This window comes from Eucyclogobius newberryi, unplaced genomic scaffold, assembly GCF_026437365.1.
Source record: "Eucyclogobius newberryi isolate DKJ021-1_F unplaced genomic scaffold, fEucNew1.0.hap1 SCAF_160, whole genome shotgun sequence".
In the NCBI taxonomy this organism is placed as follows: Eukaryota; Metazoa; Chordata; class Actinopteri; order Gobiiformes; family Gobiidae; genus Eucyclogobius; species Eucyclogobius newberryi.
In genome coordinates, this window is record NW_027315791.1 from 92,501 (window position 1) to 207,500 (window position 115,000).

Below are 115,000 nucleotides of genomic sequence, written 5' to 3' on the forward strand. Positions count from 1 at the left end.
CCCGCCCACTCACGCCTCGCCCACTCACGCCTCGCCCACCCGCGCCTCGCCCGCCCGCGCCTCGCCCGCCCGGCCCCGACGCGAGCACAGCGTTTTGTCCATCCTGCGCGGGACGAACTCGGCCAAGCGAGAGCCGAGCCGCCCCCTGCCCACGCGCCCGCTCTACCCGACGCCCCTTCACCCGGAGGACTTCTTCAAAAGCAGCCGTATGCCCTCCCGATCGCCCGGGAACCACTCGTCCACCACGCCCAGCCCGTCCGCCCGCAGCAGCCCGGACAGCAGCCCGCACGGAAGCCCCTCGTCCGCGCCGTTCTACCATTCCGCCCTGCCCGCTTTCCCCGGGTACTCCCCTCCGTCTGCGCCCTTCTACCCGGCCTCCGCCTCGCCGTACTCGCGCTACATCCTCCCGCACAGTTACCCTCTCCCGGGCGGAGGCGTGCCCACGATCGGGGGCCTTTTCCCCAGGATGTACCCGCTCTACAGCAGCCTACTTCCGCCGCTGCTGCCGTCCGAGGCGGCGACCCGGCGGTTTCTCCTCCCGGACGTGCTGCACCCGGACGCGCTGCACCCGGCCGCGCACAGGGACTTCTTGCGGCCGGCCCCGACCAGCGCCTTCTCCTCGGCGACGTCGCTCAAGGACAAAGCCCGCCTCTCGTATGCCATGGCGCCCTCCGGTGGCTCTCCGATGGCAGGAACGTCTCCTCCCAGCGAGCACGTCGCCACCAAACCCACTCCGGCGATGCTGGCGAGCCCGGGTGGCGGCAGCAGCGGCACCGACTCGGACGAAGCCGTGAACTTGAGCAAAGCGAAAAGAAGCGCCGGGTCGGCCGGGTACAAAGCGCTGCCGTACCCGCTGAAGAAACAGAACGGGAAGATCAAGTACGAATGCAACGTCTGCAGCAAGACCTTCGGACAGCTCTCCAACCTCAAGGTGAGGCTCAGACTCAGGGTGTGGGTTCCACGCTCGGCCCAGAAGGTTCTACAGCTCGCCATGACACTCGACCACGTGTATTTATGGGCTAGCCTCTCCACAGACCTGACCTGTCACTTGGCCAGGTGGCATCACAAAATATACGGAAATATATTCACTAAACACATATATTTGTCTTCATATTTGGGCGGCAGCGATTCATAATTGTGAATATAAAAACAATCGTAGTTGTATTTCGAGACAATCATCATCCGGACTAAACTCATCAAAATGTCAAATAAGAATAAACTAGTTCTGAAGCATCCTCCACCTTAAATCCTTCAGTCGCCGTAATCCCGCCTTTATTTGGTTGATAACGTGTTTAAAACTGACATCAGTTAGTTTCCGTCCTTCTCCACCGACACCTTTGTGTTTTGTAAAGGTTTTAAATGAGACGCCGTGTTTCTAGTTTCCCCTGTTCTCGAATGAAACCGTCAAACTGCAGAACTGAATCCAGACTCAGGACCCGTGTGAACACAAGCCTGACCCTGAGCGGAGAAGACGTTGAACTTGGCGGAAATACCGCGCTCAAACATCTGCGGCGCGTCACGAAGCCTCACGTGCGTCGGACGCATCGAGCGGAGACGGCGCTGTCACCGCTCGTCTGATTTACGGGCTCATTATCATACCGGGCTTTGTACGGTCCACGCGGGCTGTAATTAGAGCTGCGACGCTGCCAAGGCACGCCGTAAACCCGCCGACCAACGCGACACAAACAGCGCCTCTAATAACCCGCGCTCGCCGTCATCGCAGCGCATTAAAAACATACACAGTCTTTAACATGGCTTCAGGTGACAAGTGGAATGTTTCTGGTTAAAGCTGCAGATGTTGTGGTCGGACGAGCGCGACGATGGAGCTCGCCGCCGACGGAGAGAAACATCAGCTCGTTTTCCTTTTGAAAATACCAGAACGCTGAGGAAATGAGACTAAATCACCAAAATAAAAGCATCATTCGTGACGTTTGTCGACAGCGCGGACGAATGAGCGTCGTTTACATGTTCCATAACTTATAACTTAAATTATTGAAGGGATTTTGTGCAATTTGTAGAGCACAACGTTAGAAGAAGTGTTTATCACGCGTCCGTTAGCATGTATGCTAATTTTGCGCGCTTGTCACCGACGCTAACAATCACGTGGTCTTGTTCTGTAACGGTGTCACGAGCAGTTTTCAGTCGCCAAAACAGTCCTGGTTTTTCATTGTTTGTGATGTTTCCGAGGCTAACGCTAACGCTAACGCCGAAATGCGCTGAAGCTAGCGTACGGGGCGGCGGCTGCGGCGGCCTTTAGCGCGTGGACGTCCCGTGGCTGATTCGCGTGTCCTTTTCTCGCCCCAGGTCCATCTGCGGGTGCACAGCGGGGAAAGGCCGTTCAAATGTCAGACGTGCAGCAAAGGTTTCACGCAGCTCGCTCACCTGCAGAAGCACTACCTGGTCCACACGGGCGAGAAGCCGCACGAGTGTCAGGTGAGTCCCTGTCTGCGCCGCGGCAACGCCTGCTCTGGGCGTAGCCTCAGACGGCTACCGGCTCGGCTCCATGGAGATGTTATTGCAAAGCCTGGAATTCAACTTAACGTCATGGAAACACATAAACAAATGCAATTATTCACATTTTTAGTATTTAAAACAATTCTATTTTAAAGTGGCTTGTATACATAGATTACTTCAGTTTGTGCCATTGTTTTATCATGTATTATGCCTCAAAATTAGCAATAGCATTAGCATCAACAGAAAGGTTCATTTAAGTTTCCAAGCAAAGCAATAACATCTCCATGGCGACAAGCAAGTAGCCGACCTTCCACCAGTAACGTTACACCGTGTACCTTCCCTGTACCTTCCCTGTACCTTCCGTGTACTAACGCTCTCTCTTCCGTGTGGGTGTGTTTCCAGGTGTGTCACAAGCGGTTCAGCAGCACCAGTAACCTGAAAACCCACCTGCGCCTTCACTCGGGCGAGAAGCCGTACCACTGCAAACTCTGCCCGGCCAAGTTCACGCAGTTCGTCCACCTGAAGCTCCACAAGCGCCTGCACTCCCGCGAGCGCCCGCACAAGTGCCCGCACTGCCACCGCCACTACATCCACCTGTGCAGCCTCCGCCTCCACCTGAAGGGCTACTGCATGGCCTCCAGCGCCGCCGCCCGCCTCGACCTCAACCAGCTGCACCGTGCCAACGAGGAGATCGAGCGCTTCGACCTGAGCGAGCACGCCGAGCGGCTGGAGACGCTGCAGGGCGGGGCCGAGCTGGAGGCGGTGCTGGAGAAGCAGGTGCTCGGGCCGCGGCCGTGGGACGACGGGGCGGAGCTCAAGTCGCACTACCACCGCGGCTTCACGGCGTACGAGTCGCACAACGAGACGTCCGTCATCAAGATGTGCCGCAGCAGCCCGTCGCTCGCCGTGACGGTCAAACAGGAAGCCGAAGTCTGAGGGGGGACGGAGGGACGACGGGAGGACGAGGGAGGGACGACGGAGGGACGAGGGTGGACGACAGAGGGACGAGGGAGGGACGACGGGGGGACGAGGGAGGGGGGACGGAGGGACGAGGGGGGACGACAGAGGGACGAGGGAGGGACGACGGGGGGACGACGGAGGGACGACGGAGGGACGACAGGGGGGGGACGGAGGCTCGCGAAGGCGCTTAATGAGACGGACTGGTTGCCAGGAGCAACAGCTGTACATAGGACACGCCTGGAGTTATTCTCACCCCGGGAAACGCACAAAACGGCTGGAAAAACTTAAAATACATCTTTAAAGACACAAACATTTATTTCAGGTCATTTTTTTCATCAGATTTTTGCTGAAATTTGAATTTAGTTGTAATGCGTGATTTAAATGTGACTTTAATTTTGAATATTTCATCTGAGAAAACTGCAAAACTCTAATTCAAACAGAAAGTGATCCGCATTTTAAATCCAAAATCTGATGAAATTAAGTAAAAACACTGTTAATACTTTTCTGACTCTAATCATTGGAAATCAGAACATTTGAAGCAAGTTTTTTTTCACAATATTGACATTTTCCTCCTAAAGCTTCATTTATAAAGTGATATTTGACTCTGAACACGACGTGCGTTCCCGGGGCGGAGCCACAACATGGGAAAAGCCATATTCCACAACAAAGCTTTATTTTTTCCACTAAAGAAATGAATATTTAACGATTGAAATATGCAAAAACACAAAGACTCAGCAGCTTTAAATCCCAGGACGAGTCTGGGACGTCTCAGCGGATCTGAACCAGGACTGCGTTGCCCGGAGCAACTCGGACGTGTAAATACATCTCTAAAAAAAACACAAAAAAAACAACCAAAAAAACAAAAAAGACTGAAACCCGCTCGACTTTTCCTCGAATCAGGGACTCGTTTCTTCTCAGGGCGAAAACCAAAGCGACCGGCGACTACTGCACGTCACAGACAATCCTTTCATCTGTTGTAATTTAATGTCCATAATATTGTGATGATGGTTTTTTTGTGTTGTTCTTGTTTATCCCTCTTAATTTATTGATGATTTTCTTCCCGTGAGATCTTAAAACAGTTTCGAAACACAACTTTATCAGGGGCTTTTTGTTGTTTTTCGTGATATTTATGTAATTTAATGTTCATTTCCGGCACATACAGCGTCACAAAACCACAAAAGAAAGACAAACGAGGGCATTTTGACCACAACCGTTACCTCAGCGTGAATGTTCGAATGATTGTGAGCATATTTTACTGTTGAATATTTATTGTGTTTTTTTGTGTTATTTTTGTCGTTTGCTGCTTGAAGAAGATTGAAGCGAGCAAAGGTTTAGCAACGTGTAGCACATTTGAGAAGAACACTGTCCGACGCTAGCAACCAAAGTGACGTTTAAGCTCCGCCCGCGCCGCCCCGCTCTGCCCGCCCGCGCGCTAGGCTAGCCGCTTTAGCATCCACGACGAGAACGGCAGAACTCGTCGCAGCAGCTCGCGCTGGTCGTTAAATCTCCCGCCGCGCTCCCAGTGTCCGGAACATTCATCGTAATGCAGTTTAAGAACGCTTTTCGCCGCTTTCTGAGCTCGGAGAGTGTCGTCGCGGGAAAGCTAACCGACATTAGCATGCTAACGGCGCACTTCCCGCTTCCTGATGTGTAACGAGACGCAGAGAAAGCGCCGTGGTCTCATTTTCACCCCAATACATACGTTTGGAATATAACTGCACTGGGGCTGAACAGATTTAACTTTTATTAATTTTATTTTTCAACATTTCGACAGCGTCAGATTTACGAGCGACGCAAACGATAAAAACCTGTTTCTTTGCTTTTTGTTTCGCTCAAATTACGTTTTTCTTTTCCAATTTCTTAAGGGTAAAATGTAAACACACAGTCGTTTATGGTTGTTGTTGCGACTGTGCAAGGCTAAGCTAGCTCGTTCGCTAACAGCAGGGGGAGATAAAGGACACTTCGACCCAACGCGATCGATTTTCTCAACGCTTTTTCACATTTTAGCCGCGTTTTGAGCAGGAGAATCGTTATAAACCCAGACTTTCGCGATGTCATCTGCACAACCTCGATTAGAAACAGGAAATGAGCAGCGGAAGTGTTTAAACGTGCATCGGGGGCGGAGCGGGGAGCTTAACGTAAAGATTATTTAAACCAAAAAGGACGAAGGAATAAAGGATGAAGTGAATTTAAGGTGTTTCTCTTGTAAATGTTTGTGAATAGTCTTCTCTGTTCTTTGCCTTCTCGTTTTTTATTGTCGTTGTTTTTCCCTCTCGAATGCACTGGCTCCGCCTCTTCTCCTTCTTGGTTTCCGTGGACACCGAAGCATTAGGAGCGTCTTAACGTCCAGACGTCGCGTGTTTGACCAACGCCGTCTGGAGCTTTGGCTTTGAAAGGACCGCTTCCTGTTTACACTCTGGTTTACAAACGTGTTTTATTTATGTGCAAAATGTCAAAAAAATGTAAATTATGATATAAATGTTTCATGATCTAATCTAAAGCTCCGCCTCTGTCTTATTCTGAACTGCACTTGATGTGACACACTCTTTATAAAGTCTAAACACCTGGATAAAGTTTATTACTGGGACATTTGGTCAAAGTGGGACAAACTCATGACACAATTCAAAGGAAAATATTTCTCAGAAGAAGAATAAAATGATGGAAACTGGACAAATAAAGCTGCTGAAACACAATCTTATTATATCTCCAGTTTAATCCTTTTATTACACGATTATTTTAACTCTCGATGTTTATTTCATTCACTTAGATTTGTGTGACTGACTCTATCCACCAATCTGTGGAAACAAAGAGAGAAATAAAGGAGTAAATCAAAGCTTTTGCATTCATTTGATTCATTCATAAAAACTCAATGAAGTTCTTTTTTTCACCTAAAACCACAGAATAAACAACAACAACAACACAGAATGCTAAAACACAAATTAAACATTCCATAAAATTAAACCAATAACCAATTCATAAAAACACTTTCACACAGATAATATGAGATCAAATGATATAAAACAAGTGCATTGTGGGTCGTCCTTGACCAGAGTTTTAAAACATTAAAAGGCTTAAAATAATTACATTTCAAAAGTCTCTGGTTCCTCAAGAGAAAAGTGTCTGAGGCCTCAAACTGAGACCACTGGACCTCAGAGCTGGACCTCAGAGCTGGACCTCAGAGCTGGACCTCAGAGCTGGACCTCAGAGCTGGACCTCAGAGCTGGACCTCAGAGCTGGACCTCAGAGCTGAATACATATATAATATCACCATAATCCAGAGATCTGTTCTGGATGAACTGTTTTATTTCTAAAGAAGAATGACTTTAACCTGGATTTAAGATTATTCGTCATCTCTTGAGTTTATCATCGATCCAGATACAAGTATTTGTAATAAAGTACTTGTTTAATCATATTACCATCGAGCGTAAGAATAGATATATTTTTGGTCTTTTGGAGAACAGCAGACATTTTGTTTTATTTGAATTCATTCATAATTTTAACTCAACACAGTTTTATTGCAGTGAAAATCACAAGAAGGAGCCTTAGATTGAGAATGACATCATCTGCACATGTGGATGCTCCTGTGTTTTAGATCGTGGCCAATGGAGTTTATGTCCATTGTAAATAACGTTGGTCCAAGGACGGAGCCTTGAGGAACTCCTTTATTTAGGTGAGAAAATTCAGAATCAGCAGAAACAGCTTGAGCTCGATTTGTGAGGAAATCTGCAAATACTTTTTTAGAATTTGTATCAAACCCAAAAACATCAGACGATCCAAGAGAATCCAGTGATCCAAGGCTCCATCAGGCTCCATCAGGCTCCATCAGGCTCCATCAGGCTCCATCAGGCTTCATCAGGCTACATCAGGCTCCATCAGGCTCCATCAGGCTCCATCAGGCTACATCAGGCTCCATCAGGCTCCATCAGGCTCCATCAGGCTCCATCAGGCTCCATCAGGCTTCATCAGGCTACATCAGGCTCCATCAGGCTCCATCAGGCTCCATCAGGCTACATCAGGCTCCATCAGGCTCCATCAGGCTCCATCAGGCTCCATCAGGCTCCATCAGGCTTCATCAGGCTCCATCAGGCTCCATCAGGCTCCATCAGGCTCCATCAGGCTCCATCAGGCTCCATCAGGCTCCATCAGGCTCCATCAGGCTTCATCAGGCTCCATCAGGCTCCATCAGGCTCCATCAGGCTCCATCAGGCTCCATCAGGCTCCATCAGGCTCCATCAGGCTACATCAGGCTACATCAGGCTTCATCAGGCTTCATCAGGCTCCATCAGGCTCCATCAGGCTACATCAGGCTCCATCAGGCTACATCAGGCTCCATCAGGCTCCATCAGGCTACATCAGGCTCCATCAGGCTCCATCAGGCTCCATCAGGCTACATCAGGCTCCATCAGGCTCAATCAGGCTCCATCAGGCTCCATCAGGCTCCATCAGGCTACATCAGGCTCCATCAGGCTCCATCAGGCTCCATCAGGCTACATCAGGCTACATCAGGCTACATCAGGCTCCATCAGGCTTCATCAGGCTCCATCAGGCTACATCAGGCTTCATCAGGCTCCATCAGGCTCCATCAGGCTTCATCAGGCTCCATCAGGCTCCATCAGGCTACATCAGGCTACATCAGGCTCCATCAGGCTCCATCAGGCTCCATCAGGCTACATCAGGCTACATCAGGCTTCATCAGGCTTCATCAGGCTCCATCAGGCTCCATCAGGCTCCATCAGGCTTCATCAGGCTCCATCAGGCTACATCAGGCTCCATCAGGCTCCATCAGGCAACATCAGGCTCCATCAGGCTCCATCAGGCTACATCAGGCTACATCAGGCTTCATCAGGCTCCATCAGGCTTCATCAGGCTTCATCAGGCTCCATCAGGCTCCATCAGGCTCCATCAGGCTTCATCAGGCTCCATCAGGCTACATCAGGCTTCATCAGGCTCCATCAGGCTCCATCAGGCTACATCAGGCTACATCAGGCTCCATCAGGCTACATCAGGCTCCATCAGGCTACATCAGGCTCCATCAGGCTACATCAGGCTACATCAGGCTCCATCAGGCTACATCAGGCTCCATCAGGCTACATCAGGCTCCATCAGGCTCCATCAGGCTCCATCAGGCTCCATCAGGCTCCATCAGGCTACATCAGGCTCCATCAGGCTACATCAGGCTACATCAGGCTCCATCAGGCTCCATCAGGCTACATCAGGCTCCATCAGGCTACATCAGGCTACATCAGGCTACATCAGGCTCCATCAGGTCACACGTGCCCCGGGGCACGTGTGACCGACTCTCTGCCCCGGGACAGGTGTGACAGGCTCTGCCCCGGGGCACGTGTGACTGAGGCTCTGCCCCGGGGCACGTGTGACTGAGGCTCTCCCCGGGGCACGTGTGACTGAGGCTCTGCCCCGGGGCACGTGTGACTGAAGCACACGCAGATCCGAGCGCCGCACGCTCACTTCCTGTCGGGCTCCGACCTGGAGACGGAGGCCTCAGAGGGACATAAAGATTCACGAGGCCGACTGCAGGAATGTGAGGGCGGAGTCTGTAAGGCTCAGGTCAGCTCTGAACGAGAACGTCCCCAAACCCTGAGACACAGGAGACAGCGTCCAACACCGCCGGCTCCTGGACGCTTCTGAGCCAGCTGATTGGACGAGAGAGAGAACAAGCAGACTTTGCTGTTCTGGGATAAATAACCCTAACTTTTTTCACAAATAAAAATATACAATGAATGTTTAGAGGGTCAAAAAAGTTGTTTATTTTGTGTCATTTTTACATAAACTTGTCCCTTGTGTGATGTAACTTCCTGTTATTTTCTACAGATTTTTTTTTTTTTCAAAATGAGAAAATCATAAAAACCCGTCAAAGTCATGGACGAGAGGGAACTTTATGTCCGCACGGCACTCGCTTTGTCAAGAGCCACAATCTGAAATCTCCAGGTCATAATGCGTCTAACATTAGCATTAGCGTTAGCATGACATAAAGAGAGGCTCAAACGCAGCGTATAGGCTTTAGCCACGCCCCTCAGGGTATAATTCAGGAGGATTTAGGTCGTTTATTCCTTCCACGGAAACATTGCGGTTGATGTGGGTGTGTCCGGAGCAGAGGGGGTGTGTCCGGAGCAGAGGGGGTGTGTCCGGTGTAGAGGGGGTGTGTCCGGAGCAGAGGGGGTGTGTCCGGTGCAGAGGGGGTGTGTCCGGAGCAGAGGGGGTGTGTCTGGTGTAGAGGGGGTGTGTCCGGAGCAGAGGGGGTGTGTCTGGTGTAGAGGGGGTGTGTCCGGAGCAGAGGGGGTGTGTCTGGTGCAGAGGGGGTGTGTCTGGTGCAGAGGGGGTGTGTCTGGTGCAGAGGGGGTGTGTCCGGTGCAGAGGGGGTGTGTCCGGTGCAGAGGGGGTGTGTCCGGTGCAGAGGGGGTGTGTCCGGTGCAGAGGGGGTGTGTCCGGTGCAGAGGGGGTGTGTCCGGAGCAGAGGGGGTGTGTCCGGTGCAGAGGGGGTGTGTCCGGTGCAGAGGGGGTGTGTCCGGAGCAGAGGGGGTGTGTCTGGTGCAGAGGGGGTGTGTCCGGAGCAGAGGGGGTGTGTCCGGAGCAGAGGGGGTGTGTCTGGTGCAGAGGGGGTGTGTCCGGAGCAGAGGGGGTGTGTCCGGAGCAGAGGGGGTGTGTCTGGTGCAGAGGGGGTGTGTCTGGTGCAGAGGGGGTGTGTCCGGAGCAGAGGGGGTGTGTCTGGTGCAGAGGGGGTGTGTCTGGTGCAGAGGGGGTGTGTCTGGTGCAGAGGGGGTGTGTCTGGTGCAGAGGGGGTGTGTCCAGCGCGACTCGCTCTAGAGAAAGACCAAAGCCCAGAACGTCTGTCGTCTTCAACCATCAACATGTGACAGCGAGAAGAAACATGTGACGTCTGCATCATGTGACCACAGACAAGTCACATGACACACACACACGGAGAGCAGAGAAGTCACATGACACAGACACGGAGAACAGAGAAGTCACATGACACACACATGGAGAACAGAGAAGTCACATGACACACACATGGAGAGCAGAGAAGTCACATGACACACACACGGAGAACAGAGAAGTCACATGACACACACATGGAGAACAGAGAAGTCACATGACACACACATGGAGAACAGAGAAGTCACATGACACACACATGGAGAGCAGAGAAGTCACATGACACACACATGGAGAACAGAGAAGTCACATGACACACACATGGAGAACAGAGAAGTCACATGACACACACATGGAGAACAGAGAAGTCACATGACACACACATGGAGAGCAGAGAAGTCACATGACACACACATGGAGAGCAGAGAAGTCACATGACACACACATCTTTGTGGTTGAGCGACGCTTCTTGTGAAGAATCACTTTGTTTCGCCGACTTTGAACTTGTCCGTTTCCTTCAGACGTTGACTTTCTTCATTTTCGTGTCCGCGCTTGTTCTTTTATTTCATGTTTTTTCTTTCCTTCCGATGGTAAATCAGATCCAGACACTCTGACCTGCGCCGTACTTTCCCCACATCTTCTTCTTGACTCATTTCTCGGACCTCTTACTTCACTCTTACTCGAGGACGTCCCCGTTTCCTGTTAGTTCTGCTGATAATAACTGTGAACGGTTCTAAGTGTTTGTGAGAGTGACACAGACAGATACTCTCTCTCTCTGGTGTTTAGCTGTACGCGCCCGTTTGTTTGGCGACCTCCGACCTCGCCCGCCGCTCGCCTCAGACGCAGAGGCGGCGCGGCTGTAAACGCTGCCTCTGATTCACCAGAGTTCGTTGGAGCTGAACAATCAGTAAACGAATCGATCGCCCACAGACTTGGACGAGGTAAACAACGTCATCAGTGAAACGACGCTTTAAAATGTTTGTTCTGACTTTAAACAAGACTCGGACGACTCACGGAACTACCGCGCAGTTACCGCGCAGTTACTATGCAGTTACCACGCAGTTACCGCGCAGTTACCACGCAGTTACCACGCAGTTACCTCGCAGTTACCACGCAGTTACTACGCAGTTACCACGCAGTTACCACGCAGTTACTACGCAGTTACCACGCAGTTACTACGCAGTTACCATGCAGTTACCGCGCAGTTACCGCGCAGTTACCACGCAGTTACTACGCAGTTACCACGCAGTTACCACGCAGTTACTACGCAGTTACCATGCAGTTACCGCGCAGTTACCTCGCAGTTACCACGCAGTTACTACGCAGTTACCACGCAGTTACCACGCAGTTACTACGCAGTTACCACGCAGTTACTACGCAGTTACCATGCAGTTACCGCGCAGTTACTACGCAGTTACTACGCAGTTACCACGCAGTTACTACGCAGTTACCATGCAGTTACCGCGCAGTTACCGCGCAGTTACCACGCAGTTACTGCGCAGTTACCGCGCAGTTACCGCGCAGTTATTACGCAGTTACCACGCAGTTACCGTGCAGTTATTACGCAGTTACCGCGCAGTTACCACGCAGTTACCGCGCAGTTACCGCGCAGTTACCATGCAGTCACTACACAGTTACTACGCAGTTACCACGCAGTTACTACGCAGTTACCACGCAGTTACCACGCAGTTACCGCGCAGTTACCACGCAGTTACCGCGCAGTTACCGCGCAGTTACCACGCAGTTACTACGCAGTTACTACGCAGTTACCACGCAGTTACTACGCAGTTACCACGCAGTTACCACTCAGTTACCGCGCAGTTACTGCGCAGTTACCGCGCAGTTACCACGCAGTTACTACGCAGTTACCACGCAGTTACTATGCAGTTACCACGCAGTTACTACGCAGTTACCACGCAGTTACTACGCAGTTACCACGCAGTTACTACGCAGTTACCGCGCAGTTACCACGCAGTTACTACGCAGTTACCACGCAGTTACTACGCAGTTACCACGCAGTTACCGCACAGTTACCGCGCAGTTACCGCGCAGTTACCGCGCAGTTACCGCGCAGTTACCGCGCAGTTACTACGCAGTTACCGCGCAGTTACCGCGCAGTTATTACGCAGTTACCACGCAGTTACCGCGCAGTTATTACGCAGTTACCACACAGTAACCGCACAGTTACAGCGCAGTTGTTTTAGTTGGGGACGGCGCGATAAGTCACGTGACGCATGAAAAGATAAACACACATTCTTTTCCAAGCGCCACTGTTTCTGAGATAACGTCACTCCTTCCAAATATTATGGCTAAGCATGGAGGAGCTAAACAGCTGATTGTGCACGTGGGTGCAGTGGACATGCGGCGGGAACAGACTGAAGTTTTGAAAAAAGACTTCTTGCCGGCTTCTTCAGCTGAACACATGGCTGTCCAAAGAGTGTTCCCCTAGAGGACTACACTACATTGAGAACTTCTATCTATTCTGGAAACGAGAGGACCTGTTTAATAGAAATGGCCCCCACCTATGCAGAGGTGGAGTGAGGGTGCTGACAGAGAACCTGCTCCACGCTCTGAGGCATTGGACTGGGCCTGGACAGGGTCCTGAGCAGATAGTTAGAGAAGAGAGGAATGAGAGAAGAATTCCTGCTCCATCAGCCAGAGACCGAGCCAATGTTTCAACATCAAAAGCACCACAACCTCAGCCTCCACCAAAGGATTCATCAGCAGCTGCTCCACCACCACCAGCAAAGGATTCAGCTCCAGCTGCTCCACATTCACCTCCACCGCCTCCAGCAAAGGAACAATCTTCAAAGGCCTTGGACCCATCTGTGACAAGCCCAACAACATCCCTGTCATCGCCCCTGCCTTCACACCAGCCCTGGGTTCCCCCTGCAACATCTACTCCCACTAAAGATTCATCATTCTCCTTCTCATCTCCACTCTCACCCATGGGCCTTCCCAGCCATTTTGAAAGTCTGATCAAATCAGGCATTAAGATGGCTCCACTCACGCCCAATATAGCAAGGGCTATGTCAATACGTATCAACTCTTCCCTGCACAAGCCGACTACACCAACAAAAGCCCCACCACCCATCCAACCTCGCCTTTCACCTGGTATCTCCCATAGCTAGGATGCACTGGGTCTCAGCGTTGCCGGGACTTATTGTCACATTAAAAATCAAACCAACCCGGGGCCCTATGTAAAAAGAGCCCCCCCTAGTGCTATTTCTGTAGTCACATCATCACACAGATGGAAAAACAAAATGCGAGTCAGGCCCAATCTGAGAAATGTTATTAATATTCCCTGTGAATAGATAAAGCCCAGTCCCACTGAAACTAGTCTGAAACTTGCTGTGCTAAATGTCAGATCCTTATGTAACAAATCACTCTTAATTAATAATTTTATTTCTTCTTATAATCTTGATTTTATGTTTTTAACTGAAACATGGCTTGACAAAAACACAGGAAATGTAGTTCTGATAGAATCTGCTCCACCCAACTTTAAGTTTGAATCTGAAACACGAGAAAACAAAAAAGGGGGTGGAGTCTGTGCTGTCTTTAGAGATGAAATAATTACCCGCAGGTTGTCTTTTGGGGCGTTTTCATCATTTGAGTATGTATCCTTTAAAATGGAGCTAAAACGGTCTCCATCCATTCTCTTCATTGTTTTATACAAGCCTCCCCATCACTGCCAAAGTTTTATTGATGATTTTACTGAGATGCTTTCAGTCATATGCACAGACTTTGATGGTTTGGTCATTACAGGTGTTTTCAATGTGCATGTTGATAATATTTGTGACAGAAACGCTAAAGAGCTTGATGCTGTCCTTGAAACCTTCAGTCTTACTCAGCATGTGAGAGGCCCCACCCACAGCAAAGGACACACTCTAGATCTCTGAATTACAAAGGGGGTAAATATTTCAAATGTTAATGTGATCGATGTTGCTCTGTCTGATCATTTCTGTGTCTTCTTTGACCTGTCTGTTTCTCCCAAACCTCCGGTTGGTCCTGCAGTTGTTCAGAGGAGACACATAAATGATGGCACAGGTGCACTGTTTATGGAAATGATAAACTTTGAAAATGTCTCATGTTCTAATGTAAATGATTTGTTGAACTCTGTTACATCTAGTGTTTTGAATGTTCTGGACACCATCGCCCCTATAAAGGCTAAAATGGTTAAAAATAAGCAGAAGGCGCCGTGGAGAAATGATGATTGGGTCAGGGCACAGAAAAGGGAGTGCCGCAGGGCCGAACGGAAATGGCGCAAGTCAAAGCTCCAAGTTCAAAAAGAGATTTACAAAGAAAAGCTGAACATGTACAACCTAATCTTATGTAGAACTAGGGAAAGATATTTTTCTGAAATAATTGGAAGCTGCAGTAACAACTCGCGTGTCCTGTTTGTCACAGTAAACAGATTAACAAACCCTCCAGCTCAGCTGCCGTTAGAACTCATTTCCACATCCAAGTGTAATGAGTTTGCATTATTCTTTAATGACAAAGTTCAGGGCATTAAAAATGCTATAAATCCCACAATGCAAAAAATTACCCTAAAACCACCAAGACACTTAGAGCTAACTCACTTTGCACCAGTAACTGACAAAACTGTCCATGAGATCATCACCAGTCTGAGTTCATCTACATGCTGCCTTGATGTGTTACCCACCAGATTTCTGAAGTCTGTGCTGAACAGTTTGTTAGCACCATTCACTCACATAGTTAACATGTCGCTTCAATCTGGAACATTCCCAATGTCTTTGAAAACTACGGTCATAAAGCCTCTCCTAAAGAAGAGCAGTCTTGATGCCGCAGTACTGAGTCATTACCGGCCCATCTCTAATCTGACATTTTGGGGCAAAGTCCTTGAAAAGGTTGTTTACCAACAGCTCACAGATTTCCTCTTAATAAACAACTCATTTGATGTTTTTCAGTCAGGTTTTAGACCTCATCACAGCACTGAGACTGCTCTTGTCAAGGTGACAAATGACATCCGCCTGAACACTGACACGGGCAAAGCCTCAGTCTTAATTCTGTTAGATCTGAGTGCTGCTTTTGACACTGTCCATCATGGGATCCTCTTACAGAGACTAGAGGACTGGGTGGGCATCACTGGCACTGCCCTAAACTGGTTAAGGTCCTATCTGGAAGACAGGAAGTACTTTGTTGAAATTGGTAGCTGTGTCTCAGACCACATGACCCTGACCTGTGGAGTGCCCCAAGGGTCAGTCCTGGGTCCCCTTCTTTTCAACCTCTACATGCTGCCGTTAGGTCAGTTGATACGCAGTGAAAATGTGTCCTATCACAATTATGCAGACGACACTCAGATCTATGTTTCACTATCGGCAGGTGAATATGGACCAGTAGATTCACTCTGTCACTGCATCCAACAGATCAGTGTGTGGATGCAAAACAACTTTCTCCAGCTGAACTCAAACAAGACTGAAATAATCATTTTTGGCCCACAGAAACAAAGAGAAAGTGTTTGCGGTCACCTCCAGAGTCTCGCTCTAAAACCTACAAACCAAATTAGAAATCTGGGGGTAATAATGGACTCAGACTTGAACTTTAATAGCCACGTCAAATCAATAACATCAGCAGCTTTTTACCATCTAAAAAACATTGCCAAAATCAAAAATATAGTGTCAAAACCAGATTTGGAGAGACTTATCCACGCGTTTGTCTCCAGTAGATTAGACTGTAACGGCCGCTCACTGGTCTCTCCAAACGAGCTGTAAAACAGCTGCAGTACATCCAGAACGCTGCTGCTCGGGTCCTGACCAGAACCAGGAAGTACCATCACATTAGTCCTGACCAGAACCAGGAAGTACCATCACATTAGTCCTGACCAGAACCAGGAAGTACCATCATATTAGTCCTGTTCTCAGGTCTCTGCACTGCCACCTGTGGCTCAGAGAAGAGACTTTAAAGCAGCTCTGCTTGTGTACAAGTCTCTCCATGGCCTAGCACCAAAGTACATCTTGGATATGTTAGTGCCATATGAACCATCTCGGACTCTGAGGACCTCAGGGACCGGCCTCCTGCTGGTGCCCAGAGTAGGACAAAACATGGACCGGCCTCCTGCTGGTGCCAGAGTCAGGACTAAACATGGACCGGCCTCCTGCTGGTGCCAGAGTCAGGACTAAACATGGACCGGCCTCCTACTGGTGCCAGAGTCAGGACTAAACATGGACCGGCCTCCTGCTGGTGCCAGAGTCAGGACTAAACATGGACCGGCCTCCTGCTGGTGCCAGAGTCAGGACTAAACATGGACCGGCCTCCTGCTGGTGCCAGAGTCAGGACAAAACATGGACCGGCCTCCTGCTGGTGCCAGAGTCAGAACTAAACATGGACCGGCCTCCTGCTGGTGCCAGAGTCAGGACTAAACATGGACCGGCCTCCTGCTGGTGCCAGAGTCAGAACTAAACATGGACCGGCCTCCTGCTGGTGCCAGAGTCAGGACTAAACATGGACCGGCCTCCTGCTGGTGCCAGAGTCAGAACTAAACATGGACCGGCCTCCTGCTGGTGCCAGAGTCAGGACTAAACATGGGGAATCTGCGTTTCAGTTTTGTGCAGCTAAAATCTGGAACATTCTTCCTGAAGATGTGAGACAGGCTTCTACTCTGACAATGTTCAAATCTAAGCTAAAAACAGTTTTGTTTAGCTGTGCATATGACTGAAAGGATTTTTTCTTTGCACTCTTCTCTTTTGTTTGTGATTTTATTAGTTTAGAAAATCAGTTGGATTGATAATTTTTAATTTAGTTAATTTTATTGTATTTCTGTTTCTGTAATTTCTTTGTGATTTTAATGCATTTTTCCTGCTGTGTGAAGCACTTTGAATTGCCTTGTGTATGAAATGTGCTCTACAAATTAACTTGCCTTGCCTTACCGCGCAGTTACCGCGCAGTTACCACGCAGTTACCACGCTGTTACTACGCAGTTACCACGCAGTTATTACGCAGTTATAACGCAGTTATTACGCAGTTACCGCGCATTTACCGCGCAGTTACCACGCAGTTACCATGCAGTTACCACGCAGTTATTACGCAGTTATTACGCAGTTACCACGCAGTTACTACGCAGTTATTACGCAGTTACCACGCAAATACCACGCAGTTACTACGCAGTTACCACGCAGTTACCACGTAGTTACTACGCAGTTACCACGCAGTTACACGAAGTTATTACGCAGTTACCGCGCAGTTACAGCGCAGTTACCACGCAGTTACTACGCAGTTACCACGCAGTTACCGCGCAGTTACAGCGCAGTTACCGCGCAGTTACCGCGCAGTTACCACGCAGTTACCACGCAGTTACAGCGCAGTTACCACGCAGTTACCACGCAGTTACCACGCAGTTACCACGCAGTTACCACGCAGTTATTACGTAGTTACCGCGCAGTTAACGCGCAGTTACCACGCAGTTACCATGCAGTTACCACGCAGTTACCGCGCAGTTACCGCGCAGTTACAGCGCAGTTACCGCGCAGTTACCCCGCAGTTACCGCGCAGTTACCGCGCAGTTACCACGCAGTTATTACGCAGTTACTATGCAGTTACTGCGCAGTTACCGCGCAGTTACCACGCAGTTACTACGCAGTTACCACGCAGTTACAATCAATGTGTTCAAAATATGTGATGAAAATATTCAAAATTTAGCCAGGAATAGCACATTTTTGAGGTTTATAATTTTACTTACATTGGGTAACTTTTTGTTTTTTTTACAAATAAAAAGTGATATAATTTTTAAATGTTTTAAAATATTTTTTTGTAAATTTCTGGATAATTTTTAGCAAAATTTAATAAGAAAAAAGTTACCCAATGTAAGTAAACTTAGAAACCTAGAACATTTGCTACTCCAGGCAGAATTGTGATAATGTTTTGCTAAATTTAAGAAAAAAAAAGTTACCCAATGTTAAATGTGTTATGGACGATTTTTTTTCAGCAAATTTTTTATCATATTTCCTCGTGGCGTGGATAAATTATTTGTCCTGCCACGTGTCAATCATAAAACGCACCTACCGCTCACCTGCAGCCGCGTGCGGTTCTTCCCCACGTTTCCGCGTGCCTAAGCGCATGGATCCATCATAATATAGTTCCCTCAGTGTACGGGGCAAAATGAAGACGGAGAAAGACAGTTCGAGCTGAAGCAGAAGTGGACAGAAATCTACGGGAGACGAGAGATGCGATGTGATCTGTTGCGCTAATAAACAAACACACGTGTGTTGTATCAGTCCACACGGGGGAGTGGCATGCGCACTTCCGCCTGCGTTCTCAAATCACCGAAAAATCGTCCATACCTCCTTTAATATAATTATAAACCTAAAAAACCTTAAAAAATTATAATTTTACTTACATTGGGTAACTTTTTTCACAAATAAAAATAGACGATGAATGTTTAGAGGGTCAAAAAAGTAGTTTTAATTTTGTGTCATTTTTGCATAAACTCCCTGGTGTGATGTTACTTCCTGTTATTTTCTACAGATGTTTCAACTTTTTTCAAAATAAGAAAATCCTAAAAACCCGTCTCACATCAAGTCAACATCAAATCAACATCAAATCAACATCAAGTCAACATCAAGTCAACATCAAGTCAACATCAAGTTAACATCAAGTCAACATCAAGTTAACATCAAGTCAACATCAAGTCAACATCAAATCAACATCAAGTCAACATCAAGTCAACATCAAGTTAACATCAAGTCAACATCAAGTCAACATCAAATCAACATCAAGTCAACATCAAGTCAACATCAAATTAACATCAAGTCAACATCAAGTCAACATCAAGTCAACATCAAGTCAACATCAAGCCAACATCAAGTTAACATCAAGTCAACATCAAGTCAACATCAAGCCAACATCAAGTTAACATCAAGTCAACATCAAGTCAACATCAAGTCAACATCAAGTCAACATCAAGTCAACATCAAATCAACATCAAGTCAACATCAAGTTAACATCAAGTCAACATCAAGTCAACATCAAGTCAACATCAAATCAAAATCAAGTCAACATCAAGTCAACATCAAGTCAACATCAAGTCAACATCAAGTCAGAATCAAATCAAAATCAAGTCAACATCAAGTTAACATCAAGTCAACATCAAGTCAACATCAAGTCAACATCAAATCAAAATCAAGTCAACATCAAGTTAACATCAAGTCAACATCAAGTCAACATCAAGTCAACATCAAGTCAACATCAAGTCAACATCAAATCAACATCAAGTCAACATCAAGTTAACATCAAGTCAACATCAAGTCAACATCAAGTCAACATCAAATCAAAATCAAGTCAACATCAAGTCAACATCAAATCAAAATCAAGTCAACATCAAGTTAACATCAAGTCAACATCAAGTCAACATCAAGTCAACATCAAATCAAAATCAAGTCAACATCAAGTTAACATCAAGTCAACATCAAGTCAACATCAAGTCAACATCAAGTCAACATCAAGTCAACATCAAATCAACATCAAGTCAACATCAAGTTAACATCAAGTCAACATCAAGTCAACATCAAGTCAACATCAAATCAAAATCAAGTCAACATCAAGTCAACATCAAGTCAACATCAAGTTAACATCAAGTCAACATCAAGTCAACATCAAATCAACATCAAGTCAACATCAAGTCAACATCAAGTCAACATCAAGTTAACATCAAGTCAACATCAAGTCAACATCAAATCAACATCAAGTCAACATCAAGTCAACATCAAATTAACATCAAGTCAACATCAAGTCAACATCAAGTCAACATCAAGTCAACATCAAGCCAACATCAAGTTAACATCAAGTCAACATCAAGTCAACATCAAGCCAACATCAAGTTAACATCAAGTCAACATCAAGTCAACATCAAGTCAACATCAAGTCAACATCAAGTCAACATCAAATCAACATCAAGTCAACATCAAGTTAACATCAAGTCAACATCAAGTCAACATCAAGTCAACATCAAGTCAACATCAAATCAAAATCAAGTCAACATCAAGTCAACATCAAGCCAACATCAAGTTAACATCAAGTCAACATCAAGTCAACATCAAATAAACATCAAATCAGCATCAAGTTAACATCAAGCCAACATCAAGTCAACATCAAGTCAACATCAAATAAACATCAAATCAGCATCAAGTCAACCTCAAATCAACATCAAGTCAACATCAAGTCAACATCAAGTCAACATCAAGTCAACATCAAATCAGCATCAAGTCAACCTCAAATCAACATCAAGTCAACATCAAGTTAACATCAAGTCAACATCAAATCAACATCAAGTCAACATCAAGTCAACATCAAGTTAACATCAAGTCAACATCAAGTTAACATCAAGTCAACATCTAGTCAACATCAAACCAACATCAAGTCAACATCAAGTCAACATCAAGTTAACATCAAATAAACATCAAATCAGCATCAAGTCAACATCAAATCAACATCAAGTCAACATCAAATAAACATCAAATCAGCATCAAGTCAACATCAAATCAACATCAAGTCAACATGAAATAAACATCAAATCAGCATCAAGTCAACATCAAATCAACATCAAGTCAACATCAAATAAACATCAAATCAGCATCAAGTCAACATCAAATCAACATCAAGTCAACATGAAATAAACCTCAAATCAACATCAAGTCAACATCAAGTCAACATCTAGTCAACATCAAACCAACATCAAGTCAACATCAAGTTAACATCAAGTCAACATCTAGTCAACATCAAACCAACATCAAATCAGCATCAAGTCAACATCAAATCAACATCAAGTCAACATCAAGTCAACATCAAATCAGCATCAAGTCAACATCAAATCAACATCAAGTCAACATAAAGTCAGCATCAAATCAACATCAAATCAACATCAAGTCAACATCAAATCAACATCAAGTCAACATCAAGTCAACATCAAGTCAACATCAAGTTAACATCAAGTCAACATCAAGTCAACATCAAATCAACATCAAGTCAACATAAAGTCAGCATCAAATCAACATCAAATCAACATCAAGTCGACATGAAATCAACATCAAGTCAACATCAAGTCAACATCAAGTCAACATCAAATCAACATCAAGTCAACATAAAGTCAGCATCAAATCAACATCAAATCAACATCAAGTCAACATCAAGTCAACATCAAGTCAACATCAAGTCAACATCAAGTTAACATCAAGTCAACATCAAGTCAACATCAAATCAACATCAAGTCAACATAAAGTCAGCATCAAATCAACATCAAATCAACATCAAATCAACATTAAATCAACATCAAGTCAACATCAAATCAACATCAAGTCAACATCAAGTTAACATCAAGTCAACATCAAGTCAACATCAAGTAAACATCAAGCCAACATCAAGTTAACATCAAGTCAACATCAAGCCAACATCAAGTTAACATCAAGTCAACATCAAGTCAACATCAAATCAACATCAAGTTAACATCAAGTCAACATCAAGTCAACATCAAGTCATTGTCAAATCAACATCAAATCAACATCAAGTCAATATCAAGTTAACATCAAGTCAACATCAAATCAACATCAAGTCAACATCAAGTCAACATCAAGTCAACATCAAGTCAACATCAAATCAACATCAAGTCAACATCAAGTCAACATCAAGTCAACATCAAGTCAACATCAAGCCAACATCAAGTTAACATCAAGTCAACATCAAGTCAACATCAAGTCATTATCAAATCAACATCAAGTCAACATCAAGTTAACATCAAGTCAACATCAAGTCAACATCAAGTCAACATCAAGTCAACATCAAATCAGCATCAAGTCAACCTCAAATCAACATCAAGTCAACATCAAGTCAACATCAAGTCAACATCAAGTCAACATCAAGTTAACATCAAGTCAACATCTAGTCAACATCAAGTCAACATCAAGTCAACATCAAGTTAACATCAAGTTAACATCAAGTCAACATCTAGTCAACATCAAGTCAACATCAAGTCAACATCAAGTCAACATCAAGTTAACATCAAGTCAACATCTAGTCAACATCAAATCAACATCAAGTCAACATTTAGTCAACATCAAGTCAGAATCAAATCAACATCAAGTCAACATCAAGTCAACATCAAATCAACATCAAGTCAACATCAAGTCAACATCAAGTCAGCATCAAATCAACATCAAGTCAACATCAAGTCAACATCAAATCAACATCAAGTCAACATCAAATCAACATCAAGTCAGCATCAAATCAGCATCAAGTCAACATCAAGTTAACATCAAGTCAGCATCAAATCAGCATCAAGTCAACATCAGCATCAAGCCAACATCAAGTCAACATCAAATCAACATCAAGTCAGCATCAAATCAGCATCAAGTCAACATCAAGTCAGCATCAAATCAGCATCAAGTCAACATCAAGTCAACATCAAGTCAGCATCAAATCAACATCAAGTCAACGTCAAGTCAGCATCAAATCAGCATCAAGTCAACATCAGCATCAAGTCAACATCAAGTCAGCATCAAATCAGCATCAAGTCAACATCAGCATCAAGCCAACTTCAAGTCAACATCAAGTCAACATCAGCATCAAGTAAACATCAAGTCAACATCAGCATCAAGTCAACATCAAGTCAGCATCAAATCAGCATCAAGTCAACATCAGCATCAAGTCAACATCAAGTCAACATCAGCATCAAGTCAACATCAAGTCAGCATCAAATCAGCATCAAGTCAACATCAAGTCAACATCAAATCAACATCAAGTCAAAATCAAGTCAGCATCAAGTCAACATCAAGTCAACATCAAATAAACATCAAATCAGCATCAAATCAGCATCAAGTCAACATCAAGTCAGCATCAAATCAGCATCAAGTCAACATCAAGTCAACATCAAGTTAACATCAAGTCAACATCTAGTCAACATCAAATCAACATCAAGTCAACATCAAATAAACATCAAATCAGCATCAAGTCAACCTCAAATCAACATCAAGTCAACATCAAATCAACATCAAGTCAACATCAAGTTAACATCAAGTCAACATCAAGTCAACATCAAGTCAACATCAAGTCAACATCAAATCAGCATCAAGTCAACCTCAAATCAACATCAAGTCAACATCAAGTTAACATCAAGTCAACATCAAATCAACATCAAGTCAACATCAAGTCAACATCAAGTCAACATCAAGTCAACATCAAGTCAACATCAAATCAGCATCAAGTCAACCTCAAATCAACATCAAGTCAACATCAAGTTAACATCAAGTCAACATCAAATCAACATCAAGTCAACATCAAATCAGCATCAAGTCAACCTCAAATCAACATCAAGTCAACATCAAGTTAACATCAAGTCAACATCAAACAACATCAAGTCAACATCAAATCAGCATCAAGTCAACCTCAAATCAACATCAAGTCAACATCAAGTTAACATCAAGTCAACATCAAATCAACATCAAGTCAACATCAAGTCAACATCAAGTCAATATCAAGTCAACATCAAGTCAACATCAAATCAGCATCAAGTCAACCTCAAATAAACATCAAGTCAACATCAAGTTAACATCAAGTCAACATCAAGTCAACATCAAGTCAACATCAAATCAAAATCAAGTCAACATCAAATCAACATCAAGTCAACATCAAGTCAACATCAAATCAACATCAGGTCAACATCAAGTCAACATAAAGTCAGCATCAAATCAACATCAAAATCAAGTCAACATCAAGTCAACATAAAGTTAACATCAAGTCAGCATCAAATCAGCATCAAGTCAGCATCAAATCAGCATCAAGTCAACATCAAGTCAGCATCAAATCAGCATCAAGTCAACATCAAATCAGCATCAAGTCAACATCAAGTCAGCATCAAATCAGCATCAAGTCAACATCAAGTCAACATCAAGTCAGCATCAAATCAACATCAAGTCAACGTCAAGTCAGCATCAAATCAGCATCAAGTCAACATCAGCATCAAGTCAACATCAAGTCAGCATCAAATCAGCATCAAGTCAACATCAGCATCAAGCCAACTTCAAGTCAACATCAAGTCAACATCAGCATCAAGTCAACATCAAGTCAACATCAGCATCAAGTCAACATCAAGTCAACATCAAATCAACATCAAGTCAGCATCAAATCAGCATCAAGTCAACATCAAGTCAGCATCAAATCAGCATCAAGTCAACATCAAGTCAACATCAAGTCAGCATCAAATCAACATCAAGTCAACGTCAAGTCAGCATCAAATCAGCATCAAGTCAACATCAGCATCAAGTCAACATCAAGTCAGCATCAAATCAGCATCAAGTCAACATCAAGTCAGCATCAAATCAGCATCAAGTCAACATCAAGTCAACATCAAGTTAACATCAAGTCAACATCTAGTCAACATCAAATCAACATCAAGTCAACATCAAATAAACATCAAATCAGCATCAAGTCAACCTCAAATCAACATCAAGTCAACATCAAATCAGCATCAAGTCAACCTCAAATCAACATCAAGTCAACATCAAATCAACATCAAGTCAACATCAAGTTAACATCAAGTCAACATCAAGTCAACATCAAGTCAACATCAAGTCAACATCAAATCAGCATCAAGTCAACCTCAAATCAACATCAAGTCAACATCAAGTTAACATCAAGTCAACATCAAATCAACATCAAGTCAACATCAAGTCAACATCAAGTCAACATCAAGTCAACATCAAATCAGCATCAAGTCAACCTCAAATCAACATCAAGTCAACATCAAGTTAACATCAAGTCAACATCAAATCAACATCAAGTCAACATCAAATCAGCATCAAGTCAACCTCAAATGAACATCAAGTCAACATGAAATCGATATCAAGTCAACATCAAGTCAACATCAAGTCAACATCAAATCAAAATCAAGTCAACATCAAATCAACATCAAGTCAACATCAAGTCAACATCAAATCAACATCAGGTCAACATCAAGTCAACATAAAGTCAGCATCAAATCAACATCAAGTCAACATCAAGTCAACATCAAGTCAACATCAAATCAACATCAAGTCAACATCAAGTCAACATCAAGTCAACATCAAATCAACATCAAGTCAACATCAAGTCAACATCAAGTCAACATCAAGTCAACATCAAATCAACATCAAGTCAACATCAAGTCAACATCAAGTCAACATCAAATCAACATCAAGTCAACATCAAGTCAACATCAAGTCAACATCAAGCCAACATCAAGTTAACATCAAGTCAACATCAAGTCAACATCAAATAAACATCAAATCAGCATCAAGTTAACATCAAGTCAACATCAAGTCAACATCAAGTCAACATCAAATAAACATCAAATCAGCATCAAGTTAACATCAAGTTAACATCAAGTCAACATCAAGTCAACCTCAAATCAACATCAAGTCAACATCAAATCAGCATCAAGTCAATATCAAATCAACATCAAGTCAACATCAAGTTAACATCAAGTCAACATCAAGTCAACATCAAGTCAACATCAAGTCAACATCAAATCAGCATCAAGTCAACCTCAAATCAACATCAAGTCAACATCAAGTCAACATCAAGTTAACATCAAGTCAACATCAAGTTAACATCAAGTCAACATCTAGTCAACATCAAGTCAACATCAAGTCAACATCTAGTCAACATCAAGTCAACATCAAGTCAACATCAAGTTAACATCAAGTCAACATCTAGTCAACATCAAATCAACATCAAGTCAACATTTAGTCAACATCAAGTCAGCAACAAATCAACATCAAGTCAACATCAAGTCAACATCAAATCAACATCAAGTCAACATCAAGTCAACATCAAGTCAGCATCAAATCAACATCAAGTCAACATCAAGTCAACATCAAATCAACATCAAGTCAACATCAAGTCAACATCAAATCAACATCAAGTCAGCATCAAATCAGCATCAAGTCAACATCAAGTCAGCATCAAATAAGCATCAAGTCAGCATCAAGTCAACATCAAGTCAACATCAAGTCAGCATCAAATCAACATCAAGTCAACGTCAAGTCAGAATCAAATCAGCATCAAGTCAACATCAAGTCAACATCAGCATCAAGTCAACATCAAGTCAGCATCAAATCAGCATCAAGTCAACATCAGCATCAAGCCAACTTCAAGTCAACATCAAGTCAACATCAGCATCAAGTCAACATCAAGTCAACATCAGCATCAAGTCAACATCAAGTCAGCATCAAATCAGCATCAAGTCAACATCAGCATCAAGTCAACATCAAGTCAACATCAGCATCAAGTCAACATCAAGTCAGCATCAAATCAGCATCAAGTCAACATCAAGTCAACATCAAATCAACATCAAGTCAAAATCAAGTCAGCATCAAGTCAACATCAAGTCAACATCAAATCAACATCAAATCAGCATCAAATCAGCATCAAGTCAACATCAAGTCAGCATCAAATCAGCATCAAGTCAACATCAAGTCAACATCAAGTTAACATCAAGTCAACATCTAGTCAACATCAAATCAACATCAAGTCAACATCAAATAAACATCAAATCAGCATCAAGTCAACCTCAAATCAACATCAAGTCAACATCAAATCAGCATCAAGTCAACCTCAAATCAACATCAAGTCAACATCAAATCAACATCAAGTCAACATCAAGTCAACATCAAGTCAACATCAAGTCAACATCAAGTCAACATCAAATCAGCATCAAGTCAACCTCAAATAAACATCAAGTCAACATCAAGTTAACATCAAGTCAGCATCAAATCAGCATCAAGTCAACATCAGCATCAAGTCAACATCAAGTCAACATCAGCATCAAGTCAACATCAAGTCAGCATCAAATCAGCATCAAGTCAACATCAAGTCAACATCAAATCAACATCAAGTCAAAATCAAGTCAGCATCAAGTCAACATCAAGTCAACATCAAATCAACATCAAATCAGCATCAAATCAGCATCAAGTCAACATCAAGTCAGCGTCAAATCAGCATCAAGTCAACATCAAGTCAACATCAAGTTAACATCAAGTCAACATCTAGTCAACATCAAATCAACATCAAGTCAACATCAAATAAACATCAAATCAGCATCAAGTCAACCTCAAATCAACATCAAGTCAACATCAAATCAACATCAAGTCAACATCAAGTTAACATCAAGTCAACATCAAGTCAACATCAAGTCAACATCAAGTCAACATCAAATCAGCATCAAGTCAACCTCAAATCAACATCAGGTCAACATCAAGTTAACATCAAGTCAACATCAAATCAACATCAAGTCAACATCAAGTCAACATCAAGTCAACATCAAATAAACCTCAAATCAGCATCAAGTTAACATCAAGTCAACATCAAATCAACATCAAGTCAACATCAAATCAGCATCAAGTCAACTTCAAATGAACATCAAGTCAACATGAAATCGATATCAAGTCAACATCAAGTCAACATCAAGTCAACATCAAATCAAAATCAAGTCAACATCAAGTCAACATCAAATCAACATCAGGTCAACATCAAGTCAACATAAAGTCAGCATCAAATCAACATCAGAATCAAGTCAACATCAAGTCAACATCAAGTCAACACCAAATCAACATCAAGTCAACATCAAGTCAACATCAAGTCAACATCAAGTCAACATCAAATCAACATCAAGTCAACATCAAGTCATTATCAAGTCAACATCAAGTCAGCATCAAATCAACATCAAGTCAACATCAAGTCAACATCAAGTCAACATCAAATCAACATCAAGTGAACATCAAGTCAACATCAAGTCAACATCAAGTCAACATCAAATCAACATCAAGTCAACATCAAGTCAACATCAAGTCAGCATCAAATCAACATCAAGTCAACATCAAGTCAACATCAAGTCAACATCAAGTCAACATCAAATCAACATCAAGTCAACATCAAGTCAACATCAAGTCAGCATCAAATCAACATCAAGTCAACATCAAGTCAACATCAAATCAACATCAAGTCAACATCAAATCAACATCAAGTCAGCATCAAATCAGCATCAAGTCAACATCAAGTTAACATCAAGTCAGCATCAAATCAGCATCAAGTCAACATCAAGTCGACATCAAGTCAACATCAAGTCAACATCAAATCAACATCAAGTCAACATCAAGTCAACATCAAGTCAACATCAAATCAACATCAAGTCAACATCAAGCCAACATCAAGTCAACATCAAATCAACATCAAGTCAACATCAAGTCAACATCAAGTCAACATCAAGTCAACGTCAAATCAATATCAAGTCAACATCAAATCAACATCAAGTCAGCATCAAATCAGCATCAAGTCAGCATCAAATCAGCATCAAGTCAACATCAAGTCAACATCAAGTTAACATCAAGTCAGCATCAAATCACCATCAAGTCAACATCAGCATCAAGCCAACATCAAGTCAACATCAAATCAACATCAAGTCAGCATCAAATCAGCATCAAGTCAACATCAAGTCAGCATCAAATCAGCATCAAGTCAATATCAAGTCAACATCAAGTCAGCATCAAATCAACATCAAGTCAACGTCAAGTCAGCATCAAATCAACATCAAGTCAAGATCAAGTCAGAATCAAATCAGCATCAAGTCAACATCAAGTCAACATCAGCATCAAGTCAACATCAAGTCAGCATCAAATCAGCATCAAGTCAACATCAGCATCAAGCCAACTTCAGGTCAACATCAAGTCAACATCAGCATCAAGTCAACATCAAGTCAACATCAGCATCAAGTCAACATCAAGTCAGCATCAAATCAGCATCAAGTCAACATCAGCATCAAGTCAACATCAAGTCAACATCAGCATCAAGTCAACATCAAGTCAGCATCAAATCAGCATCAAGTCAACATCAAGTCAACATCAAGTCAAAATCAAGTCAGCATCAAGTCAACATCAAGTCAACATCAAGTCAACATAAAATCAGCATCATATCAGCATCAAATCAGCATCAAGTCAACATCAAGTCAACATCAAATCAACATCAAGTCAGCATCAAGTCAACATCAAGTCAACATCAAGTCAACATCAAGTCAACATCAAATCAACATCAAGTCAACATCAAGTCAACATCAAGTCAGCATCAAATCAACATCAAGTCGACATCAAGTCGACATCAAGTCGACATCAAGTCAACATCAAGTCAACATCAAATCAACATCAAGTCAACATCAAGTCGACATCAAGTCAACATCAAATCGACATCAAGTCGACATCAAGTCAACATCAAATCAACATCAAGTCAACATCAAATCAACATCAAGTCAACATCAAGTCAACATCAAGTCAGCATCAAATCAACATCAAGTCAACATCAAGTCAACATCAAGTCAACATCAAATCAACATCAAGTCAACATCAAATCAACATCAAGTCAACATCAAGTTAACATCAAGTCAGCATCAAATCAACATCAAGTCAACATCAAGTTAACATCAAGTCAGCATCAAATCAACATCAAATCAACATCAAGTCAACATCAAGTCAACATCAAGTCAACATCAAATCAACATCAAGTCAACATCAAATCGACATCAAGCCAACATCAAGTCAACAACAAATAAACATCAAGTCAGCATCAAATCAGCATCAAGTCAACATCAAGTCAGCATCAAATCAGCATCAAATCAACATCAAGTCAACGTCAAGTCAGCATCAAATCAGCATCAAGTCAACATCAGCATCAAGCCAACATCAAGTCAACATCAAGTCAACATCATTATCAAGTCAACATCAAGTCAGCATCAAATCAGCATCAAGTCAACATCAGCATCAAGTCAACATCAAGTCAACATCAAGTCAACATCAGTATCAAGTCAACATCAAGTCAACATCAGTATCAAGTCAACATCAAATCAGCATCAAGTCAACATCAGCATCAAGTCAACATCAAGTCAACATCAAGTCAACATCAGCATCAAGTCAACATCAAGTCAACATCAAGTCAACATCAAGTCAAAATCAAGTCAGCATCAAGTCAACATCAAGTCAACATCAAAAATCAACATCAAGTCAACATCAAATCAACATCAAGTCAACATCAAGTCAACATCAAGTCAACATCAAGTCAACATCAAGTCAACATCAGCATCAAGTCAACATCAAGTCAACATCAGCATCAAGTCAACATCAAGTAACATCAAATCAACATCAAGTCAACATCAAATCAACATCAAGTCAACATCAAGTTAACATCTAATCAACATCAAGTCAACATCAAGTCAACATCAAGTCAACATCAAATCAACATCAAGTCAACATCAAGTCAACATCAAGTCAACATCAAATCAACATCAAGTCAACATCAAGTCAACATCAAGTCAACATCAAGTCAACATCAAGCCAACATCAAGTTAACATCAAGTCAACATCAAGCCAACATCAAGCCAACATCAAGTCAACATCAAGTCAACATCAAATAAACATCAAATCAGCATCAAGTCAACATTAAGTCAACATCAAGTCAACATCAAGTTAACATCAAGTCAACATCAAGTTAACATCAAGTCAACATCTAGTCAACATCAAGTCAACATCAAGTCAACATCAAGTCAACATCAAGTTAACATCAAGTCAACATCTAGTCAACATCAAATCAACATCAAGTCAACATCAAATAAACCTCAAATCAGCATCAAGTTAACATCAAGTCAACATCAAGTCAACATCAAATCAGCATCAAGTCAACCTCAAATCAACATCAAGTCAACATCAAGTTAACATCAAGTCAACATCAAATCAACATCAAGTCAACATCAAGTCAACATCAAATAAACCTCAAATCAGCATCAAGTTAACATCAAGTCAACATCAAATCAACATCAAGTCAACATCAAATCAACATCAAGTCAACATCAAATCAACATCAAGTCAACATCAAGTCAACATCAAATAAACCTCAAATCAGCATCAAGTTAACATCAAGTCAACCTCAAATCAACATCAAGTCAACATCAAGTTAACATCAAGTCAACATCAAATCAACATCAAGTCAACATCAAGTCAACATCAAATAAACCTCAAATGAACATCAAGTCAACATCAAGTCAACATGAAATCAACATCAAGTCAACATCAAGTCAACATCAGGTCAACATCAAGTCAACATCAAGTCAACATCAAATCAACATCAAGTCAACATCAAATCAACATCAAGTTAACATCAAGTCAACATCAAGTCAACATCAAGTCAGCATCAAATCAACATCAAGTCAACATCAAGTCAACATCAAGTCAACATCAAGTCAGCATCAAATCAACATCAAGTCAACATCAAGTCAACATCAAATCAACATCAAGTCAGCATCAAATCAGCATCAAGTCAACATCAAATCAGCATCAAGTCAACATCAAGTCAGCATCAAATCAGCATCAAGTCAACATCAGCATCAAGCCAACATCAAGTCAACATCAAGTCAACATCAAGTCAGCATCAAATCAACATCAAGTCAACGTCAAGTCAGCATCAAATCAGCATCAAGTCAACATCAGCATCAAGCCAACATCAAGTCAACATCAAGTCAACATCAGCATCAAGTCAACATCAAGTCAGCAACAAATCAGCATCAAGTCAACATCAGCATCAAGTCAACATCAAGTCAACATCAGCATCAAGTCAACATCAAGTGTCAACATCAAATCAGCATCAAGTCAACCTCAAATGAACATCAAGTCAACATGAAATCGATATCAAGTCAACATCAAGTCAACATCAAGTCAACATCAAATCAACATCAAGTCAACATCAAATCAACATCAAGTCAGCATCAAATCAGCATCAAGTCAACATCAAATCAGCATCAAGTCAACATCAAGTCAGCATCAAATCAGCATCAAGTCAGCATCAAGTCAACATCAAGTCAACATCAAGTCAGCATCAAATCAACATCAAGTCAACGTCAAGTCAGCATCAAATCAGCATCAAGTCAACATCAGCATCAAGCCAACATCAAGTCAACATCAAGTCAACATCAGCATCAAGTCAACATCAAGTCAGCATCAAATCAGCATCAAGTCAACATCAGCATCAAGTCAACATCAAGTCAACATCAGCATCAAGTCAACATCAAGTGTCAACATCAAATCAGCATCAAGTCAACCTCAAATGAACATCAAGTCAACATGAAATCGATATCAAGTCAACATCAAGTCAACATCAAGTCAACATCAAATCAACATCAAGTCAACATCAAATCAACATCAAGTCAACATCAAGTCAACATCAAATCAACATCAGGTCAACATCAAGTCAACATAAAGTCAGCATCAAATCAACATCAACATCAAGTCAACATCAAGTCAACATCAAGTCAACATCAAATCAACATCAAGTCAACATCAAGTCAACATCAAGTCAACATCAAATCAACATCAAGTCAACATCAAATCAACATCAAGTCAACATCAAGTCAACATCAAGTCAACATCAAGTCAACATCAGCATCAAGTCAACATCAAGTCAACATCAGCATCAAGTCAACATCAAGTCAACATCAAATCAACATCAAATCAACATCAAGTCAACATCAAGTCAACATCAAGTCAGCATCAAGTCAACATCAAGTCAACATCAAGTCAACATCAAATCAACATCAAGTCAACATCAAGTCAACATCAACATCAAGTCAAAATCAGGTCAACATCAAGTCAACATCAAATCAACATCAAGTCAACATCAAGTCAACATCAAGTCAACATCAGCATCAAGTCAACATCAAGTAAGCATCAAGTCAACATCAAGTCAACATCAACATCAAGTCCACATCAAGTCAACATCAGCATCAAGTCAACATCAAGTCAGCATCAAGTCAACATCAAGTCAACATCAAGTCAACATCAGCATCAAGTCAACATGGCCGGCTGCATCTTGGTGTTGTCGGCGACGACGGAAAACTAACAAAAAGACAGATGACGCCGTTAATGAATGTGAAATGTGATTTGTTCTTTTTGTTGTTGTTGTTGTGCTCTGTTTTTTCGGCATAAAAAATGAAATAAATCATATATTATGTGTTTCATGGTGTAGCGTTTCCGTGGCATCAAAGCTAAACAGAGTAAACTCATGTAAACTCGAGCCACGACGGGGTTAACAAACACGTAAAACCCAGAGGCTCATTCTTCTGCACGTGCTCAGTGCGCTGCAGTCGGACAACGGGAAATCCCATAAACAGAGCGCGTCAGAGCGGCCCCACGTCAAGAGGCCCCACGTCAAGAGGCCCCACGTCAAGAGGCCCCATGACCAGAGGCCCCACGTTGAGAGGGTCTGAGTCAGCGCCGTACGACTCGTACATCCAGATGTATGGAGGCGCTGAAGGAGACTGCTGAGGAGGCTGATGGTTCTGCTGCTGAGGAGGCATTACATTTTGTATTATTATTATTATTAGGCCAGAGCGCCACAAGCTGGCGAGAGGCCACGATGTGCGCTCGCCCACTTCCAAACACTCACTAACTCCTCCCTCATGCCCCGCCCCGTGAATACTAATTAGTAGTAGGAAAATGGAACATTACCGTTGTAATTGGGCAAAGCCCGTGCAAAAGTGCGCACTAAACTAGTGCTTTACCATATAAAGTGCTCGATATTTGAAAAATGGGAAACATTGTTTTCGTATCGGAATATTATTCTTTCTTTCTTCTCGGGATCAACCCGCCTTTTTTTCACCCAGTGAACATTGACGAAAAGTCAAAAAAAATTGCACACCTTTTAAAAATCGTGCCTCTCTACATTCTGGCTTAATTTTCTATAATTGAAAGAATTAGCGCGTCAGCGCCCCCAAATGTCCAAAATATGCATAGAGAGATAGGAAATGGCCTAAAAAAATCTGATTGTAGAATCATGAAATTCGGTGCAGTGACAGATAGTGACAAGAGAAGTAAAAAATATCATTACGGCAACGCCGTCCGCCCAACCTAATGTTGGCCACATTGGATCAAAATTTGCTAAACATGGGAGTTTTTCCATTATGTCATACTTTTACGAACTCCTCCCAGGGCGTTGGCCCTAAAAAGCTGAAATTTGGTAAAAATGGTGTTGGGGAGTGGGACATCAAACGTTATTCAGATTATTTTGATATCTTTCACGGTCTCCGCAAACTGTAGCTAGAATTTCAGAAATTTCCCAAATTTTAAATTTGCTGCTGTTTGCGCAGATAAAGTCCGAATTGCGTCAAATTTGAATCAGTTGTTAAACCCTTTGCCCTAAACCTATTTTAAGTGAAATAAATTAATTTGGCGTGACAGCGCCCCCTACAGAGTGACATAACGTTTTATATGGAGTGTAAAATGTTAATTTTTTAGAAATTTTACGAAATTTGGCACCGAATTCCATTTTGGCATCCCGATCAAAAAAGTCAATGAGACCCATGTCATATTTGTTACGGTGTAGCTCCCATGTTATTCCAATGGGGAAATCGCCAGATCTCTGAAATTTGAACATGTTTACTTTATACTTTCACAAACTCCTCCTGGGGTGTTAGCCATATTAACCTGAAATTTGGTGAGACTCATTTTCAGGGGTGGACCACCAAAAGACATCAACATTTTTATTCTAAGAGTCACGGACTTTGTGCGGCGGAGCCGCAAACTTTTCCCTTCATATGTAAAGCAGAGGGAAGAAGACGCGACAGCGTCATGGATTCAGCAGTAGGTGTAATAAAAAGTAAATTGGGGCGCGTGGCGAGGGCCGATCATCGCCGCTTGCGGCTGGCTATGGAAACAGTCGCAGGTCGTGTGTTTTTTCCACTTTTACTTCTTAAAATAGTTTTTTCAGGTCTGTTTCATGTTAATAAAGTCATGACTAAATACAAGCTGTTAACACTTCACTAATGCTTTAAACCTGTTAATGAGGTCAAATGAGGCCATTAAAATGCACAGATCTGTGTTTGTGAGTCTGACGTGACGTTTGTTTCTTTGACACTTTCTCCACAAACACATGTGTTCTTTATTCTAATCCATGAGCGTGTTCATGAGCAGCAGAACATCGGCCTAACGTGCATCTCAAATCACGGCTCTGACTCAGGCTCTTTGGTCTCACACACAGTCACAGTCATGACACACTGAAGGGGCGGGGCTTACAGGACGACAGAGGAAGTAGATCTGCTTTCAATCACGTCTGATCTGAAACATGTGTCTCTGGAGACGTGATGTGTGCTACAGACGGTCATGGATGATTTCTGCTCTTATTGTTGCTTTGGAAGTTTGGACTGTGGGAGGCACAGGAGGAGCTCAGAGTAGAGCCACTGCTCCTCCAAACTCAGGCAGCCGAGGTTCGTCTCAGTGTCGTCTCATCACACGGCATCACACATGGAACTAAATCTGAACCTGATCGTTTGCAAAGTGACTGTGGTGAAAACCGGTCAGCTGCTCCACATGTCACAGGTAGAACACTCTGGAGATGCTCCACATGTCACTGGTAGAACACTCTGGAGATGCTCCACATGTCACTGGTAGAACGCTCTGGAGATGCTCCACATGTCACTGGTAGAACACTCTGGAGATGCTCCACATGTCACAGGTAGAACACTCTGGTGATGCTCCACATGTGACTGGTAGAACACTCTGGAGATGCTCCACATGTCACAGGTAGAACACTCTGGAGATGCTCCACATGTCACAGGTAGAACACTCTGGTGATGCTCCACATGTCACTGGTAGAACACTCTGGAGATGCTCCACATGTGACTGGTAGAACACTCTGGAGATGCTCCACATGTCACAGGTAGAACGCTCTGGAGATGCTCCACATGTCACAGGTAGAACACTCTGGTGATGCTCCACATGTGACTGGTAGAACACTCTGGAGATGCTCCACATGTGACTGGTAGAACGTTTGCGCCAGGTGATGATTTAAGCTCCGCCTCTGACATCACATAAGACTCATAGAAACACAGTTACAACATTATCTTCATTAGGACTGAAGAAAAGAGCAGTTGGTTTGGACTCACCTGGTTGTGTTTACCAGAGATGAGACACCATGAGTGGGCTCAGACGGAGCCGCAGGGGCCCCTTCTCTGTCATTAGACCCTCCATCACAGATCAGGACCAGGACCAGGACCAGGACCAGGACCAGGACCAGGACCAGGACCAGGACCAGGACCAGGACCAGGACCAGGACCAGGACCAGGACCAGGACCAGGACCAATCTCGTCCACAGTTCACGTGGTCGTGTCTAATAAAGTCTACAGGCCAAAATATCCTTAAAAGAGAAATGTGTCTGATCTCAGTGGGTTTGAGCTGGTTAAATACAGTTTAGTTTAATATATCAAATGTGAGAGAAGTACAGGAAGTACAGGAAGTACAGGAAGTACAGGAAGTAACTCAAACATGAAGCACTTCTGACTAAAAGAAACTTGAAGTAACTTTGACTTAAAAAAAACTAAAAGTTTATTGCTCCTGCAGCACAAAGTAAAAACCCTTCAGCGAGACTACACCTGGCCGAGATGGAGATGTCTCCTCCAGGACAGAGACACTCAGATGTCTCCTCCCCGACTCAATGGCGTCCCCCCAACTCGATGGCTTCTCCCCGACTCGATGGCTTCTCCCCGACTCGCTGGCGTCCCCCCGACTCGCTGGCGTCCCCCCGACTCGCTGGCGTCCCCACGACTCGATGGCGTCCCCCCGACTCGATGGCGTCCCTCGCGACTCAATGGCGTCCCTCGCGACTCGATAGCGTCCCCCCGACTCCCTGGCGTCCCCCCGACTCGATGGCGTCCCTCGCGACTTGATGGCGTCCCTCGCGACTCAATGGCATCCCTCGCGACTCGATGGCATCCCTCGCGACTCGATGCCGTCCCTCGCGACTCGATGGCATCCCTCGCGACTCGATGGCGTCCTCCGACTCGATGGCGTCCCTCATGACTCGATGGCGTCCCTCGCGACTCAATGGTGTCCCCCGTCCCCCCGACTTGATGGCGTCCCCCGACTCGATGGAGTCCCTCGCGACTCAATGGCGTCCCTCGCGACTCGATGGCGTCCCCCCCGACTCGATGGCGTCCCTCGCGACTCGATTCGATGGCGTCCCTCGCGACTCGATGGCGTCCCCCCCGACTCAATGGCGTCCCTCGCGACTCGATGGTGTCCCCCGTCCCCCCTACTCAATGGCGTCCCCCCGACTCGATGGCGTCCCTCGCGACTCGATGGCGTCCCTCGTGACTCGATGGCGTCCCCCCCGACTCGATGGCGTCCCCCGCGACTCGATGGCGTCCCTCCCGACTCGATGGCGTCCCTCGCGACTCGATGGCGTCCCCCCGACTCGCTGGCGTCCCCCCGACTCGATGGCGTCCCTCGCGACTCGATGGCGTCCCCCCCGACTCGATGGCGTCCCTCGCGACTCGATGGTGTCCCCCGTCCCCCCGACTCAATGGCGTCCCCCCGACTCGATGGCGTCCCTCGCGACTCGATGGCGTCCCTCGTGACTCGATGGCGTCCCCCCCGACTCGATGGCGTCCCTCCCGACTCGATGGCGTCCCTCGCGACTCGATGGTGTCCCCCCGACTCGATGGCGTCCCCCCGACTCGATAGCGTCCCTCGCGACTCGATGGCGTCCCCCTGACTCGATGGCGTCCCTCGCGACTCGATGGCGTCCCTCGTGACTCGATGGCGTCCCCCCCGACTCGATGGCGTCCCTCCCGACTCGATGGCGTCCCTCGCGACTCGATGGTGTCCCCCCGACTCGATGGCGGACTCGATGGCGTCCCTCGCGACTCGATGGCGTCCCTCGTGACTCGATGGCGTCCCCCCCGACTCGATGGCGTCCCTCCCGACTCGATGGCGTCCCTCGCGACTCGATGGTGTCCCCCCGACTCGATGGCGTCCCCCCGACTCGATAGCGTCCCCCCGACTCGCTGGCGTCCCCCCGACTTGATGGCGTCCCTCGCGACTTGATGGCATCCCTCACGACTCGATGGCGTCCCTCGCGACTCGATGGAGTCCCCCTGACTCGATGGCGGACTCGATGGCGTCCCTCGCGACTCGATGGCGTCCCTCGCACCTCGATGGTGTCCCCCTGACTCGATGGCGGACTCGATGGCGTCCCCCCGACTCGATGGCGTCCCTCACGACTCGATGGCGTCCCTCGCGACTCGATGGTGTCCCCCGTCCCCCCGACTTGATGGCGACCCCCCGACTCGATGGCGTCCCTCGCGACTCGATGGCGTCCCCCCGACTCGATGGCGTCCCTCGCGACTCGATGGTGTCCCCCGTCCCCCCGCCTCGATGCCGTCCCCCCGACTCAATGGCGTCCCTCGCGACTCAATGGCGTCCCTCGCGACTCGATGGCGTCCCCCCGACTCGATGGCGTCCCTCGCGACTCGATTCGATGGCGTCCCTCGCGACTCGATGGCGTCCCCCCCGACTCAATGGCGTCCCTCGCGACTCGATGGTGTCCCCCGTCCCCCCTACTCAATGGCGTCCCCCCGACTCGATGGCGTCCCTCGCGACTCGATGGCGTCCCTCGTGACTCGATGGCGTCCCCCCCGACTCGATGGCGTCCCCCGCGACTCGATGGCGTCCCTCCCGACTCGATGGCGTCCCTCGCGACTCGATGGCGTCCCCCCGACTCGCTGGCGTCCCCCCGACTCGATGGCGTCCCTCGCGACTCGATGGCGTCCCCCCCGACTCGATGGCGTCCCTCGCGACTCGATGGTGTCCCCCGTCCCCCCGACTCAATGGCGTCCCCCCGACTCGATGGCGTCCCTCGCGACTCGATGGCGTCCCTCGTGACTCGATGGCGTCCCCCCCGACTCGATGGCGTCCCTCCCGACTCGATGGCGTCCCTCGCGACTCGATGGTGTCCCCCCGACTCGATGGCGTCCCCCCGACTCGATAGCGTCCCTCGCGACTCGATGGCGTCCCCCTGACTCGATGGCGTCCCTCGCGACTCGATGGCGTCCCTCGCGACTCGATGGAGTCCCCCTGACTCGATGGCGGACTCGATGGCGTCCCTCGCGACTCGATGGCGTCCCTCGTGACTCGATGGCGTCCCCCCCGACTCGATGGCGTCCCTCCCGACTCGATGGCGTCCCTCGCGACTCGATGGTGTCCCCCCGACTCGATGGCGTCCCCCCGACTCGATAGCGTCCCCCCGACTCGCTGGCGTCCCCCCGACTCGATGGCGTCCCTCGCGACTCGATGGCATCCCTCACGACTCGATGGCGTCCCTCGCGACTCGATGGAGTCCCCCTGACTCGATGGCGGACTCGATGGCGTCCCTCGCGACTCGATGGCGTCCCTCGCACCTCGATGGTGTCCCCCTGACTCGATGGCGGACTCGATGGCGTCCCCCCGACTCGATGGCGTCCCTCACGACTCGATGGCGTCCCTCGCGACTCGATGGTGTCCCCCGTCCCCCCGACTTGATGGCGACCCCCCGACTCGATGGCGTCCCTCGCGACTCGATGGCGTCCCCCCGACTCGATGGCGTCCCTCGCGACTCGATGGTGTCCCCCGTCCCCCCGCCTCGATGCCGTCCCCCCGACTCAGTGGCGTCCCTCGCGACTCGATGGCGTCCCTCGTGACTCAATGGCGTCCCCCCCGACTCGATGGCGTCCCTCGCGACTCGATGGCGTCCCTCCCGACTCGATGGCGTCCCCCCGACTCGATGGCGTCCCTCGCGACTCGATGGCGTCCCTCGCGACTCGATGGCGTCCCCCGACTCGATGGCGTCCCTCGCGACTCGATGGCGTCCCTCGCGACTCGATGATGTCCCCCGTCCCCCCGACTCGATGGCGTCCCCCCGACTCGATGGCGTCCCTCGCGACTTGATGGCGTCCCTCGTGACTCGATGGCGTCCCCCCCGACTCGATGGCGTACCCCGCGACTCGATGGCGTCCCTCCCGACTCAATGGCGTCCCTCGCGACTCGATGGCGTCCCTCGCGACTCGATGGCGTCCCCCCGACTCGATGGCGTCCCTCACGACTCGATGGTGTCCCCCGTCCCCCCGACTTGATGGCGTCCCCCCGACTCGATGGCGTCCCTCGCGACTCGATGGCGTCCCTCGCGACTCGATGGCGTCCCCCCGACTCGATGGCGTCCCTCGCGACTCGATGGTGTCCCCCGTCCCCCCGACTCGATGGCGTCCCCCCGACTCAATGGCGTCCCTCGCGACTCGATGGCGTCCCTCGTGACTTGATGGCGTCCCCCCCGACTCGATGGCGTCCCTCGCGACTCGATGGCGTCCCTCCCGACTCGATGGCGTCCCTCGCGACTCGATGGCGTCCCCCCGACTCGATGGCGTCCCCCCGACTCGATGGCGTCCCTCGCGACTCGATGGCGTCCCTCGCGACTCGATGGCGTCCCTCGCGACTCGATGGCGTCCCTCGCGACTCGATGGTGTCCCCCTGACTCGATGGCGGACTCGATGGCGTCCCCCCGACTCGATGGCGTCCCTCACAACTCGATGGCGTCCCTCGCGACTCGATGGCGTCCCCCCGACTCGATGGCGTCCCTCGCGACTCGATGGCGTCCCTCGCGACTCAATGGCGTCCCTCGTGACTCGATGGCGTCCCCCCAACTCGATGGCGTCCCTCGCGACTCGATGGCGTCCCCCCGACTCGATGGCGTCCCTCGCGACTCGATGGTGTCCCCCGTCCCCCCGACTCGATGGCGTCCCCCCGACTCAATGGCGTCCCTCGCGACTTGATGGCGTCCCTCGTGACTCGATGGCGTGCCCCCCGACTCGATGGCGTCCCCCGCGACTCGATGGTGTCCCTCCCGACTCGATGGCGTCCCTCGCGACTCGATGGCGTCCCCCCGACTCGATGGCGTCCCCCCGACTAGATGGCGTCCCTCGCGACTCGATGGCGTCCCTCGCGACTCGATGGAGTCCCCCTGACTCGATGGCGGACTCGATGGCGTCCCTCGCGACTCGATGGCGTCCCTCGCGACTCGATGGTGTCCCCCTGACTCGATGGCGGACTCGATGGTGTCCCCCCGACTCGATGGCGTCCCTCACGACTCGATGGCGTCCCTCGCGACTCGATGGTGTCCCCCGTCCCCCCGACTTGATGGCGTCCCCCCGACTCGATGGCGTCCCTCGCGACTCAATGGCGTCCCTCGTGACTCGATGGCGTCCCCCCGACTCGATGGCGTCCCTCGCGACTCGATGGCGTCCCCCCGACTCGATGGCGTCCCCCCGACTCGATGGCGTCCCTCGCGACTCGATGGTGTCCCCCGTCCCCCCGACTCGATGGCATCCCCCCGACTCAATGGCGTCCCTCGCGACTCGATGGCGTCCCTCGTGACTCGATGGCGTCCCCCCCGACTCGATGGCGTCCCCCGCGACTCGATGGCGTCCCTCGCGACTCGATGGCGTCCCTCGCGACTCGATGGTGTCCCCCTGACTCGATGGCGGACTCGATGGCGTCCCCCCGACTCGATGGCGTCCCTCACGACTCGATGGCGTCCCTCGCGACTCGATGGTGTCCCCCGTCCCCCCGACTTGATGGCGTCCCCCCGACTCGATGGCGTCCCTCGCGACTCAATGGCGTCCCTCGTGACTCGATGGCGTCCCCCCGACTCGATGGCGTCCCTCGCGACTCGATGGCGTCCCCCCGACTCGATGGCGTCCCTCGCGACTCGATGGTGTCCCCCGTCCCCCCGACTCGATGGCGTCCCCCCGACTCAATGGCGTCCCTCGCGACTCGATGGCTTCCCTCGTGACTCGATGGCGTCCCCCCCGACTCGATGGCGTCCCTCGCGACTCGATGGCGTCCCTCCCGACTCGATGGCGTCCCTCGCGACTCGATGGCGTCCCCCCCGACTCAATGGCGTCCCCCCGACTCGATGGCGTCCCTCGCGACTCGATGGCGTCCCTCGCGACTCGATGGTGTCCCCCTGACTCGATGGCGGACTCGATGGCGTCCCCCCGACTCGATGGCGCCCCTCACGACTCGATGGCGTCCCTCGCGACTCGATGGTGTCCCCCGTCCCCCCGACTTGATGGCGTCCCCAGGGCCGGCCCAGCCTATAAGCGAACTAAGCAGCCGCGTAGGGCCCCGAGGCGTTAATAGGGCCCCCAATCTGGCAACCCGTCGTATGCGAAGTGCAAGCGCAGCGTCCGCCACTAGTGTAGTAGCGCTGCTGGCGCGGCAGCGCACACAGCGGTAACATAACGCACAAACCGCATTTATTTGTAATGACAATCTGGCAACCAAGACACCAAACCTGCGCTGATTGGGCAACTTCATTGTGCGCGAGCAGAACGAGAGCAAAACATAAACACAACACAACGTGGTCCTCATGTCCAGAGGAATATATCTCCTGGTGCCGAAAAACGAAAGAAGAAACTTCTTGACGATGTAAAGAAACTGCAAACTCAACAACACTCTCCAGGTATTGAACTTCTCTTACAAAGAGACGGTTAATGCTGCTGTTTGAAACAACACGAGTCTGTCACGTTAGTTTGCTCAGGCTGGAGGCGACGAGAGCTCTGCCCCGCGCATAATAATATGTCTGAATGAAAGATAATAAGCTTAACATTTACACCAGCCCCGTAGTGTCAGCTGCAGGTGAGGCCGGTGAGGGGCGTCTATGGCCCGGGTCACTAAGAGGCGGAGATCCGGTCCGGACGAGCGCCGTCTCGTCCAGAACCTCTGACGTGAAACTTTGGAGTGAACAGTGTGCGGCCCCTGTCCCGGGCCCCTGTGCAGCCTCAGTCAGAGATGAGCGGTTTGAGTTTGCGTCCCTCTCACATCACCATGTGTGAGATCAATCGTGACTCGTGATGTCTGTTTTACTTTGACTTCTTAACGTGGAATGAGAGGAACGTAAAGGTTTATGCACGTAAGGTCCATCAGGCAAGGCAAGGCAAGTTTATTTGTAGAGCACATTTCATACACAAGGCAATTCAAAGTGCTTCACAGCAGGAAAAATGCATTCAAATCACAAAGAAATTACAGAAATACAATAAAATTAACTAAGTTAAAAATTATCAATCCAACTGATTTTCTAAACTAATAAAATCACAAACAAAAGAGAAGAGTGCAAAGAAAAAATGCCTTCAGTCGTATGCGCAGCTAAACAAAACTGTTTTTAGCTTAGATTTGAACATTGTCAGAGTAGAAGCCTGTCTCACATCTTCAGGAAGACTGTTCCAGATTTTAGCTGCATAAAACTGAAACGCAGATTCCCCATGTTTTGTCCTGACTCTGGCACCAGCAGGAGGCCGGTCCATGTTTAGTCCTGACTCTGGCACCAGCAGGAGGCCGGTCCATGTTTAGTCCTGACTCTGGCACCAGCAGGAGGCCGGTACATGTTTAGTCCTGACTCTGGCACCAGCAGGAGGCCGGTCCCTGAGGTCCTCAGAGTCCGAGATGGTTCATATGGCACTAACATATCCAAGATGTACTTTGGTGCTAGGCCATGGAGAGACTTGTACACAAGCAGAGCTGCTTTAAAGTCTATTCTCTGAGCCACAGGGGCCAGTGCAGAGACCTGAGAACAGGACTAATGTGATCATACTTCCTGGTTCTAGTCAGGACCCGAGCAGCAGCGTTCTGGATGTACTGCAGCTGTTTTACAGCTCGTTTGGAGAGACCAGTGAGCGGCCGTTACAGTCTAATCTACTGGAGACAAACGCGTGGATAAGTCTCTCTAAATCTGGTTTTGACACTATATTTTTGATTTTGGCAATGTTTTTTAGATGGTAAAAAGCTGCTGATGTTATTGATTTGACGTGGCTATTAAAGTTCAAGTCTGAGTCCATTATTACCCCCAGATTTCTAACTTGGTTTGTAGGTTTTAGAGCGAGACTCTGGAGGTGACGCTAACACTTTCTCTTTGTTTCTGTGGGACAAAAACGATTATTTCAGTCTTGTCTGAGTTCAGCTGGAGAAAGTTGTTTTGCATCCACAAACTGATCTGTTGGATGCAGTGACAGAGTGAATCTACTGGTCCATAGTCACCTGCCGATAGTGAAACATAGATCTGAGTGTCGTCTGCATAATTGTGATAGGACACATTTTCACTGCGTATCAACTGACCCAACGGCAGCATGTAGAGGTTGAACAGAAGGGGACCCAGGACTGACCCTTGGGGCACTCCACAGGTCAGGGTCATGTGGTCTGAGACACAGCTACCAATTTCAACAAAGTACTTCCTGTCTTCCAGATAGGACCTTAACCAGTTTAGGGCAGTGCCAGTGATGCCCACCCAGTCCTCTAGTCTCTGTAAGAGGATCCCATGATCGACAGTGTCAAAAGCAGCATCAGATCTAACAGAATTAAGACTGAGGCTTTGCCCGTGTCAGTGTTCAGGCGGATGTCATTTGTCACCTTGACAAGAGCAGTCTCAGTGCTGTGATGAGGTCTAAAACCTGACTGAAAAACATCAAATGAGTTGTTTATTAAGAGGAAATCTGTGAGCTGTTGGTAAACAACCTTTTCAAGGACTTTGCCCCAAAATGGCAGATTAGAGATGGGCCGGTAATGACTCAGTACTGCGGCATCAAGACTGCTCTTCTTTAGGAGAGGCTTTATGACCGCAGTTTTCAAAGACATTGGGAATGTTCCAGATTGAAGCGACATGTTAACTATGTGAGTGAATGGTGCTAACAAACTGTTCAGCACAGACTTTAGAAATCTGGTGGGTAACACATCGAGGCAGCATGTAGATGAACTCAGACTGGTGATCAGCCAATCACATCGCAGCATTGTTTCATGCAGGAGTCCAGTGTGTGATGTTCTGATCAGAACAAACATTTATATTGTAATTCACTTTTAATAGAGCAATAAAACATTTCAATTTATTTAAAAAGCATCATTAGACTATTTGTTATAAATTATAATAAATTGATAGTGAAATTACGTCTGTTATAGAATAATACTACATATTTTTATATAAGTGGCAAAGTTGCAGAAACGCAGTCTCTTCACTATAGCGAGGTTTGGACCTTCACTTCTCGTTCTGTTCATTCTCTGGGAATAACATGTTTGCACTGTTTTATCAGTGTTAATTGTTAATCAAGCAATGCTTATGCCATTTGTTTAATTTAATATAACTTGTTTTGTCACTTTGGCAAGAAGGAACAGTTGGGAGCAGTAAAAGATAAATTAGTAGGGATAACTATTAATTTTACATTTTGTTCAATTTGATCATAATTATTTTTCATAGCCAATATTGTATTGAGTAATTAAGTACACTAATGTATTAATAACTGGCTTTAGTCATTTTCTCCTGGCACAGTTTCATCACATAATTTTATAGCATTACAACCTCAACATTTTACTCTTACTTTAGCCGGCTGGACCACATTAAAATGCAGCAGAAGACCCAAAAAAGGTCTGAAAATCTCTAGGGGAGGGCCCCCAGACCCCCCCTGTTCATTAATTTAAACTGCTAATGTGGCTGTCGACCCTTAACGCCCACAAATACACCCACAAACATATCTGGGACGTGTGTTATTTGTACAGGGAGTAGAGGTGATGTCAGCGGAATACCAAGTTGCATTGTGGGATTTAAGTTATCAATATTTGACCTTGTGAGGTGCTGAGAATAAACTAACTGGCAAACAGATGCCCTGGAGTTTTGGTGCTTTGTTTGCGTTGAAGAAAGTTCCCATATGTGAATTGTTCACTGACAATGGCAATAAAACTGATTCTGATGACGTGGTGAGGGGCCCCCAAAAAAATTTTTGCTTAGGGCCCCCTGAAGGCTTGGGCCGGTCCTGGGCGTCCCTCGGGACTCGATGGAGTCCCCCTGACTCGATGGCGGACTCGATGGCGTCCCTCGCGACTCGATGGTGTCCCCCCGACTCGATGGCGTCCCTCACGACTCGATGGCGTCCCTCGCGACTCGATGGTGTCCCCCGTCCCCCCGACTCGATGGCGTACCTCGTGACTCAATGGCGTCCCCCCGACTCGATGGCGTCCCTCGCGACTCGATGGTGTCCCCCCGACTCGATGGCGTCCCCCCGACTCGATGGCGTCCCTCGCGACTCGATGGCGTCCCTCGCGACTCAATGGCGTCCCTCGTGACTCGATGGCGTCCCCCCAACTCGATGGCGTCCCTCGCGACTCGATGGCGTCCCCCCGACTCGATGGCGTCCCTCGCGACTCGATGGTGTCCCCCGTCCCCCCGACTCGATGGCGTCCCCCCGACTCAATGGCGTCCCTCGCGACTTGATGGCGTCCCTCGTGACTCGATGGCGTGCCCCCCGACTCGATGGCGTCCCCCGCGACTCGATGGTGTCCCTCCCGACTCGATGGCGTCCCTCGCGACTCGATGGCGTCCCCCCGACTCGATGGCGTCCCCCCGACTAGATGGCGTCCCTCGCGACTCGATGGCGTCCCTCGCGACTCGATGGAGTCCCCCTGACTCGATGGCGGACTCGATGGCGTCCCTCGCGACTCGATGGCGTCCCTCGCGACTCGATGGTGTCCCCCTGACTCGATGGCGGACTCGATGGTGTCCCCCCGACTCGATGGCGTCCCTCACGACTCGATGGCGTCCCTCGCGACTCGATGGTGTCCCCCGTCCCCCCGACTTGATGGCGTCCCCCCGACTCGATGGCGTCCCTCGCGACTCAATGGCGTCCCTCGTGACTCGATGGCGTCCCCCCGACTCGATGGCGTCCCTCGCGACTCGATGGCGTCCCCCCGACTCGATGGCGTCCCCCCGACTCGATGGCGTCCCTCGCGACTCGATGGTGTCCCCCGTCCCCCCGACTCGATGGCATCCCCCCGACTCAATGGCGTCCCTCGCGACTCGATGGCGTCCCTCGTGACTCGATGGCGTCCCCCCCGACTCGATGGCGTCCCCCGCGACTCGATGGCGTCCCTCGCGACTCGATGGCGTCCCTCGCGACTCGATGGTGTCCCCCTGACTCGATGGCGGACTCGATGGCGTCCCCCCGACTCGATGGCGTCCCTCACGACTCGATGGCGTCCCTCGCGACTCGATGGTGTCCCCCGTCCCCCCGACTTGATGGCGTCCCCCCGACTCGATGGCGTCCCTCGCGACTCAATGGCGTCCCTCGTGACTCGATGGCGTCCCCCCGACTCGATGGCGTCCCTCGCGACTCGATGGCGTCCCCCCGACTCGATGGCGTCCCTCGCGACTCGATGGTGTCCCCCGTCCCCCCGACTCGATGGCGTCCCCCCGACTCAATGGCGTCCCTCGCGACTCGATGGCTTCCCTCGTGACTCGATGGCGTCCCCCCCGACTCGATGGCGTCCCTCGCGACTCGATGGCGTCCCTCCCGACTCGATGGCGTCCCTCGCGACTCGATGGCGTCCCCCCCGACTCAATGGCGTCCCCCCGACTCGATGGCGTCCCTCGCGACTCGATGGCGTCCCTCGCGACTCGATGGTGTCCCCCTGACTCGATGGCGGACTCGATGGCGTCCCCCCGACTCGATGGCGCCCCTCACGACTCGATGGCGTCCCTCGCGACTCGATGGTGTCCCCCGTCCCCCCGACTTGATGGCGTCCCCAGGGCCGGCCCAGCCTATAAGCGAACTAAGCAGCCGCGTAGGGCCCCGAGGCGTTAATAGGGCCCCCAATCTGGCAACCCGTCGTATGCGAAGTGCAAGCGCAGCGTCCGCCACTAGTGTAGTAGCGCTGCTGGCGCGGCAGCGCACACAGCGGTAACATAACGCACAAACCGCATTTATTTGTAATGACAATCTGGCAACCAAGACACCAAACCTGCGCTGATTGGGCAACTTCATTGTGCGCGAGCAGAACGAGAGCAAAACATAAACACAACACAACGTGGTCCTCATGTCCAGAGGAATATATCTCCTGGTGCCGAAAAACGAAAGAAGAAACTTCTTGACGATGTAAAGAAACTGCAAACTCAACAACACTCTCCAGGTATTGAACTTCTCTTACAAAGAGACGGTTAATGCTGCTGTTTGAAACAACACGAGTCTGTCACGTTAGTTTGCTCAGGCTGGAGGCGACGAGAGCTCTGCCCCGCGCATAATAATATGTCTGAATGAAAGATAATAAGCTTAACATTTACACCAGCCCCGTAGTGTCAGCTGCAGGTGAGGCCGGTGAGGGGCGTCTATGGCCCGGGTCACTAAGAGGCGGAGATCCGGTCCGGACGAGCGCCGTCTCGTCCAGAACCTCTGACGTGAAACTTTGGAGTGAACAGTGTGCGGCCCCTGTCCCGGGCCCCTGTGCAGCCTCAGTCAGAGATGAGCGGTTTGAGTTTGCGTCCCTCTCACATCACCATGTGTGAGATCAATCGTGACTCGTGATGTCTGTTTTACTTTGACTTCTTAACGTGGAATGAGAGGAACGTAAAGGTTTATGCACGTAAGGTCCATCAGGCAAGGCAAGGCAAGTTTATTTGTAGAGCACATTTCATACACAAGGCAATTCAAAGTGCTTCACAGCAGGAAAAATGCATTCAAATCACAAAGAAATTACAGAAATACAATAAAATTAACTAAGTTAAAAATTATCAATCCAACTGATTTTCTAAACTAATAAAATCACAAACAAAAGAGAAGAGTGCAAAGAAAAAATGCCTTCAGTCGTATGCGCAGCTAAACAAAACTGTTTTTAGCTTAGATTTGAACATTGTCAGAGTAGAAGCCTGTCTCACATCTTCAGGAAGACTGTTCCAGATTTTAGCTGCATAAAACTGAAACGCAGATTCCCCATGTTTTGTCCTGACTCTGGCACCAGCAGGAGGCCGGTCCATGTTTAGTCCTGACTCTGGCACCAGCAGGAGGCCGGTCCCTGAGGTCCTCAGAGTCCGAGATGGTTCATATGGCACTAACATATCCAAGATGTACTTTGGTGCTAGGCCATGGAGAGACTTGTACACAAGCAGAGCTGCTTTAAAGTCTATTCTCTGAGCCACAGGGGCCAGTGCAGAGACCTGAGAACAGGACTAATGTGATCATACTTCCTGGTTCTAGTCAGGACCCGAGCAGCAGCGTTCTGGATGTACTGCAGCTGTTTTACAGCTCGTTTGGAGAGACCAGTGAGCGGCCGTTACAGTCTAATCTACTGGAGACAAACGCGTGGATAAGTCTCTCTAAATCTGGTTTTGACACTATATTTTTGATTTTGGCAATGTTTTTTAGATGGTAAAAAGCTGCTGATGTTATTGATTTGACGTGGCTATTAAAGTTCAAGTCTGAGTCCATTATTACCCCCAGATTTCTAACTTGGTTTGTAGGTTTTAGAGCGAGACTCTGGAGGTGACGCTAACACTTTCTCTTTGTTTCTGTGGGACAAAAACGATTATTTCAGTCTTGTCTGAGTTCAGCTGGAGAAAGTTGTTTTGCATCCACAAACTGATCTGTTGGATGCAGTGACAGAGTGAATCTACTGGTCCATAGTCACCTGCCGATAGTGAAACATAGATCTGAGTGTCGTCTGCATAATTGTGATAGGACACATTTTCACTGCGTATCAACTGACCCAACGGCAGCATGTAGAGGTTGAACAGAAGGGGACCCAGGACTGACCCTTGGGGCACTCCACAGGTCAGGGTCATGTGGTCTGAGACACAGCTACCAATTTCAACAAAGTACTTCCTGTCTTCCAGATAGGACCTTAACCAGTTTAGGGCAGTGCCAGTGATGCCCACCCAGTCCTCTAGTCTCTGTAAGAGGATCCCATGATCGACAGTGTCAAAAGCAGCATCAGATCTAACAGAATTAAGACTGAGGCTTTGCCCGTGTCAGTGTTCAGGCGGATGTCATTTGTCACCTTGACAAGAGCAGTCTCAGTGCTGTGATGAGGTCTAAAACCTGACTGAAAAACATCAAATGAGTTGTTTATTAAGAGGAAATCTGTGAGCTGTTGGTAAACAACCTTTTCAAGGACTTTGCCCCAAAATGGCAGATTAGAGATGGGCCGGTAATGACTCAGTACTGCGGCATCAAGACTGCTCTTCTTTAGGAGAGGCTTTATGACCGCAGTTTTCAAAGACATTGGGAATGTTCCAGATTGAAGCGACATGTTAACTATGTGAGTGAATGGTGCTAACAAACTGTTCAGCACAGACTTTAGAAATCTGGTGGGTAACACATCGAGGCAGCATGTAGATGAACTCAGACTGGTGATCAGCCAATCACATCGCAGCATTGTTTCATGCAGGAGTCCAGTGTGTGATGTTCTGATCAGAACAAACATTTATATTGTAATTCACTTTTAATAGAGCAATAAAACATTTCAATTTATTTAAAAAGCATCATTAGACTATTTGTTATAAATTATAATAAATTGATAGTGAAATTACGTCTGTTATAGAATAATACTACATATTTTTATATAAGTGGCAAAGTTGCAGAAACGCAGTCTCTTCACTATAGCGAGGTTTGGACCTTCACTTCTCGTTCTGTTCATTCTCTGGGAATAACATGTTTGCACTGTTTTATCAGTGTTAATTGTTAATCAAGCAATGCTTATGCCATTTGTTTAATTTAATATAACTTGTTTTGTCACTTTGGCAAGAAGGAACAGTTGGGAGCAGTAAAAGATAAATTAGTAGGGATAACTATTAATTTTACATTTTGTTCAATTTGATCATAATTATTTTTCATAGCCAATATTGTATTGAGTAATTAAGTACACTAATGTATTAATAACTGGCTTTAGTCATTTTCTCCTGGCACAGTTTCATCACATAATTTTATAGCATTACAACCTCAACATTTTACTCTTACTTTAGCCGGCTGGACCACATTAAAATGCAGCAGAAGACCCAAAAAAGGTCTGAAAATCTCTAGGGGAGGGCCCCCAGACCCCCCCTGTTCATTAATTTAAACTGCTAATGTGGCTGTCGACCCTTAACGCCCACAAATACACCCACAAACATATCTGGGACGTGTGTTATTTGTACAGGGAGTAGAGGTGATGTCAGCGGAATACCAAGTTGCATTGTGGGATTTAAGTTATCAATATTTGACCTTGTGAGGTGCTGAGAATAAACTAACTGGCAAACAGATGCCCTGGAGTTTTGGTGCTTTGTTTGCGTTGAAGAAAGTTCCCATATGTGAATTGTTCACTGACAATGGCAATAAAACTGATTCTGATGACGTGGTGAGGGGCCCCCAAAAAAAATTTTGCTTAGGGCCCCCTGAAGGCTTGGGCCGGTCCTGGGCGTCCCTCGGGACTCGATGGAGTCCCCCTGACTCGATGGCGGACTCGATGGCGTCCCTCGCGACTCGATGGTGTCCCCCCGACTCGATGGCGTCCCTCACGACTCGATGGCGTCCCTCGCGACTCGATGGTGTCCCCCGTCCCCCCGACTCGATGGCGTACCTCGTGACTCAATGGCGTCCCCCCGACTCGATGGCGTCCCTCGCGACTCGATGGTGTCCCCCCGACTCGATGGCGTCCCTCGCGACTCGATGGCGTCCCTCGTGACTCGATGGCGTCCCCCCCGACTCGATGGCGTCCCTCGCGACTCGATGGCGTCCCTCCCGACTCGATGGCGTCCCTCGCGACTCGATGGCGTCCCCCCGACTCGATGGCGTCCCTCGCGACTCGATGGCGTCCCCACGACTCGAGGCGTCCCTCGCGACTCGAGGCGTCCCTCGCGACTCGATGGTGTCCCCGTCCCCCCGACTCGATGGCGTCCCGACTCAATGGCGTCCCTCGCGACTCGATGGCGTCCCTCGTGACTCGATGGCGTCCCCCCCGACTCGATGGCGTCCCTCGCGACTCGATGGCGTCCCTCCTGACTCGATGGCGTCCCCCCCGACTCGATGGCGTCCCTCGCGACTCGATGGAGTCCCCCTGACTCGATGGCGTCCCTCGTGACTCGATGGCGTCCCCCCCGACTCGATGGCGTCCCTCGCGACTCGATGGCGTCCCTCCCGACTCGATGGCGTCCCTCGCGACTCGATGGCGTCCCCCCGACTCGATGGCGTCCCTCGCGACTCGATGGCGTCCCCACGACTCGAGGCGTCCCTCGCGACTCGAGGCGTCCCTCGCGACTCGATGGTGTCCCCGTCCCCCCGACTCGATGGCGTCCCGACTCAATGGCGTCCCTCGCGACTCGATGGCGTCCCTCGTGACTCGATGGCGTCCCCCCCGACTCGATGGCGTCCCTCGCGACTCGATGGCGTCCCTCCTGACTCGATGGCGTCCCCCCCGACTCGATGGCGTCCCTCGCGACTCGATGGAGTCCCCCTGACTCGATGGCGTCCCTCGCGACTCGATGGCGTCCCTCGCGACTCGATGGTGTCCCCCTGACTCGATGGCGTCCCCCCGACTCGATAGCGTCCCTCGCGACTCGATGGCGTCCCTCGCGACTCGATGGTGTCCCCCTGACTCGATGGCGTCCCTCGCGACTCGATGGCGTCCCTCGCGACTCGATGGCGTCCCTCGCGACTCGATGGTGTCCCCCTGACTCGATGGTGTCCCCCTGACTCGATGGCGGACTCGATGGCGTCCCTCGCGACTCGATGGTGTCCCCCTGACTCGATGGCGGACTCGATGGCGTCCCTCGCGACTCGATGGTGTCCCCCTGACTCGATGGCGGACTCGATGGCGTCCCTCGCGACTCGATGGTGTCCCCCTGACTCGATGGCGGACTCGATGGCGTCCCCCCCGACTATACAAGTATAAGTATAAAAGTATAAATATAAGTATAAGTTGCACCTCGGCCAAAACTATGAAAAAAGGTTCGACTTATAGTCTGGAAAATACTGTATTTCTATTGTGCAACGAGACTTTTAAACTGCATTATGATCAAAATAAAGGTTCAAATGTGGCTTTTAACAGAATATTTACAAATTTTGAATATTTAGAACATTTTTACCTCATTTTCGACGGCGATCTAAATTAAACGGTTATTTTTCACGATGGTTCACTTTTTCACGATCATCGCCGCCGCCCTGGACTCCGTGAGCAGTTATGACACACGCAAATAAACATGATTTTAAACGTCTTTAAATACAACTTTATCCCAAAACCTCAAATCAAACCTCATTTACGCCGACGAATAATGACTTTTCATGACAAAAAACAACAATAACAGTTCAATTCTCTTTAATAAAAATAAAATGATTCACAACTCGATCCTGTGTCACTTCAGAAACCACTCGAGTGTTTTTATGTTTTATATCATTTATATAATTTATATCGTTCTAAAGTCACAGCTGGAAACGGCTAAAACAAGAAAAGTGTCATCAAACTTCAAAGTCTTAAAAGAGTCTTAAGTCCATCGAGTCTTTCAGTTTCACGCCATTTTAGCCAAAAATAAGTCCAATAATAAATGTGCAGTAAGTGAACTCTGGACTGTACCCGACCCCTTTTATTTCTATCATTATGTTTTTTAATGAATTATATAGTGTATTATTATTTTCTTTTGTTGTTGTATCGTCTCTATAGTTTGTATGTTGCTATTGTCATTGTTTATCTCACTCAAAAGCAAAAATATATATATATAAAAAAAACAAAAAAGAATAAGTCCTTTAATTAGTTTTAGTCAAGTAATCCATCATTAATAAGCCACAGTATTAGTCAAACTGAGCTGATCGAGTGCTTGAGACGCTCTGGTTTGAAGGTGTCAAAGGTCAATGCGACGACCTCTGAACCCTCTTAAAGGACACATATTCTGCATTATCGCTCGTCAGGACTCGTGTTCCAGAGCTCCACTTTAGATGTTGAAGCTCGTATTACACAACCCCTTACAGGTGTTTCGATGTTAGGGCGGGGTCAGGTTTGCATAATAAGTGTCCTTTAACCCAGTGCTTGTCGTCACGGCGCCGTGTTAAAGGTGCACTGCGTCGCTTTTCCGGTGGAGACGGAAAACTCGCCGGGAACTGGGGAATGCACCGCAACTGTTAGCTGTATTTGTCCACCTCAGAACGCGCGGGTGAACGAACTGTCCCATCGACTTCTTGGACGCTCGAGAAGGTTCCCATTGACCTTTGGACGCTCAAGAAAGTGTCCCATCGACTTTTTGGACGCTCAAGAAGGTTTCCGTTGACTTTTTGGAGTCTTGAGAAGTGTCCCATCCACTTTTGGGACGCTCGAGAAGTGTCCCATCGACTTTTTAGACGCTCGAGAAGTGTCCCATCGACTTTTTAGACGCTCAAGAAGTGTTTCCACCGAGGCAGCTTCAGCAGGAGGTTCTGGGCCCAAACGTTGCCCTGGAGACCCGTGTCCAGTCCAACAGGAAGTAGAACGGCGCTCTGATGCTACGTGTTCTCAAGTCAGAGTCCGTTTCTCTGGTTCCATCGTTCCATCGCTCGTCGGGTTCGAAAGGTTCGAAAGAGCGGACAACGAAGGCCGAGGTCGATGGGCCGACTCGAGACCGCCAAGTGATCAAATACAGTTAAAACGATGTGTTTCGATGGTTAGCGGTGGTGCAGTGGGTTGAGCGCCCGCCACAGGTCCAGAAGGTCTTTGGTTCCGTTCCCACGTGTCTCTGGGCAAAACGTTTCACCCACATAAAAGAAAAGAGGAAAAACAGGCGACACTCTTTAAGCGCCTTAATGAGCATGAACAAAGACGATGACCACGTGATTTATTAAGAATGACTCATCGATTAACACCATAAGCGGCTCGTTAATAAGTCGTTCTTAATAAACGACGTATTCATTATGAATTACAGCCGCGGTTGTTGTAAAGGAGCAGCTCTTCGTTACAGAATGAGACGGCCGGAGGTCAGAGCTGAACGCAGCGCTCTGATTGGCTGTGCCTGGGCGGTCCACCCAAGGTCCACTTCACCCTCTGAAAAAAAACTTAAGCCGCGGACGAGCCCAAAAATGTCGGCACAAGAGCGTTTGTGAGCGCGAGCGGCGAGATGGAGCCACTTCCTGGTTGTTGAGCGCGAGCGGCGAGATGGAGCCACTTCCTGGTTGTTGAGCGCGAGCGGCGAGATGGAGCCACTTCCTGGTTGTTGAGCGCGAGCGGCGAGATGGAGCCACTTCCTGGTTGTTGCGGTCTTTGTTCATGCTTTATTAAAGGGGCTGTACCAGGTTTGTCATGTAATAAAGTAAAACCTGTCCAGTCCTCGTGCAGATCACTGTAACAGCAGCTCTGTGGGTGAAGGTGAGACCGCTGCGGGCTGTCTGCATCTAATTACAGAGCGTTTTATTGTCCGCAGAGCAGGTTAGCATGCTAATGTTTGTTCCTGCTGCTGCTACGGGCTCTGAAAGGAGTGAAGAGCGCTTCTAAACTCACTTCAACTGTAAACTGTTCAAATGAACTATTCTTTCACGTTTAAGAAGGTAAAAACCAGGTACAGCACCTTTAAGGATAATTAAGGGCTCGTTATAATTAAGCGGTACCGAAAATAAAGAAGCTAATTCTCTCAAAGTCAATTAGCCTCCAGCGGGATTTGTAAGTCGTCACCAATTTCAGAAAATAATTGATGAAAAACATTCTTTAGGCGCGTTTTCAGTCCGAGGAGGCGTGTCTTCGGTCCAAAGGGGCGCGTCTTCGGTCCAAAGGGGCGTGTCTTCAGTCTGAGGGGGCGGGGAGGACGCAGATGTGCAGGAAGTTGTCTGGGTGACTGAGGTGTTCGCTGAGCCACTGCAGAGGCGTCTCCAGCAGAGGCTCGATTCCATGGATCACCACCAGGAGGCGCTTCTCTTCCCCTGCAACAGAGAGAACAAGCAACAGGCGTGTTTTTGAGGAGGAAACTAATAAACTTTAAAAAGAGAAAAAACGTTTTGCTGAATGTAGCGCTTCTACAAATCTCAAACTGTACACGTAGTTTGAGTCTGTCGCCCTCTGCTGTCGACAGTGTGAACCAAAGTTAGAGAGAGTCATTAGCAGCGTGAATGTTAGCTTCATTAGCAGCGTGAATATTAGCTTCATTAGCAGGGTGAATATAAGCTTCATTAGCAGGGTGAATGTTAGCTTAATTAGCAGCGTGAATATTAGCTTAATTAGCAGCGTGAATATTAGCTTCATTAGCAGGGTGAATATTAGCTTCATTAGCAGCGTGAATATTAGCTTCATTAGCAGGGTGAATGTTAGCTTAATTAGCGGCGTGAATATTAGCTTAATTAGCGGCGTGAATATTAGCTTCATTAGCAACGTGAATACTAGCTTCATTAGCAGCGTGAATATTAGCTTCATTAGCGCCGTGAATATTAGCTTAATTAGCGGCGGGAATATTAGCTTCATTAGCAACGTGAATATTAGCTTCATTAGCAGCGTGAATATTAGCAGCGTGAATATTAGCAGCGTAATATTAGCAGCGTGAATATTAGCTTCATTAGCAGCGTGAATATTAGCGTCATTAGCAGGGTGAATATTAGCATCATTAGCAGGGTGAAAACTAGCTTCATTAGCAGGCTAAATATTAGCTTCATTAGCAGGGTGAATATTAGCTTCATTAGCGGCGTGAATATTAGCTTCATTATGCTAAGTGTTCAACACATCGACTGCATCAGACCTGAATACACGTGTTGAACCTGAACACAAGCAGCGCTGTGAGCCGTGTGTGAGCGAGCCGTGTGTGAGGCGTGTGAGCGAGCCGTGTGTGAGCCGTGTGTGAGGCGTGTGAGCGAGCCGTGTGTGAGGCGTGTGTGAGCCGTGTGTGAGGCGTGTGAGCGAGCCGTGTGTGAGGCGTGTGTGAGCCGTGTGTGAGCCGTGTGAGCGAGCCGTGAGCGAGCCGTGTGTGAGCCGTGTGTGAGGCGTGTGAGCCGTGTGCGTGTGAGCCGTGTGTGAGCCGTGTGTGAGGCGTGTGAGCCGTGTGCGTGTGAGCCGTGTGTGAGCCGTGTGTGAGGCGTGTGAGCCATAGGCGTGTGAGCCGTGTGTGAGGCGTGTGAGCGAGCCGTGTGTGAGCCGTGTGTGAGGCGTGTGAGCGAGCCGTGTGTGAGGCGTGTGTGAGCCGTGTGTGAGGCGTGTGAGCGAGCCGTGAGCGAGCCGTGTGTGAGCCGTGTGTGAGCCGTGTGTGAGGCGTGTGAGCGAGCCGTGAGCGAGCCGTGTGTGAGCCGTGTGTGAGGCGTGTGAGCCGTGTGCGTGTGAGCCGTGTGTGAGCCGTGTGTGAGGCGTGTGAGCCGTGTGCGTGTGAGCCGTGTGTGAGCCGTGTGTGAGGCGTGTGAGCCGTGTGCGTGTGAGCCGTGTGTGAGCCGTGTGTGAGGCGTGTGAGCCGTGTGCGTGTGAGCTGTGTGTGAGCGAGCCGTGTGTGAGGCGTGTGTGAGCCGTGCGTGAGGCGTGTGTGAGGCGTGTGTGAGCCGTGTGTGAGGCGTGTGAGCCGTGTGCGTGTGAGCTGTATGTGAGCGAGCCGTGTGTGAGGCGTGTGTGAGGCGTGTGTGAGGCGTGTGTGAGGCGTGTGTGAGCCGTGTGTGTGAGCCGTGTGTGAGGCGTGTGTGAGGCGTGTGTGAGGCGTGTGTGAGGCGTGTGTGAGGCGTGTGTGAGGCGTGTGTGAGGCGTGTGTGAGCCGTGTGTGAGCCGTGTGTGAGGCGTGTGTGAGGCGTGTGTGAGGCGTGTGTGAGGCGTGCGTGTGTGTTCTTTTTCTCTCTCATTTCCTCGTCTCCTCGTTTCCTCGTCTCCTCGTTTCCTCGTTTCCTCGTCTCCTTGTTTCCTCGTCTCCTTGTTTCCTCGTCTCCTTGTGTGTGTAAAAACTCGGAGGACTAACCTTGGACCTAGAGCGTGGCGGATGATCGCTGCAGATGAACTTCACGTGTAAAAGCGACTTCCTTTAACTGCCGGCGCTGGTTTCATGTTGGTGAAATGCAGAGTCTCGTGGTTTATGGCGCCACTCGACTCAGAAGCCACAGAGCCACTTCTGAGGAGACGCAGGAAGCGAGAGAAGCCACCGCGGCAGAGAGCCGGATGCCCCGCCGCGCTCCCGCCGCCGCGCTCCCGCTGCCGCCGCGCTCCCGCTGCCGCCGCGCTCCCGCTGCCGCCGCGCTCCCGCCGCCGCGCTCCCGCCGCCGCGCTCCCGCCGCCGCGCTCCCGCCGCCGCGCTCCCGCCGCCGCACTCCTTTACTTGCCGTCCTTCCTTTACTTAACATCGTTCTGATAAAGCTCCGGATCATTCTAAAATGAACAGTTCTTCGTCTTGTTCCTGTGACTTTCTTTTTCAAACATTGACACTGACACCGAGTATCTGGGGGTCAATAGTCGTTTCCAGCAGCGATTAAAAGTGTTCTGGGGCCGTTCAGCGAGGCCCTGTGCATTCTGGGACGTAGAACCCCAGCATCGGAGAGGGTGGATGGATACCTGCGAAGATGGAGATTTGTCCGCCTCAGAACCCATGAGTGAACCAAGTGTCCCATTGATTTTTTGGACGCTCGAGAAGTGTCCCATTGACTTTTTGGACGCTCGAGAAGTGTCCCATTGACTTTTTGGACGCTCCAGAAGTGTCCCATTGACTTTTGGGATGCTCGAGAAGTGTCCCATTGACTTTTGGGATGCTCGAAAAGTGTCCCATTGACTTTTTGGACGCTCGAAAAGTGTCCCATTGACTTTTTGGACGCTCGAAAAGTGTCCCATTGACTTTTTGGACGCTCGAAAAGTGTCCCATTGACTTTTGGTATGCTCGAGAAGTGAATTTGAAAATGGGAAACGGAAAATGGACAGTTTCCCGGACATTGAGACGAACGGGATCTTATTTTGTTTTGTATTGTATTATATATAAATTTAAATATACCAGGGCTAAAACATAACGTGATGATGTCGTCTCTTTCGCGTGATCGTTTTGCTTTCTCTTCTGCCGCTGAAGAATGTTCCGGAAACACCGCAAATATTGGATCTACGAGTGAATCTGCTCGTTCGTCATTGTTGGGAAAACGCCGTCAAACGAACTTCTGAAAAGTGACAGTTTCTTCGGCGTCTCCGGGTTAAACTTTCACTCTGAGCGTCTCACTTTCACGAGGACCGACTCCGCCCGCTTTCACGCGGCGACCGGAGGAAAGCGCTCGATTCTCACCGCAGGATTTTGACTCAAGATCACGTGCGTTAGCTCAGAAACTGTGACGACGCTCGCTGCACGTGTCATATCACTCGCTTTTGGACTCTCGGTTTCTTTATGAATGGACAAAACTCAAGAGCTCAACTTTTGACCCTCGACATGAGTCAAGAGAGACGACGTCAACCGAACGAGTCAACGAAGGGAAATATATGAGGTACACGAGGTTTGTTTTTTACAAGATTAAACCATAAAGTGCTGATGCGAGAGGTTTGTAAAAGTCTAAAGTATTTCCAGTAAGAACAGGTGAAAAATGTTGTAAAAACAGGCGAAAATGGGTGAAAACAAACTGCTGGAAACAAGCAAAAAGTGGTGGAAAAGGCGAAAATAGGTGTAAAAACAGGTTAAAACAAAGAAGTGTAAAACAGGCAAAAACAGGTGTAGTAGGAGAAAATGGGTGAAAACAAGTGAAACATTTTGTAAAAACAGGTGGAAAAAGAGGGAAAAAAACAGGAGTATACAATTAAAAACAGAAAAGAACAGGTGAAAATGGGTAAAAACAGGTGAAATTGGGTGAAAATAGGAGAAAATGAATGAGGACATAATATGTAAAACTATTCTGACTTTAAATCTGACCCTGATTTAGTGTTTTGGCGGGCCGATTGCTAAAGCGTGTGCCCTGGGGCTGGTTCTGGTTCTGTGCCCTGGTGCTGGTTCTGGTGCTAGTTCTGTGCCCTGGTGCTGGTTCTGTGCTCTGGTTCTGTGCCCTGGTGCTGGTTCTGGTAGTGGTTCTGGTGCTGGTTCTGTGCCCTGGTTCTGGTGCTGGTTCTGCGCCCGCTGTACCCGAATGACTGGCAGCCGTTTGCACACGTGAGCGTCGCAGAAGCTGCACTTTCCTCTGAAACTGCAGCAGTTACAGGGCGGGGCTCAAACCGCTCTCCTGAAATGACGTGGACGAACCCAGAGTTGAGCGGGCCAACGCCGCCCAACGCCGCCTTCCCACGCCACCGTCACTTCGCACGCAAAGGCCGCCTTCTCACGCCAACGCCACGCCACCTTCTCACGCAGTCAGGCGCTCCCTCGTCAGGATTTGTGTTACGCTAACATCCGTCAGGACTAAACGCTAAAACACAAAGACCTTTTATGACAAAGACGTTATCGAAGCAAAATGTCAAAGAGCAATAAACGATGAGTGGTTTTCCTCGATACGACACTTTATTTGTAATATTCCTCGTGTAGAACCTTTATTCGGTTAAAGTTGTTCTTAAAAAACGCTCTTGAGCATCGGCCTTTTCCCCAAGACTCATAATCAAAAGTGACACGTTCCTTTGAAGCTCGGGCTCGGGTGTCGTCTGGCGTTTCAAGTCTAAACCTTTCCTTTTCTCCCTCAGATCACAGTGAAAGTTCCCCTTTTGTCCTCGCGCCGCTGATCACTCGGATTACGCTCCGGTGTTTGCCTTGTGCGCCAGCCGAGGCGACTGGGGGCGCATTGTTAGACCCGGCAGACAGGGGGGACGGGGGCGGAGACCGGAGACCGGGGGCCGGAGGCGTCGTGGCGGCCCTGATCCCGGGCAGTTCAAACGCCGCACGCTCCCGTGTTGTGTCTCCGTCTCGCCACATGACAGAGCGGCGTTTATCCGCCAGGATCAGCCAGACGGCGACGCCCGCGCTTGGCTAATGTGCACGGCGCAGGTGAGGCTTCAAACGCTCGCAGTGCGGGCGCGGCGCGGGTGAGAACGGGCGAGGACGGGGGAAACAAGGTGGAAACAGGTAAATACAAGTAAAAATGGGTGAGAACAGGTGTAAAAACAGGCAAAACAGGTGTAAAAACGGGTGAAACAGGTGAAAATAGGATAAAATGGGTGAGAACAGGTGAAAAATGTTGTAACAGGTGTAAAAAGAGGTGAAAACAAGTAAAAAACAGGAAAATGGGTGAAACCAAACAGGTGGAAACTGGCAAATACAAGTAAAAATGGGTGAAAACAGGTGTAAAAACAGGTGTGTGCGTGTGTGAGCAGGACCGAGGACCGAGGACCGAGGACCGAGGACAGTTACCTTCATGAGGCACTGCTGCTGGAAACGTCTCTCTGAGCAGGTCGCCCAGAGTGTGGACAGCGCCCTCTCCAGACAGCGGGCGGAACAGCTTCTGAATGAACGGCCGCTCACCTGTCGTCTGCGTAGTAGAGTAAAAAGAAAAAAAACTTAATAGTCAGAATACATTTGAGATTTCAGAACTAAGTAGGTTTGATGATAGAGCTCCCCCTGCAGGCCTCCTTTGTAAATACATTGTCAGAGAACAGACAGGAAAGTCAGAAAAGTCAGGATAATGGCATACAAAAACATTTCACGTGGCCAAATATGAGAAAAGGGTCAGGGTTTCTCAGGAGAGTCGTCGGCAAATGTTACTAGGCTGGTTTACCGCCAAGAAACAGCAGGGGGCGACACTTTAAACACCCAAAACATATATATCTAACCATCACAGGGACTTATGAGAAGAGAAAGGCTCCACAGAGAGACTGGTCAGGTCCAGCAGATCCTGTCTGGACAGTCTGAGGAGGGAAACAGCCCTCAGGACAAAAGTCTGGCTCCTCTTGTGTCCTGCAGCACAGACAGAGCCACAAGGAAACTCTCTCCAAAGCCTCACACTCTTACTGTCTGTAGTTTGTGTTGGTGACAAAACCTCTGGAAGTTTTCGGTGAACAAAAGTTTGTTGCATCGTTGTCATGTCGATTCGGACAAAGAGCAGCCACACAAAGTTACTTCAATATACTCAAGTAGAAGTACAAAGTAGTGGTCCAACTGAGAGTAAAAAAGTATTTGAGGAAACTATTGCTCAAAAATTACTCAAAAACCCCCTATTGTATTTTCTGGACTATAAGTCGCACCTTTTTTCATAGTTTTGGCCGGGGTGCGACTTATACTTATATTTATACTTACATACTTATACTCCGGAGCGACTTATATGTGATATTATTTGCTATTTTCACACTTGGAACCACATTTCATCCTCCAGTGTGACTTGTATATGTTTTTTTCTTCTCTGTTAGGCATTTTTTGCTGGTGCCACTTATAGTCCAGAAAATACGGTAAATCATATCTGAAGGAGCAGAGCAAGAAACGCAAATGTTCAAATCACATGAAGCTTTTGTTTTTACTCGCAGTGAGAAGAGAAACTTGTAAAAACTTCCCCTCTCTCACTTTTCCGAGGACGGCCCCCCGCTCGTCCCACTACAATGCACTTCTGCCAGAGGTTTGGACGTAAACACGGCAGAATGCTTGGCGTGCCCGTTGGAGCTGCAGATCTGGTTCTGTTGACGACTTCCTCTCGTCTGCTCCGCACGCCCCGGGGCAGCCTGGCGTGTGTGCGGAAAGTGAAAATGACAGAGCGGCGGTTCAGGTAAACCGTGACTCAGCGCTTCCCCTCAGCGCAAATGAGTTGTAATGTTACGACCATTACAACAGCGTGGCCCCGGGGCCCGCCGCATCAGACGGGCCCAAAACAAGGATCGGAAAGCCCCCCAAAGCCTCGGGCGGGGGGGGTCATAGGTGCGGAGGAACAACATGGGAGTGAAAAACCATGACAGGGAGATTTTTCTAACGTCCAAAGCGAGTTATTAGTCAGAAGACATTGGAGATTTCTGACAGTTCAAAGCCGAATTGAGAAACGTTGTCGACAGCGCTCCCCCTGCAGGCCTCTTGCGTAAATACATCGTCAGAGAACGGACACAAACTTTTTCTTTGTTAATTGAAATAAGTAAGGTAATGGCAAACAAAAACATTTCTCGTGGCCAAATATGAGAAAAGGGCCAGGGTTTCTCAGGAGAGTCGTCTTCAGGTCGATGTCGGCCTAGAAACAGCAGGGGGCAGCACTTCAAACGCCCCAAACATGTATATTTAACCATCACAGGGACTTACACGTTTAATAAAGTCAAAATGTTACTTAGTCCTGCTCAAGAAGTGACTGGTTCACACTTTTAGATCTTAAATATCGCAGTGAATGTTGTACTGTGAAATGAAACACTTTTTCTACAGCAGTACTAGTAGTAAATAGTAGTTTTATAGTAGTATCACCCAGTGCTGTGGTTTTAGTGAATATTCATGTTCATAATTCAGACACAGGTCCAGCTCTCTGCATCAGGACACAAATATACCATTCAATGTGACTTTAAACACTGCAATCCAGGGTTTCCTCACCGTTTTTACATCATTTGCTGTCAGAATGTTGTTCTTTCTCCCCTCCCAAGATGGCCGCCGCTGCTGCCACGGCAACCGAACCCACCATGTCGCTAGCCTAGTGTCACCTAAGGAAACGTTTGGCCTTCCAAGTGCAGCCAGATCTACGCCGGGTCTAAAACAGGACTATTTTAGGTCTAAAGTAAGACGAAACCAGGTCTAGAATTGGATATATCATTGCTACAGTAGTTTTAACCGAGAAACTCTCCAAAAGAAACCAAAAAGTGAATCAAATTGACTCTAAATCAAGCAAATATGAGAAAAGCAGACGAGCCTTTATCATATCTCAGTGGTTACATCCCGACTCTAAACTATATCCTTTTAGCGATGGTGGATTGGCAGCAGAACTCTTAAAAAAAAGAACAAGAACATATTGAAATAATTAACTCTTGATTCAAGATTGGTGAAGTGCTTCGGCGACAGGTGTAACACTTCCTCCTCGGCGGTGCGATACAGTCCCGGGACGTTCCCTCTCTCTCCCGGTGACAGGAAGCCGGGCCGAGCAGCTGCCACGTTTTCGGAGAAATCCAATCTTCGGAGGCGAGAACTGCCCCGCGCTGAATATTTAACGAGGCGGCGCGAGGACGACACTTTCTTTTGAACGGCGCCGACACCCAAGCCGCGAAGAGGAGAAAGAGCGGAGGAACTCAAGCCTAATCGCGCCGCGGCTTTTCAATCAGGCTAATTGAAGCTAACGCAAGCGAAGCCGCACGGACCGAGGGGGGAAGAGAAAGCCTTTTCCACTGCGAGGCCGCACGCTAACCTGCTTCACATGCTAACACGCGTTATGATCCGACACGCGCTAACCTGCTTCACATGCTAACACGCGTTATGATCCGACACGCGCTAACCTGCTTCACATGCTAACCGACAGGGTTTATCAGGAGAGTCGTCGGCAAATGTTACTAGGCTGGTTTACCGCCAAGAAACAGCAGGGGGCGACACTTTAAACACCCAAAACATATATATCTAACCATCACAGGGACTTATGAGAAGAGAAAGGCTCCACAGAGAGACTGGTCAGGTCCAGCAGATCCTGTCTGGACAGTCTGAGGAGGGAAACAGCCCTCAGGACAAAAGTCTGGCTCCTCTTGTGTCCTGCAGCACAGACAGAGCCACAAGGAAACTCTCTCCAAAGCCTCACACTCTTACTGTCTGTAGTTTGTGTTGGTGACAAAACCTCTGGAAGTTTTCGGTGAACAAAAGTTTGTTGCATCGTTGTCATGTCGATTCGGACAAAGAGCAGCCACACAAAGTTACTTCAATATACTCAAGTAGAAGTACAAAGTAGTGGTCCAACTGAGAGTAAAAAAGTATTTGAGGAAACTATTGCTCAAAAATTACTCAAAAACCCCCTATTGTATTTTCTGGACTATAAGTCGCACCTTTTTTCATAGTTTTGGCCGGGGTGCGACTTATACTTATATTTATACTTACATACTTATACTCCGGAGCGACTTATATGTGATATTATTTGCTATTTTCACACTTGGAACCACATTTCATCCTCCAGTGTGACTTGTATATGTTTTTTTCTTCTCTGTTAGGCATTTTCTGCTGGTGCCACTTATAGTCCAGAAAATACGGTAAATCATATCTGAAGGAGCAGAGCAAGAAACGCAAATGTTCAAATCACATGAAGCTTTTGTTTTTACTCGCAGTGAGAAGAGAAACTTGTAAAAACTTCCCCTCTCTCACTTTTCCGAGGACGGCCCCCCGCTCGTCCCACTACAATGCACTTCTGCCAGAGGTTTGGACGTAAACACGGCAGAATGCTTGGCGTGCCCGTTGGAGCTGCAGATCTGGTTCTGTTGACGACTTCCTCTCGTCTGCTCCGCGCGCCCCGGGGCAGCCTGGCGTGTGTTATGATACGACACGCGCTAACCTGCTTCACAATCCGACACAGGCTAACACGCTTCATGATCCGACACACGCTAACCTGCTTCATGATCCGACACACGCTAACCTGCTTCATGATCCGACACACGCTAACCTGCTTCATGATCCGACACAGGCTAACCTGCTTCATGATCCGACAGACGCTAACCCGCTTTAGGATTCGACACAAGCTAACCTGCTTTAGGATCCGACACAAGCTAACCTGCTTTAGGATCCGACACAAGCTAACCTGCTTCACGATATGACACATGCTAACCTGCTTCACGATACGACAGACGCTAACCCGCTTTACGATACTACGCACGCTAACACGCTTCACGATAAGACACACGCTAACCTGCTTTATGATCCGACACACGCTAACCTGCTTTAGGATCCGACACAAGCTAACCTGCTTCACGATACGACACACGCTAACCTGCTTCATGATCCGACACACGCTAACCCGCTTTAGGATCCGACACATGCTAACCTGCTTTATGATCCGACACACGCTAACCCGCTTCACGATACGACACACGCTAACCTGCTTTATGATCCGACCGCCTTCACACCTCCAGAGGCACAATTAAAGTCTGAATTATTCAAAGCCCCCGTCAAGTATTAGATGGAGCTAAAATGTTCTTTACATGTCACTGATACAACTCAACTGTTTACAGCGTGGACTGATTAGTGCGTGTTCTGTGGCAGAGTGGTTAGCCTCTTGACATTGTGTTGATACTGACGGATATGACAATAAAAAGTTGCAATTTCAAATTGCAAATGCAATTAATTGTTCAGCCCTAACAAACACAACAGTGACGATAGAGAAACGCAGTGTTCTCGCTGAGGGCTTTTGGCATGGCGACTCGCCACACTGCCGCCGGCACTCGCCACACTGCCGCCGGCACCCGCCACGCTGCCGCCGGCAACCGCTGGCAACCGCCACGCTGCCGCCGGCAACCGCTGGCAACCGCCACGCTGCCGCCGGCACCCGCCACGCTGCCGCCGGCACCCGCCACGCTGCCGCCGGCACCCGCCACGCTGCCGCCGGCACCCGCCACGCTGCCGCCGGCACCCGCCACCCGCCACGCTGCCGCCGGCACCCGCCACCCGCCACGCTACTGCTGCTGCCGGCACCCGCCAGGTTGCCGCCGGCACCCGCCACGCTGCCGCCGGCAACCGCCACGCTGCCGCCGGCACCTGCCACGCTGCCGCCGGCAACCGCCACGCTGCCGCCGGCAACCGCCACGTTACCGCCGGCAACCGCCACGCTGCCGCCGGCAACCGCCACGCTGCCGCCGGCACCCGCCTTGCGCCGCGAGCCCCTGTCATGCTGAAAAGATACCGCCAGGTATTAAGATAACCGTAACAGGCGAGGAGCGCCGTGGTGCCCGCACCGCCTGCTGCGCTCGGCCGTGCGGGCACAGCGCCGCCAAGCGTCGGAAAATAGGGCGCAATAGGCTGCTCCTAAGTGTCGGAGTGTGATCATATTGGCTTTCCATATCAAGCGCCCTGTGCGGCGCGAGCGGAATTTTTTTAATTGCTTTTTGCTAGCGCCTACGGCGGTGTCCCAGCACCATCCTCAAACCTCTGCCCAGCGACAACACTGGAAACGTGATAAATATTTCAGCCGTGTTAGTGGGAAGTAAGAAGAAGAGAAAGCTCAGAGACGCTCCATCTGTAAATTAAGCCTCAACCTCGTTTTCTAATGGTGTGAACTCAACACCTTCAGGAGAAACTCTGTCACACGAGCCGGGCTTAAATATTCACCAGAGTCTCAATAATACCACTAGAGTCTCAATAATACCACCAGAGTCTCAATAATACCACCAGAGTCTCAATAATACCACCAGAGTCTTAGTTCCACATGCTTAACCCATGGACATTGGTCTCTTGGTTGGCCCCGCCTCTCCTGCAGCGTCTCTTGGTTGGCCCCGCCTCTCCTGCAGCGTCTCTTGGTTGGCCCCACCTCTCCTGCAGCGTCTATTGGTTGGCCCCGCCTCTCCTGCAGCGTCTCTTGGTTGGCCCCGCCTCTCCTGCAGCGTCTCTTGGTTGGCCCCGCCTCTCCTGCAGCGTCTCTTGGTTGGCCCGTTGGCCCCGCCTCTCCTGCAGCATCTCTTGGTTGCCCCGCCTCTCCTGCAGCGTCTCTTGGTTGGCCCCGCCTCTCCTGCAGCGTCTCTTGGTTGGCCCCGCCTCTCCTGCAGCGTCTCTTGGTTGGCCCCGCCTCTCCTGCAGCGTCTCTTGGTTGACCCGCCTCTCCTGCAGCGTCTTTTGGGTGGCCCGTTGGCCCCGCCTCTCCTGCATCGTCTCTTGGTTGCCCCGCCTCTCCTGCAGCGTCTCTTGGTTGGCCCCGCCTCTCCTGCAGCGTCTCTTGGTTGGCCCCGCCTCTCCTGCAGCGTCTCTTGGTTGGCCCCGCCTCTCCTGCAGCGTCTCTTGGTTGCCCCGCCTCTCCTGCAGCGTCTCTTGGTTGGCCCCGCCTCTCCTGCAGCGTCTCTTGGTTGCCCCGCCTCTCCTGCAGCGTCTCTTGGTTGCCCCGCCTCTCCTGCAGCGTCTCTTGGTTGGCCCCGCCTCTCCTGCATCGTCTCTTGGTTACCCCGCCTCTCCTGCAGCGTCTCTTGGTTGCCCCGCCTCTCCTGCAGCGTCTATTGGTTGGCCCCGCCTCTCCTGCAGCGTCTCTTGGTTGGCCCCGCCTCTCCTGCAGCGTCTCTTGGTTGGCCCCGCCTCTCCTGCATCGTCTCTTGGTTGGCCCGTTGGCCCCGCCTCTCCTGCAGCGTCTCTTGGTTGCCCCGCCTCTCCTGCAGCGTCTCTTGGTTGCCCCGCCTCTCCTGCAGCGTCTCTTGGTTGCCCCGCCTCTCCTGCAGCGTCTCTTGGTTGGCCCCGCCTCTCCTGCAGCGTCTCTTGGTTGCCCCGCCTCTCCTGCAGCGTCTCTTGGTTGCCCCGCCTCTCCTGCAGCGTCTCTTGGTTGCCCCGCCTCTCCTGCAGCGTCTCTTGGTTGGCCCCGCCTCTCCTGCAGCGTCTCTTGGTTGGCCCCGCCTCTCCTGCAGCGTCTCTTGGTTGGCCCCGCCTCTCCTGCAGCGTCTCTTGGTTGCCCCGCCCCTCCTGCAGCGTCTCTTGGTTGGCCCCGCCTCTCCTGCAGCGTCTCTTGGTTGCCCCGCCTCTCCTGCAGCGTCTCTTGGTTGACCCGCCTCTCCTGCAGCGTCTCTTGGTTGGCCCGTTGGCCCCGCCTCTCCTGCATCGTCTCTTGGTTGCCCCGCCTCTCCTGCAGCGTCTCTTGGTTGCCCCGCCTCTCCTGCAGCATCTCTTGGTTGCCCCGCCTCTCCTTCAGCGTCTCTTGGTTGCCCCGCCTCTCCTGCAGCGTCTCTTGGTTGCCCCGCCTCTCCTGCAGCATCTCTTGGTTGCCCCGCCTCTCCTGCAGCATCTCTTGGTTGCCCGGCCTCTCCTGCAGCATCTCTTGGTTGCCCCGCCTCTCCTGCAGCATCTCTTGGTTGCCCCGCCTCTCTTGCAGCGTCTCTTGGTTGGCCCCGCCTCTCCAGCAGCGTCTCTTGGTTGCCCCGCCTCTCCTGCAGCGTCTCTTGGTTGCCCCGCCTCTCCTGCAGCATCTCTTGGTTGCCCCACCTCTCCTGCAGCATCTCTTGGTTGGCCCCGCCTCTCCAGCAGCATCTCTTGGTTGGCCCCGCCTCTCCAGCAGCATCTCTTGGTTGGCCCCGCCTCTCTTGCGTGTCGGTCGAGCTGAATTATTTAGGCGTGGTCTTTAAAAATGCATCCGAGGCCTGTCACTTAGGCACTCTCTCTTCCTCCGTGACTCAGGCGTTGGAGGGAACTCGAGACGGCTCTTCACGCCTCCGTCTTGTCGCGCGGTGCCAGGGCTGTTTTCCCGCCGGGCGGAGTCCGTTACCTGTCGGGTTACCGCGGCGGCCATCTTGGGAGCGGCTCTGGTGTCTTGACTCTCGTTTTGACGCCTCGGTTTCACTCACGCTCGCCGGGTCAAGTGTCACGCGCGGGAGGGTAATGGGATTGGGTTCAGCGCGAGCCAAAACATGGCCTTATCTGCAGATGGTGTCGGACTAGAGCCTCACAGCCAGAAGGTCCCGGGTTCAATTCCCATAGTAGAGCAGACCTTATTTGAACAGTTCTTGTCCTTTAAACACGGGCTTGTATCTTATTTTAATCTATTGAAAACCACACATGACTTCCAGGCGTTCCTGCTTCAGATTTTGTGCTCCATCTACTGGCAGCTGAGGGAATTACCGTGGGGAAATAAACAAAATCTGCATTATATGTGCCCTTTAATGATGACACTAAAGTATGTTAAAACAAACAAGAACCAGTGAGGCGTTCAAGCCCTAGAACTCTTAAATTAGACCATTTAAACCTCCTTTAAACTCTCATATTGAATCTTCTTGACCGTTTAAGATCGTCCTGTCGACTCACAAACGTCTTACAAACCCACAACAAGCTCTACATTTGCCAAGACATTTTGGGGGATTTGTCTTTGGCACATTGGCACATAAAAGAACCCGGCTTTGATGCGCCGCACTAATAAACCAGGATGGAAACTTTCTACGGGGGCGTGGCCAGAGGCTGCCCGTCTGCGCCCGTGCGGTTGGACCGTCGCGTGTCTGCGTTTTTCACACAAACATCGCGTTCTGCCACTTCAGAGACGAAATGGAATGTCCCACGTTTAAAGTTATTTATGCGTCGAACATGTGAAAGTAAAAACAAAGGGACTTTACGAGCGTCTTGTCCTCGAGCACGACTGTAACGAGTCGTCCATGAGCTGCAAACAACAAAGGGCCTCGTTTGGGCCTGAAAGGCTCAACGCGATGGGAGTCGATATGTGTCCTCTGTAATGTCCCCGTATGTGTCCTCTGTAATGTCCCCGTATGCGTCCTCTGTAATGTCCCCGTATGCGTCCTCTGTAATGTCCCCGTATGCGTCCTCTGTAATGTCCCCGTATGCGTCCTCTGTAATGTCCCCGTATGCGTCCTCTGTAATGTCCCCGTATGCGTCCTCTGTAATGTCCCCGTATGCGTCCTCTGTAATGTCCCCGTATGCGTCCTCTGTAATGTCCCCGTATGCGTCCTCTGTAATGTCCCCGTATGCGTCCTCTGTAATGTCCCCGTATGCGTCCTCTGTAATGTCCCCGTATGCGTCCTCTGTAATGTCCCCGTATGTGTCCTCTGTAATGTCCCCGTATGTGTCCTCTGTAATGTCCCCGTATGTGTCCTCTGTAATGTCCCCGTATGCGTCCTCTGTAATGTCCCCGTATGCGTCCTCTGTAATGTCCCCGTATGCGTCCTCTGTAATGTCCCCGTATGCGTCCTCTGTAATGTCCCCGTATGTGTCCTCTGTAATGTCCCCGTATGCGTCCTCTGTAATGTCCCCGTATGCGTCCTCTGTAATGTCCCCGTATGCGTCCTCTGTAATGTCCCCGTATGTGTCCTCTGTAATGTCCCCGTATGTGTCCTCTGTAATGTCCCCGTGTCTCTATGGGTCTGATTCTGTGTTTATTCTGCGAGATACACAGGATTCTTGGATTACTTTAGCAGGTCAGATTTCAGTCCAGCTCCTGGACGTGTTTAAAATGTGAAACGCAGCATCACAACAACAAACAACAACAAACAACAGCCAAACTCTTCGTAATTAAACTAATATCTGCACAAATCCAATAGAAATGACGACACAGGAGGCCTCCGGGTCTTAGGAGGCCTCTGGGCTCCGGGCCTCTGGAGGCTTCCAGGTCTTAGGAGGCCTCTGGGCTCCGGGCCTCTGGAGGCCTCCAGGTCTTAGGAGGCCTCTGGGCTCCGGGCCTCTGGAGGCCTCCAGGTCTTAGGAGGCCTCTGGGCTCCGGGCCTCTGGAGGCCTCCGGGTGGTGGACAACACCCATTGTAACAATCATGTTTAACCACCATGGATTTGCATAAGCAGTTCTGGACCAGAATTAAACTAGACCCGGGTCAGACCCGGGTCTGACCCGGGTCTGACTCGGGTCTGACTCGGGTCTGACTCAGGGATCTAGATGGGTCGAGAGTTAGAGGACAAAGCCAGGTCTAAACTAGTCTCCACAATTAAACCAGTAAAAAAAATTTAAAAAACATATAATTGTAAGATGGGTTGTGGGCAAGATTAAATGGCTTAGAGGGCCTGATTGGGCCCCCGGGCCTCATGTTGAATAGCCCTGCTGTACTCCATGTATCAGTATGAATAATACATGTATATATATATATACACATATATATATATATATATATATATGTGTATATTTATATATATATATATGTGTATATATATATATGTGTGTATATATATATGTGTATATATGTATATATATGTGTGTATATATATATGTGTATATATGTATATATGTGTGTGTATATATATATATATATATATATATATATATATATATATATATATATATATATATATATAAACAATATTAACTCTGATTTGAAGCGACGTCTTTTAAACAAGTGTGGTGAGGCCCCCAGTCCAGTCCCCCAGTCCAGGAACCGGCCCCCAGTCCAGGCCCCCAGTCCAGGCCCCCAGTCCAGGCCCCCAGTCCGGGCCCCGGGCCCCGGCCCCCAGCCCCGGCCCCCAGTCCCGGCCCCCAGTCCCGGGCCCCGGCCCCCAGTCCCGGGCCCCGGCCCCCAGTCCCGGGCCCCGGCCCCCAGTCCGGGCCTCGGCCCACTCGTCTCTTTGGCCTCAGCCCCGCCTCTCGTCTCTTTGGCCTCAGCCCCGCCTCTCGTCTCTTTGGCCTCAGCCCCGCCTCTCGTCTCTTTGGCCTCAGCCCCGCCTCTCGTCTCTTTGGCCTCAGCCCCGCCTCTCGTCTCTTTGGCCTCAGCCCCGCCTCTCGTCTCTTTGGCCTCAGCCCCGCCTCTCGTCTCTTTGGCCTCAGCCCCGCCTCTCGTCTCTTTGGCCTCAGCCCCGCCTCTCGTCTCATGTTTTCCAGGTGGACTCAGGTTGCAGAATGTCTTCATGGGTGTGACTCAGGCAGACGCAGCTCGGACACGTCTGGGGGCGGGGCATGAAGCGACCATGGATCAAACCACAGTGATTAATAATAACACGAGGGAGGCCGTGCTTTGGGTTTGAGGCGGGGCTAAAAATAGAAGCGACACCTCTAGACAACGTTAAGACGGTCGTTTCCGGAGAACGCGGGCGTCGCTGAAACACGGCTGAAGATGAATCACAACCAAATATTGGTTCTCTGCAAACAGATTCCACCTGCTGCTGCTGGAGGTCACAAGGCTCGCAAATGAGCTAAAACAGGACTAAAACTGGACCAAAACAGGACTAAAACTGGACCAAAACAGGACTAAAACTGGACCAAAAACGGGACTAAAACTGGACCAAAACAGGACTAAAACTGGACCAAAACAGGACTAAAACTGGACCAAAACAGGACTACAACTGGACTAAAACTGGACCAAAACTGGACTAAAACTGGACCAAAACAGGACTAAAACTGGACCAAAACAGGACTAAAACTGGACCAAAACAGGACTAAAACGGGACTAAAACTGGACCAAAACTGGACCAAAACTGGACCAAAACTGGACTAAAACTGGACTAAAGCTGGACTAAAACAGGACTAAAGCAGGACCAAAACAGGACTAAAACTGGACCAAAACTGGACCCAAACAGGACTAAAACTTGACCCAAACAGGACTAAAACTGGACTAAAACTGGACCAAAACTGGACTAAAACTGGACTAAAGCAGGACCAAAACAGGATTAAAACTGGACCAAAACTGGACCCAAACAGGACTAAAACTTGACCCAAACAGGACTAAAACTGGACCAAAACAGGACTAAAACTGGACCAAAACAGGACTAAAACTGGACCAAAGCAGGACTAAAACTGGACCAAAACTGGACTAAAGCAGGACCAAAACAGGACTAAAACTGGACCCAAACAGGACTAAAACTTGACCCAAACAGGACTAAAACTGGACCAAAACAGGACTAAAACTGGACCAAAACAGGACTAGAACAGGACTAAAACTGGACAAAAACTGGACCAAAACTGGACCAAAACAGGACTAAAACTGGACCAAAACTGGACCAAAACTGGACCAACACAGGACCAAAACTGGACCAAAACAGGACCAAAACAGGACCAAAACTGGACTAGAACAGGACCAAAACAGGACTAAAACTGGACTAAAGCAGGACCAAAACAGGACCAAAACTAGACTAAAACTGGACAAAAACTGGACCAAAACAGGACTAAAACTGGACCAAAACTGGACCAAAACAGGACTAAAACTGGACCAAAATAGGACTAAAACTGAACCAAAACAGGACTAAAACAGGACCAAAACAGGACTAAAACAGGACCAAAACAGGAATAAAACAGGACCAAAACAGGACCAAAACTGGACTAAAGCAGGACCAACACAGGACCAAAACAGGACTAAAACTGGACCAAAACAGGACCAAAACAGGACCAAAACAGGACCAAAACTGGACTAGAGCAGGACCAAAACAGGACTAAAACTGGACTAAAGCAGGACCAAAACAGGACTAAAACTGGACCAAAACAGGACTAAAACTGGACCAAAACAGGACTAAAACAGGACTAAAGCAGGACCAAAACAGGACTAAAACTGGACCAAAACAGGACTAAAACAGGACCAAAACTGGACTAAAACTGGACTAAAGCGGGACCAAAACAGGACTAAAACTGGACTAAAGCAGGACCAAAACTGGACTAAAACTGGACCAAAACTGGACTAAAACAGGACCAACACAGGACTAAAACTGAACCAAAACTGGACTAAAACAGGACCAACACAGGACTAAAACTGGACCAAAACTGGACTAAAACAGGACCAACACAGGACTAAAACAGGACCAAAACAGGACTAAAACAGGACTAAAACAGGTCTGCGACACCACAGACAGATGCCGATTACAGCAAACTAACATCCCAAATCTGCACAAAATGAATCTATAAAAAAAATAAAATATTGCTGAACGAAAACAAAACATCTTTTTACCAGTGACACTATAAGACAGAATAAATGCAATAAATAATTATTTATTGCCTTCACGTGGTCACAATAATCTATAACAATCTACAAAACCATAAAGATGCATTGTGTAACTTTTCAGCTGAATGTTCCATAGTATGACTTTAAATGATCTCTACAGTGTTTTTCACTGTATTTTTGAGCATTAAAACCATCTGTAGTTGAATAAATGCACAAAAGATACGTTTATTTCCCGACTCACGAAACATTCCGGGTAAAGCAAAAACAAGCAGAGCAGAAAAGTTAAATAATGCAGCTTTAATCCCCGAGCGGCTTCCATGACAAAGCGTCCTATGACCAAACTCGTCTGCTGTTCCTGTCGGGGCAGAGACGGCGGCCAAATGTCAGAGACCGAGGAGAAACGGCCCCGAAAAGCCCTGATTGCACAAGCGCCGCAGGTGAAGCGTGCCGGGCACAATCGCCACGGGAACCAGGATGTCAGCTGTGAGTCAGATGGTCTTCAGAAGAAAACACGCAATAGATTTCTGCGTCACGTCACGGTAGTCATCGATGCCAAACAACAAACATGATCACTATGGACGCTCTAAACAAGTATTAAAGCTGTTTTTAGATTTCCTGAACAGATTGTTTAATTAACTTTCTTTAATTGACCGTTATGTAGTCGTTTTCTGAAGCGTATTTGAGTTATTACATTATTATTGCATAAATAGGACATAATTTCACACTCAAATTAATTCTCAAGTTTGTTTAGAGCACAAAACATGCTCATGGCGTTGGCGTATCTTCAAATATTTATTTTTTCTCTGTCATCAAATTAACCGACAATATACAGTTGATAAATGTCGTAAAGTAAATTAGTAACTACGGCAGAACAATTGTGTTAAACTATTTAATTCCGTGTATTTTTGCCCGTCGTGTCCATCGTCGTTAGACCGGTGATGGGGTCAGTTTCCACATTTAAACAGCTTTAGGAGACGCCACCCATCCAGTCAGTGAAGGGACTTTTAGACAGCCTGCGGCGCCCTCTGCTGGACAGAGTGCGTTTATATTTGTGACGTTTTCCCAGTGAAAAGGAGAGAGAGAGAGAGAAGAGAAATAAATAGAAAGAAAGAGAGAAGAGAAAGAAAGAGAGAAGAGAAGGAAAGAGAAAGGGAGAAGAGAAGATAAATAAAGAAAGAGAAAGAGAAAGAGAGAGAAAGAAAGAAAGAGAAAGAAAGAGAGAAAGAAAGAGAGAAAGAAAGAAAGAAAGAAATAGAGAGAGAGAGAGGTCATAACTGAAGAGGCGAGGGTGATTTTAACATTCATTCGACGACCTTTAAAAAGAGTCAGTGTGTTTGCGTGTGGTGCTGAACACATGACAAAAAAGGCCAAAAATATCCATAAATTCAAGTTATGGTCAAGTAAAAGTATTATTATTATGTCATGTTATTAATGAGAGATTGTGGGTGGGATTGAGTGAACTCTCTTCCATTGTAAAAGAGAGAAAGAAAAAAAAGAACAAAAGTATAATAGCAGCAGCAGCAGTGGGAGTTTGAGCAGGAGGTGATTGCAGTACCTGGTATATCCTGAAGGGGACGTATCTGAAGCCTCCGTCCTCGGTGGAATACTCCATCAACTTCCTGTTCATCGCCCAGAACTGATCGAACTTGTCTGAAAACGCAAACGGGCTTAAGTTTACCCAGAAACCAGTCTCAAAACTCAGTCGGGTTTAGACCTGGTTTAGACCAGGTTTAGACCAGGTTTAGACCAGGTTTAGTCCAGGTTTAGTCCAGGTTTAGTCCAGGTTTAGTCCAGGTTTAGTCCAGGTTTAGTCCAGGTTTAGTCCAGGTTTAGACCAGGTTCAGTCCCGCTTTAGTCCCGCTTTAGTCCCGCTTCAGTCCCGGTTTAGTCCCGCTTTAGTCCCGCTTTAGTCCCGCTTTAGTCCCGCTTTAGTCCCGCTTCAGTCCTGGTTTAGTCCCGGTTTAGTCCCGCTTCAGTCCCGCTTCAGTCCTGGTTTAGTCCCGCTTCAGTCCCGCTTCAGTCCTGGTTTAGTCCCGCTTCAGTCCCACTTCAGTCCCGCTTCAGTCCCGCTTTAGTCCCGCTTCAGTCCTGGTTTAGTCCCGCTTCAGTCCTGGATTAGTCCGCTCCAGTCCGGCTTCAGTCCCGCTCCAGTCCCGCTTCAGTCCCGCTTCAGTCCCGCTTCAGTCCCGCTTCAGTCCCGGTTTAGTCCCGCTTCAGTCCTGGATTAGTCTGCTTCAGTCCCGCTTCAGTACCGTTCTGCAGGCCCATCCACAGCTGCTTGTGGTCCTTCTTCTGCATGTCGTTCACCACTTGGCTCTTGTGTTTCAGGGCGTCGGCCTCTTTGATGCTGGACATGAAATGGGCCTCGATCACAGAGTTGGACGGGCAGTGCAGCAGGTCTCGCTCCGGGAAATTCTGACCAACGACAAGACGCCAACATGACAGACACATGTCAAGTCTGACCAGACGAGAGGGTCATATACACAATCCTTTCCTCAGGGTGGAGCTACTGCCAGTTGAGCCTTAATGTGAGACAATGCGAGTCCACGGAACAGGTTTTAATAGTTTATCCCTTTGGAGCGTCAAAGCGCCGGACAGAGGCACGGACATCACTATGAGGTGTGATTTGGGAGTATTTTGGGTGTGTCGTGACTCAAAACACGCTTAATATTCTCAGGTGTAGTCCTGGTGTAGTCCTGGTTTAGTCCTGGTTTAGTCCTGGTTTAGTCCTGGTTTAGTCCTGGTTTAGTCCTGGTTTAGTCCTGGTTTAGTCCTGGTTTAGTCCTGGTTTAGCCCTGGTTTAGTCCTGGTTTAGACCCGGTTTAGACCCGGTTTAGACCTGGTTTAGCACTGGTTTTGCCCTGGTTTAGCCCTGGTTTAGCCCTGGTTTAGCCCTGGTTTAGCCCTGGTTTAGTCCTGGTTTAGTCCTGGTTTAGCACTGGTTTGGCCCTGGTTTAGCCCTGGTTTAGTCCTGGTTTAGTCCTGGTTTAGCACTGGTTTTGCCCTGGTTTAGCCCTGGTTTAGTCCCGCTTCACTCCCGCTTAAAATGTACAATGTGAGTCCATGGAACAGGTTTTAATAGTTTACCCCTGTGGAGCGTCAAAGCGCCGGACAGAGGCACGGACATCACTACATGAGGTGTGGTTTGGGAGTATTTTTGGCGTGTCCCGACTCAAAACGCGCTTAACGTTCTTAATCGACCGTTTTATCGTCGTTCTGAGGCGCGTCTTTCCGTCTCTTTGCTCCCGGTAGAAAACACATCTGCTCGACGCGGCGGCGCTAGAGTCCGGACCCTCTCGGACGTTTCGATCAGGGGAACGCTCGGGGGGGAAACGGGCCGTACCTTAAAGTGCACGGAGATGCTCCAGGGCAGGACGCTGCTGGAGGCGTGCAGGTCGAACAGGACTCCGATGGGATAATGCCTGTGGACCCAAGAACACAGAGGGGAGATCATCAAGAGAGCCAACATGCACTGGTTCAGGAGCGCTAACGTTTCAGGAGCGCTAACGGTTCAGGAGCGCTAACGGTTCAGGAGCGCTAACGGTTCAGGAGAGCTAACGGTTCAGGAGAGCTAACGGTTCAGGAGAGCTAACGGTTCAGGAGAGCTAACGGCGGCTACTGGAGGTTAGCGCCATCGGCCCCGTGAAGCGTAGAAGGTTTTTCTAAAATAACACCCGACTTGATGCATTAAATCAGACAGTAACATTTCGATCTCATTTAACGTCTTTCCTCGTCCTTGTGATGGTTGAATTTGTATTTTCGTGTGTTTGGAGTGTCCGTCGTCGCCCCCTGCTGTCTCTGGAAGGAAAAACAGCCGTGGAACATTCATGACATCCACACAACGACGACTCTCCTGAGAAACCCTGGCTCTCATTTTATGTTATACAATTATTATCTTTATTATTATGAGAAAGAAAAGACAGAGCTCAATCTTTAAGAGGTTTGTTTACCGTGAAATCCCTCAAATCTGAAGCACATACTGCAGCTCAACAGTGACGCCGTGTGGTGGACACTTGTCACTGCCGCAGAGACATTTATGAAGCATTAGTTTTGCGTCCGAGCGTCTCACCATTTGAGCGGCGTTCCCTCGTACTCGAACCACATCTCCTCCACGTCCTCGGCGCGCATGGCTTTGAGGAAGTGTTTCTTGACTTTGTCCGTGACCAGCGTCAGGTAGCTCACTCTGGGCAACAGCAGCTGAGGAACGCGGAGGGGAAACGTGGTTAGAACGTGCAAAAAGCGCCACTTTTACCGTTGTGTTTCCGTACGATTCTGATGAAAAGAAGGAAAGCGCTGGGGTCGACCACAACTATGCATTTTGTGTCGTTTTAATAATAATGAATAACCTGTCGTGAATGTGTTTGTCCTCATTTTACATTTTACTCCTTTATATCTATCGTCTTAAATTAAATTATTAACATGAGTGTGCAGGGGCGTCGAGCCCGAGTCAAATATTGTAATATATGTTTACTTGTATAATAAATGGTTACCGTAAATCACATCTTTTTTCATAGTTGGTTCCGGGGTGCGACTTATACTCCAGAGCAACTTATATGTGATATTAATCGTCATTTTCACACTGGCAACCACAAGAGGGCGCTCTAGGCTCTGAGCGACTCAGAAGAAGAATCTGCACTTCCTCTGGAGTTTGTGGAGTTGTTTAGAAGTGACACAGAGGAAGAAGAATTCAATGGATTTAGTGATTTGGGGTAAAACTGATGCTTTGCTAAACTTGTTAGCATGTTCTTTATGCTATAGTTTTCTGAATAACTGTTCATATGTTACGTTAACATACCAGACACTTACCACAGTTCTGTCTGTACCTCATGTAGCTGAAGGTGTTAGCGTTAGCATACGTCATGTAGCTGAAGGTGTTAGCGTTAGCATGTTAGCATACGTACACCTATTCACCATGTTCTCTCATCTGTTATTATTTTAAACTGCATTTACAGAGGAAATGTCTGTTCTTGGTCTTGGATTGTATCGAATACATTTCACCAAAAAATATATTATACTCCAGTGCGACTTATACTCCAGTGCGACTTATACTCCAGAGCGACTTATACTCCAGAGCGACTTATACTCCAGAGCGACTTATACTCCAGTGCGACTTATACTCCAGAGCGACTTATACTCCAGAGCGACTTATACTCCAGTGCGACTTATACTCCAGAGCGACTTATACTCCAGTGCGACTTATACTCCAGTGCGACTTATACTCCAGTGCGACTTATACTCCAGTGCGACTTATACTCCAGAGCGACTTATACTCCAGAGCGACTTATACTCCAGAGCGACTTATACTCCAGTGCGACTTATACTCCAGAGCGACTTATACTCCAGTGCGACTTATACTCCAGAGCGACTTATATATGTTTTTTTCTTCTCCGTTATGCATTCTTTGGCTGGTGCGACTAATACTCCGGAAAATATGTTATTATGTTATGTCTTTTGTTCTTTTGTGTCACGTTCGGTCTATATTCCTGCAGCGATCCGATACATCGTCAGAACGTTTTGCTCAGAGCCCAAACTCTGCGTCACTCACGTAGTACGGCTCGGCCTCGCGCTCTGCGACCTCGTCCTGGTGGAGCGTGAAGCAGGCCGGGATCCGCCCGAACCACACGTCCCTCAACACGTCTTTGTCATCTGCCATGGTTCAGCCTCAGCTCCTCGTCCCAGCAGCACATGAAGCACGTCTCCGGACAGATCTGACGCGTGAAGAGACCGCCGCTGCCGAGCAACGCAGAGAGCACGTCATCAAAACGGACGAGAACGTGTTTTTGGCTCAGAAAATGTTGTGAAACAGAAACAATATCAGTATCTGTGTCAATATAAAACCACGAGGAGTTTTTATTTAATTTGATCATATTTTGATGCTTGTTGACTGTTTGGATGATTTAAACGAGTGCATTTCAAAGTAAGTTTGTGGTTCAACTTGTTCATTAAAATGTATTTGGCTTTAAAAAATAGTGATATATTTACAGAAAATCCAGTATTGTGAGACAGTTAATGAACGTACATGAAACACACTCTCATTCACACCCTAAAGATCCTCTGCAGACACGAGGAGAACATGCACACTCCACTCTCCACCCTGAGGATCCTCTGCAGACAAGGGGAGAACATGCACACTCCACTCTCCGCCCTGAGGATCCTCTGCAGACACGAGGAGAACATGCACACTCCACTCTCCACCCTGAGGATCCTCTGCAGACACGAGGAGAACATGCACACTCCACTCTCCACCCTGAGGATCCTCTGCAGACACGGGGAGAACACGCACACTCCACTCTCCACCTGAGGATCCTCTGCAGACACGGGGAGAACATGCACACTCCACTCTCCACCCTGAGGATCCTCTGCAGACACGGGGAGAACATGCACACTCCACTCTCCACCCTGAGGATCCTCTGCTGACACGGGGAGAACACGCACACTCCACTCTCCACCCTGAGGATCCTCTGCAGACACGGGGAGAACACACACACCCCACTCTCCACCCTGAGGATCCTCTGCAGACACGAGGAGAACACGCACACCCCACTCTCCACCCTGAGGATCCTCTGCAGACACGGGGAGAACACGCACACTCCACTCTCCACCCTGAGGATCCTCTGCAGAAACGGGGAGAACATGCACACTCCACTCTCCACCCTGAGGATCCTCTGCAGACACGGGGAGAACATGCACACTCCACTCTCCACCCTGAGGATCCTCTGCAGACACGAGGAGAACATGCACACTCCACTCTCCACCCTGAGGATCCTCTGCAGACACGGGGAGAACATGCACACTCCACTCTCCACCCTGAGGATACTCTGCAGACACGAGGAGAACACGTACACTCCACTCTCCGCCTGAGGATCCTCTGCAGACACGGGGAGAACACGCAAACTCCACTCTCCACCCTGAGGATCCTCTGCAGACACGGGAAGAACACGCAAACTCCACTCTCCACCTGAGGAATCTCTGCAGACACGGGGAGAACACGCACACTCCACTCTCCACCTGAGGATACTCTGCAGACACGGGGAGAACATGCACACTCCACCCTGAGGATCCTCTGCAGACACGGGGAGAACATGCACACTCCACTCTCCACCTGAGGATACTCTGCAGACACGGGGAGAACATGCACACTCCACTCTCCACCTGAGGATCCTCTGCAGACACGAGGAGAACACGCACAGTCCACTCTCCACCCTGAGGATCCTCTGCAGACACAGGGAGAACACGCACACTCCACTCTCCACCCTGAGGATCCTCTGCAGACACGGGGAGAACATGCAAACTCCACTCTCCAGCCTGAGGATCCTCTGCAGACACGGGGAGAACATGCAAACTCCACTCTCCAGCCTGAGGATCCTCTGCAGACACGAGGAAAACATGCACACTCCACTCTCCACCCTGAGGATCCTCTGCAGACACGGGGAGAACACGCAAACTCCACTCTCCACCCTGAGGATCATCTGCAGACACGAGGAGAACACGCACACTCCACTCTCCACCTGAGGATCCTCTGCAGACACGAGGAGAACACGCACACTCCACTCTCCACCCTGAGGATCCTTTGCAGACACGAGGAGAACATGCACACTCCACTCTCCACCTGAGGATACTCTGCAGACACGGGGAGAACATGCACACTCCACTCTCCACCCTGAGGATCCTCTGCAGACACGGGGAGAACACGCACACTCCACTCTCCACCTGAGGATCCTCTGCAGACACGAGGAGAACATGCACACTCCACTCTCCACCCTGAGGATCCTCTGCAGACACGGGGAGAACACGCACACTCCACTCTCCACCCTGAGGATCCTCTGCAGACACGAGGAGAACACGCACACTCCACCCTGAGGATCCTCTGCAGACATGAGGAGAACACGCACACTCCACTCTCCACCCTGAGGATCCTCTGCAGACACGGGGAGAACACACACACTCCACTCTCCACCCTGTGGATCCTCTGCAGACACGGGGAGAACACGCACACTCCACTCTCCACCCTGAGGATCCTCTGCAGACACGGGGAGAACACGCACACTCCACTCTCCACCCTGAGGATCCTCTGCAGACACGGGGAGAACATGCACACTCCACTCTCCACCCTGAGGATCCTCTGCAGACACGGGGAGAACACACACACACTCCACTCTCCACCTGAGGATCCTCTGCAGACATGAGGAGAACACGCACACTCCACTCTCCACCCTGAGGATCCTCTGCAGACACGGGGAGAACACACACATTCCACTCTCCACCCTGTGGATCCTCTGCAGACACGGGGAGAACACGCACACTCCACTCTCCACCCTGAGGATCCTCTGCAGACACGGGGAGAACACGCACACTCCACTCTCCACCCTGAGGATCCTCTGCAGACACGGGGAGAACACGCACACTCCACTCTCCACCCTGAGGATCCTCTGCAGACACGGGGAGAACACACACACTCCACTCTCCACCTGAGGATCCTCTGCAGACACGGGGAGAAAACGCACACTCCACTCTCCACCCTGAGGATCCTCTGCAGACACGGGGAGAACACGCACACTCCACTCTCCACCCTGAGGATCCTCTGCAGACACGGGGAGAACATGCACACTCCACTCTCCACCCTGAGGATCCTCTGCAGACACGGGGAGAACACACACACTCCACTCTCCACCTGAGGATCCTCTGCAGACACGAGGAGAACACGCACACTCCACTCTCCACCTGGGAATCGATCGTGTCCATAAGTGTAATAAACACTCTACAAACCTCCAGTTGATGGTTGTTTTTTTTCAGTCAAAATGCAATAAATGAGCCATAACATTACACTGAATGTCTCTCACACAAAACCACTCTCACCCCTTCACATACAAACTGTACAAAGTGCGTAGAAAGCCGTGTAACGCAAACATATTGAACGAGGAAGCGTCACCTGTCAGAGAAGTGCGCAGCCCCTTCTGACGTTAGCTCGGAGGCTAACGGAGCTGCCTTTTCTGCCCGAAACAAACCGCTACAGACACAAGTCTCAGTCGAACATTCCGCTCCGGACTCGCGCCTTTTATTCCGCACTCGATTCCGAGCAGATATCTGAGGTCAGAGTGGATCCTACGCACTTTGTTGCTCTTCGCTTCCTGAACGACGGGCGAGTTCCCTGCTGCCGCGCGTGTCGTCATCAGAGCGCGCCCGTCGCCTCTGCATGACGTAAGTATCCGTCGCCGCTGCCTTGTTTTCCAGCCGCTCTGTTTTGTTTCTGGATTTTTTTTGGGGGGAAATCGTGGAAAATGGACACGAACGAGCTGGAAATGCGGCTGCAGGCGCTGGAGAGTCGGATCCACGGCGAGCGGAGGAGCAAGAGCGGGAAGCCGCTGAAGGTGGGCTTAAAAATCACACGTTTGAATATAAAAGAGCGACGGTTAGCCTCGTTAGCACGGGGATGCTAACGCTGTCAACGCCCTGTCAGTGGTGTAAATATTTTATAGAAGATAATTTAACTTAGAAATATATAATATTCATTTTTTTAGGCATAACCTGAACCAGCTATATTCTAATCAAATGAATGACTCTCAGGTAATTGGAAGTACTCAGTTTTTAATTAAGATATTGCACTTCTCAGAGTACTATTCACACACCATATTTGTACTCTTATTCGAGTAATATATTGTACAGTGACAAACTCTTACTTGAGTAAAATAAGTAAAAGTTTCTCTGTGAGGAATTATAATTAAATTATTTGAACATTTGTGTTTCATATGATTTACTTCATCATATTCGTGTCTGTCTCTTAAAAACACCAGATTTGTGCTTAATATAACGCTTTTACTTCTATGTTAATTACTACATAAACTGAGCTGTGGTTTTCTCAAATACTTTACTCTTACTTTAGTCATTCCCTGGATGAGTCTTCGCTTGAATCAGGAGCATTCCGTTCTGTTTCGTTCTGTTCTGCAGTGGAACATTCGCCTCCAGGAGAATGTTTGTCTCTGGAGCACGAGACGTCACATGGAAACTACAAACAAGAAGACATGAAACTCAAACTAACATTGAAGTAAACAAACTGGAATAAAACTCATAGTTGTATTTTGATGATGGTTCTGGGTTAGGATTAGGATTAACTAACCCAGACTATGACAAACACGATGGCATTATTCACTAAAATAGATTAAAACCATTAGAGTTTCATCATTAATACACTTTATGTGTAAATATTCTCGATCCAGAAGCTTCCAGTCAGTTTAAGTCAACTTTTATTTCATGTATGTAGCGGGGCTCTCCCTCAAAAATATGGCGAAGTCAGATTTCAAGTGCTCAGGTGGATTTATTGTGCCAAACCAAAGTGCAAAAATAGTGTAACAGTGCAAAATATATACAGTGAGCAAAAAAAAGGTCCAAAAATCCAAAAACATATATTTACAGAGTTCCAACTATGAGTTCAACTTTAACTCGTTCTCTCTTTTAACTCTCTCTCTCACACTGTTACCTTCTCTGATGTTGGGGACAGACTCCCCCCCCAGCCAAGAGCGGCTCCCTTTATTCCTCACTTGCCCCTCCCACTGAGCAAAATAACTATATAATTCAAACCCCAAATAAATTGACAATAAACTGTTGTGGCCTCTTCCTACAACATAATACATCATTAATTATATACACATGTTCAAAATAAAGCAATATAAACACATAGAATACCCGGTGTCACATGGTCAGCACCACGGCGCGAACAACGCGCATTTAAACTTCCCGGAAGTCCTGGCTCGGTTTCGACCCAACGCGACGCATCGGCGGAGCGCGGCTTCGTGACAAAACAGGCAACAATTGACGTGTGTGTGCTTAGACTTAACCTAACGCGCGCAAGTGTGCACCCTTGGCGGATTAGTGACGGAGGAGTGCGGGGAAAGATGCGTGTGTAGCGTCTGATGCGAATGAATGAAACAGAGGGAAACGCGGGGAGCGGGGAATGTATGAGTGTTGGAAAGTGCGCGCGGGCATGACGACCGCGCGGTTGCTCAGCAAATAAGCGGCGACACCAGTTAAAGACGGACTGGCTCCGTCACATTATCCCTCCCTTCCGGAAGGTTGACACTGTGGGGCAACCTGGACAAATAATCCGCAACAATGTTCATCTTGCCGGCACGGTGTCGGATGGCGAATCTGAAGGGCTGTAGTGCGAGATACCATCTTGTCAGGCGACTATTATGATCCTTCATAGTGTTGATCCAAGTCAGGGCACTATGATCAGTCTCTAGATCAAACTCACGTCCGAGCAGGTAGTAGCGCAAGCTCTCCAACGCCCATTTGATTGCAAGGCCCTCTTTCTCTACAGCAGAGTAGCGGGTCTCGCGTGGCAGGAGTTTGCGACTCAAATACAATATTGGACGCTCCTCTCCAGGTTCCCCCTGAGTCAGGACTGCTCCGAGGCCAACCATGGAGGCATCCACTTGTACCAAGAAGCGCTTGGTGAAGTCTGGACTCTTCAGCACCGGTGATGAACACAGGTGAGCTTTGAGGGTGTTGAAGGCATTCTCACAGTCCTCGGTCCAGACGACTGGGTTTCGCTGGCCTTTGGCGGTGAGTGCTGTAAGCGGAGTGGCAATCGTTGCGAACTGCGGCACAAACCGTCGGTACCATCCGGCCAACCCCAGAAAGGAACGCACCTCTTTCTTTGTTCGTGGCCTCGGAGATCTCAGGATAGCCTCGACCTTGTCGACCTGAGGCCTCACCTCCCCTCGACCCATCTGGTAGCCGAGGTAGCGTGTCTCCTGCCGAGCCCACTCACACTTTGTCGGATTTAGCGTAAGACCGGCTCGCTGGATCTGCTTCAGGACTTGGGAGAGATGTTGGACATGGTCCTCCCAGGTCTCGCTGAAGATGACGACATCGTCGAGATACGCCGCGCTGAATAGCTCACACCCCTGGAGAACTCGATCCATCAGCCGTTGAAACGTAGCAGGTGCTCCATGCAGCCCGAATGGCATCACAGTAAACTGAAACAGTCCAGTTGGTGTTTGAAATGCTGTGTAGGGCCGTGAGGACTTCTCGAGGGGCACTTGCCAGTATCCTTTGCAAAGGTCCAATGTGGTTATGTACTTGGCGGAACCAATCTTCTCCAGCAAGTCATCAATCCTTGGCATTGGGTATGCATCAAATTCAGACACAGAGTTCAGCTTTCGAAAGTCAATACATATCCTGAGTGATCCGTCTTTCTTGAAAACAATCACTACAGGACTGATCCATTCGGATTTGGAAGGTTCGATGACTCCCAGTCTCAGCATTTCTTGGATCTCATCTTGGAGCTTCCCAACAAGCTGCTGTGGTACACGATATGGTCGCTGTCGGATCGGGCGACCCTCCTTCAGGCGGATGACATGTTCCACCACTGTAGTTCTTCCAGGACTGGCACGGAACAGCGAAGACACTTCTTTGAAGGTCTGGAGTAGCTGTGTGGCTTGCTCAGGAGGAAGATGAACCAGCACTGGGGTAGCAGTGTTGGTCAGTCCCTCCAGTCCCATGTCCGGCTCTTCCCCGTCCTCGTCATCGTCTACTTTCCTGACCAACAGGACTTTTGTTGGAGCTTGGACTGGACGCTCTCTCCACTCCTTCAGTAGGTTGACATGGTACGTCTGCCTGGACTTCTTTTTCTCTGGATGCAGGACCTCGTAGGTGACTGGTCCCATCTTCCGGGTGACAGTGTACGGGCCCTGCCATTTTGCTAAAAGTTTATGGGTTGAGGATGGCAGAAGAAGCAGCACCTTCTGACCAGGCTGGAACTCACGACTGCGGGCTTGGCGGTCGTACCAGGTCTTCTGGGCTTTTTGAGCACCTAGCAAGTTCTTCTCTGCCTCCTCTAAGTACTTTGACAGTCTCTCTCGCATTTCAAGTACAAACTTGACAATGCTCCGGTCACTTTGTCGTGCTGGTGGGCCCTCCCATTGTTTGCGTAGAAGGTCCAAAGGCCCCTGAACATCCCAGCCATATAACAGTTCAAATGGAGAAAATCCAGTTGACGCCTGTGGGACCTCTCGATAGGCAAACAAAACAAAGGGTAGCCAACAGTCCCAGTCTTTGCCGGTATCATCCACGAACTTCTGGAGCATCCGCTTCAGTGTCTGGTTAAACCGCTCAACCACTCCATCCGTCTGTGGGTGGTACGGGGTGGTTTTGATGGAGGAAATGCCCAGTTGCTGCTGGAAAAGGTGCATTAACCGAGATGTGAAGTTGGTGCCTTGGTCCGTGAGAATTTCATCAGGTAATCCAACTCTGGAGAACAGTTGAACAAGCGCTCGAAGGATAGCAGGCGCAGTGATGGTTCTCAGCGGAAAAGCCTCTGGAAATCTGGTGGCATAATCCGAGATGACCAGGATGTACTGATGTCCACTGCTGCTCTTCACCAGGGGCCCCACAATGTCCATCGCAATCCTTCGGAAGGGAGTGGAGATAACTGGAAGAGGCTGCAAAAAGACACGGTCAGACTTGCGCACTGGACATGTTTTCTGACAGGTCGGACATGTAGCGCAATATTTGTGAATGTCAGCATACATAGACGGCCAATAAAATCTAGAACTGACGCGCAAGAATGTTTTGTGGCGACCGAGGTGACCTGACCATGGCACTGTGTGTGCTAAATGCATGACAAGGGTCCTACAGCTAAAGGGAACAACAAGACGTTTACATTCATCACTAACGATATACAACACCCCATTGTCAATAATAAACTTCTCTTGACCCAGACAACCTTTGGTTTCTTTTCCCACCTTAGCAAAAAGACTTTTCAAAGTAATATCATTGCTTTGCAACAAAGAAACATTTTCAGGTACATCCCACACAAAAGAATCACAATTTTCCGGATTTAAAGACCACATTTCTTTTTCAAAGCGTCGCTGACGCCGGGATTTCCTTGGCCCTTTGGTGCCTCCCTCACACAGACTACCGTCCAAGTCTGGCAGAGGTTGGACACCGTCTTTAACTGGTGTCGCCGCTTATTTGCTGAGCAACCGCGCGGTCGTCATGCCCGCGCGCACTTTCCAACACACACTCATACATTCCCCGCTCCCCGCGTTTCCCTCTGTTTCATTCATTCGCATCAGACGCTACACACGCATCTTTCCCCGCACTCCTCCGTCACTAATCCGCCAAGGGTGCACACTTGCGCGCGTTAGGTTAAGTCTAAGCACACACACGTCAATTGTTGCCTGTTTTGTCACGAAGCCGCGCTCCGCCGATGCGTCGCGTTGGGTCGAAACCGAGCCAGGACTTCCGGGAAGTTTAAATGCGCGTTGTTCGCGCCGTGGTGCTGACCATGTGACACCGGGTATTCTATGTGTTTATATTGCTTTATTTTGAACATGTGTATATAATTAATGATGTATTATGTTGTAGGAAGAGGCCACAACAGTTTATTGTCAATTTATTTGGGGTTTGAATTATATATTTATTTTGCTCAGTGGGAGGGGCAAGTGAGGAATAAAGGGAGCCGCTCTTGGCTGGGGGGGGAGTCTGTCCCCAACATCAGAGAAGGTAACAGTGTGAGAGAGAGAGTTAAAAGAGAGAACGAGTTAAAGTTGAACTCATAGTTGGAACTCTGTAAATATATGTTTTTGGATTTTTGGACCTTTTTTTTGCTCACTGTATATATTTTGCACTGTTACACTATTTTTGCACTTTGGTTTGGCACAATAAATCCACCTGAGCACTTGAAATCTGACTTCGCCATATTTTTGAGGGAGAGCCCCGCTACATTTGGTGTCAGAAGTGGGATTCGAACTCACGCCTCCACGGGAGACTGCGATAAACTTATAAAGTCTCAATGTTCAATAGAAATAATCGTTTGGCTCTCGACTTCTGAAACATTCTGTCATCGACTGAATTTGAATGAATATTTATCTGGACAATATTGGACAAGAAACAAGTATCGGCTTAAAGCGAACAAATGCTTCTAAAATGGTCACGTTTATACAGTGACCTGATGCTTGACCTGATGCTTGACCTGACGCTTGGCCTGATGTCTGACCCGCTCTTGCTCCCGCAGTGTGCAGAGTCCATCTCCAGGATCCAGGGGGCGCTGGCGTCCACAGCCAATAAACGAGAGCGAGTGAAGATCCTGCACAAGAAGAGTGAGTGTCTTCTTCACCTCCACATGAAACACATAAAACACACATGAAACACATAAAACACACATGAAACCCATAAAACACACATGACACACATAAAACACACATGACACACATGACACACATAAAACACACATGAAACACACATGACACACATAAAACACACAAGACACACATGAAACCCATAAAACACACATGACACACATAAAACACACATGACACACATAAAACACACATGAAACCCATAAAACACACATGACACACATAAAACACACATGACACACATAAAACACACATGAAACCCATAAAACACACATAAAACACACATGAAACCCATAAAACACACATGAAACCCATAAAACACACATGACACACATAAAACACACATAAAACACACATGAAACACACAAGACACACATAAAACACACATGAAACCCATAAAACACACATGACACACATAAAACACACATGACACACATAAAACACACATGACACACATAAAACACACATGACACACAAAACACACATAAAACACACATGACACACATAAAACACACATGACACACATAAAACACACATGAAACCCATAAAACACACATGAAACCCATAAAACACACATGACACACATAAAACACACATGAAACCCATAAAACACACATGACACACATAAAACACACATAAAACACACATGAAACACACAAGACACACATAAAACACACATGAAACACACAAGACACACATAAAACACACATGAAACCCATAAAACACACATGACACACATAAAACACACATGACACACATAAAACACACATAAAACACACATGACACACATAAAACACACATGAAACCCATAAAACACACATGAAACCCATAAAACACACATGAAACCCATAAAACACACATGAAACCCATAAAACACACATGACACACATAAAACACACATGACACACATAAAACACACATGAAACCCATAAAACACACATGAAACCCATAAAACACACATGACACACATAAAACACACATGACACACACGTGAAACACGATGTAATTATTATTGAGTTTAAAAGAGGAAAAAGGACAGAACTGAATCTTTAGTTCGAGTTATGGTCAAATAAATACTAAATGAATAAAGTGTTTCACGTAATGTAATGAAATAGACACTTTAATATAAATACCTAATAAAGTGCAGTACTGTGTAAAGTGCAGTACTGTGTAAAGTGCAGTAGCAGCAGATTAACAGAAGGGTCTGTTTGCAGTGGAGGACCTGGTGAAGTTCCTGGACCCTCAGTTCACTGACCACATCTCGGTTCCAGACACCATGAAGCTGGAGCTGGTCCTGGCAGGTCAGACCTTTACAATGACAGAGTTTAATTTACAGATGTCCACACGGCTCACGTGGACTTTTATAACTTTTAATAACTTCTTGTGCTTCAGAGGAAGACTTTCTGACCTCTCAGGCCTCGTTACTGGAGCAGGTCAACTCTCTGCAGCCGCTGCTGGACAGTCACTACATCAGAGGTACTTTTCACCGCATTCATGTTTTTTTATATATATATATATATATATATATATATATATATATATATATATATATATATATATATATATATATATATATATATATTTCTGTATACTTGTATTCTGATGGAGAGACATGACATTTCACTGCTTTGAGCTTCAACACATTCAGCACAAGTCATATTTAACTTAACCAGTTTAACTGTTCAGAATCAGATCACCTTAACCTCGCCCTGACTCAGGTCCCAGTTCAGTTCATGATTCCTCCTGCTGCCAGCAGAGGGCGCAGCAGTAAATAAACCTTAAGTTAGAGTCTTGAGTTTGTCGTCTCTAAAATATCTCTAATGTCTGAGCTGACCTCTGACCTCGGAGCTGGAGGTGATGAGCTCGTTCTTCTGACCGAGTGATTGACAGGAGGGTTGACCTGATGGGGATGAAGCGTGACCTTTAGTAGAATCAGATTTGTCCTTGTGTTGTTTTCAGATGTTCCAGAACACGCCACCAAGCTGCAGCGCCTGTCCCAGATCCACATCAAGCAACAGGTGAACTCTAAAGATATATGTGACTGTTCTGACCCGCAGGACCACAGCACGTATAAAGAACTCTAAAGATATATGTGACTGTTCTGACCCGCAGGACCACAGCACGTATAAAGAACTCTAAAGATATATGTGACTGTTCTGACCCGCAGGACCACAGCACGTATAAAGAACTCTAAAGATATATGTGACTGTTCTGACCCGCAGGACCACAGCACGTATAAAGAACTCTAAAGATATATGTGACTGTTCTGACCCGCAGGACCACAGCACGTATAAAGAACTCTAAAGATATATGTGACTGTTCTGACCCGCAGGACCACAGCACGTATAAAGAACTCTAAAGATATATGTGACTGTTCTGACCCGCAGGACCACAGCACGTATAAAGAACTCTAAAGATATATGTGACTGTTCTGACCCGCAGGACCACAGCGACGCTCAGGCCGGAGAGGTCAAGAAACTCTTCGACCAATACAACAAAACGGTAACAACATCAAGCGATACTTTGAATGACGTTATTTCTCTATAAAACGTTGCACATTTGCTACGTTTTTCTTGAATTTGGGCCGCTGCGATGCTGAAACGTCTCGTCCCTTTCAGATGTTTCTGCTGTCCAAACAGTTCACGCAGTGGGACGAGACGCTGCGGGCACTGGAAGAGGCCAAAGAGGTCAAACCGGTGGAGTGAGGACACTACAGCGCCCCCGTGTGGCCGGACCCCGCTCACTGCGACCACTGTAACGTTCACGGTTATCGGCTCCAGACGTGAGACGTTTCCCACCGTTTCCTGTCAGTGTTTAAGACGATTATCGGGCAGAGAATTGTCATAAACGCTCACGTAAAGTGCTCGCATCATTCAGGCCGATTGTGGTGTTTAAATTAAAGTATGTTTGAAGTTGCAGCCTCGCATGACCACGACGACGATGATGATGATGTCCCTGCTTGTGTCCTGTTCCTTTAAGAGACAATAAAATACACAACTGTAGTTTTGTTTGTTTTTATGGTAGAAAATGTTTCAAATCGAGACTTTTAGATGGAGAAATCATTTTCAATCTGAAGGTGCTAATTAGGAGATGATAAGGCCTAATGAGCAAAGCAACACTAGTGACATGTTTGGACCTAATAAATAGTGGAAATAACATTAACCTCGTGGAATTTCAAAATAATAACTATTATTTATATTTGTGAGTCTAAACATTCTTAAAAATAACAATATATAATAGAAGTGTTCAAACTCTCCGCGCGTGAACCTAAATATATATAATCTACTTGGAGTCAGTGACGTAACCGCGCTCCTCCGCTTGGCTCCGCCTCCAGTGGCTCGTGGCCGTCACCGCACCGGAAGAGCCGCCGCCGTGGAGCTGTTCTCTCCCCGGCGCACGGAGCGGACACACAGCGGGCACACAGCCGACACACTGCGGGCTCCGGAGCTCCCTGGCCCGGGTGAAGCATGGACAGAGCCGCCGTGGTGAAGGTGGGAGCCGCGGCGAGCGCGAGCGTGTGCGCGCTCTTTGGAGGCGTGGCTCTGGCGCAGTACATCGTGGCCAAGAAGAAGCGCGCGGGCAAAAAAACGCGTATCATCGAGATGGTGAGTCACGTGTGCAAAGCGCACAGCTGCGGCGCGAGCGGGACCGGAAGAGGCAGCGTAAAAGACCACTACAAGACCACTACCACTACAAGACTACTACAAGACCACTACCACTACAAGACTACTACAAGACCACTACCACTACAAGACTACTACAAGACCACTACCACTACAAGACTACTACAAGACTACTACAAGACCACTACCACTACAAGACTACTACAAGACCACTACCACTACAAGACTACTACAAGACCACTACCACTACAAGACTACTACAAGACCACTACCACTACAAGACTACTACAAGACCACTACCACTACAAGACTACTACAAGACCACTACCACTACAAGACTACTACAAGACCACTACCACTACAAGACTACTACAAGACCACTACCACTACAAGACTACTACAAGACCACTACCACTACAAGACTACTACAAGACCACTACCACTACAAGACTACTACAAGACCACTACCACTACAAGACTACTACAAGACCACTACCACTACAAGACTACTACAAGACCACTACCACTACAAGACCACTACAAGACCACTACAAGACTACTACAAGACCACTACCACTACAAGACTACTACAAGACCACTACCACTACAAGACTACTACAAGACCACTACCACTACAAGACTACTACAAGACCACTACAAGACCACTACAAGACCACTACAAGACTACTACAAGACCACTACCACTACAAGACCACTACAAGACCACTACCACTACAAGACTACTACAAGACCACTACCACTACAAGACTACTACAAGACCACTACCACTACAAGACTACTACAAGACCACTACCACTACAAGACTACTACAAGACCACTACCACTACAAGACCACTACAAGACCACTACCACTACAAGACTACTACAAGACCACTACCACTACAAGACTACTACAAGACCACTACCACTACAAGACTACTACAAGACCACTACCACTACAAGACTACTACAAGACCACTACCACTACAAGACTACTACAAGACCACTACCACTACAAGACCACTACAAGACCACTACCACTACAAGACCACTACAAGACCACTACCAATACAAGACTACTACAAGACCACTACCACTACAAGACTACTACAAGACCACTACAAGACCACTACCACTACAAGACTACTACAAGACTACTACAAGACCACTACCACTACAAGACTACTACAAGACCACTACCACTACAAGACTACTACAAGACCACTACCACTACAAGACTACTACAAGACCACTACCACTACAAGACTACTACAAGACCACTACAAGACCACTACAAGACCACTACAAGACTACTACAAGACCACTACCACTACAAGACCACTACAAGACCACTACCACTACAAGACTACTACAAGACCACTACAAGACCACTACCACTACAAGACTACTACAAGACTACTACAAGACCACTACCACTACAAGACTACTACAAGACCACTACCACTACAAGACTACTACAAGACCACTACCACTACAAGACTACTACAAGACCACTACCACTACAAGACTACTACAAGACCACTACCACTACAAGACTACTACAAGACCACTACCACTACAAGACTACTACAAGACCACTACCACTACAAGACTACTACAAGACCACTACCACTACAAGACCACTACAAGACCACTACCACTACAAGACTACTACAAGACCACTACCACTACAAGACTACTACAAGACCACTACCACTACAAGACTACTACAAGACCACTACCACTACAAGACTACTACAAGACCACTACCACTACAAGACTACTACAAGACCACTACCACTACAAGACTACTACAAGACCACTACAAGACCACTACAAGACCACTACAAGACTACTACAAGACCACTACCACTACAAGACCACTACAAGACCACTACCACTACAAGACTACTACAAGACCACTACCACTACAAGACTACTACAAGACCACTACCACTACAAGACTACTACAAGACCACTACCACTACAAGACTACTACAAGACCACTACAATACCACTACAAGACCACTACAAGACTACTACAAGACCACTACCACTACAAGACCACTACCACTACAAGACTACTACAAGACCACTACCACTACAAGACTACTACAAGACCACTACCACTACAAGACTACTACAAGACTACTACAAGACCACTACCACTACAAGACTACTACAAGACCACTACCACTACAAGACTACTACAAGACCACTACCACTACAAGACTACTACAAGACCACTACCACTACAAGACTACTACAAAACCACTACAAGACCACTACAAGACTACTACAAGACCACTACCACTACAAGACCACTACAAGACCACTACCACTACAAGACTACTACAAGACCACTACAAGACCACTACCACTACAAGACTACTACAAGACTACTACAAGACCACTACCACTACAAGACTACTACAAGACCACTACCACTACAAGACTACTACAAGACCACTACCACTACAAGACTACTACAAGACCACTACCACTACAAGACTACTACATGACCACTACAAGACTACTACAAGACCACTACCACTAGAAGACTACTACAAGACCAAGACTACTACAAGACCAAGACTACTACAAGACCACTACAAGACCACTACAAGACCACTACAAGACTACTACAAGACTACTACAAGACTACTACAAGACCACTACCACTACAAGACTACTACAAGACCACTACCACTACAAGACCACTACAAGACCAAGACTACTACAAGACTACTACAAGACCACTACCACTACAAGACTACTACAAGACCACTACCACTACAAGACCACTACAAGACCAAGACTACTACAAGACTACTACAAGACCACTACCACTACAAGACCACTACAAGACTACTACAAGACCACTACAAGACCACTACCACTACAAGACCACTACAAGACCACTACCACTACAAGACTACTACAAGACCACTACCACTACAAGACTACTACAAGACCACTACCACTACAAGACTACTACAAGACCACTACCACTACAAGACTACTACAAGACCACTACCACTACAAGACTACTACAAGACCACTACCACTACAAGACTACTACAAGACCACTACAAGACCACTACAAGACCACTACAAGACTACTACAAGACCACTACCACTACAAGACCACTACAAGACCACTACCACTACAAGACTACTACAAGACCACTACCACTACAAGACTACTACAAGACCACTACCACTACAAGACTACTACAAGACCACTACCACTACAAGACTACTACAAGACCACTACCACTACAAGACCACTACAAGACCACTACCACTACAAGACTACTACAAGACCACTACCACTACAAGACTACTACAAGACCACTACCACTACAAGACTACTACAAGACCACTACCACTACAAGACTACTACAAGACCACTACCACTACAAGACTACTACAAGACCACTACCACTACAAGACTACTACAAGACCACTACCACTACAAGACTACTACAAGACCACTACAATACCACTACAAGACCACTACAAGACTACTACAAGACCACTACCACTACAAGACCACTACCACTACAAGACTACTACAAGACCACTACCACTACAAGACTACTACAAGACCACTACCACTACAAGACTACTACAAGACTACTACAAGACCACTACCACTACAAGACTACTACAAGACCACTACCACTACAAGACTACTACAAGACCACTACCACTACAAGACTACTACAAGACCACTACCACTACAAGACTACTACAAGACCACTACAAGACCACTACAAGACTACTACAAGACCACTACCACTACAAGACCACTACAAGACCACTACCACTACAAGACTACTACAAGACCACTACAAGACCACTACCACTACAAGACTACTACAAGACCACTACCACTACAAGACTACTACAAGACCACTACCACTACAAGACTACTACAAGACCACTACCACTACAAGACTACTACAAGACCACTACCACTACAAGACTACTACAAGACCACTACAAGACTACTACAAGACCACTACCACTACAAGACTACTACAAGACCAAGACTACTACAAGACCACTACAAGACCACTACAAGACTACTACAAGACTACTACAAGACTACTACAAGACTACTACAAGACCACTACCACTACAAGACTACTACAAGACCACTACCACTACAAGACCACTACAAGACCAAGACTACTACAAGACTACTACAAGACTACTACAAGACCACTACCACTACAAGACTACTACAAGACCACTACCACTACAAGACCACTACAAGACCAAGACTACTACAAGACTACTACAAGACCACTACCACTACAAGACCACTACAAGACTACTACAAGACCACTACAAGACCACTACCACTACAAGACCACTACAAGACCACTACCACTACAAGACTACTACAAGACCACTACCACTACAAGACTACTACAAGACCACTACCACTACAAGACTACTACAAGACCACTACAAGACTACTACAAGACCACTACAAGACTACTACAAGACCACTACCACTACAAGACTACTACAAGACCACTACCACTACAAGACTACTACAAGACCACTACAAGACTACTACAAGACCACACCAAGACCGCTACAAGACCACGACAAGACCACGACCACTACAAGACTACGACAAGACTACGACAAGACCGCTACAAGACCACGACAAGATCGCTACAAGACCACGACCACTACAAGACCACGACAAGACCGCTACAAGACCACGACAAGACCGCTACAAGACCACGACAAGACCGCTACAAGACCACGACAATACCTCTACAAGACCACGACAAGACCACTACAAGACCACGACCACTACAAGACTACTACAAGACCACGACCGCTACAAGACTACTACAAGACCACTACAAGACCACTACAAGACTACTACAAGACTACTACAAGACCACGACCAATACAAGACCACTACAAGACTACTACAAGACCACGACCACTACAAGACCACTACAAGACCACTGAAAGACCGTCAAACCAGCACCTTTTGATCTTCATCCTGGTCAAACTAAGACGCGCGGTTAGTTTGCGGTCGTGCTTTTATTGTGAAGGCCACGCAGGAAGTCCGCTCTGTGGCGTTCGGACCTGAACAGCAGCTGCAGAGGTCACGCTTCGTTTGACAGAAATGACCAGCGTGAGGTGTAAACGTCTGCCACATGACCACTGTCCACTGTGACCACTCTGTCTTGTGTCCACTCTGTCCACTCAAACATCTGCAACATGACCATTGTACTCTCTGTTTTGTCCTCTGTTTTGTCCTCTCTGTTTTGTCCTCTCATCCTGGAATAGTCTTTTTGTTCCGTTTTTCTTTCAAATCGAAGCCTTTTGTCCCACTTTGTGTTTCCGGATCGTCTTTGTCCAGCTCTTTTCCAAATATTTAATATACATGTTTTCCAAAAAGAGACTCTTTAAAGCCCAAATAAGGAACATTTCCACTAAGTCTCTCTCTGTAGGAGGTTGTGGGTTTGACTCCTGCTCTCTCTCTCTCTCTCTCTGTGGGAGGTTGTGGGTTTGACTCCCGCTCTCTGTGTTGGAGGTTGTGGGTTTGACTCCTGCTCTCTCGATCTCCCTCTGTTGGAGGTTGTGGGTTTGACTCCCGCTCTCTGTGTTGGAGGTTGTGGGTTTGACTCCTGCTCTCTCGATCTCCCTCTGTTGGAGATTGTGGGTTTGACTCCTGCTCTCTCTGTGTTGGAGGTTGTGGGTTTGACTCCCACTCTCTCTCTCTGTAGGAGGTTGTGGGTTTGACTCCTGCTCTCTCTCTCTGTGGGAGGTTGTGTGTTTGACTCCCGCTCTCTGTGTTGGAGGTTGTGGGTTTGACTCCTGCTCTCTCTCTGTGGGAGGTTGTGGGTTTGACTGCCGCTCTCTCTCTCTCTGTGGGAGGTTGTGGGTTTGACTCCCGCTCTCTCTGTGTTGGAGGTTGTGGGTTTGACTCCCACTCTCTCTCTCTGTAGGAGGTTGTGGGTTTGACTCCTGCTCTCTCTCTCTGTGGGAGGTTGTGTGTTTGACTCCCGCTCTCTGTGTTGGAGGTTGTGGGTTTGACTCCTGCTCTCTCTCTGTGGGAGGTTGTGGGTTTGACTGCCGCTCTCTCTCTCTCTGTGGGAGGTTGTGGGTTTGACTCCCGCTCTCTCTGTGTTGGAGGTTGTGGGTTTGACTCCCACTCTCTCGATCTCCCTCTGTTGGAGGTTGTGGGTTTGACTCCTGCTCTCTCTGTGTTGGAGGTTGTGGGTTTGACTCCCACTCTCTCTCTCTGTAGGAGGTTGTGGGTTTGACTCCTGCTCTCTCTCTCTGTGGGAGGTTGTGGGTTTGACTCCCGCTCTCTGTGTTGGAGGTTGTGGGTTTGACTCCTGCTCTCTCTCTGTGGGAGGTTGTGGGTTTGACTGCCGCTCTCTCTCTCTCTGTGGGAGGTTGTGGGTTTGACTCCCGCTCTCTCTGTGTTGGAGGTTGTGGGTTTGACTCCCACTCTCTCTGTTGGAGGTTGTGGGTTTGACTCCCGCTCTCTCTGTTGGAGGTTGTGGGTAGGACTCTCGATCTCTCTCTGTTGGAGGTTGTGGGTTTGACTCCCGCTCTCTCTCTGTTGGAGGTTGTGGGTTTGACTCCCGCTCTCTCTGTTGGAGGTTGTGGGTTTGACTCCCGCTCTCTCTGTTGGAGGTTGTGGGTAGGACTCTCGATCTCCCTCTGTTGGAGGTTGTGGGTTTGACTCCCGCTCTCTCTGTGTTGGAGGTTATGGGTTTGACTCCCGCTCTCTCTGTGTTGGAGGTTATGGGTTTGACTCCCGCTCTCTCTGTGTTAGAGGTTGTGGGTTTGACTCCTGCTCTCTCTCTCTCTCTCTCTCTGTTGGAGGTTGTGGGTTTGACTCCCGCTCTCTCTGTGTTGGAGGTTGTGGGTTTGACTCCCGCTCTCTCTGGACAGTAGAATGAGGTGAGGGTTCACAGACAGGTGTGACTCACATGTGAGGCATGCTGCTCCGCCTCTTGTCGTGCCGTTCTAAGGAGGAACTCCACATATTTCCCAGCTCTTCATCTCGTGTTTGACAGTGACTCTTTCCCACTGATACTGAAGAGTATGAAAACTTCTGTTAATTGTTAGGAACGTTTTTTCCAAAAGAATTATGTTTATCAACATATTTGATTGTGATTATTGTGTATTGGTTTGTTCTGATCCAAACCATCATTTTTTAACTGACAATTGGACCATAAACCAGGACTAAACCAGGACTAAACCAGGACTAAACCAGGACTTAACCGGGACTTAACCGGGACTAAACCAGGACTAAACCAGGACTAAACCAGGACTAAACCAGGACTAAACACACTGTAGTCTACTTTATTTTTACCTTGTTTGTCCACTAGAGGTCAGGAGAGTGTTATATTGTCATATTGTCATATTGATGAAGCTCAGACTAATTCAGAGAATTCTGCCTGAACTGATGTGAATAGTCTGAATCTGAGTGAACAGAACGTGCATCTGCTGTGGGCGGGGCTGACGCAGCTGTGGGCGGGGCTGACGCAGCTGAGGGCGGGGCTGACGCAGCTGAGGGCAGGGCCGACGCAAGAGCCGCAGTCTTAGTTTTAGTGTTAATGAGAGCTGAACGATTATCCCACTGAATCCCATGGACATGTTTGCAGACATCTAAACTCCGAAGAGCAGGTTTATGACATAAGGCCGGTTATTTTGGTGTTTGCTGCAACAATGAATCAGAATAAGTTGTATTTCAATAATTGTATTTGTTATCTGGACCAAACGACTGTAAAACACACAAAAGGGCCGTTTATAACACACACAGCATTCTTTCACTTGAGCTGTAAATACTCTCTCTCTGGCTGACCTCCGACCCCGACGGTCCAAACATGATCACGACCTGAACTAAACGCTGCCTCGTGACCTTCAAACGACCTGCATTTTAACCTTTCCTCCTCAAACGACATAAAAAGGAGTATTTAATCACATACTTAAGTATTAAATTACATACTTAAGTGTTAAATCACATACTTAAGTATTAAATCACATACTATACTTTACTTAAGTATTAAATCACATACTTAAGTGTTAAATCACATACTTAAGTATTAAATGGACAAAATGGGAAGAAAGAAGTCTAAAACCATCACCTAAGAATATATTGTACCACTTTATAATAACTACACCTTAATTAGCCTTAACGAAGACTGAAATCATGATGATTTTCTTGTTCATTAATCATGATTCAGGTTTGACCCGACTTGAGTTCAGATTTAGAGTTAGTCAGGTAGTGACTCACAGCCCTGTCATGGGCCATATCCTATTGTTAGCTGGATGCAGTTCCTCATCACTGATGAGTACCTGTTTAGCATCAGAATGACCCGGGCTGATCCCGCCCCCTGGCTTCAGAATGCTGCTGTAAACAGCCGGTAGATTGTGTTCAAGAGGATTTTGTTTTTCCCAAAAACATAAACTTAACCCCTAATTTGACTATGAATGAATATATTCTAAAATAGTAGAAAAAGCTTCAGTTGTAGTCATCTGGACTCAGTTTGAAAAAATAGACGTTTCGACTCTCATCCAAGAGTCATTGTCAATAACAGAATTTAGGTCGAGAACTCCGATATTAATACTGTTCTGTGGTAAGACCCGCCCATTGGGAGGAGCCTTCCTGAAGTAGAAAGAGTTGTTTGTTTCAACAGAAACTCCCCCTTGTATCTACCGAGCTAGCCTATTCAGACAATGACTCTTGGATGAGAGTCGAAACGTCTATTTTTTCAAACTGAGTCCAGATGACTACAACTGAAGCTTTTTCTACTATGGAACACGCCTGGACGAATGAGGGATTACACCGACATATTCTAAAATAGTTTAAAATATTGTCTAAAATAAATATTTGCCCAATAAATGTGAAAAACAATGTGTCAGACACTCGTTTGACTAAAACACACTCGAGACAATTATATTTCAGATATTTATAAGTTTATAGTTGCACTTCCTGGTTGGACGTGAGCACAAACATGACACAGAGGTGATTCCGCAGCTGTTACCATAGCAACCAGACTGTAAACAAGAGCCCAACTCCACATAAATGACACAACAGTTCTGATCTGACACAATAAGACCATAAAACACCTTTATTTAATCCAACCATGGTTTAAACTGTCTCTGTGTCGCACACTGATGACATCACACTGACATCACACTGATGACATCACAGAGGGATTCAGCTCCACTTCCTGTCATTTTAAACTCAGATTGATGAAACTGGGTCTGTTTACACCCGACTGACAATCTTCTGACAATTTAAACAAAAGTAATGCCATATGTGATCATTTCTTTGGATTCTGGCCCTTGTTTACAGTCTGGTTGCTAGGTAACAGTCTGAAATATAGTGCACACTCCTGTGGGTGTTTTTGACAGTTTGGCTCAGCTCTGCTTTATTTTGAGCTACACCCAATATCCAAAGCCCCGCCTCCCTCTGCGTGAGCCCCTCCAAGCTCCTCCCCCCTGTGAGCCCCTCCCCCTTCGAGCCCCTCCCACCTCTGAGCCCCTCCCCCTGTGTCAGCGCAGATATAAAAGCCTTGTTCAGACAAACAATCTTTTCCTCACTTTGCTGCGAGACTCACAACAGACTCACAACAGAGAGATCAGACTCACAACAGAGAGGTAAGACTCACAACAGACTCACAACAGAGAGATCAGACTCACAACAGAGAGGTAAGACTCACAACAGACTCACAACAGAGAGATCAGACTCACAACAGAGAGGTCAGACTCACAACAGAGAGGTAAGACTCACAACAGAGAGGTAAGACTCACAACAGACTCACAACAGAGAGATCAGACTCACAACAGAGAGGTCAGACTCACAACAGACTCACAACAGAGAGATCAGACTCACAACAGAGAGGTCAGACTCACAACAGAGAGGTAAGACTCACAACAGACTCACAACAGAGAGATCAGACTCACAACAGAGAGGTCAGACTCACAACAGAGAGGTAAGACTCACAACAGAGAGGTCAGACTCACAACAGAGAGGTAAGACTCACAACAGACTCACAACAGAGAGATCAGACTCACAACACTCACAACAGAGAGGTAAGACTCACAACAGACTCACAACAGAGAGATCAGACTCACAACAGAGAGGTCAGACTCACAACAGAGAGGTAAGACTCACAACAGAGAGGTCAGACTCACAACAGAGAGGTAAGACTCACAACAGACTCACAACAGAGAGATCAGACTCACAACAGACTCACAACAGAGAGGTCAGACTCAACAGAGGTAAGACTCACAATAGACTCACAACAGAGAGATCAGACTCACAACAGAGAGGTCAGACTCACAACAGACTCACAACAGAGAGGTCAGACTCACAACAGACTCACAACAGAGAGGTAAGACTCACAACAGAGAGGTCAGATTCACAACTCACTCACAACAGAAGTGACTAATCGACAAATGAAATAATTGTTAGTTGCAGCTCTAATCAGTTTTAGTGACTATTAATTTGATTTATTATTGAGTAAGTTAAAAATATACTTAATTTGACATGAAAAGACTCGTTCAATAAAACAGTCAAGAGTTCTTGGAAAGCAGGTCCATTTTCATGATCATTTTTGCTTTCCATTTGGTTAAACCGTATTTATATATTAAAAAAAACATAAGAAGTGTTATAGTTTGTGCTTCTCTCGAGAGGAAACCGCCTTGTACTTTTAAAACGTTTAAAACAGATGTTAAAGTGAGTCTGGGGGCGAGTCAGTGCTCCGGAGCTCCAGGATCGTCAGCCGTCTGTGCAAGTGTCGTTTTTCTGTCTCGTCTATTTCCGTGCAGTTGTTGGGCGTCGTTTGTTGTCTTTTGGCGAGTGCAGCTCCAGGTTTGCGTCGTCTCTGAGATCCTGGCGCCGGAGCAGGAGGATCCCATTTCTGTAGTTTACGAGCTGATAACGGCTACGATTATGTAACAGCCGCACAGGCCCCGAGGCCCAGGGCCCGACTCTAAATGAGTTTGTTGAAGGGCTCAGATCCTGTTACGACACGGCTCTCGGAGGAATGTCCCCGTCACGCTCGCCGCAGACGCGATTGGACTGCAGAGCTCCGACTGAAGGGTTGAACGCGTCAGCATCTGGGCTGAACGTGTCCGGGCTGAGCGCGTCCGGACTGAGCGCGTCCGGGCGAAACCCGTCGATACTGTTCCAAGTAGATCCTCAGAGGATTCAAGAATTATTCATATTACGCGGAACAATTCACTGCAGCTGCAACAACGACTCGACTGTAAGAAGTCATCGTGGTCATAAGTCTTCAAAATGTCTTCATGTACAACAGAAATAACTGTATCTCTTGGTGGATTGACTCGTGTAACCGTGAGCGACGGCCCTGAAATGTCCCACATTTAAGGCGGAGTTATATCGACTCTTGTGACGTCCAAAACTGTCGCTCTCTCTGTCTCTCTGTCAGTTTCATTCTGTAAAAGGGGCTCAAAGTGCAGAAAGAGTGTGTGTGTGACATGATTATCTGGATGTACATGAAACTGGAAATGTTCTCTGAAGATCTTGAAACGGGTCAAAGTATAAATTCTTTTGTCGTGTTTGTGTTGTAACGAGCTCTGTGAGATTTTGATTGAGTCATTGATTGAATAAGATTGTTTTTATCTACAAAACAATCAAACTGGAGCTGGAAGTATTGATCTGTGGATGGTTCCTTGGTCGACCTAAAGATTTTGAAGGACCCAGTTTTTAACCCTGTTCTCACTCTGTTCCTCGTCACAAACTCGTCTGGAGCACGTTCAGCTTCATTCACACAAAGTCCTCTCCCCTCCGAGCCTCAGGAACACTCCATTTTGAATCTCCTCCATGTGTGATGTCATGTTCTCCTCCATGTGTGATGTCATGTTCTCCTCCATGTGTGATGTCATGTTCTCCTCCATGTGTGATGTCATGTTCTCCTCCATGTGTGATGTCATGTTCTCCATGTCATGTTCTCCTCGATGTCATGTTCTCCTCGATGTGATGTCATGTTCTCCTCGATGTCATGTTCTCCTTGATGTGTGATGTCATGTTCTCCTCCATGTGTGATGTCATGTTCTCCTCCATGTGTGATGTCATGTTCTCCTCCATGTGTGATGTCATGTTCTCCTCGATGTCATGGTCTCCTCGATGTCATGTTCTCCTGGATGTGATGTCATGTTCTCCTCGATGTCATGTTCTCCTTGATGTGTGATGTCATGTTCTCCTCGATGTGTGATGTCATGTTCTCCTCGATGTGTGATGTCATGTTCTCCTCGATGTGTGATGTCATGTTCTCCATGTGTGATGTCATGTTCTCCTCAATGTGTGATGTCATGTTCTCCTCGATGTCATGTTCTCCTCAATGTGTGATGTCATGTTCTCCTCGATGTCATGTTCTCCTCAATGTGTGATGTCATGTTCTCCTCGATGTGTGATGTCATGTTCTCCTCGATGTCATGTTCTCCTCGATGTCATGTTCTCGATGTCACGTTCTCCTTGATGTGTGATGTCATGTTCTCCTCGATGTGTGATGTCATGTTCTCCTCGACGTGTGATGTCATGTTCTCCATGTGTGATGTCATGTTCTCAATGTGTGATGTCATGTTTTCCTCGATGTCATGTTCTCCTCGATGTGTGATGTCATGTTCTCCTCGATGTCATGTTCTCCTTGATGTGTGATGTCATGTTCTCCTCGATGTCATGTTCTCCTCGATGTGATGTCATGTTCTCCTCGATGTCATGTTCTCCTCGATGTGATGTCATGTTCTCCTCCATGTCATGTTCTCCTTGATGTGTGATGTCATGTTCTCCTCGATGTCATGTTCTCCTTGATGTGTGATGTCATGTTCTCCTCGATGTGTGATGTCATGTTCTCCTCGATGTCATGTTCTCCTTGATGTGTGATGTCATGTTCTCCTCGATGTCATGTTCTCGATGTCACGTTCTCCTTGATGTGTGATGTCATGTTCTCCTCGATGTGTGATGTCATGTTCTCCTCGATGTGTGATGTCATGTTCTCCTCGATGTGTGATGTCATGTTCTCCTCGATGTGTGATGTCATGTTCTACCTGTGACGCGGCTCTGACGATCTGTTTTTAACTCATAAATCATCACAATCAGAACTGTCGTATAAAACTGTCGTTTTACAGATAAATTTACTGTTTTCTAGTCGTTTTCTGTCTAAATGTCGTGGTCAAATCCTGGAGATACTTTGCCAGTACCACGCCCCTTTTTAGTTGATTTAATTTATGCGCAGGTCATGTCTTTCTTTAGTCGACCACATCTCTTTATCAAACATGATTAAACATTAGGACTCAGGATCTCATCTTCTGTGACGTTTCTGTGCAGATGCCGCAGTTTGAGAAGTCCACGGTTCACATGAAGGACCCGGAGCGAGTGGAGCAGATCATCTGTGGCCTCATCAAGGGCGGGGCCACCAAACTACAGGTAACACATGAGGGCGGGGCCAACAAACTACAGGTAACACATGAGGGCGGGGCCACCAAACTACAGGTAACACATGAGGGCGGGGCCACATAACTACAGGTAACACATGAGGGCGGGGCCACATAACTACAGGTAACACATGAGGGCAGGGCCACCAAACTACAGGTAACACATGAGGGCGAGGCCACCAAACTACAGGTAACACCTGAGGGCGGGGCCACCAAACTACAGGTAACACATGAGGGCGGGGCCACCAAACTACAGGTAACACATGAGGGCGGGGCCACCAAACTACAGGTAACACATGAGGGCGGGGCCACCAAACTACAGGTAACACATGAGGGCGGGGCCACATAACTACAGGTAACACATGAGGGCGGGGCCACATAACTACAGGTAACACATGAGGGCGGGGCCACCAAACTACAGGTAACACATGAGGGCGGAGCCACCAAAATACAGGTAACACATGAGGGCGGGGCCACATAACTACAGGTAACACATGAGGGCGGGGCCACCAAACTACAGGTAACACATGAGGGCGGGGCCACATAACTACAGGTAACACATGAGGGCGGGGCCACATAACTACAGGTAACACATGAGGGCGGGGCCACATAACTACAGGTAACACATGAGGGCGGGGCCACCAAACTACAGGTAACACATGATGGCGGGGCCATTATTCAACTCCAAAGACGTGAACAACTCCCAAACAAATAACGATTTAATTTATGTTCTGTTCAGATCATCACAGACTTCGACATGACGTTAACAAAGTTCCAAGTCAACGGAAAACGTTGCCCGACCTGCCACAGTAAGTAACCAGGATTAAACCAGGTCCAAACCAGGTCCAAACCAGGTCCATACCAGGTCCAAACCAGGACTAAACCAGGACTAAACCAGGACTAAACCAGGACTACACCAGGGCCAAACCAGGGCCAAACCAGGGCCAAACCAGGGCCAAACCAGGGCTAAACCAGGACTAAACCAGGACCTGTGTTGCAGATATCATCGACTACTCGAAGCTGGTCACAGACGAGTGTCGACAGAAGCTGGTGCAGTTGAAGAATCAGTATTATCCCATCGAGATCGACCCACAGCTCACCATGGAGGAGAAGTATCCCTTTATGGTGGAATGGTACGTAGACACCAGGGGGCGCTACACACACATACATACACACACACACACACACACATACACTCACACACACACACACTCACACACTCTCACACACACTCACACACACACAGGTCTGTGTTCTGTTAAACCACCACCAGAGGGCGCTACATTTCATCTATAGCATAGGTGTCAAAGTCTGGCCCGCGGGCCAAATCCGGCCCCCCAGTCGTTTTAATCCGGCCCGCCAAACATTTCAAATGTATATTTAAAAAAAAAAGAAGAAAAAAAAGGACCATAAAGGAGCCTTGAAGAGCGAGGAGTCCACCTGGTGTTAGAGTCCTCAGGCTCCACCTTTGTGTCCTCAGGTACTTTAAGTCCCACACTCTTCTGGTGGAGCAGCGGCTGCAAAAGGACAAACTGCCCGAGGCCGTCCACGACTCGGACGCAGCGCTGAGGTGAGACTCTAACTCTGCAGGATTCTAACCTCTGCAGGACTCTAACCTCTGCAGGATTCTAACCTCTAAGCGAGTCTAACTCTGCAGGATTCTGACCTCTGCAGGACTCTAACCTCTGCAGGATTCTAACCTCTAAGCGACTCTTAACTCTACAGGACTCTAACTCTGCAAGACTCTAATTCTGCAGGACTCTAACTCTGCAAGACTCTAACTCTGCAGGACTCTAACCTCTAAGCGACTCTAACTCTGCAGGACTCTAACTCTGCAGGACTCTAACTCTTCAGGACTCTAACTCTGCAGGACTCAACTTTTCATAACGTTTCTCACACTTATTGCTGTTTATGACGGACACAACGGGTTCAATCCTTCTGTATCGTTCTGTCCGTTATAATCCACACAAACACAATATCCACTTGTATTTCCTGACTTGATCCTATTTGAAGAAATTTTCCAGTAAACAGTGTTTTCCTCTGTGAAAAAATTCCGGCTCCGGATTCAAAATGGCGCTGGGTGTGTTTGTTTTGCTCACTCTCTCAGCTCCAGAACGACACCGTCCAGGAGGTTTTCAGGTCTCGGGTTCGTGTTCCACAGCTTCTTGAATATAACTTGCTTCCCATTTCCTCCCTTTTTCACGCACGCCCATCGAGCCTTTCAGCCGTCCCAGCACGCTAGACTCGAGCTCATCCCTGAAGGCGGGGCTAGACTCGAGCTCCTCCCTGAAGGCGGGGCTAGACTCGAGCTCCTCCCTGAAGGCGGAGCTCGACGACGGGTGGGTGTTTGAACTGTCCCGACGACCGCCTTTCTGAGACGTGGTTGTGTTGGTGTGTTTCGCAGAGACGGGTACGAGCAGTTCTTTGACCGTCTGAAGCAGCACAACGTCCCCGTGTTCATCTTCTCGGCCGGTTTGGGGGACGTCCTGGAGGAGATCCTCAGACAGTCCGGAGTGTACCACCCCAACGTCAAGGTGGTGTCCAACTTCATGGACTTCGACGACAACGTGAGTGTGTGATGGGCGTCGCTAAAGCTAGTGTGTGTGAGGGGCGTGGCTAAAGCTAGTGTGTGTGAGGGGCGTGGCTAAAGCTAGTGTGTGTGAGGGGCGTGGCTAAAGCGAGTGTGTGTGAGGGGCGTCGCTAAAGCTAGTGTGTGTGAGGGGCGTGGCTAAAGCTAGTGTGTGTGAGGGGCGTGGCTAAAGCGAGTGTGTGTGAGGGGCGTGGCTAAAGCGAGTGTATTTGAGGGGCGTGGCTAAAGCGAGTGTGTGTGAGGGGCGTGGCTAAAGCGAGTGTGTGTGAGGGGCGTGGCTAAAGCGAGTGTGTGTGAGGGGCGTGGCTAAAGCGAGTGTGTGTGAGGGGCGTGGCTAAAGCTAGTGTGTGTGAGGGGCGTGGCTAAAGCGAACGTGTGTGAGGGGCGTGGCTAAAGCGAGCGTGTGTGAGGGGCGTGGCTGAAGCGAGCGTGTGTGAGGGGCCTGGCTAAAGCGAGCGTGTGTGTGAGGGGCGTGGCTAAAGCGAGTGTGTGTGAGGGGCGTGGCTAAAGCGAACGTGTGTGAGGGGCGTGGCTAAAGCGAGCGTGTGTGAGGGGCGTGGCTGAAGCGAGCGTGTGTGAGGGGCCTGGCTAAAGCGAGCGTGTGTGTGAGGGGCGTGGCTAAAGCGAGCGTGTGTGAGGGGTGTGGCTAAAGCGAGCGTGTGTGAGGGGCGTGGCTAAAGCTAGTGTGTGTGTGTGAGGGGCATGGCTAAAGCGAGCATGTGTGAGGGGCGTGGCTAAAGCGAGCATGTGTGAGGGGCGTGGCTAAAGCGAGCGTGCACAGGAACAGTTTTGCCTCATTTCTTTGACTTCTCTGCATGTGAGGGGCGTGGCCAAAGCCTCGACGCTGCGTTTGAACCTCTTTATGTCCTTGGATCATGTCAGACGCTTTATGAGCTGGAAATATCAGATTGTGGCCCTGGACAAAGCGAGTGCCGCTGGCTTTTAGATAAAGGGTCGTCTTCCCTTATTTTGGACGGGGTCTTTTAAAATGTGGACGGCAATTTTATTAATCTTTTTTTTTAAATGGAATAGTACAGTGTTCTCGCTGAGGGCTTTTGGCCGCCATGCTGAAAGATACCGCCAGGTATGAATGCACGATGATGCATATACGTTAACATCTTGGGTCCTCCAGATGCTTCTGTAGAGAACAGACCCCACAGGACTGAACCTGTGTTTACTTTGATTTTTGTTAGTTTGCCTCTGTCGTCACCGCTCATGTCGTTCTGCATTATGGTGTCGCTGGACTGTTGAAGCCTGATCCCTGGTGGTCACTCCGAGTCAAAAAATGTCAACGATTTGGATCTTTTTTTTTGCCTTCAAAGTAAAAAAAATAAGAATTGACCTACCGTCCGACCCACTTGAAAAATGTTGGCTCGGGTTACAGCAAACCGACAATTTATTTGGGGCCTCCTCATCTGGTCGTCTGGTCATGTGGTCATCTTGTGGTCATCTTGTGGTCTTGTTCAGGGCGTGATCCGAGGCTTCAAAGGCGAGCTGATCCACGTCTATAACAAACACGACGGCGCTCTGAGGAACACCGAGTATTTCAAGCAGCTCAAAGAAAACTGCAACATCGTCCTGATGGGCGACTCGCTGGGCGACCTGAGCATGGCCGACGGCGTGCCCAACGTCGAGAACATCCTCAAGATCGGGTTCCTCGACGACAAGGTAACCACGGGGCCGCCGCCGCGCAGACCTGATCTGTAGCAGTGTCACACTATGGAACGTTCCAGGCGAAGCGAAAGCAGCAGAGAATCTTTAAAGAGCTGAATACGGCATCAAATGTGTTTTTCGTTCATATTTTAGACCTTCTGTGTTGACCTTCTGTTTGGACCTTCTGTGTTGACCTTCTGTGTGGACCTTCTGTGTGGACCTTCTGTGTCTCCAGGTGGACGAGCGCTTGGACAAATACCTGGATCATTACCACATTGTCCTGGTCCGAGACGAGACACTGGAGGTCCCAAACGCCATCCTCCAGAAGGTGCTCTGAGTCCAGCCCGGAAGGGGAGGCCTTTTCACCTCCTGGTCCTGGTCCTGGTCCTGGTCCTGGTCCTGGTCCTGCTGCTGCTGCTGCTGCTGCTGCTGCTCCTGGTCCTGGTCCCGGTCCCTGTCCCGGTCCCGGTCCTGGTCCCGGTCCCGGTCCTGGTCCGGTCACGTGAAAAGACACCTCTGAAACTGAACAAAGCTGTTTGATCTGAATCCTGTGAAACTTTGTGTTTCTAGAGTTCTAAGGTCTAGAGGTTTAAAAACACTGAGGAGCTCCTCTGATGTTCGAGTTTCTCAAACGTGTGTGAGTGAAACCAAACACATTAGAGCCTTTAGTAGAATCTCTTCTGAACCTGAACCATAAGTTTGTGAAATGACGCGTTCGACGAAACTGAGCTTGGAGAACTCTCTTTACCGTGTGCTTCAACGGACAAACTCGAATCAGGATTAGTGTCTGAAGAGCTCTAGAAACGACACGATCTTCAGCGTTTGAAGAGCTCTAGAAACAACACGATCTTCAGTGTTTGAAGAGCTCTAGAAACGACACGATCTTCAGCGTTTGAAGAGCTCTAGAAACAACACGATCTTCAGTGTTTGAAGAGCTCTAGAAACGACACGGTCTTCAGCGTTTGAAGAGCTCTAGAAACGACACGATCTTCATCGTTTGAAGAGCTCTAGAAACGACACGATCTTCAGCGTTTGAAGAGATCTAGAAACGACACGATCTTCAGCGTTTGAAGAGCTCTAGAAACGACACGATCTTCAGCGTTTGAAGAGCTCTAGAAACGACACGATCTTCAGCGTTTGAAGAGCTCTAGAAACGACACGGTCTTGAGCGTTTGAAGAGCTCTAGAAACGACACGATCTTCAGCGTTTGAAGAGCTCTAGAAACGACACGATCTTCAGCGTTTGAAGAGCTCTAGAAACGACACGGTCTTGAGCGTTTGAAGTGCTCTAGAAACGACACGATCTTCAGCGTTTGAAGAGCTCTAGAAACGACACGGTCTTCAGCGTTTGAAGAGCTCTAGAAACGACACGAACTTCAGCGTTTGAAGAGCTCTAGAAACGACACGATCTTCAGCGTTTGGAGAGCTCTAGAAACGACACGATCTTCAGCGTTTGAAGAGCTCTAGAAACGACACGATCTTGAGCGTTTGGAGAGCTCTAGAAACGACACGATCTTCAGCGTTTGAAGAGCTCTAGAAACAACACGATCTTCAGTGTTTGAAGAGCTCTAGAAACGACACGATCTTCAGCGTTTGAAGAGCTCTAGAAACAACACGATCTTCAGTGTTTGAAGAGCTCTAGAAACGACACGGTCTTCAGCGTTTGAAGAGCTCTAGAAACGACACGATCTTCATCGTTTGAAGAGCTCTAGAAACGACACGATCTTCAGCGTTTGAAGAGATCTAGAAACGACACGATCTTCAGCGTTTGAAGAGCTCTAGAAACGACACGATCTTCAGCGTTTGAAGAGCTCTAGAAACGACACGATCTTCAGCGTTTGAAGAGCTCTAGAAACGACACGGTCTTGAGCGTTTGAAGAGCTCTAGAAACGACACGATCTTCAGCGTTTGAAGAGCTCTAGAAACGACACGATCTTCAGCGTTTGAAGAGCTCTAGAAACGACACGGTCTTGAGCGTTTGAAGTGCTCTAGAAACGACACGATCTTCAGCGTTTGAAGAGCTCTAGAAACGACATGGTCTTCAGCGTTTGAAGAGCTCTAGAAACGACACGAACTTCAGCGTTTGAAGAGCTCTAGAAACGACACGATCTTCAGCGTTTGGAGAGCTCTAGAAACGACACGATCTTCAGCGTTTGAAGAGCTCTAGAAACGACACGATCTTGAGCGTTTGGAGAGCTCTAGAAACGACACGATCTTCGGCATTTGAAGAGCTCTAGAAACAACACGATCTTCTGTGTTTGAACCTTTCGCAGTAGAAGTAAGAAGTACAAGTAGAAGTAAAGTTACACGACACAGGAACAAACTGTTTTAAAAGTGCAAAGTCAGCATGACGTTTACTGATACGTGCCGTTCTACTCACTCCTACTTTAGTTTTTTATTATTACTTTGGTGCAATATTTGACTTTTATTGTGCCTAAAACTGGGGAATGTGGCTCTTGTCTGTGCCATCAAGGGGCGCCGCTGATCCTGATGATTTAAAATACATTGTAAGAAATTATAATCGCGACATTTTAGAAGAGAAATTAAAGTTGTTGTTTTTTATTAAATTTATGAACAAAAGTTTACATTTTCAACTTTAAAATTTGTATTTTTTGTCAAATTCAGATTTTCCCTTCATAATTACACTTTATGTGGTTGAAATGTGTGAAACGTCTCAATAGAAATTAATCAACGACTTTTTTAATCCAAACTATGGCCCGGAGGCCAAACACGGCCCTCAGAGTCCCGGGGAAGTCCCCCGAGAAGTGCTTAGTACGTTTACAACTGTTATCACCTGATTTACTGACATTCTGGAGCCAGAGCTCTAACCTGTTTTCGTAGCGTCCCTCCTTGAAGGCACTTTAAAGATGAACTAAAGCCGTGTTTACATTTTGAACTTTAAATTACTTTTTGGTTTAGACCTGGTTTAGACCTGGTTTAGTCCTGGTTTAGTCCTGGTTTAGACCTGGTTTAGTCCTGGTTTAGTCCTGGTTTAGACCTGGTTTAGACCTGGTTTAGACCTGGTTTAGTCCTGGTTTAGACCTGGTTTAGACCTGGTTTAGTCCTGGTTTAGACCTGGTTTAGTCCTGGTTTAGACCTGGTTTAGACCTGGTCTACATATTTGCACCTCTTGGTCTTTTTCTTTTGCCTCAAAAAGGTCATAAACTTTGGCGTGGTCAGACTTGGCGCCCTCTGGTGTTCACCAGCAGCACGAACACTGAAACCCTCATTCAATCGTATTTGTGGCATTTCAGATGTGATTTAGCTCTACCTCTGACCTCACTCTGACCTCACTCTGACTCTGACCTCACTCTGAACTCACTCTGACCTCACTCTGACCTCACTCTGACTCTGACCTCACTCTGAACTCACTCTGACTCTGACCTCACTCTGACCTCACTCTGACTCTGACCTCACTCTGACCTGACTCTGACCTCACTCTGACTCTGACCTGACTCTGACCTCACTCTGACTCTGACCTCACTCTGACTCTGACCTGACTCTGACCTCACTCTGACTCTGACCTCACTCTGACTCTGACCTGACTCTGACCTGACTCTGACTCTGACCTGACTCTGACCTCACTCTGACTCTGACCTCACTCTGACTCTGACCTGACTCTGACCTCACTCTGACTCTGACCTCACTCTGACCTCACTCTGACCTCACTCTGACCTCACTCTGACCTCACTCTGACTCTGACCTCACTCTGAACTCACTCTGACTCTGACCTCACTCTGACTCTGACCTGACTCTGACCTCACTCTGACTCTGACCTGACTCTGACCTGACTCTGACTCTGACCTGACTCTGACCTCACTCTGACTCTGACCTCACTCTGACCTCACTCTGACCTGACTGCATGTGTCTTGTATAATCTGGTACCTTCACATGTGACACATGTGGCGTGTTCTCGCTCTGCTGTCGTTAAATGTCCTGAAGTTTGTGTGAAACTGAAACGCAATAAAGACTTGTTTTGTGACAAAACTATTATTATTTTCTCTGGATCTTGTTTCTTTTGTTCAGTCTTATTTTAAAAACATGAAAAAACATTATCAGTGGATCACTGCACTGACAGCATGAATTTATAGTCTAATATAATTTCACGACTGGGTCGTCATTTAGTCCTGGTTTAGTCCTGGTTTAGACCTGGTTTAGTCCTGGTTTAGACCTGGTTTAGACCTGGTTTAGTCCTGGTTTAGTCCTGGTTTACACCTGGTTTAGTCCTGGTTTAGACCTAGTTTAGACCTAGTTTAGACCTGGTTTAGTCCTGGTTTAGACCTGGTTTAGTCCTGGTTTAGACCTGGTTTAG

At 47.9% G+C, this 115,000-nt stretch overlaps 4 protein-coding genes across 5 annotated transcripts in view; 3 read left to right on the plus strand and 1 right to left on the minus strand.

Moving 5' to 3' along the window:
- The window catches only part of LOC140362356 (PR domain zinc finger protein 1-like), a 17,698-nt gene extending 14,308 nt beyond the window's left edge, over nt 1–3,390 (plus strand). The window contains exons 4-6 of the mRNA XM_072448444.1: nt 1–931; nt 2,305–2,433; nt 2,857–3,390. The exon at nt 1–931 is cut by the window's left edge and continues 52 nt beyond it. Coding sequence (XP_072304545.1) covers nt 1–931; nt 2,305–2,433; nt 2,857–3,390 — 1,594 coding nt within the window. The remainder of the gene's footprint in view (nt 932–2,304; nt 2,434–2,856) is intronic.
- Nucleotides 3,391–55,320: 51,930 nt separating this feature from the next.
- On the minus strand, nt 55,321–83,406 carry atg5 (ATG5 autophagy related 5 homolog (S. cerevisiae)). 2 transcript variants are annotated; one of them, XM_072448445.1, is made up of 8 exons: nt 83,327–83,406; nt 79,762–79,946; nt 78,286–78,413; nt 77,560–77,638; nt 76,469–76,631; nt 75,772–75,866; nt 61,159–61,276; nt 55,321–55,834 (listed from the first exon to the last, which is right to left on the minus strand). In XM_072448445.1, exons 2-8 carry the CDS (start codon nt 79,867–79,869, stop codon nt 55,698–55,700), a joined length of 828 nt encoding a protein of 275 aa, XP_072304546.1. In that variant the 5' UTR covers nt 79,870–79,946; nt 83,327–83,406; the 3' UTR covers nt 55,321–55,697. The 2 variants fall into 2 exon arrangements, with proteins under 2 accessions (XP_072304546.1, XP_072304547.1); XM_072448446.1 differs by having other exon boundaries at nt 83,146–83,355.
- A 28-nt stretch (nt 83,407–83,434) lies between these two features.
- Nucleotides 83,435–92,336, plus strand: dctn3 (dynactin 3 (p22)). The gene is made up of 7 exons (XM_072448447.1): nt 83,435–83,584; nt 89,233–89,317; nt 90,571–90,657; nt 90,749–90,832; nt 91,316–91,374; nt 91,799–91,858; nt 91,975–92,336. The coding sequence occupies exons 1-7, from the start codon at nt 83,495–83,497 to the stop codon at nt 92,059–92,061; spliced, it is 552 nt and encodes a 183-aa protein (XP_072304548.1). The 5' UTR covers nt 83,435–83,494; the 3' UTR covers nt 92,062–92,336.
- Nucleotides 92,337–92,703: 367 nt separating this feature from the next.
- nt5c3a (5'-nucleotidase, cytosolic IIIA) lies at nt 92,704–111,524 on the plus strand. The gene is made up of 8 exons (XM_072448448.1): nt 92,704–92,961; nt 106,340–106,438; nt 107,186–107,255; nt 107,447–107,579; nt 107,927–108,016; nt 108,851–109,013; nt 110,504–110,704; nt 110,925–111,524. The coding sequence occupies exons 1-8, from the start codon at nt 92,824–92,826 to the stop codon at nt 111,024–111,026; spliced, it is 996 nt and encodes a 331-aa protein (XP_072304549.1). The 5' UTR covers nt 92,704–92,823; the 3' UTR covers nt 111,027–111,524.
- Nucleotides 111,525–115,000: the final 3,476 nt, after the last annotated feature.

Bases quoted from the DNA above. Each gene is read 5' to 3' on its own strand.
- dctn3 (XM_072448447.1), top strand. From the start codon at position 83,495: ATGGACACGAACGAGCTGGAAATGCGGCTGCAGGCGCTGGAGAGTCGG. The intron at 90,658-90,748 runs GTCAGACCTTTA...CTTGTGCTTCAG, and splicing joins GCTGGAGCTGGTCCTGGCAG to AGGAAGACTTTCTGACCTCT. The intron at 91,375-91,798 runs GTGAACTCTAAA...TCTGACCCGCAG, and splicing joins AGATCCACATCAAGCAACAG to GACCACAGCGACGCTCAGGC.
- nt5c3a (XM_072448448.1), top strand. From the start codon at position 92,824: ATGGACAGAGCCGCCGTGGTGAAGGTGGGAGCCGCGGCGAGCGCGAGC. The intron at 92,962-106,339 runs GTGAGTCACGTG...GTTTCTGTGCAG, and splicing joins AAACGCGTATCATCGAGATG to ATGCCGCAGTTTGAGAAGTC. The intron at 107,256-107,446 runs GTAAGTAACCAG...CCTGTGTTGCAG, and splicing joins ACGTTGCCCGACCTGCCACA to ATATCATCGACTACTCGAAG.
- atg5 (XM_072448445.1), bottom strand. From the start codon at position 79,869: ATGGCAGATGACAAAGACGTGTTGAGGGACGTGTGGTTCGGGCGGATC. The intron at 77,639-78,285 runs GTGAGACGCTCG...TTGGGTCCACAG, and splicing joins GAGGGAACGCCGCTCAAATG to GCATTATCCCATCGGAGTCC. The intron at 61,277-75,771 runs GTACTGCAATCA...TCTACTACGCAG, and splicing joins TCCCCTTCAGGATATACCAG to ACGACAGGTGAGCGGCCGTT.